The sequence below is a fragment of the Haemorhous mexicanus genome, chromosome 17 (genome assembly GCF_027477595.1).
Source record: "Haemorhous mexicanus isolate bHaeMex1 chromosome 17, bHaeMex1.pri, whole genome shotgun sequence".
Classification (NCBI taxonomy): Eukaryota; Metazoa; Chordata; class Aves; order Passeriformes; family Fringillidae; genus Haemorhous; species Haemorhous mexicanus.
In genome coordinates this window covers 10605726-10749425 of record NC_082357.1, presented here as the reverse complement: position 1 = coordinate 10749425, position 143700 = coordinate 10605726, and the positions used below count along the sequence as shown (strand labels likewise).

The 143700-nt window shown below is 44.7% G+C and overlaps 2 protein-coding genes across 5 annotated transcripts; both read right to left on the bottom strand.

Annotated features, from left to right (window-relative positions):
• Window positions 1–25750: 25750 nt before the first annotated feature.
• On the bottom strand, window positions 25751–30308 carry FOXL3 (forkhead box L3). Of its 3 annotated transcripts, none has more exons than XM_059861944.1 (4): window positions 29992–30308; window positions 29735–29863; window positions 28851–28917; window positions 25751–28497 (listed from the first exon to the last, which is right to left on the bottom strand). In XM_059861944.1, the coding sequence occupies exons 2-4, from the start codon at window positions 29839–29841 to the stop codon at window positions 28015–28017; spliced, it is 657 nt and encodes a 218-aa protein (XP_059717927.1). In that variant the 5' UTR covers window positions 29842–29863; window positions 29992–30308; the 3' UTR covers window positions 25751–28014. The 3 variants fall into 3 exon arrangements, with proteins under 3 accessions (XP_059717927.1, XP_059717924.1, XP_059717926.1); XM_059861941.1 differs by having other exon boundaries at window positions 28851–29019; window positions 29992–30306; XM_059861943.1 differs by lacking the exon at window positions 29992–30308 and having other exon boundaries at window positions 28851–29019; window positions 29735–29895.
• Window positions 30309–59154: 28846 nt separating this feature from the next.
• FAM20C (FAM20C golgi associated secretory pathway kinase) lies at window positions 59155–117835 on the bottom strand. 2 transcript variants are annotated; one of them, XM_059861284.1, is made up of 11 exons: window positions 117685–117835; window positions 115580–116935; window positions 113679–113854; window positions 105133–105211; window positions 72292–72384; window positions 70461–70576; window positions 63407–63587; window positions 62776–62885; window positions 61256–61337; window positions 61101–61160; window positions 59155–60324 (listed from the first exon to the last, which is right to left on the bottom strand). In XM_059861284.1, exons 2-11 carry the CDS (start codon window positions 116092–116094, stop codon window positions 60072–60074), a joined length of 1665 nt encoding a protein of 554 aa, XP_059717267.1. In that variant the 5' UTR covers window positions 116095–116935; window positions 117685–117835; the 3' UTR covers window positions 59155–60071. The 2 variants fall into 2 exon arrangements, with proteins under 2 accessions (XP_059717267.1, XP_059717266.1); XM_059861283.1 differs by lacking the exon at window positions 117685–117835 and having other exon boundaries at window positions 115580–116311; window positions 116604–117576.
• Window positions 117836–143700: the final 25865 nt, after the last annotated feature.

Below are 143700 nucleotides of genomic sequence, written 5' to 3'. Positions count from 1 at the left end.
AAAAGGTGGCTTTTTCTTGCGTTTCCCTGCGTGCCAGGAGTCAATGTGGAAGCCAAGACCTCACCCTGGCTCTCACACACAGGGTGCTTTGTTAAATAATATCAAAGTTTCACTCCATTGCTTCTCCTTCCGGAAGCAATGAACCAACTGCTCCAAGAGGAAAAGTTGTACAAACTTGTACTGACACACAACTTGCAGTGCAATTTGCAAAGCTTTCCTTCAAACCAAAGATTTCCCCCCTGACTTCACCAGGGCTCCTTTCATGTCCCTCCCCTGCTCCACATCCTTGGCAATTCCGAGGAATTCCTCACAACCATGGTGAGGAATTTTCAACAGGTTCAATTGGTGGCTCACAAGACTGGGTTTTTTTCCTTTTTGTTTTGTTTTGGGGTTTTGTGGTTTTTTTTTTTTCTTTTTGTTTTGTTTTGGCTTTGTTTTTTTTAATTCCTACATATTTTTTGACATCTCTCATTCCCAAACTGCTCTGTTGAAATGTGCATTTGTGTTTCATGGTCACCTCTGGAGGATCCTTTCAGAAGACTGCAGACCCAAGGAAAAGGGGAAAAATGGATGTATCTGGGTAGAACCACAGATCTGAAGGAGGTTGTTGCCTCCCTGCCTACCCTTTTTACAGCACTGCTCTCTTCAAAGAATTCCCCAGCCCCTTTGCAGCTTAAATTAACAAGTGTACTTTGAGCTGCACGAGTGATGTGGACACAAATCTGGTCTTCTGTACATTGCTGAGAGCAGGATCCTCTATTCATTGAAATTAAATCACTACAAAAAACAGGGCAAAGGAAAGGACACTCTAAGCCTGTCTATTTTGGTCAGGGCTGAAAATACCATTATTCTGCAAAATGCTGGGCTACTGTCTGCCTTTAGAAGGCTACCTGGGTTTCCAGTTGGGCAGTTAAAATGTTGGTCAAGTGGCAAGGACAATACACTCCCATGGCTTCTTTAATTATTTCCTAATTTTACATTCACTGGAAGAGCAAGAGAGAAGCATGGCAAAGAGAAAATGTCCAATGTAAGCTGACATGACTCTACCATTTCTCTATGGTCAATTTGAACAAAATCAGTTGATTTAACTCATTGAAGAGGTGATGCTTGACATGTGGGACCAATTCAGAATCCAAGACAGGGAGCTGCTTGCTTGCTGTGAGAAAATAAAGCTCAATTTAAGTTAATGGAGTTACACTAATTTACCTCCATGGGGATTTGCTCCTGCTCTCAGAAGTATCAGCTCACAGCAGTTAATGGGTGCTTTGGCATGGGTTTAGGAAAGCCTGGGTATTGTCCTGGTCAGTAGGTGGTAATATTAAAAATAAAACCTGGATAACATTGAACAGAGAAGCCATGATTTTAGTATTATTTAAGACATGCCATCTACAAGACAATTAGTCTATTAAAAATATATTAGGACTGGATATTCCAGGTACAGTCTGTGTTGTGTCAGCCTGATGACTTCTAAGTGGGTTATGCACTTCATGACTTGTCAATCCATAGTCATTCTGCTGTTGTAAACCTTTAAAATTGATCCAGTTAACTTTATCATTCTCTAAAGAAAGAACCTGAGTGGCTGAACAAAGTGCTCTGAACTCCATGGCTCCATCCATCATCTCGTCCTAAGCACCTTGCTCTCTCCTGCTTTCTTGGAACTGGCTGTTGTTCAGAGAGAGATTAAGCAGCATCTCCAAAAGCAAGATAAAAAGCAGAACTATAGGCTGTGCTTGGCTTTGCTCAGCAGCTTCCCACCTCCCTCTGAAGGAAGGAGGAAAGGCTGGAGGATCTGGGTTCTGCAGCTGAGCAAGGCAAGGGGTGGAAGGAGCCACAGCATTGCAGAGGGTAGCGTGTGCTGGTGAGCACTCAGTCACAACTGTGGTAAAAAGTGGATGTTTTTAGGGGAAACATGGGAATCAGGTTTATCTGCTCCCTGCCCCTGGCTGGGTTTCACAGCCATGTCCTTGTCCCTGCAGGAACTGCTGAGCCACCACCAGCTAACAAAGGGAATAACAAAGGGGCACCGTGTGCTCCTGGTGTCAGCCTGACCCTCCTTTGCTCTTTATCACTGAGGTAACCAAACATATTTACTGCAAGGAAGTTCTAATACATCTAAACACTTCCTGCTGCCTGAAATGCTTTCTGTCAAATACAGTGGAGACAAGTGTAAAACTAAGAGAAATGCCTGAAGAAATGAGGAATTTCCAATGGCCTTAGTGATGGCCAGTCAGATAAGGTGTTCAGTAAGGTCTTGCATACAGGGAAAGGGTGTAACACTGAATACTGGATATTGATTAGCACTGTTTGATGTGTGAAAAGGGAAATCTTTCATAAAGGGTCACTTCTGTGTCTGAAAGAAGAGCAGTAACATTTGTAAAGTGAGCTGAGAGACCAGCTGATGATGTATATTCCCCAGCAAACCACATGATGGGCCTGATTTTAAATGGCACTCAATTAAATGGTGCTGCTGGGGACAGCCCCAGATGTGGGTAGTGTGAGATTGTGTGATCCTCATCATCTTTCCCCAGGATGCAGGAAGCTGGTGCCCTGGTGGGTGCTGCACAGACTGCACAGCTAATATTCCAGGCATTTACAGGCTCTGCTGCTCCTACAAGCATCAGTTCAGAGCATAGTACATTTCAATGCATTTAAAAGAAATAAAAAATGAGCAGGCACAGAGGCTTAACTGTCATTTCCTCCTTGCTAGCAAATTTTGGGGTTTGAATTTTGCCCAGCCCTCCCTGAGCTCCTGCTATGTCTGCCTGCTAAGCCACTCTGTCTATGAACTGGGTTGCAGCTACTGCCTGGTTTTCTCTTTGATTTATGTGGGCTCCTACAGTAAAGATTAGTGTATCTAAGAAGAAAATTAGGATAAGGTCTGTATCTCCCTTGAATGTGCAGTTCAGTTAGCTAAATGACAAATAGACCTTCAGACCCCTGTTAAATTGTGATATAAGTCAATAGCCCACTAAATTGCCTCACTGATTTCTTCTGCTGTTTGAACACCTTCCATTTAGGCTCTCCAGGATATTAACAGCCCTTGAGAATTGCAGAATTCAGTTAAAAGCACCAATACCAGACCAAGGGCACACAGAAAAGATGTGCCTGAGGGATGTGTTCTGTCCTGAGCAAGGACAAAAGACTCCCAAGTCCTGCAGCAAAGGATGTCTCCAGGGATGCCCAACTCCACTTGTATCTTGCCTTATCCAAAAACAACCATGAAACCCTGGGGGCACACCACAGAGTTCCAGCTATTACATATTCTTTTCATGTGTGATAATTGTTAACCAGGTTACACGAGGCAGTTTCAGTATGAGATCCCAGAACTATTTCTTTCTGGTCCTTTCTGAGTGATTTATGCTAATTGTTTAGGAAAACCAGCATAAAAATACTGGTCCCTTGAGAGGCTGGGCTTTGTGGCAGTCTCAGGCAGAGTACAAATAAAAAGTTGTGTTAGAGTTGTGCTTAGCAGTGGGCATGCACTCTTATGCAATCCAAGTATCCAGGAGCAGAGTATTTTACTCTTTCAGTTTAGGGCATCTGTCCAGAAATTACATGTGAAATTAAATCCACTGGAGTAACTGATGTGCTGTTTTTGTTGGACTCACAGGGAAAGATTTCATCCAAGGTTTCTGCTCAGACACAGAGATCAATTTTACTGATGGCTCCCTTGCAATCCTGTTCCATCTGAGCTGCAAACAGCTTTGCTCCTGAAGCAGAGCTGTGGGATGGCCTGAGCTGCACACACCAGTGGCACAGCTACTGCAGGGAAAGCTTCCTGCCAGCCCTGGGTGCCTGCAATAACTGCTCTGCTGAGGTAAAATGGCAAAGAACCACTTGTTTCAGTGATGCTCTTGCACTTTGCAGTGGCTGTTTGACTCCTCCAGGGCAGAGCATGGGATGTGGGAGAGAAGTGGGGGGTGGTCACAGGGGGAGTTGTCTCAGATTGATGCAGTTTGGGCTGATGGTTCCAAGCAAAGGCAGGAGTGGTGTTAGCACTGACAAATCATCCTGCACCATCTGGTAACTGCTCCTGGGTTTTGTTCAAGGGCCATTTTTGAAAGCCTGGCTCAGGTGACCTCTGATTTCACCCAAGCAGCTTGGTTACCTCCAGAAGGTGTGAAAACCATAACCTGCTAGGCAGGCTGGATGTGATCACCACTGAGGTCTGGGCAGCTGCCAGGTGCTCCAAGTGATGCAGTGCAGCCTGTGCACTGGACCTTCCCTGGCAATGTGAATGGGTGACCACAGGGTTAAAGCACTTTTCTGGGGCTTTTCCTGCTCAATCTGCACCTGTGTCTGCACATACCTCAATGAGTGCCTGGGACATATAAATAAACTGCTTCCTGGCAGGTCATCTGAGATGGTGTGGGATGGCATGTTTTTATATCATCCCTACCCATCCTGGAGATATGAGCTGACCTAATCACTGAAGATAAGCACCACCAGGTCTGGTCAGTGTGGAGGAGAGACCTCCAAGACAAACACAGGTGCTCCAGGAAATGCCACTGCTGATCCAGCATTGCAGACAGCACTGCATGAGGCTCCTGGAGCATGGCTGAAACAGCAGCAAATCCCCTGGGAGAGCCATAAATCCCTGGGACTTCTCACGGGAATGGGGTGTTAACTCTTGTGTGTGTGCTGTCCTGTTGAAATTCTGTCTGGGAGTGGGCTCCTGCTCTGTTCTCCTTCTCATGCACCAACCACCACACCAGTGTGACTGTGGTGAACACTCTAAAGACTTTCACCATCACTGCAGGGTGCTTTTAAGGGGCACATTCTATCAGACAAACCACAATATGCATATTTATTTGGCTACCTAAAATACACCCTGTATCCTGTTGTCCCTTGTGGCTTCTTTCCTCGCCTGCTAAAAAGGTGCACACTGTGCCTGGCACAAACCAGCCAAACCTGCTCCACCCTGGAGGTGGGTGCACATCAGCCCTGAATTTGTATTTCTGCAGAATGAACAATGGTAGGAGGTTATTATTACCTCTAGAAATGATGTTGCAATATTGGTCAGTCACCACTAGCAACTGAAGTTGTAACGAAGTCATCCTTCCACTCCAAAGTACTGCTTTTAAATTCTGTTTGGTGGTTGGGTTTTTTAGTATTATTTATTTTGTTTTGTGAGGGTTTTTTTTTTTTCTATTTTTTTTCCTTCTGCTGGCAACTGATCTGGTATACAAATATCTGACCTTACTGGAACATTTGGGCAACTTATGTGTTATGAAGTCTCCCTCATTTGCTGAAGAAATGAATGTCGCAATATTCCTGATTCTCAGAATACATCCTTCTGTGAATTAACATTTCACAGAAGCTGCACTTATGTGTTTTGGAGGAGGAAAAGATAGGAGAGGAAAAAAGAAGTGAAGAAGACATTAAAAAAAAAATCTCATAAATTGTCTGTAGTCCTCAGCAGACGTGTGAGTGAGGAGTGCACGTAGTTTTGAATAAGGGAGCTGTGACAGTTGATTTCTCCACACATTAAAAAAAAAATAGAGCTATATTATGCCACAAGGTAGACTGAACAGCAGCCCAGTTTATAGTTTAAATGTCTTGGGAGCTTCCAGAAAAATCTTTTGCATCAAACCTTTACTACTATTGCCACCATGTGGTGAAATTTGACAAACGGCACCATTAGCTGCCACAAAATGCGTTTGTTCATTATGATTTATTTAATATCGACTGTATTTGGAGAGATTTGGAGGCCACTATATTTTTAATAACGACAGGAGTTAAATTCTTTACCCTGCCTTCTCAGAGAAATGATGCAGAACATTCTGCCATGTTTCAAGACACAGCTTCTCTAGTGAAGTTCCCAAAGTGAGTTGGGATTTTTAGTTGGACTCAGGCTCTGGGGATGAGGGACCCTCCAGCCCTCCTGCAGCTGTCCCAGACTCCTCCCAATTGTCTCAGGCTGTCGAAAATCCCCCCCTCACCAGCCACGGCATGGGCACTGCTACAATAAAATGCTTTTCCACATGGGAGGGCTCCCCTACCCTCCTTTCCATGCAGATGGACACAGGGAGCAGCCCTTCCTCTGCCCACCCCTGGCACCTGGCACTTGTCCCCAGGCTGGAGATTTCCAGCTGCTGAGAGAGCCCTCCTCAGTGACATCTGTTGTGCTGCTGGGATGAAAAGGGGTTGGGTGAGAGGTGACCTGACCAACATGCAGGGCAGTTCTGGCAGCTGCCTTTAAAGCTCTAATTTATGGCCCCTAAAATATATCTAATAGAGATTTTTCAGAAAGAAGACTGGTGAGATGCCTTATTACTGATAGAAATCTATTTTTTTAAGGTCACAAAGCCTGTGTTTTGTTTTTTTCAGCAGTGTGCCCAGTACTTTAACCACTTCATTAGGGAATTCTCCTACAATGTATGTTCCAGTTGGACTATTATGTCCATTTCCCCTCAGATCTTGTTCCTCCACTGCTATTAAACATATTTTAGCAGGTAAAACATTTACCAAGCATTTGATCTATACCTACAATGCCATTTTTCTTTCTATTTAATCCTGTCCTCTGCCCTGACCTTTGTTTTTCTCTTAGTCATTGGAGCCAGCCTGGTTTCAAACATTTAAACCACAGCACCAGTTTTGCCTTTGTCCCTTTGTGTGGCTGAGGGCCTGTCCTGATGGCAAGGACAAGAGCAGGGATTGTGGCCATGCCATTATTTCTCTGTGGGTTAGGTCTGAGAACACAACAATCATTCAGCATGTCCAACGCCCCATCCCAACAGGTGGTCCAAGGCATCTCCTGCTTGCCTCATTCACAAGGCAGATTTATTGAAGCCTGTTTCCAATTCAGGCTGTTTAATTACTCCTTTTTCTTTTTTTTTTTTTCTTTTTCTTTTTTTTTTTTTTGTGTGTGTGTGTGAGCTGAGGTCACCCAGTGCAGTGACTGCAGGCAGCCACCCCACCTCCCCGTCCCAGTGCAGTTGCAGAAATGAGCATTTATGGCACTGGATCCAGCTGACCTGACTGAGAAAGCTGCAGCAACAGACACAAGTCCTGCTTAGGAGTGTCTTGACTGGGTCTTGCATGTGAGGAACACAATGGGCACTCCATAGGCAGCCACCACAGAGGTGCATACATCACCCCATATATCCATACACACCACATCTACCTAGATATTTACCTGTGGTTCACTTCATCTCCCCTCCTTGGTGAGAGATGAGACTGGAAATCTTCCCTGCTTCAACTTTGGCTGAACTCAGACCAGACCAGGTCAGACTGAAGCTGCCTGTGCCCCTCCTGAGCACAGAGCTCCTGCAGGCATCAGCCAAGGATGGCTCCTGGGCTGCCACGTTCCTGCCCACCCTGGGAACAGCCTGTCCCCTCTCACAGCTCCTCTGGCTGCCCTCCTCCCTCATCAAGGGTGGGGGAGAGCACCCCCTGGCTGTTCTGAGTTCTAGTTCTAAGGCCAAACTGGGAAAAAAAAAAACAAACCCAAAAACCACACAAATCTGTGAGAAAAGTTGGTTGAAGTGAAAGAAGCTTGAGGAAGTTTTTGAATGAAATGAAGAAAGATGCACACCCTCTTGCCCCCAGTTTTTCATTGTGGTTCCAGGCATGGTTTTGTTTGACTGAAAACTCAGTGTTGTATTTAATTTCCGTGCTATGTATCCTTCTTTTAGCTTGTGAAATGATTTTTATGAAAAGAAAAGCAGTGTTTGCAAAACAATTCAAAGAGTTGAACTTTGGGAAGCATCAGAATATGAACTGTGAGGTTTTCTCAGAATAAGACATTTCCTATAAGGATCACTGAAACAATCTATTTTGAAATTCATGAAAATTCTCCCTTTGCCTTTATTCTTAGGTTTGTTTTGTTTTATGGCTGGAAAGATTTCAGAACAAGTTTCCTGCTGTATTTTGTTTTTCACTCATTCAAAAAATAGTGCTTAAAAAAATGTCCAGATTGGATTTGTCTAAACCCTCCCTCCCATCTGTGTTATAGCTGGTTATAGGTGCAAATGGAGCAAGAGGATGGGCTCAGGGGAAATAAAACCTCTGTGCATCCTGGATTTACCTGTCTGTGGATGTGTTCCATCATCTCTACAGCGTTGCTACCCAACACCCTTTCTGATTCTGGCTGACTCATGTTCTGGAGCTGCTGATCATTTCTCAGCCACAGCAGATGGCTGAATGTGGCTATGATAAACCCACATTCTAACAAGCAGCCATTTGGCCAAAAAAAGTTGCTTTGCTGCCCTCACCCTCCCCGTGTCAGATGGCACCAGCAGTGCCTCTTCTCATGGCTCGTGCTCGCTGCTGCTTCTGCCAGCCAGGGGTTGTGCTGCTGCCCAAACGAGATCCCCAAGGCCACACTTTGGGCTGGGGGTGGAGTGTTTTTCCTTTTGTATTATCAAATGTATCCATGGAACCCTCTGAGTGCTCACAACAACCACACAGCCCCATCCATTTACTGGAGAGCCTCGTCAAAAGATAATGGGGCTTTAATCACAGCAAGACTCACCCTTCTGAACTGTGCTCTTCAGCAAAAAAGTACATGAGGCAAACACAGGCTTTGGCACATCTACATGGAAAAACTTCATAGTGTTCCTCGGCCTGGCCTCCTGAGAGGGAGTCTGAGCTCTTGCTCTGTCAGTCAGATGGGATTTTTACTGCTTTTTCTTTTTTTTGGTTGCTCTGTTGTTGGGAGAGAGAGGATCTCTAGTTGCCAGATACCAAACTGTGTACAATCTCCTTGAGCAGCCAGTGAAAAAACATATTTACTTCCCTTTCTATAAATGGCTCTGGGAGAACTGTGGCTTTCCCCAGGGCTTAGTCTTCTTTAGGGTGGATTTTAGATAGGTCGTAATGGACCTACCAGAGGTTCGTGGTGGAAACTCAGGTCCAGGTTCTCAGCCAGAAAAAAATTCCTTGCAATTAATGTCAAATTTGTCCCAAAATCTCAGAAGCATTGACCAGGCTAAAGATACTGTTCTCAGCAAGGAAAGCTGCTGGTAGTGAATTTAGTAGCTGTTCCAGCTGAAATAACATCAGGGCTCTCTTTTTTCCTCTTTATGAGCTGAACTTCTGCAGTGTGAGTCCAGCATCTTCCTCTCCCAGTGCAATTCAGCCTGTTTTTTCTGTAAATATCTGTACATGTTAACATTAGAGACAGAAGGTATGATAAACTCCCATTAAGGGTTCAGTGCCAGTAAATGAAAGGAAAAAAGCATTGAAATGATTACTTGACTTAAAATTCTCAGTTTGGCTCTGGCAGGGTTCCAAGGCACATGATTGCCAAGGTCACACACTTTGATGAAATTCCCTGGCACAGTGGGAGAGTTAAAATACTGTATTGTAGTTCCTTTTGCTGTGGGGAAATCTTACAAATGTTGTTTACTTGGGATCTTTCCTGCCTCCAGTCATTCCCCACTTCAGACTAGGAAGGAATCAGATCTCATGAAGTAAACAGGGTCAAAGCTGGTGGGGTGTTGGGCTGGGAACTGGGTGAATGTTTGTGGCCAAATATTTCATTAGAAGAAAAGGAAAAAATGTGGATGTGAGTCCTCCTGACAGGCTTGCAAATTAAATCATTTTTCTCAGGTGCTTGAGCCAAGAGAAGATGATAACTAGGAGTAATAATAACTCATAATGCTCTAATCTTGCAATGTTCTCAAGATGAAGCTTTGCTTTGCTTTCCTTTGATTCCAACATTTTTCTTGGAACTTTTGTTTAGAGATGGAGCTAAACGTGTTTGCCCTTCAAGGGGAGAGGACTGATGGGAGTTAAATATTTCATGGTTGATTTTTGCTTGGAGTGTTTCACTTGAGTGAAAGTTGAGGTGGTTTTTTTTCCAGTCTCAGATTGTGTATGTTAAAAAAATCAGGTGGAACTCCCTGATCTCTGCTGTTCCAAGCTGAAAAATGAGGTGCTCTTTTCTTGGAGGTGTTCACCTTCTTGAGGAAGCACATTTGCTAACGAAGAACCAGTGTTGGCTGTGATATCCTCAGACCTTCCAGATCTTTGGGTTTCAATGCCAATCTCACTGTATTTGATGTACAAAATGCCTCATCTCCTGGAGCTGATTCCTCATGTGACAAGCTCAGCTTTTCATTAGGAGAACTTCAACACTCTGGATTTATGGGGAACAAAACTTGCTTGATGTGTCCCAAGTCACTCCTCATTCTCAAAAGTTAAACTGCAAACAGAGAAAACCCAAAATGCAGAGGGGTTGACCTGGGAGGAAGGGTTTGAGCAACATTGCAGGTATTTTAACCAGTCTAGGGGTTTGATTCCTGAAGTGTTGGCTGCACTAAGGCAGGCAGCTCTCCATCCTTCCCCTGGCTGTCTCCCAGATGTTGTAGGCTGCCCCTAAAGAGAAGCTGATTGCTCATCTGGAAGCATCTGCCTTTTAGCAGTCTTTCCTGGTTTTCCATTTTGTTGGAAGGTGCTGAGATGTACCTTAGCACTGTTAATTTATATTTGTTATTGTCTGTCATAGCAACTTTATTTATAGTTGATTAAAGCTCTTGGTTAGGGAGGCTGCACTCATACAAGCAGCTCTTGGCTGCTCTACATTAAAGTGAGGCCAATATTTATGGAAAACAGAATATGGCAGAAAACTTCAGGTTTTGTGGTTACTACAGCATGTCCCCATTGTTTTCTTTTCTGGTGCTCTTCCCTCGCTGCTTGCCTTCAATGGCCAGGTTTGCTTTTGTTTCTTGACAGAATGCCTTGCCAAAACCACTGTTTTCTGATTCAAATCACAGTCTGACAGCACTTTGGATGGATGGATGGATGGATGGATGGATGGAGGAGATCTTCTGCTTCTTGAAAAGAAAATGGGATTTCTCCTCATGCTGATGTCTTTTATGAGAATGGTGATGCAAAACAGCCACCAATGCACACAGATAAAATTAAAAGAGAGCCTGGGGGGAATAAGGAGATTTCAGACTCTCCAAGGGAAAAAAGATTGAAAGACTCAAATCTAAGTTTTTCCCAGCTTGAGCACTGTCTTTCTTTGCATTTTGCTGAGCTGTGGAGATGTCCCAGATGTGGGGAGTGAGTGCCTGTGAGGTGTCCCTCGCTCTGTGGGGACTTGAGGTGGGGCTGTGGCTTCTGCTGCTGCTGTGTGACCAAGGGGCGTGGATGTCCTGAGTGTCCCTCCCTGGAGACACTCGCCTTCCAGGAGCATGGTTTGCCCCATTTCTGCTCCCCCACAGCTGGGTTGCCTGCAGGCTCTCGGAGCACATCCATCACACACAGCCTGGGATGAGAGGTGTGCCCAGCTGTCCCCAGCCTGCTCACACCCTGTGTCCCCTGCTCTGGCACCAGACCCAAACCCCCTCCTGCCCCACAGACCCCACCAGGCTGGCTCAAGCCCCACCTCAGGGGCTGCAAGCCAACAACCAGAGCCCAGACTGGGGGCCCTGCTTTTAATTAGAGGATTAGTCTGAAGGAGGATGAGACGTCCTTGCAGCTCTCCTAATTTTAACCATAGTTAGCGCCTAATTAATGAAACATTTAACTTGTCTGGGACATGGGCTTGGGTGGGGGGAGAGATACCCCAGGCCAATCAGCACTGATGTATTCTGTTTCCCTTGCACTGAGGCAGAGCATTTCTAAGTGATGTGTGTGTGATTGCTTCCAGATTTACGATTATTTCCATCCTTTCAATGCTAAATTAAAAAAAAAAAAAAACCAAAAAAAACCCTCAAAAACTCCAAAGAAGTTGGTTTGGCATAATCTAATTTTCTCATGTGAAAGAGTTTGTAGACCAGATGACCCCAAACAATGGGAGAGTTTGTCTGAGCCTGGCTGCTCTTGCTGCAGGCAGCCTTCCTCTGGGCTGCCCTCCTGTAACCAAGTGTGACAATGTCCCTTGGTGGCACTGCCCAGCTCAGCTCGGGGACCTCAGCTCTGCTGCCTTGGCCAGCAGGTGAGACTGGATGTGTGTCCTGACAAACCAGACTGAGATGGAGTTCTTTCCCCACAGACTGGCAGATTTTGGAAATCCTCTGTGAGGTTAGACAGGGTTTAAGGGATATGACCCTGGGCTGGTTAGGATACATGAACTCAAGAGCTTTTAGAACCCATCTGACTGAATTATATCTTTAATATCTCAATTCATGAAAGGTTCCCTTAGCTGGAAAGCTGCATTTCACCGAGGAGCTGCTGAGAGGTTTCTTGGCTGGCAAGGAAAGGATGGTCTTCAGCACTTCAGGATTGCATGAGGGGAAAGAAGGAGCCTCAGGAACTGGAAGGCTCCAGTAAACTCTGCTGACAGCAAAGACCCTGCCCTCTGCCAGGGTGTGACCCTACCAGTAGATGGGAATTAGATTAAAATGGAACTAAAGAATTTATAGTGCTAAAGAACTGCATACCTGCCCCGTCCCCTCCATTTATTGATGTGCATTCCACATATTTATTGTGTCTGTACATATTGTGGATATGTATATTCTATCTATTTATTGTGTGTTCTAAAACTAGGTATGGACCTTGTTCCCTAAGCTAAATCCTGACCTAGGGATGGAGAAAGGGACTGGAGTTGTGTTGGTCTGGTTTTGGTGCTGTACATGCCATCAGCAATGGAAGGGAAGCAATAGCTCAGAGAAAAAAATTAGAAAATAGAAAGACAAAAGAAATTCAAATAATTTTAAATTCCTAGTTAATAATTTAAATCCAGTTCCACTCTTCTGTGGTCATGGTATAAAAGAGAAGTAAGGAATTAGTGATCCTCCCACTATGACTTCTCTATCTATGTTCTCTGTTCCCTTTCCTTCATTTTTGGTGGTTTTTATTTCTGCTAATTGATTTATTTAATGCATGAAATTAATTCAACTAGACAGAGGAATTGATACTTTTTTTCTAAAGGGAAAATACTCTGGACATTTATATTCAAGCACCCCAGAATGGCAGCAGCAGCTCAAACCCCAGTGTTGCTCTTACCTTTGCACATTGCTGATGTTTTACATCACAGACATCTTCAGATGGGGAGGTCTGCACATCATTAAATGAGGTGACAGCAGAGCAGGCCCAGCAGAGCAGGAGATGTCATTCCTGTCTAGTGGGAGATTGAGAGGAGGACTGGATGGCTGTAGTGTCTTGTGTAGTTTATTGTATTGTCCCTTTTTTTCTACAAGAGGCCAGATGGCAGCAATGAACAGGATCCTCACAGAAGGAATCTCTGCTTTCTAGTCCTGAGCTGGCAAAGCCCAGAGTTTGAATCAGTTTGAGTCAAAGCCAGGGAAATCAAGGAAACAATTTTCCAAAAATTAAAGAAAAAGCTAAAACAAGAAAACAAAAAAAAAAAAAATTAAAAAATCACTGACATTTAATTAGGAAAATCTCACAGCTGTGATCAGAATGTTTTATCAGAGATGATCCAGGGGTGAAGATGGAGCAGGGAGGAATTCTCACCTTGAGCTGAGTGCTGGGAGAGCATGGGAAAGCAGGGCCAATCAAACCCATCACCCTGGGGGAGATGCCCAGCAGGGCTCTCCTCTCCCCACCTACACAGACACCTCGACCTCTGCAGACTTTCTAGCCCTGTTTGTGTCACCCTTGACATTTGTCCTGGCCCTTGGGACAAGTGCCTGGCCTTGATTGAGGCTGCCCTCTCTGTTTCAACTGTAGGAAGGCAGGAAGAATTCCCAAAAATTGGTGGTTTCAGGGGTACCACTCCATCCAACACTTCACTATTCATGTCCTTGAGATTTACTCACATGTGTTTTTTGTGCTTGTCTTTGTAGTTTTTTGGGGTTTTTTTGCAATCCTTCCAATTAGCATACAAGTGAATGGCATTGTGAATATTAATATGATTTTCATTTATTTCCAGAGACAATAGCCATGTGAATCAGCAGGGTTCCACTAATCTACACTGAAGATCTCAGAGCTGTTGAAGCTGGTTTAAAAGGCATGGGAACTTGTGGCTCTGGAGTAGCTCATTATACACTCATTATGATTCCAGCCTTGAAGGTGAGGAGCACTGAACATTTGATTAGAGTGCTGTTATAAATAAAACAAATGTATCTGAAAAATCAGTGAATGAGTAAATCATGTTAGGACAAAAAGCCAATAGTGAAAAAAGTCCTAGAGAGTGCATGGACAGAGACAGACTTATATTAGCCCAGAGATTTGCTCTTCTCAGCCAAATCCATTGCAATGTTCATCAGATTCCTTCCTGCAGTGGACCCTGGGCTCATGTTTGGATCACAGAGACATTTTTCTGCTTCCTTCTGAGGACAAAATGCAGAGCCATGGGAGCCTGCTGGAGGTCAGGGTTGCCTTAATCTCCTCCTGCATCTTTCCTGGCCTGCCTTGCTCTGAGGACCTGGCTTAGGCAGGCACAGCAGGCTGTCCCCAGGGCTGAGTGTGTCACACACAGAGCCACAGCACCCTCTGTGCCCTGCCCTGCCCTTGCCCAGCCCTGCCAGCCTCCACAAGCTCCATGGCAGGAGCTTGTGGAGCTGGCAGAGGATGAGGATGAGGATGATGAGCCAGAGGATGCTGCCCTTCTTCCCCTGCTGCCCTTGGTCTAGGTGGGGTGTCCAAACACCAGGCTGCAAAGGACAGCAGGGGCTGCAGAGGGGGATTCAGCTTCCAGGACCTGAAGGGACACAGGAGAGCTGGAGAGGGACTTTCTCCAAGGGCACAGAGTGACAGCACAAGAGGGGATGACTTTCAAATTGCAGATTTAGACTGGAAAAAAGGAAGAAATTCTTTATTGTAAGGGTGAGGAGGCCCTGGCACAGGTTGCCCAGAGGAGTTACGGATGGTCCATCTCTGGAAGTGTTCAAGGCCAGCCTGGATGGGGCATTGAGCATCACTGAGTCTACTAGAATGTTCCCTGCCTGTGGCAAAAGGGTTGGAGCAGGGTGAGCTTTAAGGTCCCATCCAGTCCAAGTAATTCTCTGAGTCCATAATTTTGTGATTCACAGGTGTCCTGGAAGGACCCTCCTAAATTTTCATCTATAGGGCAAGATCTGTGAGAGGCAACTGAAACATCTTTGAAATGTCCCATCACAGTCGTGAGACATTTGCAAGCAAATTTAAACACAAGGTAAGTAAGCACTGCATTTTCTCTCACCACAGTATGTGTGCAGAGACAGGCAGACAGTAAAATCTCATTTTTAATATTGATCAGGCAGAGGCTCAGAGTTTAAAGCCATAAAGATTTAACTGGTTTATCCACATGGGAAGGAGCTGCCTGGCCCATCTCCATTGCTGACACATTCTGCCACTGCTGAGCTTTGAAGAATCCCATTACTGCAGAATGAAAGGCCTTTGGGACATTTTTAAATGGGCTGGGTCCTGTGTCCTTACACATCTTAATCTCACCAGAAGCATCCTGGATACCTGTTTGGATCAATGCCCTTCAGGAATTTGAGGGAAGCATTCCCACTGTTTGCTCTGCTAAGTTAAGCCCTGATCTATCTGACTGCCTTTAAAGCACAATTCCCTTGGACCTCCTGCAGCTGTTACCTGCCACACTGCATTGTTTGTGATTCTGTCCCAGAAGGAAATAGGACATGGAGATTGAGCCAAGGAGGCTGCAGTGCTTGGAAGCACAGAGTGCTCCCAGCTTTGGCAGGCTCAGCACCCTGCCCACCCAAGGGGCAGCTGGAAAAAGCTCAGTAGCTCCCACCTTTTGGCTAGTAGTGACCTGGGAGTGATGCTCTTATTCTTGAGGATCTTCTTTGGCAATTTCCTTGGATAGATCAAGCTCAAAAGGTTGGTTTTATTTGTTTATACTCTGAGGTCTGGTGACCTGATTCTCAGCTTCATCAAGTGAAGAATTCCTGGCCTCACATTTCTTTCATGAAGAGAAGGGGAAAGAAACATTTCCACCAGTGGCTGTAATGATCTTTTCCTTGCTGTTTTGGCATCAGGAACTTTGTTCCATTCTGATCTAATTTGTGGCATTTCCTCCTCATATTTGTTGTTTCATATTATATATTGAAATATGATGTATCTGTAATATAGAAAATGTGTTCTATATTTCTGAGCACATTTATACAAAGGCTAATTCTTATGCTGTAATTTGAAAAACATGAATCAAACCCAAAAATTAAAAGGAAAACATGCCTCAAACGTACTTAAGGTAATGGCATACTTTCAGGAAAAACAAGAATGTATTCATTTTTATACCAAATGTACCCTGGGAGAAGATCTGGATATTAATATTCACTTATTTCAAAATTGGTGCTATATAGTAACTTGAACAGGAAGAGGTGATCAATCTTTACATGGTTACATAAATAAAGCAAACTACCTAATTTATTCTAAGTTACAAAGACCTGGACTCCTAACAGGAACTGAGTGCATTTGTGAATTTATGTAACAAACATATCACTACCAACACCAAATTACATCTCAATCAATGTTAAAAGGCATCTGACATTTCCCTTTGATTTATGGATTAACCTTTACAGTTAATACAGTCTAGCATTTATTGTTTTCATCAGTTTGTGCTTTGGTAGCAACCCCACAGTTCATTGCTGGGAATTGACTAAATTAATAGCTTTTCCCACCATGATCAGCCAGCTAATGAAAAAGGTCTATTTTGCACAGCTGGTGGATGCTAATATTTAAACAAACAAAACAAACCTTTATGAAGGACAAATGAGTCTTGGGTCCTGATTCTGCCAGTCAAGTTATTTATCTCAGGAAACCAAGGTGCACCTATTGGCTGGGGTTAAACCTGGCTAAAATGTAATATATTAAACCCAAAGTAACATGAAAGCAATCCCAAAGCAGCGGCCAGAGGAATACATTGTATTTCAGGATCAGTTTGAAGGCAAAAAATAGAAAGTTTTCATTCCTCATTGTCTGAGATGTTCTCTCTTTGGCATGGAAAATATTGGGGAAAAAATGTACAGGTAGCTTAGCCAAGTTCTGCTCCCATTAGTACTGTTCAGATGCTGAGGGATGGTGTACTAGAATGACAAAGCATTAAGCAATTATCTGCATCACTTTGTGGAAATAATTCAAATACAAAAGAGTTTTCTTGAATAAAGAATGACACTGCCTTAAAAGAACCCAGCTACTCCTCCAATTTACTCTGATTGAGGACTAATTATCTTAGCAAGAAAAACATTGTGCAGCTCGAATTGATTTTAGTGATGACAAGTCAGTTTACTGGGGGCTTTTCATTTCAAGCACCATCTTGCACATATTTAATCAACGTGAAATTGCCATTAACTGCTGCATTGCAAGGAAAAGGAGATCAGCACCTGGTGAAGGGTAGCACAGCCTGGCTTCACACCAGCCATGGAGAAAACAGGCCAGGCTTGCCCAGCTTCTGGACACACTCATCTTCCACTTCACTGTCACCAGAGAGAGACCAGCCTAAGAGCTTTGACAAATTGACAGCTTTGCCTACATTTGTACAACTCTTCTGAATTTTTATTTTTTCTTAGACAGCTCAGAGCAGCAGTGAAATTTCCACTCTGTCCCATTTGGAGCAAGAAAAATTTCAGTACTAGAAGTCACTTTCACAGCATTTTGGCACGTCTGCTTCCTCACACTCTTAAATATTCATTTTTCTTAAGGTTCACAGAAGGTTTCCAAGCCTTAAAAGTCAGGGTTTGTTAGAGCTAAGCTTTTGTTTGAATTGCAAACATCTGGCAGCCCAAAGAGGCAGAAAGTGCTGCCCTGCATCCTTGTTACAGCTCACAGTGGCCCCAGCAGATGCTGCCCTGCACCTTCAGCAGCGGTTGCAGGTGGAAAACCTCTGCAATTAGAAGGCAGATTTATCAGATTTATCTGTTTTATCCACACTCACAGCTACATTCTGCTGTGGCCTCATGCTACACACAAAGCCCCAGCGATTTCTGAAGGACAGAGGAGGGCAGAGCTCATTAACAAAAGGTTTTTTTCTCCCAGGTCACAAAGTAGGGGGAAAAACCAACAACCCAGCAACCCAAACAACTTTCCCACTTGTGGTGAACTTCTCCTCTGGAAAGGTTGGCCTGTTGGGGAGCCACGATCCATGACAATCCACTTTTCCTCAGCCACGGATCATTACCCCGGGATGGCACCGAGGCCACGTCTGCAGCACATGAAATGAGCCCAGCTTGGCCTGGGAAACTGCTCTGGAGGCAAAGCCAAAGCTCTCTGCTTGTATAGCCTCTGTGCTTGTGATATTGCACTCCACATTCCTGTCTGGAATAGCATGGGGAACATCACAAGAGCCAAGCTGGGTTGTCCAGATTGTGCATCCAAGGAGCGTTCACTGTGGCAAAATTATTTTAAGTTTCTGCATGGATTCTCTAGATTTGAACATAAATCCTGGCATTGTGGAGATCCTGTGAAGAGAGTGGTTCAAAAACTCTGCCATATCATTGTTGCCAGTGACAGGGACTCCTCTTGAATTTACAGGTGTTGTCTGCTCATTTTTACTGCCAGTAGAAGGGGGTTTTGTGGTGATTTTCTTGAAAGAATCAGCTGTAAAATGCTTCTACTTGCTGCAACACCACAATTTTTGTTGGAACAGGTGGCAGTGTGAGTTAATATGCGATAAAAAGTTTCTTTCGTTTAGCTGGGGACATGGGTTTGCTCTATATGAGCTTAAACACCAGGAAAAAGAAGATTATTTCTTAAAAGCAACATTTCCAAGCCTTCCAACCTGATCCCAGTTCTCTTTATACTTTTGTGCATTCCTTAAAGTCCTGCTCCTGGAGTCTCAGGGAATCTGAGTGCTGTTAGTTCCTACACATTTAGGCACCACTCAGCCCTGGGCAAAACTGGTCTGGGGCAACTGGTCAGTGGCAGGGAGGGCAAGATGCTCAAGGGGAGATTAAAGCAGAGACAGGAAAGGTGACAGCAAGTGGAGAGAATGTGGAAGGTCCATAATGTCAGCGTGCTGATGCAGCAAGTTCCTAACAAAATTCTTTGCAAAGGTGGGCTCTGTCTGCTGCCTGGAGGAGACACACAGACATAAAATGATTTTTTTTCCAAGGCATTGCCCATGTTGGAGACAAAACAGACAGGATCTCTGAGCCCAGAAGGTTTTCTTTTTCAGCTATCCCAGAGAAAAGGATGACATACAGAAGCCAACAGAAATGTTTTCTCGGCTGTAACTTAAAAAACAAAAAATAGAATTTCCTGCTATCTGAAGTAAGTGCCTTATAATCAGAGTATGGCTAAATCTAATACAGGAGCCCATGTGCCACCACCAGCAGTACTTCTTTGGCAATTGCCTCCAGCTATTGCTACTAGTAGTGCTGATTGCAATTTCCTTGTAGCTTATGTCAATATTCCTGGGTCACAAGCGAGGAAACAGGAAGCCTGATAATCAATTTCAGTAGCTGTACAGTCATTTAGCTCAGGAGTTTGGTGGTTGGAAAAATTTAAACTTCAGCTCCAGTAATTGCAACCCTGAATTAAGACAGAGATATCAATTTCATATGTGCTGTGCACATGCCCATGTGGCTGTAGAGCCAGGACACAAAAAACTGACTTGTTTAGTAGGAAAATTCCTGACAGGGAAAAAAATTCTGTTGGATTTTCAGCTCCAGTACTGTCTTCCCTCTCCCAATTCAGTTTAGGTTCTTGTCATGGTATAAATGGTTCAAACTATGGCATGCTTAGAAGTAAAGAAAAAAATTGATATCTATTCAGGTGTATTAATCTTCCTCCCTGTCTGTTAAGTAACAGGCTACAGCTTTATGGTGCTGTAGCAGAGAGGTGACATGATTATTCGTTTTTATTTTGGAAAATATCCACTAAGAAAAAACTGAGGCTCCTCTCAAACAAACATCTGTCAAAGGAGGAGTGTTTCAGGTGAGAGGGCTTTGTTACAGAGCCTCCTCTGCCAGTGAGTGCAGGTGGAGCTGCTGGTGGTACCTGGTGTTTGTCCCAGCACTGGGGGTGGTCTGCTCCTTCACACCACCCCCAGCAGCTCTGTATTCCTTTTGCTGTCACCTGATGGAAGGGACAGGGGAGAGAACAAGGTGCTGGCATCTGAGATTGCACAGGAGCACTTCATGGGGCTTGTCCCATCCATCCCCTGCTGGGGGATAATTTGGGTGAGACAAGGCTAAGAGAGGGTCCTGGAGACACAGGTCCCATGGGGTACAGATGGTCCCAAGGGTCTTTATAAAACCAAACAGGATGCCTGTGGAAAATGTGTGTTTCCCACCCCAAAACTGAGGTTCCCTTAAAGGCAAGTGGGACATTTCTAGAGAACAGCTTCACCTCTGCCACACCAAGGTCAGAGGACAGATATTTTGAGCTATTTTGACATCAGTGCTTTGTGTGGCTGAGTTGGAAGTCAGGCAGGTCCCCCTCATTCTGCTGCCCCTGGGGGCTCCTTGCCTTCCCCTGCAGCCAGCCTGGATTCCAGCTGTTCCCCAGCTGCCCCCAGCAGTGGAGGAAGCAGTGGGAGCAGGACCTGCTCAGCCATCCCTCCCCTCCTGGCCCAGCTGGGAACAGGCTGCTGCTGGTTTTAGCCACTTCTTCTCTGGGTGATGAGAAACCTGTGTGCTCTCCTCCCAGCCCAGCTAACCTGGCTGTCTGCTCTCCTCCCAGGACAAGCTTGTCTTGGTTTCATGCACTGGGAAGCAGAAAGAGCCAAGCTTCTTCTCAATTTCAGGATCAGAACCTGAAATGGATTAAAAGGTTGCTGCTTGAATTTTAAAATGTTGTTTTTCATGACATGATTATGTGACCTACCTTTGTTTATTATAAAACTAATACCACAAGTTACAGTTCAATGAATTCACATTTTATTTGAAATTTTTGTCTGAAGTAGCCTAAAGCTCTTCAAGAAACAATTGCACAAAACCATATGAGAGCTGCTAATTTATAATCTGCAGCATCACAGCACAACTGGCTTTTCATTTGGCTAAAAGGAAACAGTTACTTAGAACAACAAAGCAAACCATGTGTCCATAGTTTATATTAAATACCCTTGGTATTTATTAGGGATACACAATGTATCATCTCCAAACTATTTATTTTCCTGTAATTTCAACAGCAGCAACACAAAATGGAAAGTAATGCAGTGTCATGCCTTTGCCAGACTGTAGCAGATCTTGGGACAGTTTCCTGTTGGAAGAAAATTTGAGATCCTGAGTCTGGATATTAGCTAGTGTGACTTGTTTACTCGAGTGTGCACACCAGCCCCAGAACAGAGATGCTCTCAAAGAGCATACAAACATCTTTGCACCAGGAATCTCACCCCAGATGCCAACATCTGGTTCTGCTGTGTTCAGCCCTTGGGCTTAGGGGAATTTATTCCCTATTTGGACACATTTCCCATCGGGTTCAGGGAGTATTTTGTCTGTCTGAAAGACAGAGCCAAAGAAACCTGTGGAAGCAAGCTGCTATTTTGTCTTGAGAAGACACCAAGTAACTGCTAGAAGGTATTTAATTTTCTCTGCAGTCCACATGGCCTTTAATCTGATTAATCTCTGGCCCTGTTAATAGAAGATGAAGTTTTGATCCCCTGAACCCAGTGGCAAAACTCTCATTCATTTCATGAGAGCCAGGATTCCAGCCATGGAGCCAGTCCCAGATGCTCCAATGCAGAAAAATGTTATGGGCTGATTAGTGCTGAAGTGCCTCCCAGGGTTTGATAATTGCTCATACAGCTCTCAGCCTCGGAAAAGCTCGAGACAGATTAATCATGAAACACAGCTCATTGCACCTGTTATTTTCCACATCCACTTTTATGGGAAGTGCTGCTTCTTTTCTGCACTCTCAGAGAGGTTGTGCTGGAAGGAGGGGATGGCAGCAGAGGATGCAGCCAGTACCAGCAGAGTGCAATGCCTCCAGCAAAGAGGGGAAGATGGGGAGCAGTTTTGTCAGAGGGTTAAATATCTGTGGCACAAATCCTCCAAAAGCATTTTCAGCTAGAGCAGAATTTGCTTGAGACAGATGGCTAATGGTCAGCAGAGCCTTTGGGCCCAAGAGGGAAGTTGGTTCTATCCTGATGCTTTTCCCTGCACAAGGAGAACATGACAGTGTTTCACCATCAGCAGCAGTGGAAAGTGCAGCTTTGGGGGGCATTGGATCCAGAGTGGGGCTGCTGGGGCCACTGCAGGGCTGACAAAAGGGTTTAATGGCTGTGGGACAGAGCAGAGGTCTTTGCTGTGCAAATTTCAGGAAGCTTTGTTTGGTTTTGGTTTGTTTTTTATTTAGAACCACTGATATCAGCATGGAAACTGAACAAACTTTCAAGCCCATTAATTCTTTACCAAGTCTCAAACAAAGACCTAAGAGGGAGCAGCTTTTGTGCAGAACACTCAGTCTGTGGGGCTGGAGCACTGAGAGAGCTGCCCTGAGCTGCACCAGCTGCCCTGACAAGGCAAAGGGCATTTCTGTACCTTATTTTCAACCTGCTCAGAGCAAGGCAAGGTGGTGTGTGCCCAGTGTAAATGCTGATGATGGAGACCAGCAGCTCAGTTTTGCAGTGCAAAGTTTTTTTCTGAAATACTCTGTCAGAAGAACCACTCCCAAAAGATGAAAGGGAGCTCCTGTTGCTGGCATAGCAGGGGTCATTTGCTGCTACAAAGGGCAGTGAACACACAGAGAAACACAACAAAAAGAACTTTGGTTTGGGCTTGCTGCAACTTCTAGTTTTCTGTTTCTGTCAGCGTTCTGCAAGTGCTATTTTCAGTTCCATAGTTATGGTGAGAAACATGGTGTATTTTTATTCCTAATTTAGCTTGTTTATCCTGAGAGATTCCAGGATCTTCATTTGAGAGATAAATTCAAACCTTCTTTTTTTCCTTTGCAGCCCACATTCCATAACAAAAACATTGCATGCCATACTTCATTACAGGGCTTGGAAGACCTTCATGACCATAAATTTAGGAACTTGTGGAACACAATGGACTTTAGGATGGAAACAAGCCAGTTGGCCTATCTGGTCAGGTCCATCCCTTCTGTTTGAATTAACAGCTGGATTTCACAGTGGGAGAAATCCGGCAGTTCTTTCTCAGGCAAAATTCTCACAGTTGGATTTGCCTCCAACCACTGTAGCAAGGGTGGGAGGCAGCACAACTTACTTTGTTATTTTATGTTTGCTCTCCGGGTAAGAAAGACTCCAGTGGAAGTTCCATAGGACTTGGACCTACCCTGTTCTTTAATTTAATGACCCCAAGTGCAAAAAGAAAGACATTCCCAGTGCAGCAGAGACAAGGTTCTTTGTGCAGAGCAGTGCAGATGGCACCCACGTTCTGGTGAAAGCAATTAGAAGCTCATGCTAAGGCAAAATAAAGAGGTTAGGGCCATTTGTTGCTCTGAGAATTCTATCTAGGAGAGGAGGTGCTGGCAGAGTTTTGCAGACTGTGAGATGAGAGATGTTGGGTATAATATGCAGAGGTCGGATTCACACGGGCTGCTTCAATTCCAGAGGTAATTACACCAAAGTTAACAGATTTGCAAGGATTTCATCCTCACAGAAGGGAGGAGAACATGGTCCAGAAGAGACAGGGAGGGGAGAGGCCAGCTGGAACCAGCAGCACAGCATTTCCATGTCTTGACTTTGGGGTCTGGAGGGCTGATCCCAGACAGGGATTTGTGTCCCACTGCCAGGGCTGAAGGGTCAGGTCCCTGTGTGCTCAGGGCTGTGTGGTGGAGATTCCCTCTTTTGCCCTGAGCTTGAGTGCAGCTGGACTTGGGGTATGGCTGCCCTCAATTCACAGCAGAGACTTGGCACACAACCCCAGGAGCCCTTGAGAGATCACTCTGTACTACTGGAAGATGTGTGGCAAAGTTTTCCCCAAGGCTCTTCCCTCCAAACCCCTTCCCCTCTCCCTCTCTGTTGCTAGAGAGTGGGAAAGACTCACAAGACCTGGACCTGAACAGGCAAGTGGCAGCCAACAGAGAAACCCTCTGTGGCCAGAAACCAGTGCAGAAATCAGGATTAGGTTTTGAGGGAGAAACCAACCTGCTGAGTGGCTGAGGAACACAGTGGCAGTTCAGGCCATGGCCTGGAGCACAACAAAGCAAAGGCATGGGGAGAGCCAGATCTCCAGGGTGGGTTGACCTTCAAATGCTCTTTGAGCACAGCTTCTCTTTATATGAGGAGTTAATAGGTCTCAACTAAGAGAGACTAATAAGGTCTTTCTGATTGGCAGAAAAATAGGGGAACTTGGCTTTACTGCCAAAGAAAAGGTTTGTTTTCAGCTATCCTAGTCTGCATTAATGCTCCCATGACGTGCAGGGGGTTCTGCTGAGGGAGAGGTCCCTGTAAGTGAGGTCAGCTGCTGCTCTGCCTTGGGTGTTGTCTGGCCTCTCTTCACTGGGGAGAAAAGATGCATCCTTGCATCCTTGCCCAAGTGCTTTGAACTTCATTCCGAGGCTGATGTTCATTTCACTGTGTAAAACCCACTTCTGTGACACCAATGGCAAAAGCCTAAGAAATTAAATCAGGAGAAGTGAAATCTCTGCATAATAACCTGGCTTGGCTCCATCAAAATCCTTGTTTTGTCATGGGAAGCCTTCCTTTAGAAGGATAAACAAACAACCCCCCTCCAGGGTCCCTCAGTGAGGCCAAGCCTTGCCTCTCCCCAGAAAGAAACCTTTCATCTGTCCTTTGCAGGGAAGGAAATGCCTCTCCTTGTTGCAGAGGTATTTATGATGCTGAAGGGAGAGCTCTAAAGGCTTGTTCCCCTCCCTGTGCCCCCAGCCCAGCAGCAGGAGCTGCTGTCCCACACCCTCCTGCTGCCTCACCCCAGCCTTGGCACAGGGTCAGCCCCTCTGCTGGGCTAAGGAAACCCACAGCTCATTCTGGGGCTCTCTCTGCAGTCAGGAAGGTGCCATGAGATGGGGGATGGAGGCAGCACCTTCTCCCAGCCTGCCCAGCCTGCTGATGGCCTTGGAGGGTGCAGAGCCTTGCCCTGCCCTGCTCATCCCTGGCTTCAGCTCAGCTTTGAGCCCCGGTGCCAAACGGGACAATAGTCACCTGCTGCAACACAGGGCAAAGAGGGATGTTCCTGGGAGATTTCCTTTTTTTTTTTCTTTATGCAAGTGGCTGGCAGGCTGTGATGGAGCTGAAGAAATAGCTCTGGATTCAGAGAAGAAAGAGACCCGGACTTTTTCCCCTCTTCCCTGAGAAAAAGTAATTTAGGTAAATTTATCCACGACCAGCACACGGCAATAGCTCACAAGTTTGTTAATGGAAACCTGGTGATCCATAACACTTGTGTGGGAGATATTTGCTCGGGGGGAATACAATATTAATGTTAATATCAATGATCGATCAGAGGATTTGCAAGAAAGGCATAAAGTATTTAATTATAATTACATTGGGAATGGCTTTGTAATGGCTACGACATTTGAATAAGGTCACGTCTAGCCCTCACCCCTGTTATGTTGTTCTATATTAAATGCCATTCACTTTAACTGCTGGAAACCTTTCTGGAGTCGTCAGAATATAATACACTGGGTAAATTGAAATATGTCCCTTCATTTTTCGAAATATGATTGATATCCTTTGCAAAACAAATGTTAACACCTATTTGTACACAAATTTCTTTGATTATATGTTAGGGAAACTAAATTATGACAGTCTCTCCTAGCAGGCACTTTACTGTGAGCAAAGGACATGGCTATTTGTGAATATTAATTCATCTTACAGAAAATGGCTTTGGATCTCTGCTGTAAATCCACTTGGGTGTATTTCTGCCTTTCCTAATGCATTAATTCTACATTGATTAGTAGCCATAAGCTGCTTCTCCACTGGTCTCAGCAGCCCACAATGTTCACCTTACCAGGTGTTGCTGAGGAGGAAATTTTGCTGTCACTGAATTATCTCTTGTTAACAGCATCAACCAAGAACACATAGTAACAATCATATTTGCATGTTTCACAGCAGAAAATATGTATTTCAAATATACTGCAGGTGTGTACCACAGCTATCAGCCCAACAGCAGCATTGCCATGGTTAAAACAATCAGGAAAAAAAGATCTGTGTATCAAACAGGAATATTTATCTGTAGGCAGGGTCCCAGAGGTGCACAAGTACCCACCCACCATGAGTGCATGCAAACACTGAAGCACTAAGTGAGGACATGCTCTTCCCACACCTATTTACCACTGAGCATAAACACTAAAAGAGCAAATTCTCATCCCTCTTCAAATGAGAATCCATCTGTGCAGTCCCCCACAGAGGTTTTCTTCTTTTTCTAATATCAGTGAAAACAGCAGATCAATCAGGTACAAAGAATCAAATTTTGCTTTCAGATTTCCCCCCAGAATAACTGTTGATTCACAGAGAATTAAAAGCTCCCATTTGAAGGCAGAATTTGCCTCAAGAAATCATCCCTCCAAAGTTTGGAAGACATGCAGTGATGTAATTGACATGATTTCCCATTTTCTCTTTTCTGAAGAAGAAGCAAAGACTTTTGCATGCTGTAGAAATGCTTGAAGAGAACAAGTTTTATGGTTTTCCAAAAAATGGGCATTTATTACCAATCAGTGGGAAATACCACCGATGGTAAATTTTAAGTATATGGCAGGAGTTTCAGCATCATGACAACATACATCATGCATTTTTACAACATATAAGTGCAGTGATATTGCTCCCTTTCTCAATAACAATATATAAGAATATATAGTATAAATGTACAGTATATATTAGACACAATGTGAAATAACTTAGTGAAATGTCAAAGCTTCTGCATAAAAATTCAAGTCATGCCTGAGCATACCTCTATGCTGAATCTTATCTCATATACCTTCATTTACCTTTAGTTCCTGTTGCAAAGATAATTTTATCTCTGCATTTAATTGCTTAAAACCATCAGAATTCTTGTCTTTTTTTCCTTCTCTCTGCAGTAGGTGAAGACTGTAATAGCCAAGTGAAAGCCAGGATTTTGTGGAGCCTTTGCTAATGCTGTTTATGTTCTGGGAAGCAAATCATTGTGAACAAGTTGTATAAAAGCAACTTCTTAAAAGCTCGTTACAGTTCATCATTGTCCATCAGGTTCTGCTCCAAAATATCCCACTGCATGTAAATGATAATGAAGTGGCTTTCTCAGAAATGGAGCTCATGAGCTAACACTGATACCTGGAAATTATAAATCTCACCAGTTTAGCTGAAATCATATCAAGCACCACTTTGGTAATTGCTTGCAAGAAGAATTAATAAAAATCTGTTTAATGGGAATATACAACTTGTCTCAGAGCAGGTAGGTGGAATTTTAGCTTTGCTTCACACTCAACAGAGATTTTTACAGTGCCAGGTTTCCCTTCACACTTGCTAAATGAAATATGGTTAAGGACATTTCTGCAGCATCTCAGGAAGATTTCTGATAGTAGAAGGGAAGAAGTGTTGGGGTTTTTTTTAACCAAGGCATTAAGAGACTCTTTGACTGTCACATTACCCATCAAAGTACCAGAGTTCAGCATCCTTGCAATTAGGTCTCTCGGAATTATTTGAATACAACTTCACTTCAACAATTTAAACAATTCTGCCCTGAATATAAACAAAAATATACTTGAAATATTTACCAACTACGTTTCCTAATGAACAATGAATTAAAGCTGCAAAACAGTTTGAAATAAGATGTTAAAAAAAAAAAAACAGGGAAGACAGGGCGATTTTCTGTAATTCCTTTTAAGAAACAAATTTCCACCCCCTCACCCCCCTACATTCCCAGCCAGTGTAAGTCAACAGAATTATACTGTTTTAGATCAGCTTAAGTTCTGACCTATATACTCCAGTGGAGTTAATCCTAATTTCCACCACTGAAAGTGGGATCAAATTCACTTTGTCTTTAATAAAGGAGTGGATGATAAGCAAGTCTCTTCTCTATCGGATTCTGCTTGAGAAAGGAAATTCTTTGTGGCACTAAATGATGTCCAAGACAGTTTAGAAAATAAAGCTAGAATTTCATAAATTTCAGCGTGGTGAAAACCAATATTGGTAACAGCTATTTATGCTTTAATCTTAGCAAAGTTCCTTGGGTACAGACAGGGCATCAGCTGGTGTGGTGAGTCTGTAACCCTTTCTGGGGAGGAAAATGAGGGGGCAGGCGGCTGATTTTCAGTGACAGGAGGCTGCTGAACACACTGTGACTCAGACTTTGGTACCACGAATAAATAACATCACATTGTCCAGAACTGGAGATTAATATGCGGGGCCTCCAGGAGGTGATATTTATTTTCTTGCATGTTGTACTGAGATCTCAGGACAGGCAAAGGGTCGGGGGCTGAAAGGATGTAATCGATGCTGAATTTGATTTCAGAATCCGATTTTGCTAAGGAGGAATTGCTCAGGCTCTGCCTGTTGGTCACGCTGTTCGGAGCAAACCCACAAGGCTCCAGAAGTTTTGGGCCCGGTTCAATTCTTTCATGTTTACTTTCAGAAGAGGAAACGTTGTTCAAAGCAGAGTCTACAGAAGAGGTATTGGGGGACGAAGGACTTTTCACTCTGCTCGGTCTCTGCTCCTTGTGCTCCCTTTTCACATTCCTCCTCCTCCGTCTTCTCCTGTAATTCCCATTTTCAAAGAGATCCAGCATGGATTCACATCCTGCTGCAAAGCTCCAATAGTTTCCTTTCCCCTTCTCATTCCCTTCTGTTCTGGGAACCTGTATTTATTTAAAGGCAGTTCAGTGTTTGTATGTGTTACAGATGCTGCTGTTTAGCATCTGCATTCATTTACATTTAGGAATGGTGTAAACACATATGACAAGACTTTTAAGCCTATTCTCTGTCATTATATGAGTAAGATGTAAGCCCCATCCTCTTCAATTTGTTATCTATTAGCATACATCAGACAAGGATATAGTCCTTATCCCTGTAATTGACAGCTCAGAGAGATTTTTAAGTGATTTGCAGCTCAGCTGTTTGTTTCCCTTCTTTCCTAGTGATGAGATTATTGCTGCCTATAATTTTTTAGCCATGCACAGTGTGTATGTAAATACACAGTAACTGATCTTACCTTCACAAAACAACTGTTAAGCGATAAGTTATGTCGGATGGAGTTCTGCCAGGCTCTTTGATTTGATCTGTAGTAAGGAAATTTCTTCATTATAAAGTCATAAATGCCAGAGAGGGTGACTTTATTTGAAGGGCTTTGCTGGATGGCCATTGCAATTAAGGCAATGTAGCTGGAAAAAGGAAAACTTGCTGTTACACCATCGCCCTGCTCACAGACTCAGTTTTTAGGACCACATGGGTACATGTGTGCCTATACCCAAATTTCCCCAGGTAGATCTGTGCCCTGACTCAAGGTGTCTGAGGGAGAAGTCCTGAGTGTGGTCACTGCCTGTCCTCCAGGAGCCCCAGGGGACACAGTGGGGTCACTGCCGGGCACTGAGTCCTCAGGGCTGCCTGCCCTGGCACTCAGGGCACAGGACAGGATCACACACCTCTCCAGCTCCCTCTGAAAAGTTTCCCTGAGCAGGAAGGCTGCAGTGAGGCAGAGCAGGCTCAGAGTCACTGTCACAGGAGACTAACCCTGCACATGGAAAGGACCTTGGGTGTCCCTGTGAACACCTACACTGCGCCTCTTCCCACCACACCGGGGTTTTCTGCATCCAGTTCACCCCTTGGCACACTGAAACATTTAATTCCCTCTCCCAGGGCTCCTGGAGGTTGGAGACTGTCTGAGATCTGGAAGCCTAAGGGCATGCCAGAGTTGCTGTGACCCCATGGGAGGAAACAAATCATGAACACTTCACACACAGAAAGGGGGGAAACCTGCCCACTGCAGAGCCTGCAGCAGGGCCAGACCCATCACACACACCTGGCCCCTGTGACCCCACCAGCCCAGAGCTCAGAAACCTCACAGAGACAGGGGGACTTGGAAAAACTTCATCTTACCTGTATGCTGGTCTGGTGAATTTTTTCTCTTCGTCAGAACTACAGGTAGGATAATCATCCCCATCGTAATTGAAGCAGTTATAGGGGTACTGCGTGTTGTCAAACATCGTCCTGCTCCTTGCTCAGCTCCTGTGGAGTGAGAGAGATGGAGTGATGTTTCTCAGAGCCTGGACTCCCTCCTCCCTTCTTCCCTCCCCTCTGTCTGTCTCATTCCCTCTCTCCCCCCTCCTCACACTCCCTCTCCTCCGTGCACACACACTCTCCGTGATGGGGTGGGGATTGTTTTTGCAATTCTCGCGTCCCAGCCAGCCCGTCTGTCCGGATATTATTTTTTGGGGGGTGTTGCTGTTGCTGTCCTGGCAGTTTCCCCCGGCGGGGTGGCACGGGCAGGCTGCTGGGGCGGCTGGAGCTGGGACCGGGCGAGCCTGCGGAGCGGGCGCTGCGCGGTGCCGGTAGCCGCGCTCCGCTCGCTGGGTGGTCCCGGCTGGAGCGGGGCCAGCGCTGCCCCGCCACATCCACAACGTGACAAAGGCAAACAGCATGCTGTTAATAAATCATGCTTCAAGGTCTCCACTTGGAAATTAAACTTTGAGAACGGAGTGCAGCTCCCCGCAGCCCCCGAGTGCTCCCCCTCTGGATTTTTCTCTCCCCGGCGGAGCAGGGTGGCTTTCTTAATTATTTATTTTTAGAAAACCGACGTACAATAAACAGACGTTCCAGGCGGTAATGCACGCTTGTCCTGATCTGCAATCTATAATGCAGCATAATAGACATAAATTATATTTCCATGACTAAAGGAAAATCTGTATGTTCAAAGAAAGTAGAACAGAGGGTTTTGAGGGACTACTGTCAAGCAGGAAAGTAAAAGGAAAATAGCTGTAGGCAGGAGAGCTGCCTGTGTGGGCTTTGATCTGAAGGATGAATTAGACTAATAGCCCTGTGTGTTGGCATCCAATACTGTAACAATTTAATAGTTTTTCAATGCTTTGGAGTGTTTTCCAACAAGTGATGTAAACCAAAGGCATCACGCACCATTGCAGGGCGGACTTAAAAGGTGTGTGCCACATGATAATTAAATTATTTGAAGACAGCTCTGTCCCAGGAAATAGCCCCAGGAGGAAATGGGTTTTGGAAAAGAGAAAGCAAATTGGTGTGCAGAGAGTTTCCCTGGATGAAAATTTAAAAGCAGGACCACTAGCAATGCAACTTGTGTTTTCTGTAGCATCTTTCATACAAAGTATGTCCCTGAACCCCTTTTGGAGTCAAAGGATACAATTAGGGGAAAATTCATCTGAGTGATAAAAAGCCCTTTAAAATGATGCTTTAGTGGCTCCTGGAGTTCTGACAAAGATGGACTTAAGAAGGCTTTTTGTGTGGAATATAACAAGACATTGTAGCAGGGTATGGGGGAAATGCATGGCATGAGAAAAACATATAGACAGGTATTTTCTTGGGAATATTAAACCAGAGCAGATAGCCAAAATAAAAATTATCTCCACTCTAAAATACATCAATAGGCATATGCATGAGGCATCCACTGCAGAGGAGGTGTTAATTCAAAGGGTCAGCTACTGCTGCCTAAGGCATTAGCAGGGCTTTAATACTGAGTAAGATAGAGGAGATTCAGTGGAGGAAAATGAAATATACTGTGTCTGATCTTCATTCATACTCTGTCCAGCTGGACTAGAAGGTTTAAAGGAAGGAAGAAGCCAAGTCACAGATATGGGAAGATTCTCCCTCCCTAAAACCCTCGTGATCCTTGACACAGGTAGATGTCCATTTTCATTTTTAGCAGTGGTTCTTCTCTTTGGAGGTGTTTTACCTCACTAAAATTCCAATAACTTAGACTAAAGACTAAAAAAGTTCTTGTTTCTGATTTACAACAATTTCAAAAAGCAGAGCTGGGTTGGTTGACTGCTTTTACCCAATCTCTAAGCATCCTTTTTTCAGTTCATTGTATTCTATTTGTGAAAATTGGCTTAAGAGAGAGAAAATTCAGGCAACACACTTTGACCAAAATCCTCACCTATTTACTGACAGAATTTAATAGATGAAATTTTCTGTAATGGGAATTAGAGCAAATGACTGGAGTGTCATGTATGTAGTAATGTTAATTGTCTCTATTCCTGTATTTTCTTGCAGGGGTGAGTGTAACACACTTGTCCATCTCTAGCACATCTGCAATGTGCATTACAGCTCATGGCCAGTGTATTCCTCACCCATTCCAGTGGGAAATACACTTGGATTAAACTTCCATCTCAGCAGTTGGTTTGTGAGGCTAAATTGAGCAAAAGCTGTCAGATCATGGGTTGATGTCCCTGGGCATCACCCCAGGGACGAGTGGGACCATGGGTGGGTGGTGCAGGGGCAGCTTGGCAGGACACAGGAAACTCCTGCCCCTGCCATTTGTGTCACACATCATCTGGGGATAGACATCATCTCTTCCTGAGAGCTGGAGGATTTGGTTTCTGGCTCTGTAAATATCACTATGTTCACCTGCTGCAAATTCATACAGACCCTAAGAAGAGCACAAACCATTTCTGAGTCCTGCAAGATCAGAAACGAATTATATATGATCACTCATAAACTTCTGAAATCCAAATATGCAAAACTGGCAGAATATTTCTCAAGGTAATTTTTAAAGCCTGCCTGCTTATATTTTATTCCCAAGTGAGTGTTTATGGTCCAATTATAATCCTTGAACATAAAATTCATAAAGAGATGTTAACATGCTCTTGTATGTACCATGGTGGGGTGAGCAGGTGCCATGCTCATGGTGGCAGAACATGTTGCACAATAGTTTTTTTCCCAGCATCTGTGCAGCCATTACAGTTTAACTAGAGCAACTATAACTCAGGCCTGTCATTATCATAAAAGCATAATTTTGCCAGGCTAGTGTTTTCTTATGCTGTATATTTTCAGAACACAAAGTTGTAAACCATTTGATTTGAGATAGTAAATAGGCAATAAAAAGGCCGTGAAAGATTTGACTAATTTTTTAAACATTGATATTAAAAAGTTATTTGCAATTTTTGTAATTATGACAGAGATCATGAAAGTTGCACATGAAATTCAGACAAGTCATAAATCCAAACAGGGCTGAATTACTGCTCATTATGGGATAATAGAATAACAGGGAGCACCTCAGTGTTTGGGACTGAATGCTGGCATTCCATCTTCTTACTGGTGTAGACTGGTGTCTCCCAGCAGCACAGCTTCTGCTGTTTCTCAGACTTGGTTGCAGTTTAGGACTTTATTCCAAACCTTTTAAATTTATCATATAATCATAGAGTTATTTGGAATGGAGTGGACATTTTAAGGTCATCTCATTCTACCCCCCTGCCATGGGCAGGGACACCTTCCACTATCCCAGGTTGCTCCAGGGACGCTTCCAGGGATCCAGGGGCAGCCACAGCTTCTCTGGGCAACTTGTGCCAGGGCCTCCTCACCCTCACAGGGAAGAATTTCTTTCTTCTATTCAACCTAAATCTACTTTCTTTCAGTTTAAATCAGTGGAGACTAGTGGTGTCCTGCAGCAGGCTCTGAATCCCTCAACAACAACCTACACCAGCAGCAAACTGCTTTCTTTTTTTGCACTTTTTGTACAAGATCTGTCTCTCTGGTGAAGAAGAGAATGGGGTAGTGCAGGTTCTTGTGCACTTTTTCTCGTAGTTATTTTGATATGGGATGAGGAGAAGGAGACTTCCCCAAACTTGGGTGGGTATTTGGCTCTCCCTATGGGAGATCTCATGGCATTCAACTTGGTCACCCTTCTTCCTAGGAAAAGGATGAGGCTTGCCTCACTGCCCACCTGAATTTCACCTTAAATGTCTCCCTAATTTCACCCTAAATGTCTCTCTGCTTCACCCACATCCATCAGCTGAATTCCTTTCCCTTCTGCATCTCCTTTGTGTTCACATGCAGAACTTCATGGAAATAAAATTTCCACCGCAATTTGTGGTTTTCTGCTGGAGTTCAGTGAGAACTGTTTATATTTCCTAGCTAGGGGGTGATTTGGAAAAGCATTCCTCATCTGTATGCCTTCTAGCTGCAGCAGTGTAAAGCTCATGCATAAAACACAGCACGTGTTTCTACCCAAACAGGAGCGTGGGTAAGGAGCCTTCAGTGAGAACTCATCACATCACATGGTAAAGAAGTGAGCAGCTACAGACACTCAGACATATTCTCCCTGCCCTAGCTGGATGAGGAGATTCACAAGACATATGTGAAAATGCAGTTCTGGAGATTCTCTGTTGTGTTTTGGCAGTGAAGAATAAGAAAAGGAGGATTCCCAGGGTGAAAAGTCAGTTGTCCTACCTACTCTGGTGTTGTGACTCTTTTGCTGTCATGAATTCATGGCTTCAGAAACAGTGGAGGGAGAATGTGGGTAAGTCTCTAGCTTTTGGACCCTTATTAGGTGAAATTCTGCAATTTTTCTAACACATTTTCTACTTAAACCCAAATGTAATGGGTTTAATATTTTACGAGCTTTATAAATAATTGGAAAACAAAAAAAAAAAAAATCACTTTTGGTCTGACAAAATTGTTTGGGTTGACCCAAAAGGACAATTAAGATTTTATATTCTGTCCTTGGTTTGCCCAGCCTTTCTGCTGAGGGATGTTGGTGGTAAAAAGGACACATCCCTGTTTCTCTCTTTGATATGGATACATGAGGCAGAGGTTTAGAGTTTGTGTGCTTGTGATTTGGTATTCTTCTCCTTCTTAGCAGCACTAAATTAAATCCCTCTGTCTGAGACTGCAGATAGAAACACAGGAGGGGATGTGCAAGCTTGCACCAGAGACCTGCCATGCAATCACAGAATGGTTTGGGTTGGAAAGGACCTTAAATCCCATCTCATTCCACACCCTGCCATGGGCAGGGACACCTTCCACCATCCCAGGTTGCTCCAAGCCCCATCCAACCTGGCCTTGGGCACTTCCAGGGATGGGGCAGCCACAGCTTCTCTGGGCAACCTCTGCCAGGGCCTCACAGCCAAGAATTTCTTCTCAACATGTAGTCTATCCTATATATTAGTGGGATTTTTCCTGCCTCAGCTATGAAAGCCTCTGAAATCCTGATCCATGGGGCTTTTGGAGTCAAGAAGGAAGAGCTGGGGGGTTTGAAAAGAGGGTAAGTTGAGAGGGGATGCCCATTCTTTGGCACACAGAGCATCTCTTGGGCTGGCACCACATTGATGCCCAGCTCAGTGTGAGCTTGTTTACCAGAGATGGACCCAACCCTGGCACAGCTGCCTCACCTCGTCCTTCTCTGGCCACTGCCCACTCCAGCTGTCCAGAATCATTTGGCTATAGGCCTCCCTTCATACATTGTTTGAATTCTGCACCAGACACAGCTAATAACTCAGGCCAGGAAACTTGTTCCAGATGTTAATTAACTCCCTCTGCATTAACTGGAATCACACAATTAAGGCCTGATTATTTATAAAACCATTTTGTCAAGAGAATTAGGAGAATTAGAAACATCCTGGCTCACACCACTTTCACACAAATGTCCATGTGCTGTTAAATTGTGGAAACTGGCACGAGTTGTCCCACACATTTATTTTCAGCCATCATAATTATTCCAGAGGAGAAGGGGCAAGAGTCAGCCAGGCGTGGAGGAGCAACACTGGAGCAAAGGAGCAGATTCTCAGCTGAGCAAAGGTCCACTGCTGTGGTACCAGCATCCCTCAGAGGTTCCTGTCAGCTATGCCACAGGCAGGGTGTCTTTCCTAGGGCCATCAAGCTCAGTGATGCTCAGACACAAATTGCAATATTTAGGTAGCTACTCAGGAGCTGGAGGGCCAGAGCTGGGTCTGTGGTGCTTTGTCAGCTCTCTACCACACATCCCTTGGTTTAAGGGATTTTTCTGGGGGATCACACAAGCACTTGACAAATCCAAACCAGCAAATTTGAACCAATTCAAAACTGTTCCTCCCATCTGCCTTGCACACATTTCAGACAGTCTGGGAGTTTTCATTCTCTGATATGGACTAAATGGACAAATTCAAGGCAAACAAATGCAAGGAGCACAAGGTTTGCCCAAGCTGGCTGGACACATGTGGACCTGCAAGTGCAAAGGGAATGCCCCAGGGTGATGCAGTGCATGGATGGGGAGGGGGCTCTGAGCAGCTGGAGCCTAGGCACAGCAGTGTCTGTGTCTCCAGCCACCAGAGACAGTCCCTGGGAGCAGCTGTGACCCTGCAGGGACTGTTTGAATCAAGGCTGAGTGGTCACTTGGAGTCAAGGATCCCCTGGTGCATCAGGCTGAGCTGGGGATGGTCACTCACTGCCTCTTCCTGGACCCTGCTGACACCTTCACTGTCACAAACCCTGCACCTCAGGGAGCAGGAGGGATAGGGGGAGGCAGCACTGTGCTTTGCTGATTTTATTTTCCTTTGAAAGTAGTAATTCATTCCAGCTCACTTACTCACAGCTCTCTCCCACGCAGAAGTTTTCTGGGAGCTGCATGAACAATCTCAAAACAATGCAGATCAAACTGGCAGGGGAAAAGCAACTGGAAAGTGGCCCCAGTGCAAGTGCTGTTATTTCTTTAGGGGAAGGGGATGGCAGGCAGGAACACCACCTTCCTTCAGAGCTGAGTGCAAGATTGGCTCCCCCCAGGTTCTCAATGTCCTGGTTTCCCTTCGGGTGTAATCCCTTCCAATGGCTCCATAAGGTGCAACCTGTGGATGCACAAACCTCCTAGGATAGTCCAGTTTTCCACAATCCCCATCTTTATAAAAGGATCACATTTTGTAATCTGATTCCCAAGTCTTAATTACCAAGTGACAATAATATTTCACCATTACCAATAGGATTTCTTCTCTTGCATAACTCACCCCTCCTCACTCATAATTCTGATTTGATGTATTTCTCCCTGTAAGTAAATTCAATTATCAAGGGTTTTCTTCATTCTGAAAAGAAAATAGTTCTTGTTTTGATAATACCAGTTAAACTATTCAACTTCCTTCCAGGATAAACACTTGATGGTTAATGTGTCAGGGACATGGGATTACATTTTCCTCAAAGCCAGACATAAGCTGCCTTCTCTTCCTCTGAATTGGAATTACCATTCACCATTCATCATTTATCATCCTTCAAGTATTTGGTGTTCCACCACATGAAAGCCACTTGCAGCAGAGAACCAGAGCTAACATTGTATTCTGAGGTTAGTGCTGATAGCTCCTTCAAGAGGTGTGAACTCCCTCCTTGCTTTTATCCATCCTTTCATCTTATGAGAGGCTTTCTGATGCACACAGCAGAGACTAAAGAGAAATAAGCTTTGATCTCTGCCACCTCAAGTGCATCCTCACCATCAGTAATTCCAGGTGAAAGTATTTGTAGAGCAATGCTAGTCCTCAGTGCTGCTGATTTTAGCAAGGTTGGGAGCTTTGCTGTGTGCCTGTTTGTGAAGTCATGGTTTGTGTTTGAGCTAGTTAAGTGTAATAAAAATACTCTCCACATAAATATAAACCAGCTTTTTTTCTGCTTCTTCTCATCAAGTTTTGATTTATATTATTTTTCTTCATCAGCTTTTCAGTTTGAAATTTCTTCCGGATTTAAAAGTGGCTGAAGCCAACTTGTAGCACTAAAAGTTTTTAATTTTCAGTGTCTTTTAGGCAGGTGAATTTAACAAAATGGACTTTCAAGAAGCCAGGTATTTCAATGGAAGCTCAGCTTCGTCTCATTATTCTGGTGTATGGTGCTTTTAGAAATATATAGGCAAGGTCTCAGTAAACCACACGTCTTGATTAAGAGTAGATTTTGTGATTTGAGAGTCAAATCCTGTGTATTTTCTGACTAACCTTTGCTGCAGCAGCTCATTTGGCTGTGTGTAAGTGGAGGACTGGTTATTCACAAGCACATCTCTCTGTTAATGAGTATTTGTGAGAGTAGTTTATTTTTCTTTATTATCTTCCTTTATTTTCCAAGTTGTTCCTCGATTCCTATGAATAATTCTCAGGAGTTCTGAATTTAGAAATTATGGTCCTAATTCTTGAGCTCGGGCTAGAATGCTTTTAGGGAAATAATAGAAGATGATTTATAGTATTTTGCTGCTGGTGGGAATTTCCAGGCAAACAGAAATTTATGAAACTTCAAGGATTCAGGGACTCTGTATTTGGCTGTGTATGATCCAAAACTAAAAAACCAGGATCTGGGAAATCACAGGGGAGCCAAGTCAGCACTTTTTAGGACTATCTTGTGGAAGATATTCCTAAATCCAGCATCTTCTGTGCTCACCTGCTCCAACAGCAGTGAGTAGCCCCCAAAGTAAAGAAAGCCCAACATCTCTTCCTACAGCTGCAACCCATCTCTGTGGTGAAATTGGTATTTTATCAGGTATTTTGCAGCAGGGAGCTCCACCAGCAGCAGAGCTGTTTTGTGCCCCTCTGCAGCCACAACTCCAAGGGCACCCAAATAGCCCAAAGCTGCACTTGGCAAACAGAGCCCCAGAGGACTTGGGGGAATTGACACCATGGCAGCTGCTGGGAGCAGAGCAGGAAGAGCTGTGTGGGTGGTGACAAAGGCAGTCACCAGGAAACAACAAGGAATGTGTCTGCATTTAATTGCAGATCCTGCTGTTAATGATACTCTGAAGGAGGAACTTTGGGGATACCACTTGTAGGCTGCTCCTCAGCAGGGTCATCAGTGGGTGGAGGTGAGATATGGATTATTTCAACCATAATTTCAACCAGATTTTCCATTGCATCCATATTTTCCAACCATTATTTCAACCATATATTCTATTTCATCCATATTTCCCAACCATTATTTCAACCCTACTTTCCATTTCATCCATATTTTCCAACCGTATTTTCTTTTTTGTTGTTGTTTTTTTGTTTGTTTGCTTTGGGTGTTTTTGTTTTGTTTTGTTCAATACCAGTCAATTTGGAAAATAAAAAGATAGCCAAAAAGGGATTTTAAATGCTCATATCCTAATGGAGAATGCAATGACTCTCCAAATCATGCATGGCCACTGCCCAGCACCCTGCATGGTTGAAAGGGAGCAGTGGAACAAGACAGTGCTGGTTATTTCACTTCATGTCTCCATTTTCATTCCCTGCCCATGTTGAAATGGTAAGCAGTGGTCTACAGGACCAGTGACCCCACTCAGAGCTCTTTGCTGCCTTACCTGGGCTTGGTGGCTCTTGTGTGATTTCCTCAGTGAGTCTGGAGAGACCTGAAGCAGCCCCTCTGCTGCCTGAGATGGGCTCTGGGCTGCCAAAGGCCATTTCTGCTGTGGCAGCAGCCTACAACAGAAACTGTCTTCAAAACTGCTGGGATGCACTGGTGCTGACAAAGGACACCGGGGTGGGAAAAGGGTTTCTAGGGAGCACGATGCAAAGGAGGCAAATTTTCACTTAAAATAAGCAGAGAATCCTGTTCTGGCATGTGCTGCAGAGAGATCTGCTGGTGGTGCATCACTCTGCCCTGGTGGTTGTGAAAACTGGAGCATGGGAGTTTTAGGGTCATACCATGTACTTTGAGCTATTCTGCACTAACTGAGCTTGGGAGGGAACACATATTTTTGTTCATTTTATCCCATAAGTAAAAATCAGGCACCAGGGTGAGAAGATTGCAGAAAGGGTATATATGAATTATGAACTCTTATTTGCATTTTGAACTAGAACTCAGTAGAAATTTTGGATCCCAAAACCCTCTAAATTTGGAGCATGCAGAATTCATCTCAGTTTTTTGTTGTTAATGGCCTGTATATCTCTATCTTTTGTAGGTAAAGCATCTTCTAGGAAAAAAAAAAAAAAAAAGCATTGCAGCTTTTATGTTTGTTTGGTGCAGGGCTGAACAGCATTGAGCAGAGAGCCAGAAATGCATTTAGAGTCATTCCCCTGGAATATGAGTGGGGATAGACATGTTCTTAATTAACTCTTAGAGTTTAGAAGATTGTTTCCCAAGGTTATTTTTGGTTGCTGAAGTCTGGATCTGAAGCTCGTTGCCTGGCTCCAACCCCAGTGCATTTATATCTGATTTGGGAGTTTTGATCTTTATTTGGAAGCAAAGAAGAGCAGCCATTCCCCAGTTTGAAGGGGTGTCCCCAGTTTTCCTCAGGTCAGTGTGGAGCTGTTTGAGCCCTCTGAGTCTTACAACCCTCTCCATCTTGCAGCAATCTGAGTCTCACAAACACCTCTCCTGCAGCTTGCCAGTGTATTTTGCTCTCAGATGGGAAACCCCTGAATTTCCTGGAGGTGTCTAAGGAAAAGACAACACCTTTGGGGAAGAGCACTCAGCTGAACAGATTCCTCATCCTGTTCCCCTACCCTGGCAGCAGCTCCCCCCTGTTGTGGTGCTCACAGGGCACAGGCTGTGCCATGGTGGGGGAAGAGATGGGAGAGGAAATGGGGACGTGCTGGAATGGGAATGGTGCTCCAGTTAGTACCACCTGATGATCCATTTGGGGGTTCTTTAACACAATTTAAAGGGGCTGAGCTGCTATAAATGCTCAGCATTGAGAAGAAATAACTGACTCATCCATTCTGAGGAAGCTAATCCAGAGGAGATAATGAAATCATCCTAAAAACCTGCATTGCACCAGGTCATCAGAAGCAATTTGGTTTCAAGTTGTAACATCAAATTGCATTCAGGAACTGGCAGCACTGTGACACTGGAACAGGCTGTCCCCACAGAAATATTCCCAGAAAGGGTTCAGCTGTGTCCCAGCCAGGGTATGAGTGCAGCCCTGGATCTGGCAGGGTGTGGGGAGCTGGTGAGGGGGTGCAGAGCCCACTGCCCCTCTCTGCCCTGTGCAGGCAGGCAGGGCTCCCTTCCAGCTTTGTCCCACTCTGTGCTTATGCTGGGCAAGAGCAGAGGGTCCCTCACTGGATATTCCTCCAGGTCAGCTGCTGTTCACTGCTCAGGAGCAAATCCCTCTTTATCCCTTGGAGGGAAAGGCCCCAGATCCTGCTTGCTCAGTTTCACTACACAGGAGTAGAACTGAAACCCTTAGGGAGCCTTTTTCCAAGCACAGACACCTAAAGACCCCCCTGGTGCTTATTCATAACTCTTCTCCCCTGGACAGCCGAGAAGCAGCAGCTTTTTGTGTAAAACTCATTGAAAGATTTAACTCAGCTTCTGTGCTGCCCTCCCTGAGGAGGGGGGAAGGATCAAGGTCTTGCAAGGATGAGAATGTTACTAAAAACTATTGAACTGTAAAATGAAGGCAACCAGAGATGTTCTAGCCCTTCGTTTTTGCATTTTCTTTCTTCTCTCCCAACCATTCTGTGTCAGCCTGGTTGCATGAGAAATGGGAATTGCATGAGGGCATGGTCTGTCTGCATCAGGAAGTTTCTTGTCTCAGTCTCTAGGCTTATTTCAAACAGTTCTAGTAGCAGTTGAGATTGTTATTGAATTAATATTATTGATGATTTCTTTATTAGTGGTTGGGAAAGCTGAAATTGGGCTTCCTGGCTGTCTGGGACATCACACTGACCTGCATTTTGGAGGCAGAGATTGGTGGATTTGCCAAGCTTTGCTGTTTCCAGGCATGCTCCAGCACTTCAATGTCCTTCTTGTCATGAGGGGCCCCAAACTCCATCCAGGCTTTGAGGTGTGGCCCAGCACAGAGGGACAATCCCTGTCCTGGTCCTGTTGGCCAAACTCCTGATCCAGGCCAGGTGCCATTGGCCTTCCTGGCACCTGGACACACCTGCTCATGTTCATTCACTGTGGGCCAGCACCCCCAGGTCCTTTCTCACTGGGCAGCTTTCCAGCCACCCTGCCCCAGCCCTGCAGCACTGCAGAGGTTGTTGTGACCCAAATGCAGGACCTGGTACTGAGCCATGGCTGGATGTGTTAATAACCTGGTAATAAACTGATTCATGGTTTGATCAATCAGATGGCACACTGCAAAGCAGGAAATGCTTCCCTTGCCAAATAAGAGGTCACTGCCAAATTAATGGGAATTTAATAAGAGCACACACACAGCTGCTGGCTGCAGGTGGGGGGAGCAGCTCAGGGTCATGTCCTTTGCTCACCTTGACAGCAATTCACACAAAGACAGGACAATCTTTTCAGCACCGTGTTCCTGCAGAGCTGCCCTGGTGGTAGCAGGGATGTGGGAGTATTTTCTGTGCAGTGGGACAGAGCAACGTCCCATCACTGGCACTCTCCCGAACTGGGTGATGCTGCTGCTGCTGCTGCCCTCTAGATGGTGCAGTCCGATAAAAAATTTGAGAGAAGACGATAATTTGCTTCGCCTTCTTTTTTCTACTTTTTTTTTCTTTTTTCTGTGTTTTTTTTTTTTTTTGGGGGGGGGGGAGAAATTTTTAAATTGCATTTACAGGAGGGCATATTGCTAATGGCTGGAAACTGGAGCACTGCACTGCTGGTAATTCCCTTAAGTGCTGGTGTGGGAGCCTGATCCACCTGGTTTATGCATATTTGTAAAACCTGGTACTCTGTACTGTATTGTGCCTTGAGACATTTTGCACTTTAAGTTTCTACCTATACTGATCTATATGAATTTTTTTTTTTTTTCTTTTTTTAGGATTCTGTGTAAGGAATTGCAATGTGTTTCAGAGGTCAGACTGGGAAATAATCACAGGCCTGAGTACAAAACCTGGTTTAATTGTTTTGGGTGTTTCTATCTTAGCAGCACAGGTTGCTGACTGCAAATTTTTAGTGAACAAACCCAGTAGTGTATATGTTGTGCTGCAAAGGAAATTTTTCACTAAGCTGACCACTGCCTAGTGGAACTGATGGAAAACCCAAACGAAAGAAAATGGGAATAGGAATATGACAAAATGCAAAATCTTCACCTAAGAGAAAAAACAGCACTTTGAGGTGAAAGCCTGCTTTCTACCCTCTGATGAAATACATTCACCAGCTGGAGTGAAAAAAGCAACCTACACCACATGGGAAAACGTGTGTGCAGGGATGGGCAGCAGCCAGCTCAGCCTGGATGCCATTTGGTACAGAAAATGAGTGAGGTGGAGATATAGATCCAAAAGTCTAGAGCAGGAAAAAAGGTATTTGTTTTCAAGTAAAAACATATCCTAGCAACATCACTGGCCTAATATTTGGTGGAGATACTGAAGCTGATGCAGCCATGAGAAAGGGAGAGGCATCCAGAAGATACTTTCTGTATTTGGAAAGCCACTCTCTTCTCACACAGGCTTGGCTGTTACCTCCTGGTCCATCCAGCTAGGAAACATTAGGCATCATCTGCTAGAGGAAAAATCAGATTTAATTATTCTCACCACTAAGCATCTCAGAGGAAGTGGCCAAGGAAATCTCTGGCCCATGAGAAATCATTTTTGGGTAGCTTGAACACAGTAAAGTCCAGGACTACCAGGATGCTGCTGCCACATCAGTATTGGAATCAGGCCAGCCAATCCTGCTTGTGGGAATTTTTGCCATCCAAGAGGTGAAGAGTGAATCCTATGAAGATAAAATGCATGGACAGGACTATAATTAATACCAATCAATTAGAAAATGAATTTTCTAGATAAGGCCAGGATTTACAAAGTTGGTAATTTCCTAGGTGGGATCTGACTGGAGAGGAGGCAGACAGGAGAAATTTTGCTTTCGATAACTACCTGTGCTGGGACTGTTCATGCATGGAGGGGTTTGGGAGGGCTGACAGGAGCTCAGCAGAGACTGGCACTGCCAAACTGAAAAAGCTGAGCTGAAAGGAAAGCTGCAAGGGGATGTGACTGCAGGGTCTGTGCAGCGTGGTGAGAGGGGACACAGCACAGGAGTGGCACGTTCAGGCTGGAGAGGAGGCACTGGGGGGGACTGGAGAGCATTGGGAGAGGGGCCAAGGGAGAAAATAATCACTTGGTCATTTCCTTGTGGTTTCAAACCAACTGGAGCTGCCTTTCAGGTAACTGCTGTGGTCATATAATTATGGGGTCAGTCTGGGGATACTGGTGAAATGCTGACAGAAGGAAGATCAGGTCTCTGGTTTAGGTCTCTTCCTGGCCTTTAACTCTGGAGATGTGCAAATCATTCTGAGGAAAGATTGACAGAGACAGTGCACAAGAGGAAAGGAAAAGCTGGAAGTTTTCTTCTGCTGCTTGTTCTTGTAATTTGAATTTACTTATTTCTTATCTCCAGCTTGTGCATGTCCACAGCAGCAACCATCCTGCCCAGCAATAAGTCAAAACAGAAAGCTGAAAATTTGTTTGAATTAATTTTTGTCTGAATTAATTTTTGAGGGTTTTTAATTTTTTAATTTTGAAATCTTTACTTTTTCTTCTCAGTTTGCAATTGCTATTTCCAGTGAATTCTCCCTCTCCTGCCCTTTTGAAGTGACCTTTGCTCAGACCTGCTGGCCTCTTCTCCAGGCTGCAGGGGGGACAGCAGGACTGGAGCAGCTGTGGCTCCATCAGAACAGGGAAGGTGGTGGCAAAGAACGTGGCTGGTTTTTGCAATAGAGTGTAAGCTCCAGTCCAGTGGGTTTTTAAAAGTATTAGCAGAAGTGAAAGGCTACATTTAAAAATGTATAAGCAGGAACTTTCAGCACTGCATGCCTTCATTCATAATTCACCAGTGCTCGTTTCTAAAGAAGATTTGATATTTTTACAAGGTAAATGTACTTTAAAACCTTTCTTTACTTTGCAGTGAATGTGCAATTAAGTGAACTTACTGAAAAGGAGAGGGAAGCAAGGATTAGAAAAGAGTTGTCCTGATAGCCATGAAATTATTGTAATTTTCATGTAATTCAGCTTTGATTGGGAAATGTTGCTGCATTCCTGTTCAGAGTAATGCCATGTTTGGGGCTGGTGAAACACCTTTTCTGACAAGATCTCAAATTTGTGGCTGGTGACTGTTATTACCAGCACCTTTATGCCCAAAGAACCGTGGTGGAGAGGACACAATTTTCAACTCACCTCTCCCTGACATGCCCAAGCCCAAGTTTCTGAAACCAGTTCATCAGCCTGGTCTGGCCTGGAAGTTGCACCAGCATGTCCCAAGACCCAGACAGCTCCCAGGACCTGTTGGTGTCTGTGGTGCTTGCACAGAGCTGAGCTGGGGGAAGGACTGAGATGTTTACTCTGACAAGAGATCCCACTGTTCCAGTCTCCACAGTAATTCTGGGGGACAGAGCACTTTCCAAGCACCTTCCCTGCACCTTTTCTACAGGCACAGCGTGAGCTGCAGCCATTAATCAGACCAGCTGCTGGAGAAAACTGCTAATTAGGAGCAGCGTGGCTCCCTGAATTCCCTCCCTCCTTCCAGCCATGCTGAAAGACATCCTTTGTTCCTTGTGCTGGTGCTCAGGAGCAGGTTGTGGTTGGACCCCTCTGCTGAGCAGGGTTTGGAGGAGGGACAGTGCTCATATAAAGTACAGCCCATGTGTGTGTGTCTGAGCCCTGGGCATCCCTGTTCCAGCTCTGCAGGAAGAGGGTGTGGCTGATAGGAAGCAACTGGAGAATTTCCATGGACATCTGACCTTGAACATGCAAATGGGTGGCCACCAGCATGAAAAGGGTTTGCAGCTGGTGTTGGAAAACTCGGGGAGGCTGTGTTGCAATGCCCATTGCATCAATGTAAGGAGGATTTGTATTTTGCACTAATAATCCTCTTAAAGCCAGAAAGCCACTGGTGGGGAAAAGTGCTGCCCAGCAGCAGAGCTCCTGAGCAGGACTTGCTGAGTTGACACAAAGAAATGAAGAAAAAACTGTAATCACAAGTCTGTCTGGATAAATTAGGTGGAAAATTCATGGAAAACACTGAAGTTCCAGCACAGTGAAACCAGAGTTAAGGAAATCAGCCAAGCTCTATGTCCCAGATGTGCCACACCACACTCAGCAATCTCTAGACAAGGTCACTTTTACCTCAAACACTATGGAACAGCACCTGCTGCTTTATTTTCTAGCCAAACCCAGCATTTTCACCCTCATTCTCATTTTCTGCTGATGGATCCACTGCCCCCTATCATGTTCAGATAAAAAGGGCTCTATTAAAAACCACATCAAGGCAGGATTAGCTACAAAAGACTTTTGGTGTGACACACCCCTCTTAGGCACTCTTGCCCTTCTCCTTGGTGCTGGCCTGGGTGGGTGACAGGAGGCATCAGCAGTTTGGGCCCCTCCAGATGAGCAGGGAGGGACAGTGACAATCCCCTTCTTGCTGCTGCAAGAACAACCACTGGCTGGCCCCAAGAGAACTCTTTGTTCCTGTTGGAACTCAGGACATCCCTCTGGCTGTCCTGGAGTGCCCAAACCCCTGCCAGGGGGCTCAGAGACCTTGGCACAGAGCCCAGACACCTGAGACTTTGATTATGACCCATGGAAAAAATTACCAACCTTACATGAGGATCTGCAAGCCATGAAAGCCTAAGGAGAATAAAATTAGTCTGTCACAGGGTGAAAAATAGATTTTTTTAGTTTTTAGAATGGGGGTTCAGGAGGCAAGATGGAGGAATCTGGGTGTGTCCAGCTTCTCTCCTTCTTCTTCTTCTTGGCCTCCATCTTCTGCTGTGATGGTGGCACTTTTGGATTGGTTTAGGTAGAGACAAACTACATAGGGTCTAACACAGGTGGTAGGTATTAGGAAGTTATGGTAAATAAAGTAGAGGTAGTTTTTAGTATAAAAAGATAACAACACCCTGAGGGCAGGCAGAGTGCCTCTGTCTGACCTCCTGAATGGACCTTGGTGGGTTGCAGAAAGAATTTTGTGGATAAGATACAATAAACAACCTTGAGAATGAGAAATGAAGAGTTCTGACTCCTTCTTTGACTGCTGGGCTGGGAAAAGAGACTTTGTGACCCATCTGGGGGTCACTGTGACCAGCAGAAGTCCTGGGGTTGCTCCTGTTTGGTTTTGTCCCTAACTCAATGCTATTATTCAAAGGGAAGTCTTTCCAGGGAAAATGGAGGGGAAAAGTCTCTGTCCCTCACAAGGCCATCTGGGGACAGTCTCTGTCTGAGCTTGTTCCCATGTAACCCTCAACAGGGTCTGGCTTTTTCTCTTCACTGCTCTGTTCTTCATCCTTTGAGAGTTTCCTAGGACTTAGGGATGAAAGCCTGCCTCCTTCCCTCAGAGGATCAAATCATTAGGCCTCTTTTCCAGCTTGACTGATGTTTATATCTATTAATTGTTTTCCTTCTCATTTTCTGATTTCCTACTGATATCACAGAAAACCCTGAAGAAAACAATCTTTGATGGAGAATAACATATTTCAGAAGACAACTTCCCACCTCCAGTGTTTGTGGGTAATTAGAAGAGTGAATATAAATGGCTTGTGAAGCTGTTTATTAACATATTTTTCTTGCCTAAAATAGTCCATTCCCCTGTGCATTTTGGACATCCCAGGATCTTTTCCATGCCAAAGGCAAAGGTCACTCCCTCTCTGCCTGTTGTCCATGTTCTGCCAGCTGTAACATGATAAAAATATCATATTTTTAGCATCTGCTGTGAGGTGACTCCTGGTGTTTACATGCCTATTTATCTTCCATGTGCATTAGCAAGTGGGACCAGGCTTCCACACCCTTCCCAAGGGATACAGGTCCTGCCAGGCTCCAGAGGGGGACAAATGGGGGTGAAAAACCCAGTGACACTGTGAGATCACAGGAGCAGTCGGGATGAACTCTGGAAATGGAGATTTTCCTCCCCAGTAACCCTTGGCTCCAGATGAAGGGATGCATTAATGATGGGATGTGACCTTATCTAAGTAAGGTTAAGATTTTCAGCTTTGAACAAAGACCAGGCTGGGAATTAAATGGAAAAATCTTTTGTGTCATAGTAGATGGCAAATTCATATTCAGGACAGATGGTATTTTCTAAAAGTAGCTGTTTACTCCTAGAATTACTCTTCTTCCTTCCTGTGGCATTTTTTCCCTCATTCTGTGGTTCTTCTGCCCACAAACTTGTCTTTTTCAGTAAATTTCTAGTGACAACTTTAACGATCTCTTAAAAAAACCCAGCTATAAAAAACCTCTCTCCCTGTCTATGTCTTCTTACCTTCATGACCCTCTGGGGCAATATCCTGCCCTAATTATGGATTAAAGTACAATATTTAGCTATTTTGGAAAATGTTTTTTGTCTTCATACAGGAGGTCTAATTAGAAGTTAAGTCCATCTTGCTTTTTGTCCAGCTAAATGCCACACTCTATTTGTGTTGCTGCTGCTGGTCCCAACTAATTAAGGAAATCAAGAATAGATTGCAAAAAAAAAAAAAAAAAAAAACCCAAAAAAACCCCAAAAAAAACAAACCAAAAAAACCCCAAAACACCTATCTTGGTTTATTTTCTTTTAGAAAACTGATTTCATCTGCACTCTTGTCTCCTTTCACCCTTGTGAAGGAGAGCAGACTGTTTCAGATTTCTGCCACCTTGATCTCTCCCCTCTGACAAATCCCCTCTGATTTGTGCCCAGGTCCAAATCAAGACAGAGGATTTGGCCCAGCAGCCCCATCAGGAACCAAACACAGGAACTGGCCCAAACCCCCAGGCACCTTATGGGGCAGAACTAAATTAAATGCCCCAATTAAACACCTCGAGATTGCAGTCTATGTCAGCCTCATGGTCCTGTGGCAGGGCTGGGCTCTTGGATTTCCCAGGCACCGTCTTGAAGGTTAGATTTTCTGTTATTTAAGTAATATTTTCTTTCAGTTTGGACTGCAGTGGCTTTCTACTGGCACCATGCTCATTAGAAGGTCTCTAAGTCCACAGCAGTATTCAAAAGTGTTGCTCATTAAACCTTGGAAAGCAGACAACCTTCCTCTTGTGTGATGGTGAGGATGAAAGATCTTATAAAAGTCTTCTTTGCAGAAATAAAAATAGTCCCAGAAGAAGCACAGGGATTTTTTTTTCTTCCTATTCCACACAGGGTTCTCTGTTAACAATTGCAGCTAATTTTGTCTTCTGTTATTTCTGGATATATTTATGATAACCCCAGAATAATCTGACAGAGATTCTTCTCTTCACATGAGTAACCAGCATTCTTGCTGTGATGTCTCACTGGTACCCATCACCCTGGTTTCAACACTCATTCCAGGTACAAAATTAGACACACAGATGCTGAATATTGTACTATTCAAAATGCTACATTTTGTTTGGTCTGCTTTTTTCTTTTAAGTTTGCTTCTCATTAAATTAAAGACATTCCAGCTCTCAAATTATGGAGCTGCACTTATTTTAGGGATAATTAACAGCAAACGTGGTTATTAACTTGTTTGCTTGAGGGAGAGAGAGAAAAGGTAAGAGAATTATTGTTGAACCAGCAAAAGAAATAGGAGACAAAATAGCTGGCTTCAGATTACACATAATGTGACTGACAAAATGGAGCCAAGTGGGAACCTGCAACGCCAAACTCCAATTAATCCTGGCTCACCAAAGCTCGAAAAGCAGATTTTCAGCTGACATGAATTACACAGCACCTTGACTAGGCAGGCAGCAGCTCCCTTCCTCTGGTAAAGTAGCTGTCTGCAAGAGCAGAGAGGGTGTGTGCAGGAGCCAGAGCTCCCCGAGGTCAGGCTGGGAAGGAAGGGGCTGTGGAGATCCAGCCTGGCTGGTCCTGCCAGGGCAGGGCTGCTGCTGGGGCTCTGCCTGCTCCAGGGGGATGGGGGTGATGGCATCAGTTACAAGCAGATTGAAACAGCAGACAAAATCCACACTATGCTCAGTGCCCAGTGCAGGGCTGGATGTGGGATCAGATGTCACCTGTGCAGGGCAGTGCCAGAGGGACCCCAAACACCCCAACAGTGGCAGCAGTGTCACTGCCAGGGCACCACAGCTAGGCAGGCTGGGCAGGAGTGAACAGGATCTTCAGGTAAAATATTGTCAGGCCACATGTTAAGAAAGAGTTCTGTTAATGAGCATTTTCAGCATCACCTTCTTGTTCTTACTAATTTTTCCCCTGTGAAAAAAGCTCTTTTCCTTACCATTCATCTGACTTTTGGTCTTTGAAGCCTTGCTTTCTGTAAGTTTTAAAAAAAGGTTAGGCTTTTCCTGATAGTGTAGGGATTGGCATTTAGGGAGCTAAATCCTATTATTACTTTGAGAAAAAAATACTGTAGGATAACTCCTGCAGCTAAATTCCCAGGGAAGACTTTGTCCATCTTCCTTGCCTGGGTGGGTCCATGCTCCAGGTCTCCTCCCAAAGTCCCTGTCCTTGTTTGGGATTGGTCTTATACCTCCACCTCTGCTTTGTGTTGCTGAAGTGGAAGCATGTACATTATGAAAACAGCTGCCTTAGACCCAGTCAGGTTTTCCCCAGCAGAGCCTTTTCATAAATCTGGGCATGCAGAACTTTGGCAATCTTTAACGCTACTGTAGGGGTCGGAAAGAGCAGCTCCTTTCACTGGCAAGCACCAAGCATCTTTCTGCAGTCAGACACAGAGCAATGGTCTCATGAGCAACACTTATTTCCACTATTGTTCATGCTCATGCCAAAGATTAATCTCTTTGCCCACAGCAGACTCCTTGTCTGATTTATTTGTGTGTATGAAAGGGACCCTACCCGGGGCTCTGGCTCTGGGCAGTCATGGCAAGGACATCCAATTATCAGTTCATCATTTTATTTGGATTAAATGATAGTTATGATGAACAGCCCCACTGGCATTGTGTCCTCTTTTGTGTGGCTATTAACACATGCCTAGCATGGCTGCACAAGAGACCAGCCCTTGCCTGCATGCAAGCCAGCTGGACTCAAAAAGAGCCTTTGTAGTGACTTCAGACAACCTTGGAGCCAGGCTCTGATGTAAAGTATCACAAGCTGGTAGTGATAATAATTTGCTTTTTCAATCACAGGAAACTCCATGCTTCTAGATGCAACCAGCTCAAACAAATCCATATTCAAAAGAGAACACACCATAGGTGGGAAGAGAAATATAATTGCACCCAATTTTGCAATTGCACTTGTCCTCCAGGAGCTGAAATGGGATTTTTAATATACTTATTTTGAATGTGTGCATCTGCTCTGTCATTTTTGCATAATGAGCACATTCCTGATACTTAAAGAATTAACTTTCCCTCTTGCTAAGATATAGGCAAAATGAGCCATGCTGTTATTCATGTATTTATTTATTCATTCGTTATTTCTTTTGTGTGAAGCATACTGGGCAATCCATCTTGTTCCCAGGAAAACCCCAGGGGCTATGGGGAAGGCTCAGCATTCAGCTCTGAACTCAATTATCACAAATCTCATCCTATAAATTAGAACATGTTGCAGAGAAAGAAGAAAATGCAGCTCCCTGTAGTACATTCCCTGAAAGAGAGAGAAAGAAAAAAAAAAGCTTTTGGACAGATGCCTTGAGAAATGCAGGGAGGAAGTTTATCCAGTCACCCCCAGATCCATGCTGCAGCAAGGGAAGGGGCCCTTAGCTGTATTTTCAAACATGCTTTGCCATGTCATGGCTTCACAGATCAGCAGAGTCCAAAGCACAGGGGTAGACATGGACAGCCCACAGCAGCCTCCACTCCAGGATGTGTCCAGAGATCAGGCATGATCCTCCCCTCAAAGGAAAGCAACTTTTCTTGCTCAAGTGAACCAAATAATGAGCTTTTACTTCCCCTTTTAATGACTCAGAGGATAGTTCTAAAAATACATTATTTCCCAGAGTAATTCAGATGCTAGAAACCTGTCAGGAGAGCACCTACAGGATACTCCTGTAGTGGTAAGCCCATGGTAAGTGACCCATGGAACTCTGACAGACCTGCTCCACAGCTGCAGGACGTGCACCAGCGCCTCTGGATGCTCTGATTTAGAGGTTTCCAGAAAAAGCATCACCAGCTCTTGGGTTTTGACGTGCTTGTAGCACCAGTCTTGAGAACAGGTTGACAGAGAGGATATTTTCCTCCAAGTGACGTTGGTGAGAAGGTGTGATTCATAACCAGAATAATTGCTGGAGTCCTTCTATTGCCTTCACTCCCAGCCAAAGCTGGACACCCACATGTGCCTGGGAATAGGGGAGCAGGGTGTGCCAGGCATGCTGGTGCAGCACAGGAGCTGTGGAAGTAGGAGCTGCTCTTAAAAACTCACTTAAAAACTCATGTTGGTGCACTGCTGGCTCTATTTAAATAGTGCTCCTATTTAAGGATGTTTTGCTAGTTTTATGTAACTTTTTAAACTTATTTAGGTTCTGAATTATCCTGGGCAGCTGCCATACCCTTTGTGGCAGTGGCACACCACTGTTCCTACAGCTTTGCTCTGAAGGTGCCTCAGATGGCCAAGCAGCACAGAAAACCCATGGCTCCATGTTGTGCAGCTCTGGCTGAATTGCTGCAAAGGGGCCTGAAGGCTGATGGATGAATGAATAAGAAGCTTGTTGTCTGGCTGAAGCAGAGTCTAAGCAGTCGGTTCACCACCACCATTCCCAGCACCAGAGGGGACTGTGAAGCACTCTCAGGCTGCTGTGGGATGCTGTCAGACAGGCAGCATCCCTGCAAATTGCCAGCACTCCTCGTTGGAATCATTCAGTCTGGGGTGCAAAGTGTGGAGACCTGGTAAAAAACGTGTCTGAACCTCTCAAAATGCTAATCAACCATCACAGGCTTGAGTTAGGATGCTCTAATAAGGGTGAGGATGTGTGAGATGTTGTCATAAATATGCAGCAGCCTGCCAGCTGGTTTGGAGACTGCACAGGATGGTGCAGTCCATAGTTTTTCCTTTTGACTTCTTACCCTCCCTCCTTAGTAGGGAATATCTGTTTTCTCCTGTTGCAAAACTGAAGCCCAGGTAAACAACTATGGCATTACTCTTTAACCAGGAACCACAAATGCCACCACCAGGTCAAATAAAACACTTGTAGTTTTTGACATCCCTATTTCCAGGGCATTTCTCAGAAGCTCAGGTGAGCAGCTCTGTATCTCTGCAGCTGCTGTAGGCTGGATCCAAAGAAAATTGAATCAGCTGGGAAGATTTCCATTAACTGCACTAGACTGAGTCCTGTAACAGGAAAATATTCCTAATTTCAGGCTTCATGGGATGGCTCTGCCATTGCCTCTTTCATAGGTGAAAAAATGCACTGTGGGGACCAGACACCCTGAAGAGTACAAAACCAATTTTTCCACTAGAGCTATAGAATCACTGGAAAGTTGAGGTTGGAAAAGACCCCTAAGATCATTGAGCCCAGCCATGAATGCAGCAAGTCCACCACTAAATCATGTCCTTCAGAACCTCATCATTAAATCCCTCCAGGGATGGTGACTCAGCCACTGCCCTGGACTGCCTGTTCCAGTGCTTGGCTATCTCTGAAACATGAGTCATGACACATTTCCTAACCTTATCTGAGCTTCTCCTGGAAGAAGAGCTTCCTTCCACTTCCTGCATCAAGCCTGAAGACTGCCAGCAGGCTCCTGTTGTTTGCCCTGCTCTGAAGGGCTGTTGGAGCCTTCAGGAGAGCAAGGAATCAGGGGCAAAGCCCCACACAAACACTGCTGTTTGAGCAGTGCTGGAAGCTCAAAACACCAGGTTCAGTGCAAGTGCCAGGATAACAGCTGGAGTCAGGAGGGTCTGGAGGTGCTGAATCAAGGAGACTGGATGATTTCCTACACCAGACAAGGGGGTTGCTTGTGCCAACAATATTTTACAGTCCCTCCTGATAAATTTAAGAAGGAATAAGTGATTTCACAGGAACTAAAGAATCCTAGAATGGTTTGGGTTGGAAGGGTTGTCCAAAATGATCTTGTTCCAACATCCCCAAACCACATTCCCCCAGACCAGGTTCCTAAAGTCCCATCCAACCTGGCCTGGAGCACTTCCAGGGATTGTCACACAAGCTCCTATTTCAGTCTACCAGACATGTCACCAGGTGAAGGCACCATCAAGGCAAGGAAACCTGCTGCAAAACTAGAAACTAAAGTTCACTTCCAGCATTTAAAAAAAAGCCCTAATTACAATGAAAAGAGTTGGCTATAGATGCCTCAAGTTATAAATAATGAATGTTGGTGTTTATTCAGGCAAAAACCACAACCATTAAATATGGAAATCCAGTGCAAATCAGTGAAGCAAACACCTAGAAATAGAGAGAAAAGATAAACAATAATAATAAATTATTAAAGCTTATAACTAAGAAAGCCATGGGAATGTCAGAGAGACCATTCATCTGTAAATGGGGCAGTGGAAGAAGATAATGCACCTAAATCCTACATCTGTAAAACTCTCACTGACTTCACTGATTAGGAAGGAGTTGCTTAAAAATCAGCAGAAAGGGTTCTGATTTGATCTAGAAAACAATGCAAACTTCACTCAATGGATAAACCAGACATGCTTTTTATCAGTGCTCTTTATAAATGCTGCTTGTGGCAAGGACTCCTGGTGCATAAGTTTGTTATGGTGAAGGACTACCAGGAAAAGCTACAGGAAAGCACTTTGCAATTTTGGATAGCCTAACTTGCTTGATTTACAATCAGATTTGTCCTCCATCTCAAAGCTCAGCCTATGATCACAGCAATAAGTGCTGCTCCTTAGGTTTTGGTGGTCACAAGGACAGATTTGACCATCAGCTTGCCTGTGTCATTTCTGGGTAGTTTCTTTCCCCCAGCTCCCTCAGCTGCATTCCTCACATTTTACTTACAGCTTTAGCTCTCCTTTCTCATTTATGTGTGTGTGAGGAGTCAGAAGATGCTGGCAGATTGTTGTCCTGCCTTGATTTATGGCACCTTCTGCAGGCACCCAGGTGCTCCAGTGGTCCAGGGTGCTCGGGGATCACCGTGTTCCAGTGACACATGGCTGTGCTGGCACAGCCACAGCACCTGGGGGGGCTGAGATTTTCAGTTCTCTGTCTTAAGGAACCCTGGGATGTATTTAAAAGTTATGCCAAGGTCAACTAGCAGATGCCATAGGTGGTTTTGTGCATGTGTCTGTCAGTCAGCACCTTTCCAGAGGTGTCAGAGGAGTTTATGATGAGATCCTAATGAAATTCATGACTGTGGCCAAGGCACAACGTGACCCAGATTCCCACATTCAGGGAAGTGGAGAGTGCTCGGACCTGACATCTCCAATTTTGAGATGTCCTGCTTTGGTTCCAGCTGCTGATTCCATCTGCAAGCTGCTGGGTTTGGGCCCATACCTGAGCAAGACTCAAGGTTTAACACAAGTTACTTGTGACAGGGGATGGGGCTGATTGTGTGATAAGGTCATTTGAAAGAGAGGAGCTGATCTCCCAGCACCTAAATCCTCACAGAGGAGATTGGATACAGACGTGAGCATTCCCCCCACCCTGCTCAAAACCCCCTTAGCTGGCATCATAATTACATCAGAGTCACATAAATGGAAAACCATGGAAAGTGTTGAATATGGCTAAAAAGGTGGAGCAGCAGCCATTCCAGGAGCTCTTTTCTAGACACAAATCTTTGCTCAGCCCTTGCATTGGGGGAAGACCAATTGGTGCTGCCAAATCAACAGCCTCCTTTTTGCTGATGCATAATTTCTAACCATGGCCAGAACTTGTCTGACCTCAATTCTCAAGTCTTTTGACCCACCAAATTGAATTGCTTTTAATTTTTTTCTAGCCAGCCCCAAAAGCATTGAGGTGGTACTTTACTGATGCAAATGGAGAAGGGAGCAGATAATTGAGTTTGATCTGGTCAGACAGAGTTACGGCTGGAGGCTACCTATGAAGACTTTAAGCAAAAAAATATTATTCTCAAGAAATCCAGCAGCTTCCAACTGGTAATAACTTAGAATTCCATGTGAAAACTCATCCCACAACACTCAAAATTTCCTCCAAACACTGAACTTTGTTTCAAAAGAATTTTCCTTGAGCACAATTATTTCTGTGTATTGAGCCCCAAATAAACAGCCATGGGCAAGAAACTCTGTAGAAACAACTGATAGCTGGAATAATTTCTGGAAAATTAACTTTGTGGTTATACACTCAGTGCTAGAAGAAAAGTTTTCTCCCTCAGGATGCAAATTATCAATGCTCTAGTGTGTGTCCAGCTCTGAGCTGGACACTCAGCCCTTTCAGGCTGGGGTCACAGGAGCCTTGCTGGCAGTCATTAGGTGGGGCCTGGATGTGCCAAGGGAACAAAGGGGACAAAGCCATTGCTGCAGTGTTGTATCTGCTGGGAATGCCCTGACAAAGGCAGGAAGGGTGCATCTGACTCCATGTTCTCAGAAGGCTCATTTAGTATTTTATGATACCATATTATATTAAAGAATGCTATACTACACTAAAGAATACAGAAAGGATACTTACAGAATGCTAAAAAGATAAAAATGAAAACTCCTGACTCTTTCCAGAGTCCCAACACAGCTTGGCCCTGATTGGCCAATGAGTCAAAGCAACTCACAGCAGAATCCAATGAAACAATCACCTGTGGGTAAACAATCTCCAGACACATTCCACATGAGCACAGCACAGGAGAAGCAAATGAGATAAGAATTGTTTTCCTTTTTCTCTGAGGCTTCTCAGCTTCCCAGGAGAAAAATCCTGGGCGAGGGGATTTTCCAGAGAATGTGAATGGCACACTGCAGGGCCAGCAGGGTGTCCCCCTTGGACCTACACCAGTGACAGGCCCAGCAGATGGAACCAGAACACCCTTTGGATGCTCCTCCCTGGAACACCCACTGAAGTTCATTTTCAGTTCAGTGCCCAAGGGCAGCAGCCAGGCTGGAATCCCAGTTTCCCTCCTCCTACACAACACATCTTGCTGCTGCTTACTCTGCAGTCTGCTCCAGGCTTCCAGCCTGTGTATACATCACGGCCTCTGCTGATCACAACAGTGATACCTACCTCAAACAATGAGAGCTTTTTGCTTGCAATTTCCCTTTGATGCTTAAATAACAGAAAAACCACAAAAACAAATGAAGCTCTCCTCTGAATTACTCAGGAGAATACGGTAAGCTGCTCTGAGCTGTCAGATACCCTTGCAATTAGGTGCTTTTAGAAATATATTATCTATTTTTATCCGTTATTTATTGTGCATGCTGTATTTGTTGTGCTGAACACATTATGCCCCTGACAGGCTATCTCAGTGTGTTAATTGTCTGGGCCCTGCTGCTACACCAACTTCTGAGATTCAGAGACAAACCAATTGAATTCTGACATTTATTTATCTTCCTGGAGTGAACATTTTTGTCTGGTAAATATGTAGGGCTCCTAAAGAGATGTTACACCACCTCATGCTATTCCTCCTCAGCTCCTGATTGCTGACCAAACACACAGTGACAGCCCTCTCAGAGCCACGGGCTCACGTGGCAACATCCTCTGCCTAAAGGCAAACCATGAGGTTTCCAGAAGGAATTTGGACCAGCTGTGTCTGGGGGCAATGCAGATGCACCCCAAAAGTGGGGGTTTGCCCCTCCCCAGGCTGCACAGAGCCCTCCTCAGGGCTGTGTTACCCCAAGAACTGCAAGGCAGAGCCCCAAGTTCACTCCCTGGCTCCAGTTTCCTGCCTCTCGTGCCCACTCACCCTGCCCACATAAAAAAGGAATAGCAGAACAAGGCAATAAATCTTTTCCCTTCCCCAAAACCTGGAAAATGAACATGAGTCAAAGCTCCAGCTGCCTGGCAGCAGGAATGCAAACACACCAGAGCTTCCTGGTGGATACTGAGAAGTAACTGCACAGCCTTTTAACGAATTAATCATCCCTTCCAGCCCTGCAGTATCCTCCAGATGAGCTGTGTCCTCAGCTACCCTGACCACAGGTGAGGTCTGGGCTCAGCTCTTGCCATCCATCTCCTGAGCACCCTGCAGTGAGTTCAGACTTGCACTGCCCACATGGGGCTCTTTCACCCCAGTTTCTCATCAGAGGCACCAGAGAAAGGAAACCTCTCCTCCATGAGAGCCAACCCTGCAAGGTATGTGCATGTCTCATGCCAAAGGAAAGCTCCCCCCTCAGCTTTTCTGTATGCCTAATTTAAGACTAGAAATGAGAAGAATTTTTATAAGTCTAGAAAGCTGTAGCACAGAGCTTACAAGGAGGAGCATCAAAGTCCAGGAGAAGGAAACTGGAGGCCCTCGGAAATCTTTACAGTGTGGAAAGGATTAATGAACTTAAGTTTTTATACCCTGTACAAACACTACCTATTCCATAACTTAACACTTAATCTATAAAAAACCTGCTGATTTTGCTTGTAGAAATTCAGAACCAGATCCATAACAGTAAGTTCACATCCCTGACAGCACCAGGGAGCCTTCTGCAGAGAGAGAAGCTTGAACCCTCCTGGCAGGAGCCCCTGACCTACACCCAGCCTTCAAAGAGCCAAGGCCTTCACTGAGCTGATCCTCTTTGAACAAAGAGGCTGCCAAGTGCTGCTTTCCAAAAGCAAACCAGGTCTGCTGAGCTGAGCCCAGAAGCAGAGAGCAGAGCTGCCCTGGGAAGGTGATTCCACAGCTCCTCTGCTGCCCTGGCACAATTTCATGGTGAGAAAACTGCAGGAAAACCACAGCCAGGCATTGAAGACAGACCAAGGATAATACCACCCATTTCACCTTTTTATATTCCCATGTTTTGGTTTCTGGTTTTTTTTTGGCTAATGGGGAGTGAACACTGCAGTTCCAGTGCTGTGTTGCAGAGGAATGCTTGCCATCATAGGTGGGTCTTCAAAGGTGAAAAAAAGCCATGGGATAAACCAGAAAACTTCCAAGTTCATGCACAGTTGCACAATGTGAGATATTCTGTTGTCTTTGCATGCCATGTATGTGAGAACCATGGGAATTTGAAATGGGCAATAAAATATAAAATACATGTGGTTTTCAGTGATACTATATCAACCTAAGAAGTGAATGAGCCCATACAGCAGCTTTTTTCTCTCATTCATAATTTTAATATGCTGAAATGCCTACATTTTATTCTACCTGGCTTTTAAAGTATATGGTTATGAATCCCTGGGAAAAAAGACATCAAATGAAATAAATGGCAGCTTTGAATTAAAGTTGTGATGAACACTGTCACAATAAATTCTCTCCTCACCCAGAGGAGCCATGAGGGATTCCTGCTGTACCACACCATGTTTTCACAAGTCAGATACAGCCACGTGTTCAATTTATAGCTTGCTTTTGGGCTGAGAGTCTCCACAAATCTTAAATGAATGCAGCTGAGCATGATTCAAGGCTATTTGGATAAGAATGCCATGCTTCCAGCTAGTTTAGGCTGGGATTTTCTAGGTTGTGCAAAGGTTTTTGCAGCCCTAGTCAGAGGCTCTGGTGTTTCTAAATCCTCTGGGCAGTGTGTCAAGGCATAACCTTTGAGAGGTGCTGCTCCACAGCTTGTTTCTACAACCATAATTGCAAGAGGAAGGGATGCTGAAATGACAGTCAAAACAATTCTTCCATTGGAAAGATTAACCCTTTTCAACACCCCAGCCCTTGCTGGCATTGCAGCGTGCATTGATCACCAATTAATCACCAATTAATCACCAATTAATCACCAATTCCCCTCTCCAGCTCCATTTGCTATTCCACAAAAGGGGATGACAATTTAAACAACCACTTCTGGGGCACTTGGCTGGTGCACAGAGCTTTGCTCTGAACAAGATGAATGAACCCATTTAGACAAGATGGCTCCACATTTTGCATATCTTTATTGCACTTTTACCACGTTGCAAACAATTCCACAAAAATGCTGCAAAAGTAAGCCTAGAGCTGCTGAAAGCAGCTTTTTACCCATATATGTATATATTTACACAAAACTATCAAAAGCAAAATTGAAAAGTAGCAGCTCAGCTATGATAGTCTAGAAAGATAAGAGCTGCCACCTCCTTATGGACAAATAGTACAACTTGTCATTTTACATCACTTTGTAAAACCAACATTCAAGTATTCCTGTCAAAGCACAATTAGTGAAATTCCCTTCTGGTAACCCCTGTATTTATTATCATTATTATTATTATTTTTTGCCTTTTAAAGTTCATAATGCCTTAACCCTTTAAATGCTGAGTAGCTGGGGGGAAAATAAGCATTCAATTTAAATAAGATACAGTGGATTAGAGCACTTAAAGGGTTAACACAAAATACTAAGTGGACTGTCACCACAAATAAAGTGTGAGTCACAAAACTATGCTGTCCCTCTTAGTTAAATTTGGAAGGTAGGTCTGGGGTTTCATAGATATACCATATATAAATACAAAATATTAAGTAAAGGCCTCCTTTCTATACAAAAAGGACAGGAGGTGTTTTGCTATCAGACTGCTGTCTGTCCGTGATTGAGTATTTTCTGAATCTTTTCATAATCTCTCTTCAGGAACTAATGAAAAGCATCACATTAGACTTATTTTTCTTAATGAACTAATCCTTTGCAGAGTCTACACTTTACCTACTTTGGGAACAATTATACCTCATTTCTGAATTCACTGAATTCACAAAGTAGCATACACAGTCTTTTGCAAGACTTTATTTTTGTTGTTGTTGTTGTTCTGTCGTTTCTTTTCCTTCTTTGAATCTTCTTGACTCGGCTGGTAAAAACGTAGTCTTGCCATTTCACTACCTCTCAGTTGTTACAGTGTCAGCATCAGGGTTAAAGTCATTTTCAACCACGTTGTCATAGCCATCCTTCTCTATGCAGTCACTGACAGCCTTGAGCACGATCCGCAGCCGCCTGTCCATGGCCTCCAAGTGAGGCTGGTAGAGGACTGGAGCTATTTTGTCTTTTAGCAAAGATTCTTTCATCAGGAGACTGAGTTTGTACTCCTCCTTGGCTAGCAGCTGTAATCGCAGATAGGTAGATTTCCTGATTCTAAGAAAAGGAGGGAAAATAATGCAAATCAGTAATTTCCACCCCTGTGGATCTCTACAGTGCTAAAAGGCTTATGGCAGAATTACAACAGAAGAGTAAGAGCCTTCTTCTGTGATCTGAAATGAGGAGAGCCAGGCACTGTCACAGTCCTAGTGAGCAGCTGGCACTGCCACCTGGCCACTGACCTTTCGGGGCCCTTAGAGCTGCAGAGGTTTTGGAGCACAGATCCGTGGGGCAGTGCAGGCAGCCTCACATCCCTCCCCTGGAAAGGCACCAAGGGGAGCTGGAGCAGCCTTCCCAGGGCCATGTCCACCTTGGCAATGGCACCTGTGACACACGTGGCACTGAGCAGGGACAGGTGTGACAGCAGCTGGGGCTCCTCAGGCTCACCCTGCAGGGCTGCCCAGAGCCCCCACAGACACAGAGCTCACCTGCAGAGCTCAAACTCTAAATGGCACCTCTGAAAACCCAGCCATGGGCACCGAGGAAAGCTGTTGAGAAGCACGTGACCATGCTGGGATTTTGTCACTTGACTTCCATGGGATCTGTATTTTGTCCTAAAGCTTCTCTCCCAATGTCTCACAGCTGTGTTCCTGCAAGGCCCTGATCCCACAGAGCATTTGATGTGGCAGTGCCAATGCTCAGGGCTAGCTGGGCAGGATCACACCATCTCCTCCTCTCCACAGTGTGCAATGAAATATTCACTTGAACATTTTCAGTCCTCTTAGTGGAAACAATGGTACAAACCAGAAAACACCTCCAGAGGGAAAACATACCTGCAGCACTGGTTTAAAGGCACCAAAATGGAAAGTTCATCATGGGAATATTTTCCAAACCTATTTAAAGATAGGAGCAAGAATGTAACAAAGGCTGCTTTAAAGGCTGACTTTTTTTTTCCTTTAACCCCAGAAGGATTATGAAAGGTATTTACCCTCTTCCATTATCTAAGTGGATGATAAAAGTTTCATTTCCAAACTTCTCAAAGGTTTCGTAGTGATGTCGATCCATGTTACCTATGGGTCAGAAGAAAAAAGAAAATTCTCACTCTGGCTTGAGCCTGCAATGCAAAAGCCCAGTGCTCCCCAAAAACAGAGCAGAGAAAGCAGCAAACCTGCAGAGCTCATTTGCTCCTACTGCAGACACCCCAAAGTGTGGCACTGGAAGGGCTGTTAAACCTCCAGCAGCTTCTCAAGTTCTCTGTGGCTTTTACATTTTAGCTCTAAAAGGCCCATCAGGAGGCAAAGCCAACCTTCCCCACCCCACCAACCCTCCTGGGGTACACCAAGGAGCCCCTCTCAGCTGCCTGGGGAGCCTGGTCACCTGTAGGGCAGCTGTGCTCCCTGCTGGCCAGGAGCCCTGCTGCTGCTGCAGCCTGGGCTCAGCAGGGTGTGTGAAGCAGACATGGTCCCTGTGACATGTGCAAGGCTTTGCTCAGGCAGGAGACAATGCCTGCTTTGAGCAGGGGTGTTAATCCTGATCACTTTGTTAATACTGCATTCAGCTTCCTGAACCCCAACCAAACATCCTGGTTTTCCTCTGGTAAGGACCTTGCCCCAGTTGCTGGCTGCCTGGGAAGCCAGAACAGCTTCATGTTTGTAAAATATGGATCAGGATGGTGCTGGTCTGCACAGCTGCACAGCCCTCCCTGTGTGAGCTGCTTTTTAAGGCCAATGTGCAGAGCACTGCTGCCAAGCTATGAATTTTGTCTCCCTGGCAGGGGTCTTGAGCTACTTATAGATGCCACATATGGCTCCTGAGCTGTCACCTGGCCTCTCCTGCTGCAGCCTATTGCAGGAATCTCAGCGGGGGCAGTGGCACAGGATGTGTCCATGCTGGCATGTGCCCAAGGATCAAGGTTGGCAACTTAGAGGTGTATTTACTGCAGCAGCAAAGGTTTCACATGGGAATGAGTATTAGGCTTGGAATGGATCACTAGTACCTGGCTGTAAATAGTTATTTTATTGAGATCAGGTTACACAAACAGAAAAATTCCTGGTACAATCCACAGCTACCTTTGTGACAAAGCAATGCCTCTTCCCCCCCAGCCCTGACATTTTATAGAGAAGCAGCAGAGAACACTCCTGCAGGATGAAAACAAAGCCCCAGTAATGAGCAGTCCTTGCATGTGCATCCAGGAGCCATATATTACAGGGGCAAAGCACTCACTAAAGCAAACTGTGAAGCCCTTCACTGTTGTGAAGGAGACTGGCCTGACCTGCATTCATCACCCCTCTGCATTTCTGAACATCTTTGTTCCTTTAATCTGCACTGATGGGAATACATAACCATGTAAATCTGCATTTCCTCATAATCATCTAGAAAAGCACATACAGTAAATGCAGCTTCAGCCACGCTTTAGCAAACTGCTGAGCTATGCAGAGCAGTGCAGAAAGAAATGGTTCCTATTCTAATTAAATGTTGCATTTAATTTTTGAAAGAGATGAAACATACCCATTAGGAAATCAAAAACTGTCATATCCATTATATCCAGAATTCTGGTCCCACTGTCATATGGGGGTGTTTGTTTAACCTCTTCACAATAATCTGGATCAACTTCCCATCTGGAAAAGGCAATATTTTGATATTTTATGCAACATACAAAGCTTACTGAAAATGACAAAAAGAATGTTATTTTGCAAAGATCTACTTGTATCACGTTCAGTTGAGGGCAGGGTCAGCTAGAGGCAGCAAATTCCAGCAATGCAGGCAAGCAAGGAAGATTGTGACTGATGAAAAAGGAAGAAAATCACAAGACTGAAACCTATCTGCTTCAGGATTTAGGAGACTAGCTGCACCATCAGTCATGTGGTGCAAACAGCTGGCACTTGTTGGGGGCTGCTGAGAGCAGTGCATCTTCCTCCCTCTCACAGGGTTTGGACAGGTCCCATTGCATCCTGTCCATGCCACTGTCCCATCAGGGAATTGTGCCGCTGAATTTGGGTTCAGGACCACAGACTGCAGCTCCTGGCACGTGCAGTGCCCTGTCCCTTCCCAGGGGCTGGGGAAGCCCAGCTGCTCTCCTGAGGGCAGGGACTGGGTTATTTCCCTGTCACCCCGGGCAGCTCTGCTCACCACTACTCACTCTGCTTTCTTGCGCTTGTGGTAGGAACGCCTCCAGGGGTTTCTCCAGGTTTTCCTTTTTGCTAGTGACAAATCAGGCAGGAAAGCAGCCAGGGACCCTTCGATCTGATCTGGTTTCCCACACAGGGCGTGCTCTGTTGAGCAGTAGTAGGAGCACTCCCCATAGAAGCAGATGTTGTTGGCTGGCAAAGAAAGGAAAAGAGCTTTAAAGCCTACCATTAAATTAGTATTGAGGTTTCATAAAAGCACTGATGTATGTAGGAGCAGAAATAAACCCAAAGCCCTGTTACCACACATAGTTCTCCTCCACTGAAACCACTAGAAAGACATTATTTCAGTAGCTGGGACCACGCCCTGTGCAAAGCTCTTTGTGACTATTTCCAGTCTATTTATATTCCCCAAACCTAATTTTTTTTTTTTTAATCCTGTCCTTTCTCCTTTCATTTTCCCAGACTGATACATTCCTTGGGAGCTATTTGCTCCCCCAGGCTGGACCCCCAAATCCCACAGCTGACCAAGTGGCATGTGCCCAACATTAAGTCACTTCTCAAAATCTTGGCTGGTTTCTTTAAGAACACAGAACATTTCATTCATTTCCTTGCTGGTATGAGAAGAACTGGCAGTTTTTGCAAGGAGAATTATTTACCATCCAGAGTCCCGTGGGGGTGTGCATGGAAGGTGGAAATAGCACGGACGCAACGCTGCCAGCACACATCTCAAACACTAATTCCTTCCTCCACACCTCACATTACTCCAACAACCACAGAAAAAGAATCTGCTGCAGGTTTTGGACCGTGTGTTACCTTAAACCCCCCCAAAAGTGCCCCCACATATTTCTGTACCAACAGGAACGCCCACATCTTTACAAGAACATCCTGCCCACAGGAATTCACTGAAGGTGAGAGAGAGCAGCTCATCCCCAAAGCCCACCAACACCAGACTGTGAACAGGAATAGGAGCACACTGCTGCTCTTGCCAGTGTGCTACAACTCTTGTGACATTGCTTTATGCACATAAAATGTCATTAGAGGAAGACTGTGCCTTTTCCTCATGGTAATGCATGAAGCTGAGAAGTCACATTGCTTCCTAATTCCCCACAAGGCCTCTAAATTCAAATATTGTTTCTGAGCTCCTCTCCCTCTGGGCAGGCTCAGTGCAAATGAGGCAGGAAGGGCTGGGAGTAGCAGGAGGTGATTTTCTGCCTGCCACAGTAAGGGAAGTGTGGCTTTGCATGGCAGTGATGCCCTGCAGCACACAGCCCTGTGACATCCCAGCCCAAACCTGCATCCAGCAGAGCACCCACTGGAGATGGGGCACTGCCAGTGGGAGATGGTGAGTCAGGAGGACAGGGACAGCTCTGGGGGTGCAGGAGGGAGAGAGCAAGGAGCTGTGTTTGAGGAAGGACAGGTAGGGGAACAAAGAACAGCAAAAAGGTGATGCTTTTGATTAATCGGCTGCACTACCTGGGGCTGGCTGTTAAACCATGGAATTACACTGAATAACCACACTACACGGCTGATGTGCTGCTACTTGACAATCTGTCCCAGCTTCCCACTGATGTCTCAGCTTTCTCTGTTGATGGCCACCTGATTTGCCCATGAAGTTGTACTCTAAGACAGCCTTTTTGCACCACTCTGCTGTGGCTGACTCACAAGGGCCACCCATCCATCCATGCTCAGGAACAACTTACCCAAACTGTATATTTATATTTACAGGGTTGGATCGTGGCACCTAAATATATCCTGGCTAAGTCCACAAATATTTACTCTGTGGCCAAAAAGCTTGTTGACAATTACTCAAGGAAAAGAAAAGCACTTCAGGGAAGAGAAAGGCAAGAACAGAAACTAGAAAAGGAGGGAAGGGATCATTCAACATATCTGTACTTCTGAGTTTGCAATTCAGTGTTTTATCAAGTGGAATATCCTCTCTTAAAAATTGTGTTCCTGCTGATTTGAAGCTGCAGTGGGGCTTGGGCTTCAATTCAGCTGTCTCAGCATCACCCCCTCATTTGTGGAGGGAGGGAACCATGCAGATTTATCTTGACTGCCTGAGATAACTTATCTTCCAGGGTTTCTATGACCTGACTTCCACCTGGCAGCAGGAAGCCAGTGCTCATTTATCTCCTGCAGGATCAGTTTTGTAAAGAGCAAAAGTCCCAGCAAACACCCCCCACGCCATCAGAGCCTCTGCTGCTCACTATGTAAATCTGACCTTTCAAGAAAAAGGAGTTGTATTAAACACAGCATTTTGCTCAGTGGGAAGATAAATACTCTGTTTAATAGTTTGCTTCTGTATTCAGCTTGGGGAACAAAGAAAGCTTGCTCTGTATTGTCAACGAAAGCAACTGGGGCTAATCAGTAACCACCCTGGAACCCAGGTAAATCTTGAGGAGAGCTGGGGGCTCTGGCAGGGCTGCTGCTTGCTGCTGCAGGGCTGTGCAGTGAGCACACGTGCTGCCTGCCACTCATCCCACTCATCCCTGCCAGGATCTTCCAGCTATTGATCCTCCACAGAGCCCCATCGCCTGCTCCAGCATCCCTGAGCAATGGCAAGGTGTGTCCTGCCATTAAGACAGTGAACTTGCAGTAAAACCACAAGTGTATTTCTCCCTGACAAGTTATATTCAGTGGCAAATCCTTTTCTGCCAGCAGTTATTCCCCCCATGGGCTCAGACCTGTGGTACCTACTCCCTGCAGCTCCTGCTCAATTTCTGGGGATAGTGGAGGTGAAAGGATGCTGGATCTCAAGCTCCTGCTAAAGAAATTAACTGCCTTGATTGATACAGAACAGACACCTTATTATGTCTGCCCTAGTCCTTACATACCAGCAGTAAGATGAAGCAGCCTGAATTATCTGGGGAAACATTCATTTTTAAGGTTTCTTAAAAATGTAAGGGAAAAAAAGAGGCACCAAATATAGAAAACCACAGATCTCATTTAAGACTTCAAGGTGCTGTAGCAAGGCTCTTTGAAACCTAAGTAGGTGACCCACATTCTGCACAGCAGGCTGAGGGTGAGATTCCAGCTAGAGACACCAGCTCCATGGCAATCCCACGCAGAGAGCAGGGTTTGGCTTTCCAAAGCAAAAATCAGAGAGAAAGGGGAGATGAGCTCCCTACTGGGGCACAGTCCTCCTCCTCTGACTAAAATTGCCCAAACCATATGTTCCTCTCACCAGATAAAGGTGTTTCTTGCATAAGTACACCTGCAAAAGGAGCAACAGCCAGGAATTTGTGCTCCTGCAGGGTGGGCAGGAATGGCAACAGCAGCAGTGCTGGCAAAGCAGACAGGGAGGGATGTTTATACATGCTGGAATGTCCAAGTGCTGAGCATTTCCAACATGCAAAACACTTCTTCACTACAAACCAAAATTGTTTCCCCAAAGCACCAGAGAGACAGGAGAACCCCATGTTGCAGTGTCTGATTTGCATTATCTGAGGAGGAATGGATGTGGTTTGTAATGAAATGCAGGCAAAAATCATGGTCTGGTGATCCAAACTCCAACTAATTACAACAATTAAGAACCAGAGTGTCTGTGTACTCATCTGCAAATTCTCTGTGCATCCTCCTGATAGCTGAACAATAATTCTTCTCAGGAAGAAAAGGAACAAGGGGGATACCTTGAAGCAAATTGCTCGGCAGAGCAATTCTTTTATTCAGCTTTGCATGACTGTTAATAGAGGACATTTAGCAAGCACTGGCAATTGGAGTACTGGAAAGAATCCTGAATATTTACTACAGCAATGCATGAAAAGATCTTTCATTTACCTGCTCAAAATAATAGGTAATTCAGAACTGCTATTGTATGCTGAGAGGGAAAAAAAATCCATAATCCCTTGGAATTGGTTAATATGAACAAAAACATAGTGCTTACTAGCTGTGTAACATTGATTTCTTTAAGCTGCTGCCTCAATTACTTCCAAAATGAAGGCTGACATCATTAATATGTCTCTTTTTTCCTAGCAAATTACCATTCATTTGTAAAAGTAGCAGGGCTACTGCAGCCTGCCTTGCTGCAGAGGACGTAAAATTAATTTAAATAATTACTGACCTAATTCCATTTCTCATGTTTAAGACCAAACTGCCTGAAAGTGCACTTTTCTGCAATCTGCTTTCTCTCTGAGTGCAGCCTAATGCATGCCCTGACCTGCCTGCTCACAGCCATTGTCACTTTTCCATGGAGCAGGGATGCTGCTGGGCACTGTGCTCTGAAGCTGCCTGTGGCTCCCTGGCCCTGATTTCCACGCTGATGGGACAAGGGAGGTGGCCCAGGAGTGGAAATGGAGTGAGGTTTCTTCCAACACATCCCCACACAGGGCTGGGAGATAACACAAAGCTGCTGGTGGGATCCTTGGGGGGCCCTGTGCAGGGCCAGGAGCTGGATTCACTGAGCCTGATGGGCCCCCTCCAACTCAGGGAATTCCATGGTCCTGTGATTGATGAATATCATCAATAATCACCCTCTGAGAGTGCAAACCATGGGCTCCCAGCCTGAAGGGAACATCTTCCTATAAAATCAATTTCACTTAGTGCTCGTTTAATTTTAAGGGCTGTGTATGTGTGCATGGAGAGGGATATTCTGCCAGCAGGCCCCAAGTGTCCCCATGACCATTAATTGTCACTGAGCACTGCTGGGATGGAGATGCAGTGACAGAGCCACCTGAAGGGAGTCCCAGAGGGTCCTCTACAGCTAATGCTGGTGCACAGCCTGGTTTGTGCATGTACCCAGAGGTCTCACCTCAATCCCTCACCTTTGGAGGCAGCTCTCCCTCAAAACCAGCATCCTCAGCTGCCCTTCATCTGCCAGAGGGGCAAGTCAGCCCCTGAGCCTTCCTCAGGCTCCCTGTTCCCTCCTCATCCTCACCCCCCAGACCGTGAGCCTCACCCCAGCACCTCCCTCTTCTCTTCCTTCCCTGCCCTCACTCTGCTGCCTGAGCTGCCTGCTGGCCCTGTGGAAGCTGTTCCTAAAAGCTTAATTTAGGGTCTTTGTTATTTTTTCATTAAGCATTAATTAATGCCTGCCTTTTAAGGTCAGTATGAAATACAAGACAGAGGGGCATATGTTAATGAGAATCTGACTAATTAAGCTGGGGACTTGTAGGGAAGAACTCTGACAAGTAACCAACATGATTTAACCAAAGTATATTGATTCAGGAAATGTAAAGTGGAAAGAAAAATTAATTGCTTGAGCATTTTATTCTCCAGAAAAGCCTGATTCATAGTTCATCAAATATTTTAATTGAATTTATCTGAGACCTCTAAATAAATTTGAATAAAGGATTATGCTTGGATGTCTGGAATTTCATAATGGCAAGATAAAGATCTTCATCCAAATTGGCAGCCTTAACTCTGTACTGCCCTGCTCTGGCTGATGTAAGCTGCTCAGTACTTGAGAACAGTTTTGTAATTCTCAGAAATAATTCAAGTTCACCCCTAGGTCTTGAAGTATAACCTAGGAACACTAAAAATCATGCAAACCTATTAATCCACTTCTTACTTGCCAAAATAGGAATAAAATGGCTTATGTTTAAAAGTGAGCTAAAGTACCTTGTGCACAGTCAAAACAATTTTTTTTGGCCATTTTTTGTATGTATTTACCTACAAAAATCAAACTCAAACCACAAAAGAGTATAGAGAAACAAATAAGGAGGGAAAGCAACTAAGGGAAATGCAGAAATGTTGTGTCCACCAGGTTTGGTGAACATGTATTGTCATGTAAAATTGGAGTGCTCATATTACTGGGCAGAATGAAACCTTCTGCAATTATGTAATGTAATTCACAAGTGAAGTTCCTGGAATAAATAACTGGCTGCTCAACTGTGTCCTGCAGAGCTGAACATAAATATGAAGCTAAAAATAACAGCCATAATAATGACTTTATTGTGGATCAGAAAAGTGTGATAAACATTTTAAGAGCAAAAGCTCAGCAATGACAGGGCCCTGGTTTCTAGTTAACAGCAATAAATTACAGTTACATTGGGAGAAACTGTAATTAAGTCTTTGGATCTCTGCTTTAGGGATCTGGGATAAACAGCTTCTGGCCAATCACACACAGAGCAAGGGAGAGATCTCCAGAGGTTTCTGCTCCAGATTGCCTCTTACACAAGTCACAGCCTCAGATCAGCAAAGCACACATGCACATAGCTGAAGCAACATGAATTACACTACTGGAACATGGCACTGTGCTTTAAATTGAACCTACTACCTATAAATTCTATATGTAAAAAAACCCCATTTCTGTGCCTTAACTTAGAGCCTTAATTTCTCCATGTCAGCATCCTAGATGCTAAACAAGAGATGCTTCCCTTTTTTCCCACCTTTTGCCCATTTTTCCCTATTCCAGTTGTATATTCTGGTGAGCAGGATAAGGTTTTATCCTGTGCTTGTAGAATTCCCACCCTGTGGAGCTCCATCCTTGACTAGGTCCACAAAATGTTGTGAAAGGCTGAAGAGTGAGTGGTATCAGCTTCTGGGTCAGCCCTCGAAGCAAGAGTGAGGACTGGGAACAATTCAGGTCACCTCTAGCCCAACAGAGAATTTGAGCTGGAAGCAGGAGATATTACATATCTATTTCCTGATTTTTTTGTCCAAATTCCTGTTGTAATAAAACCTGAACGGCTCTGAGAAATTAAGTTTGGTACTCCAGTCAAACCCAGAAATAAATGCATCTGACCAACAGAAGTGACAGATCAGATTGCAGTGGGGAAAAAAAAAAAAAACCCTGAATAACTAATGGGCTGGATAATAAGGGTTTGGGTAAACTGAGAGCACCAGGAAAAATTGCATTAGAAATTGTTCTACATAAACCATTTTTTGAATACACTGCTTTGGTGAACATAAAAGCCTCTCTCTGCAGATAATTTGTCAAGGGGAAAAGGCACTCAACTCAAAACAATAAAGCCTTCTTTGTAAGCTGTGTCTCCACATTTATTTTTATTCAAAGCTCTAGAAGACAGTTTTATTAGAAATATCTGAGCAATTAAGCAATCTACACATCGTTTCCTTAAGTATGTGTTCAGCGGGATAGAGAGAAGAGAGAGTTATTTCCAGGACTACCTGGTGAGATGAAAAATGTTCTCCACAGCTTCTTGTCACGAGTAACATCTCGAATTTCCCTCGTCATGTTAACCAGCCTGCCTGCCACCGGGGGCACGCGCCGGAAATCCAGGATCCTGCAAGAGGCAGAGGAGACGTGGGTTATGGGAGGGATTAAAGTGTAATGAGAGTCACAGCTTTTAGGAGGCTTCATTATGCTCTGAAGGCACATTTATCTGTGGGCTTTAAGGAGTATAAAGCCCGTCAGTTTAAACTGGATAATTCCTCATGTAATGTGTTACAAAATATGTCCTGAATATGATGAGCTCTGCATTGCCTATGTAGTATGGAGTAAAACACAAGAGAATTAGGGAGGGCACAGTTCCATGGTAAAAATGAAGATACATACAATTCCAAAAACCAGAGACAGCAAAAATTTATTTTTTCACTTGGTGCTACTTCATGATTGTTATGACATGCATTTTGCTCACCAGTTTTTAAGTGACTTGGGGAATGGGATTTCAGCCTCTTTCCTCCATAAACACCATGTAATTCTTTTTCTGACAGCCTTAGTATGTGTTTGATTTATTTCCTTCTGCTCCTCTCTGTTTTAATACCCTTATACCAACCTAAACAATCTCCCTGAGACCAAAAATCTTCCCACGGGCAAAGGCTGGGAGAGGAGCCTCTCCCTACCCCAAACTCCTCTGCCTTCATAGATCATAAAAACCTCCCTGTGAAGCACTGCTATTAGATACAGTAAAAGAGCAAAGACCCCATACAAAGTCTCCCCATAGGCAGGATTTTTATATCCACTGTCTGCTGCTCAGATTTTCCTCATTGGGCAGCAACTGCTTTTCCAGCTTGGATGTGGATATTTAACATACCCCCCGTAGGAACTCCACTGATGTTTTTTTTCTACAGCACCATCTGCTTAAAATGGCAATGTAAAATATAAAGCAGAAGGGATCAACACCAAGGTCAACAACAATGAAATAGAGAAGATCCTTGAAGGATCTGATCAGGATTGGCTTTTACTGGAAAACCTACCCAGTGCCACCCACTGACACATTCCCATTGCCCAGCCATCATTCCAGAAGGCAGCAATGAGACACAAAGCCCCAAATAATTTGAGGCTCCAAAGCTTTGCACTTTTGAAAGGATGTTTCTTGGCCTTTCACAGTGTGAAAGATGCTTCAGAGAAATGCCATTGTTTGCAGACATGCTGTTAATCACTAATGAGTAATTCCCACCCCTCACCCGGGCAGGCAGGGAGAGCTGCAGTCTTGGGGTATCCACTGTGCCCTGCACTAACTCTGGAGGGGGGGACATTTTCAGCAACAGGAGCATGAGATGACCACCACTGCCCTCTCCTTCCCACTAACTTGTGCCATAAATATGCTCCTGATGTGGGACAGTCCCAGCTTTTTGCTGTGAATCCAGAACTCCCTTCCATCTCATCCCTTCCCCTTGGCTCCTTTGGATCTCTGTGCCCTGGAGCTAATTGGGGTGAGCCAGGCTGCTGTCACACTAACGTGACACATTCCCTGGGTGATGGGTCCTCTCCATATGCTCTGCAAGATCACAAGGGAAATTAATTCCTCAGCTTCCCTTCAATACAACTTCTCTTTCTTTTTGAGAATTACTTATTGCCAGGTTTCTCATTCCCAGAGAAAGTCGCGTTTCCTAATTATTAACTTGCTCTTTCATCATCTGCCATTTCATTTATTCGTGGCATTTCCCCACCTTTATTCCACTTTCCCCTTTTAAAAAGTAACTCAGTTGCAGGAATGGCCAAGTGCAGCAACTCATCACAATATTTCCCCTTTTAATGTAAATCTGTTCCACTTGCCTGTCGAGATGAAATGCTGCTATTTCTGCATTATGTCTCTCATAGTCTGAGAAGTAAAAAAAGTCAGGCGGGGTTTCTTGTTCTCTGGTTTGCCTGCAAAGGAAAACAAGGGAAGTGCTTTAATGAAGGGTTAGCATTCCTAAGGAGCAGTGCTCAGTCATCAACATGCTGTTCAGGAGTTCAGTATTGTTTGCTTAATGGAAGACCTTTAAATACCTCATTTGTGCATTATTTGCCATGCAGCCTTCATTTTATCTTCCTTTTTGAGCTACTCTAGCAAAAAATAGGAATTCAAGACTTGTGCAGGCAGTGTGCTGTCACAAAGCTGTTCCACTCAAAACCCTTGCTCTGTTTAACAAGATCTGTTTTATCACTCTCAAATATTTCATTAGCCATAGCGGTGAAGACAATGTCATTTCATTAAATTATCATTAACTGTAATTATGAAATTTCCAAAAGTAATAACATTTTTCTTTCATCTTTGGCAGCCATGCAACTCCCATCTAGAATATCCCTCTCCCTTTGTATTACTTAGAGCCAAAAGTGACATGTTTTTCTCTTTTCAGAAGGAACAGGATCATTGCAGTTTGATGGCCACAACACTTGTCATCTTTCAAAGAACATTAACAAGACTGTGCTGGAGAGAAGATGCAGAGTTTGTTGTTTCTTCAGTTTAAGAACCAATAAAAAATGTCATTCTGATAGGAAAGCTGGAAATAGGAGGGCTAAAGATTCCACACCACAGAACATGGAAAATACAAAGCTCTGTGTAAGAGAGTAGCAAATCTCTGTCTCACTCCAAGCACCTTCCAGTCCTTTTGGATGGAGCACAGCCCAAGCAGCTGACCAGTGCAACATCTGGTCCCACCTCTACCTGTGGTGAAGTCCTCAGAGGGAGATAAGCACAGCAGAGCTGCCTGCAGAGCATCTGCAAGGGAGGACAGCTCTCCAGAAGAGGAAAACCAAGCTCTTTCTCACTCCCTGCTGCCACAGGTGGCCCAGCTGACAGCTCATGTGTCACGCATGCTGCCTGCTGGCAACTAAAATACAGCTCCTGCATGGGGACCTTGGTGCATGGGAGGCTTTGGGATCGTGCTGGTGCAGAGCTCAAACCTCCCCTGAAGTCCTAATTTTGGGATTGTTGGGGACCTGAAGCTGTGTCTACCCACCACTGTGACTACCAGAGCTGCTCTCTGCCCACAAACCCACCTGGGGCTCTCCAAGCTGCTGGAGAAACCAGATAAGCCCTGTGGTTTTTGGCTGTATGAAGACTTTGCTGTGCACCCAGCAGGGTTTGAAAGCCTGATATCCTTTCTCAGACATTTCTTTTTATTATATTAACATCTTGGCAAGGTACTCTATCTTGCCCTAAATGATGAACAACATCAAGGTATTGTCTTGTGCCCAAAGAAGTCAAGGTCAGAGCGACCTTAAACACCTCAGGGATGCTCTGGGAAAATGGCACTGACCAGTGTCACAGCAGTGGTCATGGAGGTGGTCAGCACTTGGCAGCAGTCCTGCCAGGGAGCTGCTGTGGCCACAAAGAGTTCACAAGGACACAAGCTAAAAGCGAGCCTGGCATAAAATAAAAAATAGTATTTTGCTTAGTCTCCATAAGAAATGCAAAAGAGCCACAAAGAGGAACAGGGGAGAGCAGAACCTCTTCCTAAGCAGTCTAGACAAGAGTTAGGAGAGCTGCAAGCTCATGGTGCATATTCCCTTAAAATGAAGGAATGAGGCCTGAATATTAATTCAAAGAAAAAAGATTCACCTATTTCTGCTGGCCATAAAATTACATATTTGCATGTAACCTTCCCTCCTCTCCAGATTTTAAAAGGGTTGATTTCTTCAACAAACCCTCACCCCGAGATTTTGCAAACTTTATGCACATCAAGCACAGCAGTTAAAGTGCAGAAAATATTACTAATTAGCTAATCAGTGCCTTCTGCTTTTTATCTCCTGGACACCTTAGAAGAAACCGTGGCTGCTCCTTTATGAGAAAACCTTGCTGCAGAACATCAGACTGAGCTGGGGGCTGGATCTCAGCCTTGCAAGCACAGCCCTGCCCCAGCCCAGCCCTGCTCCCTTTCACTGCTCCCTGTGCTCCCTGCCACCCCCAGCAAGGGCTGAGGGTATTTTTCATTTGGGAGTAAGTACAGCTGTCCTGCAGGCTCAGGCTTGTTTGTACATATTTTCCTGCTGTCATAATGTATTATTAAGGGGTTGCACACCCTCCTAATGAAATAATGAAGTTGATTGCCCTAAAACCTTCAAAAATGGACACCAAATCCACAGTGCAATCTAGACAATGGAAATTCCTGCATTTTTTGAACCTGATGACACATCATGAAACAAACCCCCAAGTTTCATCAGTGCTTAAGGTGCCTCCCTCTACAAAAACCACTCTCCAGCCACTTTTCACATGGCCCATGTCCAACACATGGTACCCACTTCTCTGCCTCTTGAAAATACCATGTTATTCAAAAAGTGGACTGGAAGGAGGATTTACCAACCCCCCAAGATGCTTTACATTCCTCATATTCCTCTGCAGAGCTCTCCAGAACTAAGATGTAGCAGATCCAAACATGAAAACCTCTGCTGAAACCACCTTGAAATATCCTTTGTGCTGACTTACTCCAATCTTCCACAGATATCACAGAAACCTGGTTTCTTGGATCTAATATTAACTAGGCAGGTTTTTACTCAAGCAGACATTTATTTTTAATTTGATGTCTGCAGCAGTACCTGAAGAGGTTCCTTGGGAATTCCCCAGCCAGAGCAAGCTGCCACACCACCAGCAAACACTCACATGTGTGTGGAGTGTAGCCCAGGAAACAACTGAGCTCACAAAGCCACATGAGTCTAACAGAGCTCTGAACCAGTGCCATTAACAGACTGATATGGAAATGGCTTCAAGTGTCAAAGGGCACCTACATCATAATCTAGAATATTTAGTTTATGTAGCTGCATTGATACATAATTTTATTTCATCCTTGTTAAAATTTGCCCTTTGTTTTAAACTGTGCACAATCTGAGCAAGTCTGGTTTTTGCTAATTCTAATGATTTATTCTGACATAAAAATATAGAGAAGGTGGAAGATCAAACTTCTCTCAGCAAGTCCAGTCATTTAGATCATGGTAACTAGTCTTCAGCCCTAAGTGACAGGCTGGGAAAGGGGAATGAACTCCCAGACCCTTCCAGGTCAAGTAAAACATCTTTTAAAACAGCACTGGAACTAATCCACACCAATACATGTTTCAAAACAGAATTGCATTTTAAAAGGGAAAAAACCCCACCCCTACATACAAGTTAGTTTGATTTTGTTATCTGATGGTTATTGAAGGTTATATCTAATGAATAATATAATAATATATCTAATATATCTATAATATATCTATTATGTCTAATAAAATGACACGTCTAATGAGACACTTGAGCAAAGAGACCACCACAACTTCTGAGGGACAATGAATTCCAGTCTGAGCTCCTCAGTGCCAGCAGTGCCATCCCACCCTGAGCAGGGACAGGCTCTGCACAGGTTGCAGACGGTGGGAGAGGATTTCTGGCAGCAGCTCTTATTTTGCAAACAGTTGGAATCTGGTGATCCTCTCTTTGGAGAAGGATTTGGCAGATATTTATAACGGCAGGCTGGAAAGCTCTGGAGGAGAGACAGATGGAGGTCTGTTGATACAGCACACAGTTAAAAATTACATGGTGGCACCAGCCCAACTACAGCATGAGGAAAAGACAAATCAGCGTGGTTACACGTGTAGGGAAGAAGGAAGAACTAAGGGGAAATCAAAGCCCATGAAGGTTTTCCCACCATGGCACAACTCAGAAAACACAAAGGAAGCAAAGAATGATTTTAAACAGGACAGGGACACGTTTGTGTTGACACAAGACAAGATGCAACTGTGATCTGATCTGGTGGCTGTAGAAGTGAGTCATGCTTACAAACAGAAGAGAGAAAGCTGCTCTGATAAATGAACAGTCATGAATAAATCTGGTGAGTCAGCTCCTTTCCAGCTATGGTTGGGACTTGGTTTGGTGTTCAGCAGTATTTGGATAAATCAACATAGTGATTCGTGTTCAGAAATAATTAGAAATTATTTCTCAAGCTTGAGAAATAATTATTCATATTTATATTTCAAGCTTCTCTTCAATGCTTCTGTAATTTTTTTTCTTCTTTTTTTTTTTTTTTTTTTTTGCCAATTACTTGGTCCCCCAGCCTCAACATGAATAACTTCTCAGGAGTTTTCTTCTTGCTGCTCATGAACCAAATCACCACAGTGCAACTGCAGGCTCTGCAGACACTCTAGTATTTCAGAAAATAGTATTACAAAAACTAAACCTTTACCAAGGAAATCTGGATTTAGTTTCCAGGATCACTAACATACACCTGCCTGAGCTACCAGGATTAATACCCACCAGGGCCGTGCATTACTCGAAAGAATCCTGCTCAGTGCCAGACTTCCTCTGCTCTGGAGGGGTTCTATTATCTGTACAGCAGCCAGAAAGCTAGAAAATAGGGCAAAGAGCCCAAAGTGAGCTAAGTGTTATCCTGACAGACACATGCTGTCTTCCCGTGCTGCAGTCCAGAGACATCTCTGAGACACCTCTTGTGTCAGAGCCACATCCCTGAGCTAAGGAGAGGAAGTGCTGCTGCTTGGAAAACAGCTCCTTTTAAACAGGCTGCCCTCGTGTCCTGACACATAATCAGGGGAATCAGCTGCTGGGATTAGGGATGATTAGGGAGCAGGACAAGGAGCTTTGCTGCAGCAGGGAGCAGGTTTGCTTGGGTCAGGCCATTTTGCAGACAGAGCCCCTGCCTGACCCAGCCAGGGGAATTGGGCAGCAGCAAACTCACTCAGAGATATGAAGCAGTGAGGCTTTGTAATTGCATTGGCAGGGACAGGACTAACACTGATAGGAGCATAATTTGGCTATGGGAACAGATAACAGGAGATTAACTGGGTCCACCCCCAGCTATAGGTTGCTATTCTTCTCCTTTGGAAAGCAGCTTTCCTTTCTTCCTGTGGAGCACTTAAATACCTGTCCTGAAGCCCAGTTGCAGGCTTAACAGCTCATACACAGTGCTACCTAAATGATAAAATATAGCTAATACCAGACTAAAAGGATAGTTACTGCAAGACTCAAAGGTGGCCACCCAGCAGTTTGCTGCTGTTTCAATGATTTTATAGCCTGGAATGGACTTGGGAAGTTTTTGCATTTGGAAGCTCCACAAGATCCCCTTTATCCAGCACCCCACTGAAGCACAGATGCTCCATCAAGTCCAGAGAGCCTTTCTTCCAACACAGACAGGCATGAAATCTCTCAAGCCCCCACTGACAAACTTCTTCTTTGTACTAATGGGAAGCTCAGACTGAAAGTCTGGTGTCTGCTTGCAAGATTTTCTCCCTCCCTCCCCTCCATGCAACACTTATGTCAAATTGGATTGTGCAGCAGGGGGATCTAGAGTGCCCTGAGATCATCTAAAACTTATTATTCTAAGGAAAGGAGGCAGCCCATGGGAAAAAAAAAAGGTGTCTCTGAGGCAGCTGCAGTCCTTGGGAGGGTACTGAGATTTTGCATGCAGAGTTGTATCCCCTGGGAGGGTTCTTAATGCACTTGGCACCAGTTAGAACAGGTGGGAAAAACACCATTTAATTTTATAATCCATTTTAATGGCTTAGTAAGTCCTTAGGACGAGAAATGATATGGCTAATGCAGCCACATCTACAGTAGCAGAGATATCTGGTGCCTATTTCTGACTCCTTCTGGAGCCTTGGCAGCTGATGGCTCTGGCTTTATCAAGGCATTGTGCTACAAAGAGCACTCCCAGGGACGATAGGAGCTGTTTACAAGAGCAGAATATGGGCCAGAAAATGAGTGGCCAACGCAGGAATGCAAAGACATGCAATTTGAGTGGTACAGAAAGGATGTTTGGCCCCTTTCACTGCTATCAACCAAATGACAATATGGGCCCCTGCAGGATATTCAGGCTTCTCCAGTTTAGGTAGCAGCTCTGCAGCTTGGAAAAATGAGAGAATATTTACTGTGGCAGAGAGACAGAAATTCGAGCAGGGATGTGATGGCAACAGGAATAATTAGCAAACTGCCAAAAGGATAAATACCCAGATCATGCTCTTGTGTGCCAGCCCCAGAGCACTTTTCTCCTGAGCAGACGGAGAGAGCTCAACAACAGCACATGCTCAAGGACCAGTTAGCTTAATATAAACCATAAACTTATGCTGAGAATAGCAATCAGCTTCTGAAAGCACATTTGTATGTATAAATATCTTGTTACCTGGCACAGAAGGACAGTGGGGGGAAGAGGGTATGAAAATCCCCAGGGACACAGTGTATTGAGGTGGGTTTTCTTTCTGTTTCCAGTGGAAAAGCAAAAGGAGGCTCAGGAGGTCACCTAGCCCATCCTCTGGCCCCAGGGTGAGATCAGCTAGAGCTAAACCATTCTTGACAGACATTGCTTTAACATGATCCTCAAAATGTACTTTTGTGATCACACAGCTACAGCCCTCCTGTGTGCTGGCCTCCCTCCCCTGCTTCCTTCCAGCCTTGCTCTTTCCCCTCATTCCATGATCATGGCAAAACCAGCCCAGAGACACCTGCTGCAGCTGATGTGAGGGCCTTCCTGAAGGGGGTACATGTGACAAACACACCACAGCAACTGGCTCCCATTCCTGAAAAGAGCATCCCCAAGCCAAGACCTGGGAATGAAGCCTTAACACCCTGAGACTGCAGGTTCCTCAGCTCAGAAGCCCCTTCTTTACTAAGCACAGTTAATTTATTTTTAACTCATTAAAATGCAACCAGCCCAGAATCCTGAAAACCTGTTTTAGGTTTTGCCATTAAAACCAGCATTGTTGCTAAAAGACAAAGAAGCAACCTCTAATTCCTCTACACAGGTCAGGGCATTTGTGGAAAGGTTGTGAAAAGTCTGTCCCTTGCTAGGAGCAGCACCAGTGGAAGGTTCCTGCCATGCCCTGCATTAGATTACTACATATAAATATAGAAAAATAAATAAATAAATAAATAAATAAATAAATACATATAAAAGCAGATTTTCACCTGAGCAAAACACTGAGTTACCACTCCTGCCTACACAAGCAGGTATCATATGAAGGGATGAATAATCAGGGCAAATAATATGATCCAAGAATATGAGATATTCATCTTATTCTCCACTAAACTATAAAAATAATAATACAGCCAGACATTTTTCTCTTTTGGGGGGGCTTTTCTGTTCTTTTAGTGGTATTAATATCTCCAAATGCACCTTCTCTACACTGCTGCCTTTACTGACATTGTGCTGACAGTAAAGTCAAGGCATAATCTCACCAATCATCATTTCATTGTCTACCAGCTCAGAAGAATAGCTCTTTTTTCATTCATTCTTTTGTGCTTTCAAATGCATAAGACATGAAGAGAATCTTTGATCAGCACAAAACACGTAAGAGTTTGATCAACTGGGAAAATCTCCTTCAGCAATTCAGAGTATCACTTCCAGCTCTGCCCAGTAAGTAGCTGACTGTCACCATGAGAAAAGCAAATGGAAAAAAAATCTATCAGTGTAAGCACAATTGTCAGGATGTTGTGTTCCCCACCCGTGCTTTTTGGTGTCCCTGGTCCCTTTCCTGTCCCCTGGGAATGTAGCTGAGGAGATGGGGTGAGCTGGGCACTGAGCTCAGCCTGGTTAGAGCTCAGATTCACAGGCTGTTGTGATTCTTATTCTTATTCTTATTCTTATTCTTATTCTTATTCTTATTCTTATTCTTATTCTTATTCTTATTCTTATTCTTATTCTTAATCCTTTTGTTGTTATTATTTAGGAGGTGGCTGTGAAGAAAGCCACATCAATGAAATGCTGTTGCAGAGCAGATAAGCCCTACAAGAGCAGAGAGATGAGCTCCAGTGCCAGCCAGCTCCAGATGGATGTACAGAGAGGCATTTAATGTATAACCCAGCACATACAGCAATATCTAACACTGCCTGCTGTGGTTTGGACATGATGTGACCAGACAGGAAGGATCATGCTTTGTAACATTTGCCTCTATTTCCCCTGCACCCTGCAAACACTAGTGAGGTGCTTTTTTGCCTTTCTTTAAGGAATCTTTAAATTTAAAAAGCAGGCATGGTGTTGGAAAGCACACAAGTTTGAAAAACATTTGAAGTAAGATGAGTTTTTCCAACATGATGGGGCTGGTCTCAGTTATTATGGAAAAGCAGCCCCCTGGATGCTGGGGCAAGGGAAATAAAGCTGCTTTTCACAACCACTGCAGGGCTGCTTTTGCTGCAAGCAGTGACACACCCAGGTGCTTTATGGCCAGCAGTGGGGGCTGAAGTGTGCACTTCCAAAATCAGAAGCTCAGGTCTTCACCCCCCGGTTTAGAGAAGCCTCCCCCTGGCCATGGAGCTCAGCAGGGGGGTTACAATCCACACTGGAGTGAATTGCACAGGAGGCAGCACACACCCCCAGAAATTACAGGGGTGCAAAGGGGGGACTTGCTGAAATTCATCTCTGTCTCCCTCCTTGAGATGCTGGTGGGGAGAGGGAATGTAGAGAGCAGATGAACACTGATGCCACAGTGGCTAAGTGGCAGTGCTTGCTGGACAGAAATGTTTTTCCATCACCCAGAAAAAGCAGGGTGTGCACAGAAAAACAAATGAGTCACGGTGTGAAGAGAAAGGCAAGCTCTGGGAAGCTCCTGTCACTAATTTACCCTGCAGATAAAACAAAAATTCTTGACCCAGAAATAAGGTTTGGCTCTTCCTTGAGGTAGAAACCTGACTTGACACAAAAGAATTGAAAGATTAAAAGGTACTTGACAGCACAACAAAAGAGTTCCCAGTGCCAATGTTAACATGGTCAATGCTGTTGTCACAGCAGGGAGAAAAAAATCCTCCCAGCAATTAAAAAAGCAGGAGATGTCATTAATGAGGTGTTGCAGTGATATTTTGTGTCTTTTTAGAGACATCTTCATTAAGAAATTATACCACCACAAATATTTTCTGTCCCTGCATGGCCTAGATTCCTTTGTGCTCTTGAGCAAGTGGTGTGAGCATTTTTGCCATGGCAAGCCCATGCTATCTGTCATCTTTCCCCTTGTTTTATCCCTTTGAGGCTCTGCTGTACATTGTCTGCTCACCACAAATTGCAAACATGAAAAATGATACAGCTGCAAAAACTATTTTTGAAAAACTGTCAAGAGCAAACAGAGCTCCCTGTGAGCCCAGTTACCTGCAGCCTCCCTTCAGGAAAAAGACTGCAGAGTATTTTCTACAGAGGTTTTTCAATATATAGCACTTCTAGAGGTCTGAGAGCACAGGAGGAAAAAAAAAATGTGTAAAATTAGAAGTCTGAAGCATTTCTTCAGGCCTGAGAATGTTATTTAATATGTCTGGGGTCATTAAGGGTAGGGATTTAATGGAACAATAACATTAAACATATTAGAAGCATAGCAGAGCTCAAGTTTCTTTCAGCTTTTTGGAATTTTTCTTCTCACTGTACGTGATGTATGTGCCCATTGAAATTCCTGGGTTCACAATAGGTTTATAGGTTGGAAAAAGTAATTACTGTGAGTCTGATGTATTGATACATAATTTCTTCCTTTTTATTCAAGAGTTTCCTTGCTATCATTATGAGAACCATGAATACTAGTAAGTTTGTCCTCAAAATCTCCCAGGAAGCAGGAAAATAAAGCAGCAAAAGCTGCAAAACCATGGAGCTATTAAGGATTCAGCCCTGCCCTGAGCAAAGCACTCGAGCCTCATTAAGCACATGCTTAAGTTTGGGCACACATATAGCCAGTGAACTGTGTGTGTCCTTGACAGCCAAGCACAGAATTAATCCTTCCTTGGAGCTGTTTTGTGCTCAGCACTTTTGCAGGAACGAGCCAGAGATCAGCACCAGATCCCTACAGCAGCCCTGGCCACTCAGCCTGGCCACTGCCACACTCAGAACTGCTCCTTCTCCTTCTCCTTCTCCTTCTCCTTCTCCTTCTCCTTCTCCTTCTCCTTCTCCTTCTCCTTCTCCTTCTCCTTCTCCTTCTCCTTCTCCTTCTCCTTCTCCTTCTCCTTCTCCTTCTCCTTCTCCTTCTCCTTCTCCTTCTCCTTCTCCTTCTCCTTCTCTTCTCCTTCTCTTCTCCTTCTCCTTCTCCTTCTCCTTCTCCTTCTCCTTCTCCTTCTCCTTCTCCTTCTCCTTCTCCTTCTCCTTCTCCTTCTCCTTCTCCTTCTCCTTCTCCTTCTCCTTCTCTTCTCCTTCTCTTCTCCTTCTCCTTCTCCTTCTCCTTCTCCTTCTCCTTCTCCTTCTCCTTCTCCTTCTCCTTCTCCTTCTTTCTCCTTCTCCTTCTCCTTCTCCTTCTCCTTCTCCTTCTCCTTCTCCTTCTCCTTCTCCTTCTCCTTCTCCTTCTCCTTCTCCTTCTTTCCACCCATGACAACAACTCCTTTGGGGGAAAATCATTCCCCAAAAAGCATTCTGCCAAAAGCATATGTCAGTTTGGCCACGGGCTTTGGTAGGTCCCAAATGTCACCTTTGAGGTTGGCCCTGGGGCCTGCAGGTCCCTGGTGTGATCAAGACTCCCTGAAAGTGCAATGAGGCTCAGACCCTGCCTTTCAGGGTGTCTCTGTTATTTTAGCTTCCTGGAGCCAGGTGTCAGAGCTCTATAACACACCCAAGATAGCTCAGCTACCTTTGGAGGCATAAAAATCAGCAGGGTGGCTTCTGTTGCAGTGTTGGAAACAAAAAGGTTTAATAAAAGGCCAAATAACAAACAGAGAAAAACTGAGCCAATGCGAGAAGTTCTTGCTCCTGGTAAAACACCTCACAAAAGAGATTAGTTTCTTTGTTCACTTCTTTTTCTGGTAAATTGCCCAGGCAGGACTTTTTTGGCTTCTGTCCAATTCCCTATCCTTAAGTTTGAGGTGAAGTCCCCCAGGCCTATGAGGTGGCTTTTTCACCTAATAGAGGAGAGAAACTTCTGGGCTCCTTTCCCTTTTGAGGGGACCTCCATCTACAGGGAGCACACTCCTGTATGTCTCCTGCCCCACACGGGCAAAACCAAAGAGATCCAGAAGGGCTCAGACAACTTCTGTGAGCTCTTGTGCTCCTGAAATGCCTTTTGAGCTGAGCCAGGTAGAGGAATGTGCTGAGGGGCCACAGGGCAGTGCGAGGAACTGGCATGAGCACAGGGCACAGACCCAACATTCTCCTCTCCAGGACAAAATTTGTCTGAACTTTGTATTGACACCTCTAGAAGCACCACAGTGTTTGCACTCTCTATTCAGCACATTTGGCCCAGGCTCCCTCTGCCAATTTGTAGTGGAGAGTTTGAATTTCTGCACCCTGTGCCTCCCTCTCTCACCCATGAAGTTGCAGTTCTTAAGATCAAGTAACAGGACTAAAACCTGTGGCTCAGAAGAATAAATAAAAGTGAAAAATCCTTTGAGATGTCACTGTTTTGTGTCATGGCTGACCTACATATCTGCATTTGTGTAGGAGAGCTGTGCTGTCCCAAGGACCCAAAAGCAGCAGCCAGAACCAGTAACCCAGGGCACGCTCCCTCCTCCCTTCCCACCTGCCCATGCAGAAGTTCAAACACTTTTGGCTTCATATTTCCTGTTTGCCATTCAAGAGCTGCTGGACACTGAACTGCCCTGAGTGCCCAAGACTTTGGACAAATAACTACCATCAAAATCACCAGTGGTTCAGAGCCTACATAGTGTGTGCACCAATATTTTAAGAGCATGAAATTCTATTGGTAGAGCTGCTTCACCAGCTATGTATATCAAAGCTTCAGGACAAAATGAGAAATAGGGGATCAGAGCATCTTGTGCAACCTCCTGCTGCAAACCCCAGACCTTGTGAGTGCCAGCAGACAGCTCAGCCCCACCCCTAGACATCATTTCCCCTGAGAGTGCCCCACAGAGGGGCCAGAGGATGCACTGGTGCCCCCTCCTTCTGCCCATCAGAGGAGACTTTCACCCACTTTTGCTTTTCAAGCTTGCTTCAATCCCAGATCTTGAGACCCTTCCATGATTCTGCCGCTGAGGACAGCAGGCATGTGGCTCCTGTGAGATAATTGCTCCCCAGGACTGAGTGTTTCCAATTCCTGGGAGGTTTGAGTTCCCAGCAAAGCACTCACACCCCTGAACTCGCCTTCCTGCTGCTGTTAACATTCCTTCACTTGTGGCCAAGGGTGATGTGCCTCCCTGAGCTGGAAAGGAGCTGTAATTGCCTGCCTCAGACTGCTTCATGGTTACAAAAGACAAGGGAGCTGCTTTGATATGGTGTGGTTATTTCATTGCTCCAATAAAGCAAGCCATGCAACCTCTCTGTTTCCTCATTTATTTTATTTTAACTCCTGCCTCATTACCACTCCTGCCAGCAAACACAATCTCTGTGCAGAGTGCCCAACTCATTCTCTGCCCTCAGCTGGTTCTGCAGTTCGTGGGTGTCCCCTCATTTTCTCATGGGTTTTCTTCCCAACCAGAATTTTGCCTACACAAGGACTATGGAGCAGCACTTTGCTGCTGGCCATCCCCCAGCTGAGCTCTGGCACTGGCCCCATCCCACTGCAAAGCCCTGCAGGTGATCAGTTCACCTCTGAGGCTGATTTCCCCTCACCCACACATCTCCCAGCTGGGTTATTTCCATCTGCAGAGGGTTCCATGTTTGGCAATGTGCTGATATCACCACTTTGAGCATTTCTCAGGGAGTTACTGCCTGCCTGCAGGCTGCCAAGGTGACTTACAAGTGCAAATATTCCTGGGTGCTCCTAAACCTCTCAACAACTTGGGAACAGTGCTCCTCAGCCTCACTCAGAGGATGCCTTAAGTTCTCAAGTAGAACACAGCCCTGGATCATCTTGGTATTAACCCAAATGTTTCACTTCCTGGCTAAATTTGATGTAGTTATCTCTATCTTCCTCCTCCTTGGTTGTTCATTTATTGCATGAGGAAGAGCATACTGAGTTGGAAGCATTTTTAGTAGCCTTTTCACAGAATAATCACACTTGTTTTACAGACCTATAAAAAAAAAATCCCCTTTTCTTTCTCTCTAAACTTCTCCTTTTCCAGGCTGGAAATCTTCCCTGCTAATCCACACTTTATATTAAGGGCACCACATGAGTCACAAATTACACTGGAAATGACACATCAGGGTCCTTTAAGCTTACAACTGTCTGCATGAAGGGTGGGTTCATGCTCTGCAGCCCACAGGGAATCACTGGGTTATTCCCAGGGGAAAATCAAGCCATATTAGCATCTCTTCCCTCTTCTCCACCCCCACTGAGAAGGAGGATTTAACCTCCTGGCCTCCATGTGGGCCCTGCTGCTGGGGAGCTGCAAATATAGTCCCTGCTTGCCACAGAGCATCATCCCTCTCCTCCTTTTATCCCAGTTACAGACACAGAATTTTAGGGGGAAAATGGAGGTGCAGCTTTGGAGGAGAATCACTTAAAATGACAATGGATGCAGGATTTCAAAAGAGCTCAGTACTGGCCTAAACTTCTCCTCAATACTAATAATAATAATAATAATAATAATAATAGTAATAATAATAATAATAATAATAAAGACCTATTGGAACCTCTGAAAAATATTCCATATGAAAAGATAAAGAGCAAAAGGATGTTAGAGGAAGATTTCTGTGGCACTGCAAAGGAAGGAAGGCTGTGGCTGGCTTGGCTGCTCAGGGCAATCACTGTTTTGTATAAACATCTCCCATCAAGTGCAATCATTGGTGAACTCCCACGCTCGAGGTGCAGACCAATATTCACACTTGGTGGGTTGCAAAAATGCACCCACTCAGAGCTGGAGTGGAGCTAAAGAGAGGGATCTGTGTGTGTGTGTGCAGGCAGACACAGGGAGCCCTTCCCTCTGGCTGTGCTGAGCCAGTGGTCAATGTGAAACAGGTGTGCTCCCCTGCCCCACTCTTAGATATTCAGCTAATTTAAACTTTGAAGTCTATCTATGTTGTGGATGTTTGTAAGATAAGGGGAGATTTTAATAAAGTGTGAGAGGGTTGATAAAAAAAAAGCAGTGCTCAGTAAAAACAACACGTGAACAAAAACAGGCAAGAGTAGAGGACAAGAGAGGGGAGGAAAATTATGCAAAAGATGTGCAGTAAAAGCCTTAGTGAAATGATATTGTTGCCAGATTTTTTTCTTTTTTTATGGAGCTGATTTATGACATGCAGCTGCTTTTCTCTAACAGTGAATATCTGGTTACCTCTCCTTGAATTTTTAGCTGTGTTTAAATGCCTACAAAATGTGAAGCTTATCTACTCTATGTACAGTATGATATCTGTGTGTGTGCACAGCCCACAGCAGTTTGGATTCAAAAACAGAATGATGTTTTTCCCAAAGCCAAGGACACTTGTATTTCAGTTTTCCTACTGTGTGGATAAGTAAATGGCAGAGCAAAGCAATTGTGTGCTTTAACCATTGGACTCCATTGTCCCATTCCTGCAGCACTTACTGCTTTTCCTCTTGGTTTGATCCAACTTTCCTTCTACTCAGTGAAAGGTTTCCCATGAGTTCAAGGTGAATTAGATCAGGAAAGACAGAGCCAGTTCATAAACTGGGACCTGACCTGCATGTACTCAAATGAAAAGGGCAGGGAATTCATGGGAAAAGCTCCCCGTTGACTCCAGAGGATTGTGGAGCAGATGCAGACTCAACCAAATAACTGAGAGAGCCACTGGGACAGCAAACACCCTGTTCTCATCCATGCCTGGATGAGGGGGACAGAAGACATAACCTCTGCTTTTAGCATTTAGTTGGAATACACCCATGATATCCTCCCCAGCTCTTGCCAATATCAAGGCAGATAATGCAGGATTAAGCAAGAGCAGGAGCTGAAGAATCTTAAATTAATATTGGAATTTCAACTCTGTCTAGAGTACACTGGGTGTCTGACACTTTCAGGAGATGAGATCTCAGATAGCAAAGAACACACAAAGCATCTTTTTGTGTTTTATTACAGATCCCTGGAGTTCCCTCCTTAAGCAATCTCCAATAGGCTGCTAGTACCAAATGCCTGACTGAATTCCAATAGAGTGAAGATCTTCATTTTATCACAAATATTGGCAAGAATTAAACCTGGGTAGTTTTTATTTTCTTTTTTCCTCTGTGTGCTGTTTTCCATGCAACTCACGGGCAGTGATTGTATTGACAGAACTGCTCAGCATCAATATGAATGTCAGGGAAGAACTACAGGATTAGTTACAGACAGCCAGAGCACCTCCAGGCTGAATCAGCTTGTTGGTTCAAACAGGTGGAAGAAGCAACCAAAAGAAGCAAAACAAAGTGGGTTCCTTGCTCACCTCCAGGAAAACCGAGGAAATGACCCAAAGGTGCAAAGAGGATTAAATTTGACATTTCATTTTTTATACAAATACAGATATTTTTAGTCACCTCTTTAAAAATATTAGCTCTACCCTCTGATTTCCAGCATCACATATGCTGGTGCTACGATGTCACAATGTCACATTCTCCAAATTAGGGATGTCACCTTCACACTACAGTGCAGTGTGAGAGCATGGGACAAGGTGTGCCAGGAATGTCAGGGAGCCACTTCCTGCTCCCACCACCCAGCCCTGGCAGGGCCAGAGGCCAGAGCAGTGGGGACATTGAAAACAAAAAAACCCAAAACCCCACTGCTTTCATAAAATCCCATAAGAATTAAACACTCAGTTGTTCTTAATCCTTTTCACCCAGAGGAGAAAAGAAGAGGACAAATCAAGTGAAGTCAAGTCTTTTAGGGCATATTTCCAGCTACACCTTTTCTTCCCAGAACATGCAATAAGTCTTTAAATGACATCCTAAATCTGATTGCCTTTGTAACAGACCAGTAAGCCCCGTGGACAAATAGCAGATCTATTTTTGATATGACCTTAATAGTTTAAATCCTGCCATTAGGTTCATGCACACAGCTCCCAGGGACATAGCAAGAGTCCCCCTTCATCTTGCAGGGCTGGTTTTGCTAATGATTAATATTCAGTTCTGTAAGCTTAATGAAGACATTGTTTCCACTTATCTACAGGTCAGATGGCAACTGCAAAGCAACTTAGTTGTTAGGTGGCTGTGGATACCCTGCTGATATGTCTGATTATTTATGCACAATGTGCATTTTTAATAGATGACCATATTAAATTATATGCTTCCCCCTTATTATTTCATGATTTTTAATAGTTTTCAATTCCCTTTCTTTGTAAGAAGGAAGGAATGATGACTCATGCTAATGAAGTACCTATGTACCACATCTGCATCTTTAAAATTACTGGAATTTCTTTCTTGAGGCATATAAAAGACCATTAGCTTGAAACTGTTGATTTTTATCATGAAAATAAAGACAAGAAATAGGATGGAGGCCATATTTTTTTCCAAAGACAGTGAGATTTTTCTTCTTTCTGAACTATTCTGAGATATCTAGCCAAAACTGTTCACAGCAAGCCTCGTGCCCAGCTCAACTCCCTTCTGCACAAATCTCCTTTGTGCCAGTTCCACCCAGCTCCAGCTCTGAAAACTGATCTTCTCCAACACCACTGGGCAAACACCTGCACTCCATGCAGGCATCACCTCAGAGGGATGGAAGCACCTGTCCTGGGGTCCCAAGAACAGCCATGGTCCACCTCCAGAGCAGAGCATGTGGTTCAAGCAGGCTGGGAGGGAAGGAGGAAAGGCACAAAGACCCACAAAGCTGCTTTGTTTAGTTTAAATCTGTCTGAGCTGCCACTCCTTGACCTGCAATCACACAGGCACGTGGCAGCCAGCTTCTCCTCTGGAACAGGGAGTGTGGGGACACTGAGGTTGGAAATGAGACCCAGAGAGAAAGGTCTGTCAATTGCAGGAGAATTTTCTTGCTTCTTTATAGATGTGACTACTACTGTAACGTTATTGCACTAAAAATAACCGAGCCAGTTCTGGCTCCAAATGTGATCAGCCCATAAATAGTGGGATAAACTCCTTCCAGGCACATCATGTACTTGATTTCCATTTGCAGCACGCTCTAAAGCTCTGCCTATGCATAAGTAATGCCCACGGATGGGAGATGGCAAATTTGCCTTTTTCTAACACAGAACCACTCTCACCTTAGTGAGCAAGACGTGATGCTGCTCTCACACACCCAGTGATCTTTGCTCTCTGAGCACTGCAAGAACCACGGCTGGCTTTGGAGAGGGGAGATTTTAACACTGCAGATTTCAAAAAGAAATACATGCTCACAGACAAAAGCAAGGCTGTGAGGAATTTATGGGGACCTTGCATTTCCAGAACTGCTTAAAAGAAGTTCCATTTTCACCATGCTCATCGACTGTGTGTGTTTGGGGTGGCAGGGGAGGCTCCAGAGCTCTTCATTTCCCCTCACCTTAATTTGCACTTCCAAGTCCTAACCCTGGGCTACAAATTCAGGGCCACTTTGATGGATCACAGTTTGGCTGCCATGATGTTAAGTTAAACAACAGTCTCATTCCACACAATAATTACTGCAAACAATTTCATTGTCTAAGGGGTGCTTTGCAAGGTTATGCATTAGCTAATGCTGCTTCTGTCACTGTTCATCACATGAATATTACCTTTACCTGCTGTGTCTGTGTGTGCCTGAAAGAACTGTGGCATTTTTAATGGCATAATTTCCTGGGATGAACTGAAAATCAGCACAGCATGGCCTGCATTATTTATATGCTGAGTCCTACAAATGGCAAGGAAAATACTCCAGATTTCCTGGAAATAAATATATTCATTATCCTGAAGCCTTGTGCTCAGTAGACTTTATGTCACTGAAAGAATTTAATTACTACCTGAAAAGCATCTTCGTTTTGCTAGATTTGTAACAAAAATGGAATGTCTAGACACATTATAATTAAAGACAAAAGACTCCTTAACCACCCAAAAATACCCCATGTTGATAAATGTAGAAACATGCCCTACTGTTGCTGCTAATCAGTAGAAAATTCTTAGCATTTTTGTAGCATGAGATAAATTGTAGATTGAGCCAATTGGGAATACTAATGACAGAAGCCATAAAATATTTTGTAACATCAATTATGACTAAAGGAAAAGGACTTGCACCATAGATCAGCAGAATATTTTGCAGCCGTGCTTCATTTGAGACTGTGATTTCTGAACATGATTTGGGAGTTGATTTGCCAAGAAGAATGTTCAGGAATATGTAATTGGCAGCTCTGCAACTGTGGGTGCTTCTGCAATTCAGCTGTAGCTGCAGGATTGCCTTCGAGGGGAGGCTGCAGGTCTGTGGAACCTGACAGATCACCAGACTCCAGCTGAGTCATTCAAATCACACAGGATTCAATAATTAATGATCTGATTTCAGTTAGAGCCTTAAAATGGTCATGTTGCGTTCAATCCTAAACTAAAAAGTGATCTGAGAACTCAAAAAAAGGACTTTTCCTAAAACTCAGATTTGTTTTTGCATGTTCCTTATTGCTATGCCCAGACTACATCCCTGAGCATGCTCCACAGTCAGATTCCAAGGAAATGCCAATTTCTGCCTTTTGACATGCAGGTCTTATCAGAGGAGGCCACTATTTTCTGCTTTACACTCTGTCACGTATTTCAAAACATCATTGTAACTTCACCAGCTTGTTTTTAAAAACCTGCTCATAGGGATCCTTCCATCCTGATGGAATTGCCATTTTAAAAGCAGAGATGATAACCAGAGAAATAAATTGAAACGGGGACTGTGACCAGGAGTAAAGTTACATAGCAAAAAGGAAAAGCCAGGCTCATATTTTCTTCCCTTCTTCCTCTCCTTGACACAAAAATTATTTCCTTGCCCCAAAATAAACCAACCAGTAGATTCTGAACCAACAAATTTTAAAGCAGCTGTCCTCCTCCTGCTGCAGAATGAATTCCCAACAGTTATACAGCACAGGAAAATAACTTCCCACCCAGAAACCTCTTGCATTCCTCACACCACCCTTGCTGGAGCATTAAAGACAGACAATTTTTGGTCACAGGGTGGTTAAATTAAATCTTTCCTCAATACAGAGGAGTTATCCACGTTCAGCCTACAGTGTTCCAGCCAAATAATGCTTTGCTAATGATGTCTGCAGTGGGATGACAAATCAGGCTATTTCAATTGCCTCTGCACACACATCCTTTACAGGCAGGGTATCCAGGTAACCATCCTAGCACGGCTTCAAGGTGGGAGGGAGAAAGCAAGAGCTAATTTCTTCAGCTAGGTGGAAAATTAATCCTGAAGAGATCTGTCTGGTTTGTTATGGTCAATTTAAAGGCAAAACGATTTAAAAGTAATTGTTTTAAAAGTATTTTTAAGATAGGCAGTTAGGCAAGAAAGGACAAAATGACTGTGTTTCAAAAATACAATAATGGCTAGTTTTGTTTCTGAAAATAATTAAAAATATTTAAAGGCCCTCAATAGGAAGCTTCAAATGCCAGGAAAATATCAGGGAGGAATGTCAGATGCTGCAACCAAACACTTTTTGTAAACGTAATTCTAAATAAAATATAAAATACTGGATTGCCTTGTTTTGTTTTGTTTTCCCTGAAACAAGCTCAGCAACATTTTCCATCCCTGGTCAAGGAAATGTTATTTCTGTATCAGATGCTGCTGTGGCCCCACTCGAGCCGTGTCTGTGGATGTCCCTGAACACCTTTGGGAAAGTTTAGCTCATCAGTGATTTGCTCTGGGTGGACATGGGGGATGTGGACACTTTTTTGTGCCCTGGTCTGGGCTGAGGCTTGTTCAGGGTCTCAGCCCCCACTGTGGTCTCTGGGTGCCCTGGATATCTTTGGACATCCTAAATATTTTAGGGAGGGGAAGGGGATTCTGATTCACACACAGAAATGCTGGGATGAGACAGGAGAGCAGATTTTATTTCCTTTGCAGGCCAGGATGGCTGCACCATTTGACCCCACTCACAAGAAGGGGGTGGGACAGGGAAAGGACCCTCAGGCTGCCCCATCCCTGGGGGCTCAGCTGTGGATTCTGCCCTGGCTCTGCCAGCTGGGCAGGCTTTTGCCATCTGCCAAGGCAAAGGAGCCACTCACACCCTGGTGTTGCTCCTCTCCTGATGCAGACCAGATTTTAAGTGTTCACTAAATCTGTTAAACACAAAAATACAAACTTCTGATATCCCTTTCCTTGAAAACTATTTTGGAAAATATGACTCATTTACTGCTCTTCTAAACAGGAGAAGTAATATTTTCCAGCACTCCCTGAGGATGCATGTAACGAGAAGCTAAGCCAGATGTAGAAATGTCTGCAAAGGTTTTCATTCCTTTCATTTAAAAAAAAGAGAGGGAAAAAATAGAAAGGAAAACTGTAAAAGAAGAGTCAAGGTATTATTGGGTTTTAAAGCACTGTTGGTCTTTTGACTACCCTTAAAATCAGATCAGATCACAAAGAAAACACAGCATATGACCAGCTAGAGAAGGTCACCTTGCAAAAGGATGCAGGTGGTCTCATTTTTTAGCAGTGAATGCAATAGAAGCACAAATCTTCCAGCCACCAAACAGCCTCTCCTGGCTTGGCAATTGCCACGTGTAATATCTGATGAACTCTGATGTCTCACTGCTCAAGGATAAAATCCCAGCAGGCAGGGGCTGTAGGAACAGCTACACAGGCAGAGGGGAAAAAAATCTTGTATTATTCCAGCAACCACTTATTTTATTTGCCAGAATTAAATCTCCTCACAGACAAAAATTGGGATTTTATTTTTCATCCCACAAAGCAATTTTAGATTTCCATAGAATCATTCAAAAGCAATTAAAATCCTGCTCCTGTTGATGGATTTGTATTCCTTGCTCACAGTGATGTCAGGCTTTGAAATTCAGGGCTGTTGAGTGTAATTCTTTGGGGCTGTGGAGTCACTGCTGAGTGCCAGAAAATACATCCCTTAAGTTCACAGATATTAAATAGCTTTGGTAACACCAAAATAGTTTCAATACATGTAGCTTTTACATCTAGAAAACATTGCAATAAAGAATTGGTGCAATATCAGGTAATTCAATACATTTTTTAGAAGGGAAAGATGAGAGAATCCAATAACATGAGTGCAGTTAGCTAAGAGGGATCAGGGAGCTTTTCCAAACTGTCCTACTGCAAGAGTGACAAGCTTACATTGCCAGGAAAAATTATAAAAAAAAAAAATCCTTCAAAAACAAGCAAGTAAACAACACAAACCCAGGATCTGCATTAAAATTATTCATAGTCCTCATCCATTTAAAGGTCTGTGTTATTTAAACCAGACAGTGAGCCTCCAACACCAGTGTTTGCTTTGGCATCATTTTGTATAACAAAGGAAATTGCTGTTAAAAATGTGATTCAGATGTCAGCAACAGGAGGCTGTTCCCAATTGCAGAGACAGAAAATGGCAGGATTGATACTGCTGGGCCTGGATCTGCATTGGAGGGATGAGCACAGATTTACAACCCCGAGCTAAAGGAGCCAGCCAGGCCAAGAACAACAGGGGTCTGGGACCTCCTGCAGCCCAGGTACCAATCTGATCACTGAGAAGGTCCTTCTGTGCCAAAGGATGCAGCACAGAGCAGCAAAAGTGCAGGGTCAAAAATACTGGACACAGAAGAGACCAGCAAAGCACTGATCAGTGATTATTGGCTTATCAGCACCACTGATGTCTTACTGAGGCTGGCAGCACCCCAGGAATCTGGTGTTTGTGGGCAAACAGGGCAATTTCTGCCCTTAGGGCACATTTAGACTTCAGAATTGCTGCATTGTTGCTGCTTGAAAGGCAAATGCAGACAAAATTAGTGAAATAAAGCTATAATCATGCTGCTGCCTGACAGGGACATTGTTATATGGTCACTGGGCAGAACTGGCACAAGATATGGGCTGGCTAAGGAGCATGAGAGCAAAATAAAGTCTTCAAGGACACCAGCAAAGCCCAGCTGAAGTCAGCAGGAGAAGAACTGTCCCTTGTGCTGCTGTTCTGGGTGCAGCTCAGCCCCTCAGCACAGTTTGGGGCTGGAGAGCCGTGGGGAGGGAGGGAATTGTGATGGAGTAAACAGGGAGAGGCTGGACTGGTTTCCTGTCCTAATTTTGGGCTTAGGTAGCACAACCATTCCAACAGGAGGGATGGGACATGTGGAACCTGTGTTATATCAGGGACAGATCCTTCATCCTTCACAGCATCACACCCTACACAGCAGGGAACAAGGCGAGTCAGAAAGGCAACAACCAATTCTCCAATTTGTTTTGTTTTCCATTTTCCTCCTCCTCCACACTCTGAGCAATAGATACAAATCGTTGCTCTCCTGCAAAACTTGTTTGAACTGTGGCTGCCAGGAAATGAAGGCAGTTGATGGGGGCCTGTAAAAGGCTGTTCATTAGTCCTGCCCTCTTTATGAGCTTCTTCAGTCCCAAAGCCAGATGGGTGTGGGAATGCAGAACAGGGGACTCCAGTGTTCAAAGAAATGACAGGATCCAGCCCTGTGAGGAATTCCTTCCCCATCCCTTCTGATTATGGGGTTAATTAATAGCAGTTAATTAATGATGTGTCAATCATCATGCAGTGCATGCCTGTGTGAGGAGAGCTGCCCCTCAGGGTGATGAGCATTAAGGCCTTCCCTGGAGAAAGTCCTTGTGACAATTTCTGAAGCCTCGGAGAGGATGTTTTAATCCCTTTATCTCAGGATTCACTTCTCACAGGAAACCACCAAGCAGAGGTAGTTAAAAAAATAATTGCTATGCTGTTGCCTTCAAGGTGAGTCTCTGGAGGACACGGGATGGTGGCAGGTGCCAGCTGTCCCCAGAGGGAAGCTCAGGCTGAAAGCATCTCAGAAACTGATGGACTAGCAGGAGCCCAGGGCAGAATGTGGGGGTATCACCTCTGCTGTGAAACACCCCGTGCCCATGCCAGACACCCCCTGGGCCTGCTCTTCCCAGGGAAACTTCAGGAGGGACAGGCATTTGGACAGGAGCAGCGAGGAGCTGAGCTCCCATTCCCCTCTGCCAGCTGAGCATCCCAGGCTCTTGGCTGCCAGGACAGCCAGCCCATCTGCTCACATGGCACGCTGCCCGCTCACAAGTTGTCAGACAATTTCACGGGTGCCAAAAGAACCTGGACTTGAATAGGTGGCCTGGATCTGCTGCAGAATCCATCTCTCAGTGCCTGCTAACAGAGCAGGGCCTGTCTGTGCTCACAGAGCCCGGGGCTGTGGGCTCTCTCCTGACTGGCACTGCCCCTCCACGCTGCAGAGTGAGAGCTTTGCCATGCTCCAGGCAAAGCATCAGTGCCCTGAGTGCTACTGAAGCACAGAAAAACCAGCCTCTGTACCAAAACACCCAGAGTATGCCAAGAGAACTTCAAGGCACCATGATAGCCCTGGGCACAAAAGCCTGGCTCTTGGAAGAGAAGCACGAGCGGAGCAGAAACCCCCGTGGCTCCCCACGGGCTGTGACAAGTAGGTCAGGCAGAGCATAAAAGGGCAAGGTTTGGGCTAAAATCCCAGTTACCCAGCCCCTGTACCTGAAAGCCAGCCTGGAGCTGGGTCTGGGAATAGGAAAATTAGTCAATGGGAAAAGCAGACTCTGCCCTTGGGGTGGCACTGGGTCGAGCTGAAGGGACGGCTGCTGTCCCCACCTTTCCAAGGCTGCTTCATGCTGCACCCCATCCTTCTACTGCCAACAGCCCCTAGCCCCACATTTCAATCCTATGGAAAAACCAGGATTTTGCTGTCAATTGTCTGCCATTGCCAGCCCACAAGGCAGAGCTGGCTCAGAACTATAGCACTGCTCTCCCTCCTCTTGGCTGGGGCTCACTCAGGGCTCTGACACAAAACCTGGGTTTGCAACGGGAAAGGATGAAAAATTTCTGGGTTTTATGGGCTGGGAATCAGATTTTCTGCCTAATAAACTCCCTAAAGAATCAGATGCAAAAGAAGTTTTTTTGAAAATTTTGGCTGGGTTATCCTAGAGTGGTGATTCAAGCAGGCACAGACACAGGAAAACACAAATATACTGGGTCAAAATTCCCTTTTTGTGTATCATGAGATAGACTCAAACTAAATACAAGTCAGTCATACTGGAAACCAAAGAAAATTATACCAATTATTGCTAGATTTCCCACTAAACCAACAAATTTATTTAACATCTCCATTTCTTTTGCTGCTGGTGCCAGCTAATCAGTGCAGTTAAAAATCCACATACAGCCTGTGTATGGCTGAGGTGTGTGTGCAATATTTCTGCTATCACAGGTCTCCATGGCCAGCCATACATGTCCTCTGGCCAGGTGAACACCCTGGCAGGAAGAATTTGGGCTACCAGTTAGCAAGGTTTACAAAAGGGCCTTGAAGTGCTAACAGGATCAGTTGGATGCTGCTGCTGAGAACAGTATCTGGCTCATGTGCTGGCTTGGGGTGTTTTATTATCCATAGCACATAATCCTGCACTTTAAGCTGCTTCTATTTACAACAGTTTTGCTGTCCCCCTGCTACTCTCCAGCTCCCACACGTTTGCAGATGCTCCTTACTCTGTGTTTCTGCTCCTTCTTCACATGCAAATGAGTCTTTCAGGCTTTCTCACTTTTATTTACCCATATGCAGAACACTACAGCAGGGTGAAAAATTACAAATTAAGAAGAAAAGTACTAAGGCTATTGAACTAGACACTGAAAAGAAAAAAAAAGCAACTCAGGAACTTTCAGCGTGCCCTAAATCTGTGTTATTAACAGCTATTATGGCTATTTGGAACACACTTTTTTTGTTGTTTTACAGCACTGAGTCACCCACAGCACCATGCCAAGGGCCTCATTTGGATTTGTGCTGTGCCCCCTCTCCTAAGCTTTGCCAAAACCTTCCTGTGCTGACCTGCAGGACAGGCTGTGGGTCTGTCCTAAATGCCACACCATTTTTGCCTTGTCACTGACCACAGAACTGTGCTGCCTGGACTGGTGACCTCTGGAGGAGCTGGGCATGGGTCCTCAGTCCTACACTTGCTGTTTCATCAGATCCATTTCAGTGCTGCTTATCTCCTGCCCCTTTGGATGGCCAGCAGCCCTAACTCAAAAACCTGCAGAAATCTTGAGGGCTTAAATGGGATGACAAACTTCAAACAAATCTTGGAGCAAGTGGCCAAATCCCCAACTGCCTCCTCCAAAGCAGTGGTGATCCCCAGAGCTATCTCTGTGTGAGATAAAGACCAGGGGCAGAGAAAGAGCAATTTAGCTCCATAAAACATCCAAAAATAACTCCTCCCAAAGGGCAAGATGAGGATGGTGCAAGTCATCCTCAGGACAAAGCTGTGTGTGCTGCTCCAGAGAGAAAACAGCCTCAGCCTGTGGTTTACACCACAAGGCTTGCACAAATCATTTTCCCCTCCCTGAATTTCAGCCTCTGGAGACTAGTTTAAGGATTATAAATTGTAGAGAAACAGAGACAAATTCCCATTGAATGTTTCAGGGTAGCAGTATCTGCATATCCCACATGAAAACATTGTGGACACATTTTTTTTTTTTGCTTTGATTTACTAGGACATCTTACCTCAGTGCTCCACCAGTCCCCTGTGTGCCAAGCCCTGCTACTCAGCAGTAAATTACAGACTGTGCATTGCATGCCAGCTCTTTGCTTTTCTGCACCATTGATACATGGTAAACTGTATGAAATAAAGAACTGAGGAGCTAAAGTGCCTCTCTGATTAAAAGACAAAGCCACAGGACTGCACTTCTTGGTATGCAGAAAATTAAAGTGAAGAAGTGGCTTGATTAAAATCAGACACTGAAGATGCTTCTTTCCTAATATACTGTGGTAATGTAAAAAAAAAAAAAAAAAAAAAAAAAAAAAAGAAAAGTTAGCTGCTGCAATAACTGGCTTTTAAAGAAAAAATAAACACCAGCATGTCTTTGTTCCCAAAGACTAATTAGCAAGATTCTATGAGTACCTAGAAGGCAGCTAATCAAGCAGACACAATTCTGTGCTGTGAAATGTGACTGCAGACTCAGGTCTCCCTTCAAACAATGTTAAGGGGCAGGTACAGGCAGCACCTGTGCCCATTTGTGTCAGTGTAAAACAAGCACAGAAATAGACAGTGAGCATCCTGTTATCATCTGGAAAGACCAGCCCTGCAAATGAGCTGAGGAAAAATGGAAGGCTGTGCAAAAAGCCCCAGACAGAGATGGTGGTGTTGGCATTTCTGTGAGCTGCAGAGCAAAGTCTTCTCTGCCAGGAGCTAAAGTTGCCTTGGGGAAGTCAGGAGAGAAGGATTTTGGGGATAATTCACCAGGAGTGGTGGATGGCAGGTTCCCAGTGCTGGGAAGTGGGATGGAGCTGAGCCCCATGGAGATGGTGATATCCAGCAAACAGCCCTGTTTTTTTGGGAGAAGGTCTGGTCCCTCCTAGTGCTGGGACCCACATTGCCCAGTCCTGGCTTAGAGCAGATCCTGCCCTGCTCCAGGAGGGGATAATCCAGGGCCAGCACACCAGAGCTGCTGCCCAGAGAGGGAAGGAGGTTTATCTTCCCTTCCTGGCTGCTGGCACGGTGAAATCTGCTGTCACAGGGCCCTGCAGACCCTAATCTGAACAGACAACCTTTGAGTACCTGGGCTTGCAGACATTGACTCTGGGGTCATTCCATGAACATGTTTGCAGAATTTGAGAACAAATTGCTCCTGAGCTGGATGGGATTGATCAATATTCCAACCAGCAATTGCTGAGCTGAGGCAAGGGGAAATGCAGAGCACACTGGTGGACAGAGATTGGATTTCACTGCTGTCCAGGGCCATCAGTCAGCCTCAATCCTGATCCAGCTCCCCTTGAAGTCACCACAAATTTTCCAATCTGCATAAATGAGATTTGGACCAGAGGCACTGCTGAGTCCTGAAACACAATTGGCACTGAAATACTCAAGAAGTCTGATCTGATGAACAGGATTAGTTATAAAAGAGAAAAACAGTTCATGCATAATATAACAAAAGTTAAAGAGCTAAAATACTACACAGCATCCTTCTCTGTTCTTATTTAGGACCACATTCAGATCTCATGCACTTTAAATATCAAAGGATAGAATTCATCCAGTTAACTCCAGATTTATTCCTGATATAAGTACAATCAAATGTGCCTATCAGTCTCATTCAGGTAAACATTTCAGCAGGGATTTGGCTGACAAGGATTTGAATGCCCTTAAAAAGCCCCAAATCTCATGGATGAGGTCCATAGAATATCTGATTGCTGATTATTCCTTGCAGCAGCAATGAAAGCACTTCCTCTTCGTGATATAATGAGAGCATTCCTGGCAATTTTAAAACACTCCTACATGAACTGAATGCTGGGATTGCCAGTTTCAACCTTTCCAAGCAGTTCATTGAACCTCATCTCCCCAGTAACCCACCTTGCACAGGAGCAGTGACTGGCACAGTGACACTGCTTAGCCCAGGGACAAGCCCCAGTGGCTGGGCTGTACTTTGAGCAGTGACCATCAGCTGGGTTTCACACAGCACATTCCAGAGTGCCAAAGTGCCAGTCCTGGAAGGCTCCTAGCAGAGCAGCTACTGGCTGCACATCTCACTTCTCTAGCTGCTCAGAGAAAACACTGCAATTTGATTTAATTGCTATGTTGACTTATAACAGTATGTTTATACTGGCTGCCTGCCAGCTCACATGTAACAGGTTGGCAAAACGTATTTCCTCAAAACAGCATGAGATGCAATGTAATAAGGAAAGCAATCTTTCAGCAGCCTCCATCCTGGAGTTCATTTCAACTCCTCTGGCTTGGAAGCAGTGCCACCAGTGCAGAAGGATTACACCACCCTAATTGATATGATAATCAAGCCTGGAGGCTGCACTTCCCAGGTACAACAGCCACAACTTCAGAAAGGGAATAGAACTGTGGGAAATGAAAGTGATTAACAGTTGTTTGTATTACAGGGATTGTTTGGACTATTTAATATCCCTATCAAAGGATGCATTATTTGTTGAACAGTCCTAAAAGCAAATCAAAGAGAAACTTGAAGAATGTTGCTAATCCTTTGTCACTCTGACATCTAAAAGCCAGTGAGAAGCTGTGCTTTGCCCATTGAAACAAAAATCACAGAATCATATCCTCATTTAAACTGGGAAAGACCCCTAGGATCATTGAGTTCCAGCACTAACACAGCACTGCCAAGCCCAGCTCCCACTCAACCCCCAGCACAAGGTTGACCACTAAACCCCATCCCCAGGTGTCACATCCACATCCCTGAGGGACAGTATTATCTTTTCCATGGCCTTGGCTGCTTGATCTCAGCCCAGCTGTGCCTTTGAGCCATGAGGCAGCTGCAGGAACATTGCAGAACTGAAAGGGGGGTGTGCTTGTTTCAGCAGAGAAGCAGTTTGCCCCAGTCTGTGGCTACCAGCCAGTTTTGTGGCTGGCACTGGGATGGGTCAGGGCTCTGAAGGCTGCAGGAAGATGGAGATGCTCCCATGGGCAGCATTATTTCCACAGCAGCAAGTTTCAGGAGGGACAGTGAGAGCCAAAGTTCCAAATAAACCAGTCAGCAGTGTTTGATCAGTTAATGAATGCTCATGATTCAAGGGGACTGGATTTCACCACCCCAAAATCCTCTTCTGGCCTGCTATTCCCCTGAGACTAATTGGCTCTACTTTATTAAAGATTTGAACTGCAAACTTCATCTACTGCAAGAAAGAGTCATGTGGCTCTTTCTAATCCTGTACTGTGACTTGTAAAATCAGAAGAAAAGAAAAAAGATGTTAAAAATATCAAGTAAAATCTAAAGTTGGAGCAGAACTGGCTGTTATGTGTTCAGTCAAAACTGAGTTCACTAGATACAGTAGTATTTCTTTGAATGGAACAAATAAGCCTCAAAGATTTTATAATGAATGCCCCTTGCACACATTTGTACAATGCAATATAAAAATGGGAATGAGAGATGTCATTCCTAAACACAGACCACAGGACACTTTCCTCACAACTCCAATAACAAGGTATAATTTTCTATCTGGTCCTATTTGGCTTTTCCATAAGGAGCTGTAAAAACCTCTCTCAAAATCCTGGCACCAGTGTGTGCAATAGGAATCCTAATGCTGGCTCTATGGAGCAGAATTTCCCTCTTCAAGAATAAAGCCTTGGGAGGAAAAAAATAGTGTGTTGGTTTTGTGGCTGAGCCAGCTATTTAACTCCACGAGCCAGCAGAAACAAAGGGAAACCAAATAAAACTACAAAGCTACAAATGCTCCTTTTGGACAAGTGAGCCAAAACTCTTTAGATATTTATGGCTCTACCCATCCCTACCTGATAAGTCATACAGAAAGCTGCAACTGCAGATATCAGCAGTCATGGAAATAAATTTTATTATGTTGTATGTACAGTACTAGTACAGTCAGCTACATTAATCAGGGGAGGAGGGGAGGTTGCTATTTTTTTCCTGTCCCATATGGTAATAATTTGTATGATTGAACTGTTATGAGCTAAATAAAAGTACACATTAACTGTAAGATACATTGCAAATACATTAAATCTTCCCTGGAGTTTTAGCAAATACGTGCTTTTTCTATCATGCATTTGGAATTATTATTATTACTGGGCCACAGGAGTTATAAATAGATTTGGCTTCTTCTGCAATACTTTATGGGCAATTATTTCAGAAATGAAGATGCAGAGCCATGGATAAATAAAATAATTGCAGCTGATCAGGCTTTATTTACTGCTATCACATTTCCCTGACTGCTACACTTCCCTCATTTGCTCCACTAGCCTGAATCAATGACCAGATGAAGAGCTGTCAGTTAATGTCAAACACAGAGCACAAAAGATGCCAAAGGCTGATTCTCATTTCCCCATTTCCAAAATCTGCCAGGGCTTTTCTGGAGCTGGCTTTCTCCCTGGATAAACTCAGTCTGGAATTGGGAGGCTGGGAAAGGGCAGAGCCAGTCAGAGGGGTTCTGCAGCGTGTTCAGCAGTTTTCCAGGGAGCACATTTTGCTGTGGCTGCCCTGTGGAAGGCACTGCCAAAGGCCTGGAGAGCTCCCCTCCCACGAGCAGATGCCCAGCTGTGTCAGGGAAGGGCTGGCATGGTCTCTGCTATCTGCTGCAATCCCACTCCAACAGGGATTAATTCAGGTTGGAAGACACTGAGTACAGCCTTGTGTGGCAAAAACAGCTTTCCAGTCAATTCCAGCAAATCAAATCCAAGCAGAGCCTGGGACTGGCCTCATGTCTACAGAGTACCCTCCACGTACCTCACAGCATCAGCTTTCAGTATTTGAGATCTCAGACAGGATGGGAAGCTCTGGATTATCAATATTCCTTGGGATCAGGCTTGAAATCCTACACTCAGCCCTATGTAATAGTTGTGTTACCTGGGGTTCAGGAAGGAGGTTGCTTGTCTGAAGAGGCTTATCAAGTCATGAGGAAAAAAACTGTAATTTCTGCTGCTTTGAAAAGCCATGGAGCTGATAACACAGAAACAAATGAAACATAGGATGCACTGGGTGGAGACAACCTGAGTACCCTCCAATGGCTTCCTTCAATGAGCTCATCTCAGAAGTAGCCACCAGGATGACATTTTATGGCTCTCAACTACTTAGAAAAAAATTGTCTGCCAGCCCTGATGAGCAGAAATGTCTCTGAGCTACCTACAGCCTGCTGTCCTGGGAAGGAACATCTAGCTCTGTGAGGCCTGGATGAAAAGGGTACCCTATAGAAAAGGGGAAGCACAAGAAACATCATGGAAGCTGTCAAGGGCCTTAGGAAGATCCTACAAATATAAGTCTCATCGATTTAAAGCCTGGGGGTTTTTTTTTGTTTTTTTTTTTTTTTTAATTTCATTCTAGGTTGCTTATTTCTGTATAAAGAAATGATGCTGTAAACCTCTCCAAGAACTCCATCAACCACAGTCCATAAGGTGGAGAAAGGGGCCAGTGGGACCAGATGCCAAAGGAGCAAGGAAGATTTATGCTAGCTGAGCATCTGGCTCCCTGTTCCCTGTTATCAGAGTGAAGACAAATGCTTGCAAACACCCTTATTCCAAATCCCTAATGTGTTCAGCCACACTCAGCACAACTGCAGCACTGCTGCTCCTGGGAGGTGTGCTGCCTGGAAAAGCAGCTGCTGAGTGCCTCCTGCAGGGTTTATGCAGTGCAAAGAGCAGTGAGAAAAGGGGGTGTTGCTGCCCCTCAAATCAAGCCAAAGGAATGATTAAGACATCATCCTTTTCTGTTATTGTTCTAGTGGGTGGTAGTAATTGCTTCTACACGGGAAGGTGGCTACACCTCTGTTGTCATCCATCATCTTGCTGAGGCTGTGCATCGTGCAGTATTTTGATTTGACCTCATTAGCACTCCCAGAATCACAATGTCATAGCAATGATAAAGGCTGGGACTGTCTGCATTGAGGAGGTGCAGAAGGAGCATGTCACACACCATGTGAAAAGCCAACAGGGCAACCACCACTCTGCCAAATACTCAAAGGCAGCCTGAACCCCCTGGCTCTGGATTTTGCATGTGGGACAAGACACGATTAGGAATTGTGCCTATATGCATCAAACCTGCAGATAAAGGGGATGGGCTCATGCCCTGGTGATCTAAACCCTCAGGGAGAGGAAGGGCAGGTGCTGGAGCAGATGCTCTCTGGTACCACCTTCCTGCCAGTATCATCTGTGCTTCCTCTAGCCTCTGCCAGGCAGCCAGCAAGCCCCTAGAAACGTGGAGAGGTTTGTGTGCAGTGTGGGAAATGACACAGAGGCATTTGGCCTTTGCAGAAATGCCTTGTGCTCTCTGGAAGTTCATAGGATTTTCTTGTGATTCCCAGGATAGAAGCACACAGGGAAGGTTTCTGCTCAAACTTGGGTTGAAGGAAGGTCAGACCAATTGTTTGACCTTTCTGGCAGTCAAATAAAATCGAGTAAAATCTGTACTTGTCTGAAGTCAATCTACAGCAAAATCTGTTGTGGAACAGGGAATTTCTCAGTCTTTAACCAGCAGTTCCCCCCTGAGCTGTGCTCCCCACTACAGCTCTAACACAGTGCCAACACATATTCCCAACCTCCCACTCTCAGCTACTTTAGTCTTCTATGGATCATCTTAGAGGAAATTAACTGAACTTCCCTACAGTGGGAACAAAAAAAGGAAATGAATGTATGATTCCAGTGGTACCCTTGACACAGATCCTGAATAGCTTCATTAAACACTTTGCAGCCCTGGGTGTCTTTGCTAAACCCTCTCCAACGAGCACAGAGTCATTTTCCTTCTTACAACACAAACATACAGGTCAGGATTCAGGAGTCTGCTTTGTATCTGAATAACTTCTCTCATCTCAATGGGATCCAGGCAGGCACAAATCAAGGCTGCATAATCCTAATCCTTCCCTTTCTTTCCAGAGTCACTACCTTGCAGTACCACTCTTGGATAGACTCATTTTCACAGACCCAGCATAGACCCAATGAAATGACTAATACAACTCTTTAATGCAAACAACAATAAATCAACTGATTAAATTCTAATTTATCAGACAAATACTCTTTAGCTCTTCCCAAAGCTGTTCTGAATCATCTCTCTTGTCTGGCCATGCTCCAGAGGAGCACTGACACTAGATAAACCTGTGGAATAAGTTCCCATAAGATAGAAATGCTGAAAACATCCTGTATTTATGACAGGAGATTTCACAGAGATCAGAGTGAATAACATTCCTGAGAAGACTGTAGTGTCTCTGAAGCCTCCTCAGCATCTCTTCCCAAGACCAGCCTAACTGGACAGGGATCAACAGACCCTGAAGCTCCAGGCACAGGAACCAGACAATTAACCTTGGGAGATCCTACAGCAAAATTTAACAGCTGAGGAAATGGCTACTCCACCACAATTCCACTTTAAATCACAGACTTTTTAAACTTACTTCATTGGTTTAAACAATGCTTGTCCATAGTTCTGGAATGTCATGATCAGCTTCAGCTGGGTGCCTCCTGATTTCATTGCTGTGGGGGAAAAACACAAAACAGCTTTAAAATGACCCATGTGGATCTACTGACACTCAGTTTCCTTGAAACCAAATCATATCTGGTTTTCTCTGCAGGGTGAGAAAATCAGGGTGATCCCAACTGGGCAAGAGATTATTCAGCAGAGTACAGGGAAGGGCTCTGAGTGCTGACCAGCACTAAACATGGATTGCATTTCCTGACAATTTTTGCCTTTTTCTGGCCACCATGGGCTCCATAAGCACCCCAGATGAACAGCACCCATACAGGCAGACCATTGGAGTCTTGTTTTCTCCATCTCTTGCTTTTGGAGCCCCTTTTAACAAGGGACTCACACTGGGAAAGGAGATGGGTGCTCTCAGAGACAGCTGCAGCTGGGATGTACAGCCCAGAGCACAGCAGACAGCTCCTTAATTAAAAGGATGAGCAGATACTGTAGCAATCTCTGATCTCTGCTGTGATTTTAATAACTGTTCCTGAGCAGCAGAGATATGTAAATTCACCTCCTCTGTGCACAATGGAAATGTAGCCAAGCCCAGCCATCACCTTCCAGGGATCCCAAGGTGGGTCATACATGAGAGCAGAGCTGTGCAGAGCAGCCTGGCCTGGCTGGGAGGGCACAAGAGGACAGTGAAGGTGACAAGGACAGTGACTTTGCCCATCTCCAAGCTGGGAGTTAATGGGAATTTGATACTTATTCAAACCATTCTGAAAAACTTGGACAATGTCACAGGAACAGCTGAATTATAGAGTTTTTAAAATTAGGATTTTTTAAATAATATATATAAGAATTCATAAAAATGCATTTTACTTGATCATAAGGCTTCTTAAAAAGATAAACATACATTCAGAAAACAGCTGCTTTTCTGCTGCCTCAATCACAAGCTTGCTAATAAGTGAAATGACCTATAGCCTGACTCCTAAATGCCCCTCTGTGCTGGGAAGGCCAGCAGGGCTGTGTGGATGAGTCAGTCTTTTAAAGATGCTTTCTAGAAATCATCAGATAATCGATCCCTTTCTTTGCAGTTCTGACAAAAGCCATGTCAACTGGAGAACTACATAAATGTCAAGTTATCTTGCTCTGTGAATTCTGGCTGAGAGTTGCCCCTGTTCCACCTGTGCAGCTGTACATGTTGTTTCTCTAACCAATGCCATTAGCTGCACATCTTTTTAATTACTCATCTTGGTGCCTTATCACTGATAGGTCATCAGCTCTCTTTCAGCACTTGTAACCTATATTTTTGCAACAAAATGCTATGCAAATCTGGTCAGTGTAATTACACTTCTCCTAGAATAAAATCCCTGCTGTCCTGCTGTTTTGCTGATCCCAGCCTTCTCTTGCCTTTCCACTTTATCCCAAAGGAACAAATAAATAATTAGAAATTAAAGGGCATTAAGCAATTTGCACTGACCAGGTAAAGCAGAAGCAGAGGGATTTCCTGGATTAAACTCCCTCCCCTCTGCAGAACAGGTCAGTTGAGCTGAGGGCAGGAGGAGCACAAGGCTTTTTCACACCCAGCTCAGAGCCTGAGGACAATGAGAAGCAGAAACTTTCCAGCCCAAACCCTGCCTGTGGTGCCCTGGGGCCAACTGTGCACTCTGGAAGCAGCCCTGGTTAGGGTGGGCAGCTGGAGCTGCCCTTGCCCCATGCCCACAGGGACACACACAGGGCAGTCCCCACCACCCTCCCTGCCCAGCCACCACCACAGGCCTGGCATTTCAAACAAACATGGAATCACAGAATGGTCTGGGTTGGAATGGACCTCAAAGATCCACTAATCTAACCCCCCTGCCACCACAGCAGTGCAAAGAAGGAAAAAGAGGCAGTTCCAGCACATCCTTCTCTAGGCACAGAGCTCCAGATACTAGAAGCACTGGTTTCTCAACTAATTAAAGCCCCTCAACAGATAATGATTTTGTTAGCAGCCAAACTCAACAGTGAGGATGTCATCACCAGGCAGGGAAATGCATGAAGGAGATTAACAATTCAGAATAATTCTTCCATGAGACACAAAAGCCTGGTTTGGTGTCAGAAGGAACTGAGCTGAAGTAAGACAAAAGCATCTCCCTCATCTTTTTAGATCCATCTTATTGTATTGCCTTAATTGGTTGCACCAGCAGCCTCACCCCAACACAAGTTTTGCTGGCTCCTCCATTGCTGCTGGGAGCAAGCTTTGGAACTCTGAAAGCAGAGGGGGACACTGGTGGGAGTTGTGTCCCAGTGTGCTGCAGGGCAGGGCAGGGCAGGGCAGGGCAGGGTGGAACCCACATGGAGCATGGAAGATGCCCCAGTGGCAGAGCTGCACCTTGGCTTCCCCCATTGCCCAGGCTCACTGCAGCTCTCCCAGTGCCACAGCTGTGCTGGCCAGGCTGGGGGTGAGGCAAGGCCACCCTCCACTTCCAGGCTGGATTTTGACATTATAATCCCTGCAGAGAGGGGAGCACCTAAGCCTGGACCATTTCTTTGAGCTCAGCAAGACCCTTGCTTGACCCTTGCTCGACAGACCTTGCTGTACCTGCAAACTCCAGCCTTGGAGCAGCCCAGGGTGCCCAAATTTTGGGGGGTGGCAATGCCAGAGAAGAGCAGGTGTCACTGGAGATGATCCACTCTAGGTCAGATCACTTCCCCTGTCCTAACTCAGCATCACATCTGCCCCCTGGCTCCCCTCTCCTTTTCTGAGCTGTGCTCCTCCCTCTCCTGCCCAGCCTCAGTTAAACACGTCCCTCTGGACATTGTGGCCTGTCATCTTCCAGGGGTTTGTCCCAAACAAACATCATTTGCTCATCTGGAGACATCCTTGTGCCTTCATCTGCTGCCCTGTGGCCATTCCTGAAGGATGTACAACACCCAGGAGCAGCACAGCCCATTCTGCAAGGAGTGCAGGATGCTGCCCCACTGCAATCTGTCACATCTGGGAGCAGCAGGTCCAGGGATCTTTACAAAAGCCTTGCAACACAAGGCTGTGCTGACTCCAAAGGAACCACTAGTCACACTCTGAATTCACCTTTTATTTTTTTGAAGTATTTTAATATACTGTAACACCACAGGTCACAAACAGCTCTGTGCAGGCTTTATAAACCTGCTAGCTCACAGCAGGTACTTCAAATCAAGTCTCACACAGCTCCTGGATGTACTGGCACACTGCTAAAAACAAATCCCAATGCCATCATTACTTTTCATCTTCAGGCAATTCAGAGCCTCTCTTTTCCCTCCAAAGTAGAAGGAAATGGAAAGCAGCATTAACCTTTCCTGTTAACCCACTGTAAGGGCTCCAGGGTGTGATCAGAAATCTTCCTAACTTCAGGAGGCTTTGCAAAAAATTCCCTGAGATATCTTTTTGCTTGAATGTTTGGGATTAGAGTCTTGTGCAAAGATTAGTGAAATTGGTGGGATTCCTTCTGTTTTCCCTGACAGATTTAGGATCAAGCCTGCAAAAATCCCCACTCCATTTACATCCCTGAGCCTGCTGCCATGGCCACCTGCCATGTGTGGCTTCCCCACTTTGTCACCTCACCAACACAAGGCCTGGATTCCCTCCCTCAGCCACAGACCCCATCCAATACAAAAGGTGTCCCAGCTATCATCTCCCAGGCATCTTTTCAAGCTGTTTGCTGCAGGGTTCCTGGCTACTGCCTGGCACTGACAATGCTGCCCAGAGGGATTTGTCCCAAAGGGATTTGGAATTCCAGCTGCTCTGGCTTTCCAGCTCCTCTGCTTTGCTCCATGACTGCCCTGATGCTACCAGCCTGTCTAAACCACGTGGTTTTCTGCTAGAGAGACAGTCCCAACAGGATCTCTGAACTTTTCCTGATTCTTTTGATCAGCATCCAACAAACATTTTAAAATGTATTTAATTATGCAGAGCTAATGCCTGAGAAGTGAGATACAGTCACAGCCTGGGATGCAGTTAACATCTGAAACAGAGGATGCTCAGATCCATTTTGGATTCCTATTTATAGATCAAGCTTAAATCTAACATAAACATGTTGATTGGCTTTAACAAGTAATGCTCTGCCCCAGGCTGGAGACATGGCCCTGGACAAGCTGTAAAGAACATATTTAAAAATAAATTCAAGCCCTCATCATCTCTTAGTTTGTCCTTGCTGGACCAATTCTGCTAATTTGTTCTTAAAGGACCTTTAGTCAAGAAAGTGGAAGATTTCTGCAGGGGAAGAGTCTGTGATATTATTCTAAGGCTTTGCTGTACATTTTAAGTCCCCTCCTTTCATCTGGAATTGTCCATTAAATCAATCTGTTGACTCTTGGCAGATTCATTGTTTCCTTATGCAGCAAATCAAAGATGCTACATTTCATTGTTTTTCACAAGTTCTCAAAAGCTCTTCTTCCTTTCCTTTGGATGAGATCTTCACAATTTTCTTTAGAGCCAGAATTTAAGTTCAATATTTAGATTCTTGTCATTCCCTTTTCTCTTTTCTTTCCCTGCCTTGAAGCAGAGTCCACCTCAGGTAATTGCAGCTTTTATTCCCAGTGTGAGTAATCTCACACACTGGCTTTCTAATTACTGCCTGCACAAACTGAAGGCATCACAGATTCACAAATTACCTCAGCCAGGTAGTCAGTTCTCTTTACAACCACAGAACTAAAGAATCAAAAAATAAGTCCCAGCACCTCAGAGGAATTACAAAGTCTATTCTGCTCCAGGGAATCTCCTCTGGACAGCAAGACCAAGCCCACAGTGCCCCTCCAATGCACCATGCCAGAGCTGGTGCTAAACTGCTGATAGTGCTGCCACAATTATGCACAGACATCTTGTAAATATGCAAGAAAATAGCTAACTATGGTTATTTATGCATGCAATAAGCAGCTATGAAAGGCAAAGGAAATGTGCAATTGCCTGTGCATGTGCTTCTGAAAGCCAGGCTTCAGTGCTCAGTGGAAAAACAATTCTCTCTAGGCTCCTATTTATGGCAAGAGGAAATTTTCAGTGAATTAAATCAAATTAAGAGCTATCCCTTTATGCTGAACAAAATGAATAGAAATATGTGTATATATAGATGCAGGGCACAGAAGCATGCCCGGGCCAGGCCCGGGTAACCCTGTCCTTTCCCAGGCCAGCTCTAGGTGTCACTGTGGGAGCTGGATGGGATGCTCCCTCCCATCCAGGGATTTGTTCCATTTAAACTTTAACATCAAGAAAATGTCACCTTGGTGCTCCCTGCTCCTGGGAATTGCTTCTGTCACCGTTTTCATTTAAAAATACCTCTGCACATGACAGAGTCGTGTGAGTGGTCCTGGCAGATGGGGGGGATCAGTCTGCTCCCCACTCTCACCCATAAATAATGCAGGGTGAGCAGAGAAATCACAGTGTGGCCAAGGATGCTGCTTTGCTGCAGTTTGGGTCTAATTACTGCAGGTATCAGGCAAATCATCTAATTCTATTAGAGCCAAAGTAAATCTGAACACTGGGAAGAAACTGGATAAAGCCATATCCCATTTCACCTAATGCATGTAACCCTGTATTTTTAATTGTCCTGCTTGCTAAAAGGAGCCTGAAGACCAGGCATTATCAAGGTTTTAATTTTTTTTATACTCCTAACTTGACATCTTTCCAGCTGCCTTGAAAAAAAAAAACTAAACCAGCAAAAATTGACCATAAGGAAAAAAAACCCCAAGGCTAATTAGAAGATAAGCAGGAATATGCAAAGAATGTAACAGCCCTATAAATGTCCTTTGGTCAAATATATTACTCTTTATTAATCAGCTTACATGCTTTTGAATCCCTCTGCTGCTCTGCAGTAAAGCTGAAAACTGGCAGGAATTACTTTAAAACATGTATTTTTAAACATCCAAAGAATTTGCAACATAACAGAAGTTGCATTGTGCAAAAAATAATTTTAAAATGTGTATTAGCAACATGCTCTTAATTTCTTTGCAAGCTGAATAGCTCCTGAAACCCCACAGGGTCAGGCAGTGTATGCTAACACCAAAATTCAGATCCTGGCATCTCCATGTTGGTAAAAGTCCCTTTCCATATACTTGATTTTAGACTGGGATTTATGTGTAGGAATCATTCCCTGTCAGTTCCCATAGTGGCCAACAACAATACCAAATACACCTCGTGGTTTAATTTATGGAAATTATCCTGATTCATTGCTGCAAACCACGGCTCTGTGTTTTTGTTAGAGGCGTAAGAGGCCCTACCATGCTCTTAAGAGCCTTGTTCAAACATTAACAGAAACAATCCCAAAGGGACTTGCTAATAGCAACCATAAATCTTCCTCTGTGCTCCCATGGCCCTTTCCCCCCATTGATCAGAAAGCTCCATCAAAACCAGAATTAAAGGAAACCCCATGATACATCTGTATGACACATGAGGTGAAATCATGGCCCCAGGGAAGCAAATGGCAGAAACTTCCACTGACGTCACCAGGGTCAGGATCTCACTCCCATTTTTCAGGATAATAATTCTTTGCTGCTAGGCCAGCTGAAGCAGGGAGAGGTGGAGCCACATGTCCAGAAGCACAAGTGAACACCAAGCCCAGAAGATCAAGTGCTTGCTTGTCCCTCCCACCAGTTTCTATGTCCCTAGCCCACCTCAGCCACCCCCCTGCTCTGCAGGAAGGACAGACCATGGCTCAAGCACTGCTGAGTTTGCTGCAGACCTCTCCTCCTGCACAGACAGTGCAGCTGAGCTCTGGACTGCTGGGGAGGTGAGCAAAGATCAATACTCAGCAGCCATGTGGTACAAACTGCTACAGCCACTGCACTTTGTGCAACCCTCAAGAGATGGCTCTGCTGGGCATCACCTCTGCCCCTCTGGGGACAGCCTGGGCACTGCTGCTCTCTGCAGGGACAGGGGTGGGCACAGGCTGCATCTGTCCCTCCCCAGTGGATGTGCCCAAGGAGAAATGCTCACACACGTGTTACCAAGTGCTGGCTCAATCCCCATTTGCATGTGCCACTAATATTCCAAAAATTGGTGGGTATTGAGGGGTGAGGTCAGGAGAGGTGGGGGCTGTCCTGGAGAAAACCAACCAGGCTGTGTCCATACAGTGCCCTCATCACCCTCCAGTGCAGCCCAGAGGAGCATGGGCAGTCTGCTGCTACCTGCTGTGTCACCTCTGAGCAGGGGAAGGGAAAACACATGGCTTAATGGGCAAACATGACCCCCTAATGAATCTGATCCAGACTTTTGGGGACAGAAAACCCATCACAGATTAATAAACAAGCCCACGTTTGTCCTCTTTCCTGAGCTACTGGATTCTTGAATCCAACATGTGGGATGGCCCCTGGGTACCACAAAGTGCTGCTCTGGCAGAGCAGTGCACTGAGCACAGCCAACACACAGCAAGATTCACTGGGCTGAAGGTCCCCTGTGGCATCCTGAACTTTACACCTACTCCATCCCAACCAGCTAAATCAGCCCGCTCCTGATGACCAAGGATCTCCTTTATCCCTGCTCAGCAGCTGCTGTGATTCACACAATGGAAATTGTAAACCTTAGGGCTGCTTGAGCTATTCTTGCCCAGACCATTTCCTGCTGAAGCCAGGGGAATTTTTGCCTTGCAGGGTTAAAGACCTGCTGACCTCATCCCACGGTGCCAACACACCATCAGCACTTCCACAGAGCTCCTGCTATTTCATCCCTCTGAAAGGGACTTTGCAACTTTGTGGTCAGCACAAGTAACTCCATTTTCTGTCTGGTGGATGAAACTGCTTCCCGTGCTGCAGCTCCCTACCTCTGGAAACCACGGGGTGTGCACTTGTTTAGTACCCCAGGGCTTTCATCTGAGGTTGTGACATTTCTTTCCCTGCACAGCTACGCAGCTAAATTCAAGAAGACACACGTTGCCATTAAACAGCCCTGGAGAAAAGCCCCGAACGGTGTCACCTTGTTTAACAAGAGCCAAAGGCTGACATGGGCACATCCCTGTTGAGGATTCACAGGCAGAGCAAACAGATCTGAGCTCTGCTCAGCAGGAGGCTGCCTTGCCCGGAGCTCCCTGCCATGCCTGGGGAAGCTGCAGCTCCTGCAGCCGCAGAGCCCGCGGTGCCGGATGCTCCCGCAGCCACCGCAGCGGGGCTGCAGGGCAGCCTCTCCTCCCTTGGCAAGGCAGGGCTGCCAGGCACAGCCTTTTAAATAATAATCAGCCAGTAATACAAATCTAGCTCGTGCAAGATGCTGTCTGCTTTCTGCCATCCCCTTTTTGGTTTTGTCAGCGTATTTATTTTAAATAACTGAAGAGGGCACTTTCAGCCTGATGGTGACTAAAGGATCTCTGACACCAATGGGGTTTGCCTGGCTGGCAGACTTGGCAATTATTCAGGTAATACAGAGCTGGAATTATCTCTTTATGTTCAGCATGGAAAATGAACAGGGAAGTCCAAAAGCAAAGTTACAGGGATGCTGGAGAGAAGCCATGCAAAATATAAATACTCAAACAGCAGTGAGATCCTGAACAAAGAGCAAATAATGATAAAAAAATAACATATATCCAAACATACCAACACTGGTTATCTTTTGGGAGACAAGGTCTTGCAGTAGAGCCTCAATTGCAGGATTATGTCTGGAATAGAGCTCGTACCGATTAATGCCAATGTGGAATTTTAACCAGTTTGGGTAGGAGTCTATGGAGGTCTCTCCAGTTGGCAAAAATTCTTCATGATGATCTTCATTTTGCCTACCACCAAAAAAAAAAAAAAAAAAGAAAAGAAAAGAAAAACCCAAAGTTGAGGAGAAAGAAATAATGTTACAGTTTGTAGCACTCATCAAGAAACAGGGCTTCAAAATGTGACAACTTGGAAGGGCAAAGCCCATAGAAGGGAGAGAGGATCCAGGTTCCTCCCTGCCCCAGGAGCCTTCTCTCATCTGCGGCCAGTGGGGAGATGGATTCCCACTTCCCCTCATCCTGCCTGACTTAACACCCATGAAAGTCAGGAGCAAAACTCAGAAAGGCATCACTGAGTGATGGCAGAGGCCCTTCTATAGCAGAAACACAGAGCACAAGTTTTACCTTGTGTTTGGGTCACACAGCTTTTACAGGTCTGACTCAAACAACAGCATCATCCTGAACCTTTATTTAACAGGGACATGGGGCAGGAAACCCATGCAGAAGAGAGTGCAGCAAAACCTGAGCTGTGGTGCCCAATGCACCCACTCCTCCTCCTTCTTAAAAAGGGAGAATGAGAGAAACTGCATCACTCAGAACTGGCTGCTAAAGAAGAACTGGCTGGTCTTGCCCCTTCTCGAGCAGTAGGAACCTACTACAGCAAAGAATTAAATAAAATGATCACTGCCTTCTGAAATTCACTTTAGTTCTGTGAACCCTAGCTGCAGCCACTAAGGAAAATCTGTACAGCAGGCAGCTGCACTGTGGATATCAGTGTTGATTTCACTCTTCGCCTACTGAACAGACTAACCCATATTTTGATCCAGAGTTCTCTGTGTTTACAGTCATCTCCAGATGTTCAGGCATTTGTGACTTTTTTTTTCCCTTTCTTTTTCTTTCAGAGAACCCAAAACTTTCCAGGTTATTTCCCTTCACAGTCAGTTAGGATTATTAGATGGAACGGGCCTGGACAATTCACATGCTCATAGGGCGGAAATCAGAATTATTTATCCTCTCTTTCTAAAGGTTTAGATCATGCTGGCTGCTCTGCAGCTTGACAGAGCTTTTGCACGGTACAATGCAGCTGTTTAAACATTACAATGTCAGTGTGTTTGGAAGAGGGTGCTGTTGTATTAGACAACCCTTTTGATTTTTCAGTCATTGAATTTCTCAGCATTTCTTAGGAGCCAACAGGGCATACGATTCACAGAGGCAACTGACTGCTTTGAAGGCTGGAGAGCAGCGGAGGTGCAGGGCACTGGGAATTAATTGAGGATGAAAAATGTTGCACAGATCAGATCCTGGAAGCGGAAATACCTGCCAGGATGAATGCCTTTGTGGCACTAGAGCCTGCTTTTGAGAAAAGTTAATGTATTACTGTCTGGCCTCACTGCTCAGCCCCTTCACCTCTGGGTGGGAGACTGGGAAGGTGCTGGAGAGGAAGGCTTGCTGTGAGCTCACCCTCTTCCTCACACCGTTCTTCTGGCAGCATCTTCCTCGGCTGCAGCTGGAGATGGGGCAGACCGACCCCTTGGCCTCAGCGCTCTAGCCTTCCCGTGCTCCCGTGTTTATTCTGTATTTCAAGGCATTTATTTTCTGAAGGAACACGACCGGGCGAGCCTGTGAACGGTTGCTCTTTTTTTTCAATGACCCCGAAACGCTCCGTTCACTCCTCTGCCTTCTTCCACCCTTATGCCAGGACACCCTAAATCCCGCATTCCCACGGAAGGGCAACGACCCGGAGGACACGCCACGTCCCCATCCCGCCCTCCCGTCCCCCCCCCCGGTCCCACTCACCACTCGGGCTGCTCGGCCGCCCGCGGGTTGAACCTGATGTCGCTGTTGACATTGAAGAGGAGGTCGCCGTCGGCCAGCGGGGGCAGGGCGGCGCGGTACAGCGGGTGCTCGAAGAGCGCGGCCAGCGGGGCGGCGTTGCCGGCGGGGGGCGGCGGGCGCGGCGCCCCGGGGCCGATCAAGCGCCGCGCCCTCCCCGCCGCCGCCGCGCCCCCGCCGCCCGCGCCGCCGCCGCCGCCCGCCGCCCGCTCCGCCGCCTCCCGCGACTGCGACGAGAGGTTGGAGGCCGGCTCGGCGCTGAAGTCCTGCAGGATCCGCAGCGTGTGCTTGCTGGGCCAGCGCGGCGCGGCGGCGCGGGGCGGCGCGGCGGCGGGCGGCGGGCAGGAGCAGCCCGGGCGGCCCTCGGGGCCCCGGCGCTCCAGGCGCGGCAGCAGGTCGATCATGATGTGCATGGTGCAGGCGACGAGGAACACCATCAGGATCAGCACCCGGAACTTGCGGACCAGGAGCATTTTCATGGCCGGGGCGGCTGATGAATTACCGGGGGAGGGGGAGGGAGGGGAGGCGGCGGACAGAGCCCGGGCGGGCGCGGGGCTGCCGGGCCCCCCCCGGGGCTCCGGCGTGCTCCTCTCGGGTCGGGAAGAGAGCGATCAAGTCAATAAAGTTACCTCCATAGGCGCCGGGAAATAAACAGGCTAAACCCGATAGGTCCTCATGTCTCAGTATCATCAAGAACTTGGGAGGGGAGGGAAAAAAAAATAAAAGGGAAAAAAAATTAAAAAAAAAAAAAAAAAGAAAAAAAGAGCTCCGGACCGAGCCTTTAAAATCAACAGGAAAACAATGCCAGCGGCATGGTAATATAGAAAGCCATCTGTTCACGATTTCTCCCTCTTTTTATTACAGGGATCACAACAAACAGGGAAAACTGGCTCTCGGAGGGAAACCGGCATCAGACACAGGCGCTGATTAAATAAAATTTAAGAAAAAATGGGGAGGAGGAGGGGGAAAAGAAAAATATTAAGAAAACCTGTGCGGAAAGGCGACAGAAGAAAAAAAATCATCCATAATATTTGGCTGTGCTGGAAACGCTGACTCCTTTCCCTTGGATTTGAGCAGTGATGCAGCAGAAGCGCTCCCCGCTCGCTCTTGCTCCCTCTCTTCTCTCAGACTCTTTAAGAACATTGGCTGGAAAATCATTTCCTTAGAGCGGTTCCAGTTTCTTCATCCATCGCGTCCAGTGCTTGGGAGAGATTAGTAAGTTCAACTGAGATCGAGTCTGGGTGGCTGCTGTATCCGAGCCGGGCTTGTGCTTTGGCTTGGGTTGTTTTTTTTTGGCTGCAAAACTGTCTGATGGCACAACTGCAACATAAAGGTTAAATATGGCACAGAAAAAAAAAAAAAAAGAGGGGAGAGAAGGAAGGATTAGAGGAAAGAAACTAATATAAATCAGTAGAGGTTCTTTTTAGCGAAGAGGTCTTTGATCTCTGCTGGGTCTTACAGATCTTTTTTTTAAAGAGAGAGAGAATGGAAGAAAGAAGGGGGGAGAGAAGGAAAAGGGGGGAGAGATCTTTGGCAGGTGCAGAGTGAAAACCTCTTTCAGCTACACTGAATTCTGGAGACTGGTTGGACTAGTAGCTCTGCAGCTCCAGCTTTCAGTGGGTGTGTTAAATATTATGAGCGAGCCATGATTCCTGCCTTCCTCACGTCATAGTTAGGAGATTGGCTAAATAAACGCTACAGTGATAGTAACAGGAAAACCTCAACCAAAAGAGGTTTTTTTTTTCCCTCCTCTCCTCCCTCTTTCCCACCCCCCCTTTTCATTCTACTGCAGCTCCAACTGGGGCAAGGAGAGGGCGTCTGTTCCACAAAGGTTTGGGGGAAAAAAAATATATAAAGGGGAAAAAAAGAGAAGCGGTAGAGGAGAGAAGAATCAGCAGGAACAGCACAGCGAAGCAGCAGCGCGGTGTGTGTGTGTGCCCGGCTGGGATCGGCGCTCCTGCTCCGCCACCGCCCGGGCTGGCCAGTGGCGCATTGCCCGCTGCGCTCGCCCCCCGCCCGGCAAGGTCAGCGCGGGGAGCCGCGGGCTGCGCTGCCCCTTTCTGCCTCACCCGAGATCCCGCGGGGGGGATAACCCGGCAGCGAGCTGCCCTCCCTCCTGCTGGTTCCGTGCCTGGTGGCCCAGGGGGCGAATGGAAGGGGTGGCCACGGGGCCAGCACAGCCCGGAGTGCTGCTGGCAGTTGTCCGAGAGCGAGGGCACTCTGGAGGAAGGAACGAGCTGTTCCTGGTTCTTCAGGTGATCAGGCAGGATGCTCAGAACTGGCAGAATCAGGCAGGAACTCAGATTTCTGTCTTTGGCCAGCGTTGCCCTGGATTCTGTGGTCCTTAGCAGAGCTCCAACAGCTGTTGAGTTGGGCTGTAGGAGGACTGAGAAAGACGAAGTGCTTACCCTGACCCACCACCACCTTTCCACAGAATCATCTCAATGCTGAATGTGGCAGTCCATTTTCCCCTGCATTAAACCACATCAAAGTATTTCCTTTCCTCAAAAAGTCTTTCCTCACCCACCAGACTCCATCCAGCACTGCTCCCTTACTGGCACTTCTGCAGAACCTCGTGCATTGCACTCCTCTGGAGCACATCCGTGCTGTGTTACAGTGTCACCCTGTTTTGCACAGGGAAAATCACTGACTTTCCAGCAGGAAAAAACAGATTGATGAACCAAAAAAAAAAAAAAAAAAAAAAGAACCTAACAGGACCACGATCCTTTGTACTGCTCTGTACCTTTGTGGAGAGACAAAACTTGCTGTCCTAGAGAGACCTTGTGGTCCCAGGGTTCAGAGGTACAGCTGGATCCTTCAAGTACAGGTGTAGTTAGTCACAGAAAACCGTTTTGCTACAGAGCCAGAAGCAAGGCTTTCTGTCTTTTCACACTTTTTTTCACCAAGATCAGCTTGGACAAAGGCTGTCTGGACAATTGACTGCGTGGCTGATGGAGGAGGGCAGCAGAAAGCAGCGAGGGGTGAGTGCAGGGTAAGTGGTTCCCGGTGTATCACTTAAATTACAGTCTACTGTGGTTTTTTAAGGAGTTCTGGAGGAGCTGTTTGTAGCACTCCAAGTGAGGATAGATAAAATAACACATTGTCTCCTTTAGCAAGGCGCAGTAGAATTTGTAGGCTGCAAATTTTGGCTACATTTTCTTGGTGTTTGCCCTACTAAAACTAAGGCCTATGGTGTTAAATGAGGATGAAACTGAACGAGTCTGAGGAGAAAGTTGCAAATTACTTAAATGAGTTCTCTAAGTTAAAGTTGTTTGAATTTACTTTATAGTAAAAGAACATTGTGTCAAACACATTGTAACTCCTTGTGTAAGAGCTATATAATGAAAGGGAGACTGGCTTTGAAAGTTAATGCAAGCAACTAGATGTTGTTAATTACATGACTTTCAAGAGGTGAAAATGACAATACTGTGAAAATGTAACTAATTCCTCCCAACAACATGTTTTTGTTTTCATCAACGTGACCTTTAGTGCATATTGGCTATTTATTTAAGTATGGTTTCATCTAAATTGTGTCTGCCTCTAAACTGAATCTCCCTGTCTTCCACAAGCTGTTTATTCCTCCAGCCTTTTCAACATTAGAGTTTTATCTCAGGATGTGAGGTTCACAGATGTTCTGTATTCTCTTCTGTAACTGGCCTTTGTGGACAAGTTTTGCCTGGACCAAAGTGCCCCAGAGATGTGAATAAAAAAGAGTTGTCTTATGTCTCTGCATATGTGTCTCAACTTCAGTACCTACAAATGCCTTCAGCCACTGATTGGTCATCTGTGAAATGAGATGCAGTGGCCAGTTGGTGAACTCTGGCAGAGAGTGAGCCTGTAGCTTTGCTTTGGACAATGGGAAATGCATAGTTCCTTGTGTCCTGAGCCTTTCTTCCCCTGTCCTGAAGGCTGGTAAGGATCAGCATCAGCAGTGTGTTACAGCCCCTCTGTGCCTCTCAGCTGTGCTGATTGGTGAAGCCCAGGGAATGAAGCCAGAGCTCAGCTGCCTCTTCCCAAAGCCCTGTGGGCTCCCCTGTAGCCCATCACACCAGGAGGATGCCAGCCCACCTGTTTTCTTACAGACCTTTCCCATGAGCAGGTGCAAGAGCACAGCCCTGCTCCTGTCCTGGAGTCACTGTGCCCTCTCACCTCTCTAAATCATCTGTTTGGGGACACAAAGTTAGTGCCAACCTCATATTTGCATTCCATGGGGCTGGCAGAGAGCCTGGGGTTCCGGCCAGGGAGATGGGAACTGAAGGATCTGCTGGGTTGGGAGGGCTGAGGTGGCTGTGGTCAGGAAGCCACAGATTGTTGGTGTGTGAAACCACTGGGAGAAGTCAGGAGTGGGTTGCAGGTCAGGACAGCCTGGAAATTTGGGTGGCAGGTGGCAGGCAGACTCAGGGACCAGGTCTGAGGTATCTCAAGGCTGGTGCAGCTTCCCAGGACATTGCTGGCCCAGGGCAAGCATGGGCTTGGTGCAGGAGAGTTTGTGCTTGTGCTGGGATCTGGGGTTCAGTGATCCACCCCTGCTAGGGAAGGTTCCCTTTTTCTGCTGCAAGGGAAGAAATCCAGCCAGCTGGAATTCTGTAGGGGATACAGTATGGGTGAATGAAGGTGGTGTAGAAGGTAATCTTATCCCCCAATGAGTTGCAGCTGGACCAATTCCTAAAGATTAGAAGCAGGCCTGATCTTAACAGGCCACACCTGTAGGCAATTAGAACAAGTGGTATAGAAGAGTGGATTGGTGGGCTCTGGTGTCAGATGACTGCTGCAAGGACCAGGAACAGTCAGTGCTTGGAGGAGCTGCCTGTGAGAAACATTGAGGAGGCATGGAGCTCTGCTGATATGAAATCCTTGCACTATAATGATTTTAGAGCTTGTGTTAGCTAAGGTGACAGGTTTCAGCCCTATGTCCCTGTCCATGTACTGTGAGGCCCTGGCCTCTTACCTTCTAGTGCAAGCGTAATGTTTGCATGCAAGTTACCTCCTCTGGTTTAAAATATTTCCCTTCAAGACTTGATAAAACCCCCCAAATTTTTGGTAACTGCTGATTATTGTTCAAACACGCTTTTAAGTACCAAACTTGTATGCATAGGGTCTTTGTACTCATGCCTGATTTGGGCAGCTGCTAGTTGGAATTAGAAGATAGTGGTTTATCATTTAATTTTCCAAGTTAACTTGGTCTTAGTAAGGAATATTTAAATATTTCTCCTTCACCAAACTCTACATCTTCCCATGGAATTCCAGTATGTGGCAAAGAGCTTTTTATTTCTGCTGTGCTGTGTGTTGGACCAGCATTACCCCTGTAATTGCTGGCATTGTGTAAATAAGAAAATAATAAGTTCCTAATGGAATATTATGACATCGATAAGTCATTGCACACAACTCATTTCAATAATATAAATGAAATCAAGTCATTCACATCAACTCTTTATTTTATTTTTGATCATTGAATTAAAATCTTTCCTCTCTTTTATTGAAGTACTTGGATGTTATTGGGAATTTCCCATTGAATTGCTACAATCACAAGCCAGGATTGCTTTGGATCTAACAGGCTTCTTAATTTGGTATTACAAATTGGCATTCAGAACTTCTTTGCATGTTCTACTTTTGCTTTTATCTGATAATACAATCAAGAATTCAGGAGGGGTTACTGTCGTATGTCCTGGCATTTCTTCATTGTTCTGTGCATGAATTAATAACTTATCTGCTGCTGAAATCTGGGTAGATGTTTATTTTCCCCATTTTTGCCTGCCTGCCTCGCTGAGCAGTGACAATGGTCAGTGTACGTGGCAGTGTGTTCAGGTAAATAAATGAAGCATGGTTTGGGGTGAGTAAACACACACAGCCATTATTTTCTGCTATAATGGTTTACAGCCTCCTGATGTAAAGCCTGAATGCAGCAGGGCAAGCTGTAAGTCAGGCCTGATTGCACATTTTGAATCAGTGTAATATTTTTATTGTTACTTCTAATGGCAAAATGGATTTTCCTTCCTGAGAGCCTCTGTCTGTGATGCTGGAAGTCCTGAGGGCAGCACATGCCTTGCCTGGCCCCTGTGGCCTTGCTGCCCAGGGAGCTCTTCCTGCTCTCCCTCTCCTTCCTCCCTCTGAAGATTCATGTGTTGACCTAATTTATTGGTGCTTTGCCTTATAAACACAGATTTCACAGGCACTCTGATGGGTACTGCATATTAACCTCCCACACTGCCAAAATCACTTTTATTGCTGAGGAATACACTTGGTGCTGAACAGGAGGTGGGTCCATAAGCTTGATTTCACTGTCAGCTTTTTCTGTGTATGAAGAATCAGCAACACACGTTTCAAGTGGCGTGCTGATATTTTTTCAATAATGCCTACTAATGTTCTTTTGGCTGCCTTCTGGCCTAGGGTTTTGTTAGGTATTTGGTATTTTTTTTAAATGAATCTTGGCCAAATCTCCACTCCCAAATCAGAGAGGCAGTGTGGTCACCGGCTCCTTCCCATGGTGGCTTTGCTGAGGTTGCCTGAAGGGGCACTGAGCTGCAAGCTGGAGCTCAAAAGGAGGGACTGCTCCTGTCAGATCCTCAGGGCAAAGGGGGGCTCTGGGTGGAAATGCATCACCAGCCTCAACTGATTTCAGAAAGCCAAAGCTTCCACCTCCAGCCTTTTGCTTTTGAGTGTTCCCATTCTTTAATTTGGGATACAATATTCTGGATGATCTAAACCACCAGGGATTTTTTGATCAACCTGCTGGAAGCACCGAGCAGGTTATTCCATCAAGGCAGGGGAAGAGGAGGTTTTTTCCTTGCCTGTTTGTTACCCCTCAGCTGTTACTGCTGCAGATCAAGGGCTGGCTCCTCAGCTGGTATCAGCTGGCCCTGGTTTCAATGAAATGCCATCTAATTACATCAGCTGAGGATCTGGGACAAAAAGCTTAATTCTTCCACTGTTTGGAACAAAGAGCTTCCTGGCCATGCAAGAACAAAATTCTTGTTGTTGCTGGAGGGATGGGGTTGGGCCTGTGGAGGGATCACATTTGCTGCAGGCATTCAAGTGGAGTAGTGATCTTGCATATAGCTACATTACAGAGGGGCTGAGAAATTACCTTCCTGAGTGGTAGGATGGTATAAAGAAAATTAGTTATTAGGAGGTTAGGTTCTTATCTAAAAATTATCCCTGAGACCAAGTCAAAACAAATTATCTTGATGTGCGTGACATAAGAGCATGCACTGCTTGAGTTATCATAATTTCATCTTCTTGTAGCAACTAATTCCTCTAAAAATAATTGTGATCAAATAGCCTGTGCTCCATGTGGACTTTCTGAGTTAGTGCATGAATCTTTGTACAGCATAGAAAACTTGGCTTGCTAAATTACACATAAAATTATTTTGCAGTTTCAGTGAAATTGAGGAAGCTATCTGATTTATGCCAAGAAAAAATGCAACCTGATGCTAAAACAAGCTAACATGCACACAGAAAGCTTCTGCCTACTTCAGTGTGCACGGACCCATTTGAGTTCATACAGAACTATGAACAGCTTAATTATATGCTGAAGAATCTCTTCTGGGAATTCTTTTTTAATTTTTTTTAGTCTAATTTTGTTTTGTTATGGATGTTTTGACACCTCAACTTGAGCTTTTTTTTCCTCTTGGGTGGCTAATTTTTCAATCAGATCATTTAAAAAAAACACCTGAGAAATTGAGAGCAAACCACAAGACATTTTAAGCATATGACAGCCTGATATAGAAATTAAAATACTAATAGAAACCCTCATGGGAGAATCTTACAACTAGGCAGTGAATCCTAATAGGCTTTGAATTATTCTGCCCCTGGGAGACACCAGGATTCTCCCCAACTTGGACGCTCCTTGCCAATGTGATTCTGAGAAGTTGCTTCAGTTCTGTCTCCTTCTCTGATGGGAAGGATACCCTGGAGCATTTTGAGATCTATTAATAAAAGCCACTAAAACAGGGAAATGGTGGTGTTTTAGGTCTTGCTTCTTTGGAGAATAATTCATATTCCTGACTTTAACCCCATGAGAAATTTGGAATCCTAAAAATATCCTTTGTAGGAAGGTCTGAAACACTGGGACCTGGGGTGAGCCCTTGAGTCATGCAACCCCTTAAACTTGGCAGTGTCCTTATTTCTTGGCTTGGTGGGAGCTTCCTTGGATGAATTGCTCCTTGCCCTGTGGTTTGGGCCTCTCCTTGCCCCCTTCTGCCAGGGCACCCCCCTGCTGCTGTAGCCCTGCTGAGGCAGCTGCTCCAGTGCCAGGTGTGCAGCTCCTGCTGCACAGCCCTGAGCTCAGATTTAACCCGTTCTTGCCTGAATTAGGGTGGGCCCAGGGCTGGCTCAGCCTCGATGGAGATGTGGGGAGTCTGCTGTTGTTTTGCCAAGGGAGGTGGTGTTTCTTGGGGGTCTCTCTCCCTCCCTTCCCTTCAGCAGGATGGGTTTTCTTGGAACTGTTTTGCTGTCAGTGATTTCTGCTCTTCTGGTGCTAATCTGTTTTTGTTTCCCTGAGTGTTCTTTTTTAATACTGTCTGACTTTCTGGATTGTTCTTTTTGATATGTTGCAATAGTCAATTTTGGCAATTAGATGTGGCTATTTTGCATTTGAGTTAAAGGTTGGAGATGTGTAGCCCTTGTGGTAAAGCAGCTGTTATGGGGGAGGGATGATCTATGAGTTTGGGAATGTGTCGGGGTGCTGGGGGCAAGTTTGTTTCCTGTATCCATTTTTTTCTTGTCAGGCCTTGGGCTTCTCCAAGGCGTGGGTCCAAAACCAGAGACAATTGAGGCAATTTAGGTGCCTGAGCTGGAGGCATAATTGCCATAGACTCCCTTGTAAATCAGACCTAACTGCCTTTGGGTTTGTCATTTAGTTGAGAGACCAACATGGTTTTCCATGTATAGGTTGGAGTAACAAGGTTTGATTTATCTGCTCTGTCTCTTCAGAGAGGGGTGCTTTGGGCAGGGTGTCTTCTGTGCTCTGAGTTTGTACAGAGCCTGCAGCAAGCGAGCTGTGTCCTCAGGTGAAATCCAGGCTGGAAGGAGGGTGGGGACAATATCCTTACACAGCACCTGTAATCCAGTGGCAAAAGGAGTTGCTCACTTACCTTCACTGCTGGGAGATAAAACTGCAGGCAGTTGCCAAGAAATGTGTCAAGGTTATGACTCTCAGGTGGGCTGGAAACATGAATGTCAGACATGCAAAGTGAAAGTGGCTTCCAGTGCAGGCTTTGTCCTTGTTGGGTTCTTTGAAGATTGAGGTAACTTAAAAAGAAAGGGGGGATAAAAGAGGTTTCCATGGAAATTTTTGAAGCCAGAGGAGTGAATATTGGTGTTCTCTTTGTTCTGTGTTCTTCACAGCTGATAGAAGTCACAGTGTAAATGGACTTAACTGCTGAGTGACCTTTGACAAAGCCAGATAGGAAGTCTTTGTTGTTGTTGTCAGTGATTGTAATTTCCTTTTTTTTTCCAAGGTAAGAAGTCTTTTTCAGTGTGGTGATTCACTAGTTTTAACTGAAACTTTGAGACAGAGACATGGTGACAAGATAGTGATTGCAGTGGGTAACAAGGCTCAGTCAATTATTGACCAGCCCATCTCAGCACCTTTGTTTTCCTTGCTGACAAAATATCACAACCTTTATACAAAGAGCTGAGCCTGCAGGAACCCAGCATTGCTCATTCTGGATGTCACTGTGAGAAATGAACATTTGCTTGTTGTAAAGTGAATTGAATTCTCTCCTTGCAAAGTTTCTTCTCATTATCTTTTGGATTAGTGCTCTGTACATGGCTGTCTGCTCTGATTTCTGTCCTTTCTCATAGGAGAACATGCAGAAGAGGTAAAAGCCAATGCAATGGCTGTTAAAATAAAAAATATTTTACAAGACACCCTAGCACAGCCAGCTAGAGCAGGGCTAGGACAGCCCAGATCTCATCTGGAACCCTTCAGACATGACTGCCATACACACAAATGCTGATGTGTTGACTTGTATTTGTGAATCCTCCTTCAGGAGTCATTTCTGCTGTTGGTTCTGGAGCTGATCATTCCAAGGGCACGTGGGCTTTGTCGTGACAGTGGCTGCAAAGCTCTGCTGTGCTCATATTTTATGCTGAAAGGTGAGCAGCTCCCTTGTTCTTTTCAAATATAGGTTGTGCCCTTCTGGCAGGCTGGGCAGGGCACAGGGATGGGACTTTGTGCATTTGGCATAGGTGTTACTCCATTCAGCACTGGTGTAGCTCTGAGAAAGGGCTTGTGCTGGAGACCCCTGAAGAGGTAGTGCCATGGCTCAAAGCTTTTTGCCTTGATGTGATGGGAAGAGCCTTTTTCAGCTGGATCTGTTTCCCTCAGCTTGAGGTGAGCCAGTAAAACCTGCCTGGCCTCCTTTGTAGCTCACTGAAATCAATAGAAATTTGATATTTAAGGGCTGAACAGATTGAAGTGAGAGGCTGGTGAAACCCTTGCACATAATTCCATCTCCAGGAACAGAGGTCCTGCTCAGCTCATAGTAAACAACACCATAAATGTGAGCAGACTTCCTTCCCAGCTCACTAAGGATCACCACTTTGCTGGACTAAGTTCTGCAAGACTCAAATCAATGATACTAGAGACCTTCATGTAAGGCCACAGATGTGTTTTGCTTGCTATCCATAGGGCCCACTTTAGAATTCCAGTCTACAAATGTAGTTGAGGTGGGCAAGTCAAGTTCTAGGGGTAAAAAAGTGAAAATTAAATTTAGTAGTTACAGTGTGCAGTGATGCAATAAGGCTCCTGGCATCTGATTACTTCTGTCCCACAGATAGCAAATAAACCAGCAAGAAAAATAAAAGTTGCATGAAGAGCAAAGTAGCAGCAAATTCCAAAATGCATCAAAGACAGCACATTGAAACTGGCAGAGTTTACAAAAAAGCTTTTGAAAAAAACCAAAAGTTAAAAGGATAAAGATCAAAGGAAGAATGAAAAGAAATAAGGACAAATAAATTAAAGAACAAAATTATGAAGCAAAAGAGCAAAATGTCTTATACAGGAGGACTGAAAAGGAAGGACACAGAAAAGTAATGAAACAAGGGAATAACAAACGGTGAGAGCAGCTTTGAGAATCATTTGCGTAGGTGTTGGTAGTGCAATACGAGCACTTCCTTTATAATTTTCATTTTCTTTTCTTTTATTGTTTCTCAACCCAGAAAAGATAATTATAAGTTCCTTCTAATGATAATTACAGGTAGGCTGTGCCTCCTGCCTCTAGGATCTCTCAGAAACAGCGCTGTGGGTAGTCCAGACCTGCTTGGAGGCTTTGCTGTGTGCCCCTGGCAGAAGTGGGTGGGGGTTGCAGATGGCAAAGGGCAGAGCACTGGAAAGTGCAGGAGTTTGGGCAGGACTTGGGGGTGTTCCTGACAGTTGGATGAAGGATGGGGAGGAGTCTTTGATGGAGGTCTGACAATGTGTGACTGGTCCCATCTGCTGCCTGTGGAGTGGTGCAGAGTAACACGAAGCACTTCTGCAGTCCACAGGGTTCTTTCTGCACCAAGGAAGATGCCATTTTCCAGAGTCTTGTCATGTAGCTGTTAGCTGGAAACTCAATCAGTACATAAACTAGGGTCAGAAGGTCCCCATGTGCCCCCCTGCACTGGTGCTCAGGGCACAGCAGCCCCAGGTGAGGGCTGAGGCTGCTTTGGGGGTGTAGCAGATGCCCAAGCACACTCCAGGGTGATGTCACAGAGCTTAATCACTGTGTTTTCCACCTGTTTGGTATTACAAACCTGTGGCAAAATGGGAGTGAAGTGGCCATTGTATCTCATGGGTCCAGCTAGACTCGAACCATTTCCCTTGTAAAGAAACTTCCCCTCCACACTTGATCTGGTGTTTTGGTTTATCCACAGAAGGGAGAGGTTGACGTTGCTGCAAACAGTTCAGAGTTCAGTTTTATTTGCAGTAAAATACAAATAGTCTGTGGTGAATTGACCCTTGATGGACACCAGGTACCCACCAAAGCTGCTCTATCAGCTGGACAGGGGAGGCAAAGTATAGCAAAAGGCTGGAGGGTTGAGATAAGGGCAGGGATAGATTAATCAACAATTACAGTTACAGACAAAGGAGTCTCAACTTGGGTAAACAAGTTAAATTTTTTGCCAGTTAAATCAGAGGAAGATAATGAGAAATGAAAACAAATATTAAAAATGCCTTCTTTGGTTCCTTTCTTCCCAGGATCTACTTCACTTGTGTTCTCTCTACCTGCTGCCCCCAAAGTGGCACACAGGAACTGTCCTTCCCCACAGACTGCAGGGAAGTCCCTGCTCTGACATTTGGAGCACCCCTTTCCCCTCCCTCACTGACCTGGTTATCCGCAGGGTTGTTGCTCTTGTTGCCTCTTGGTTGTTGCCTCTTCTCTCCTGGCTGCAGTTGTGAGGTTTTGTGGGGTTATTCAAGCTCTTAAGCAGAGATCCCAGAGAGGGTGATGGGTTCTCTGGCAGGTCCTTCTTGGAGCTGGCATTGGCTTCACAGGACACAGGGGAAGCTTCCGGCAGCTTCTCACTGAAGCCACCCCTGGAGCTCCCCCATCTACCCCAACCTTGCCATGCAAAAGGAATATATAACCCTACCCCAGAGGGAAATGTTGGCAGTTTGGATGCCCTGGAGCCTTTTTTTATTTATTGAGGCCATGCTCCGGTGCAGCTGCTCGTCTGCTCCTGCCATGGCAGCAGGAAATGGGGGAAGACAGCAAATGTGCTCTTGGCTCTACCCCACAGCAAGTGCCATCTGAAGGAATTTTGTTCTTCACTTGCTGGCACCTGGCAGCCGAGGGCTGAGGAAGAAACTGCAGTAAAGGAGAGTGAGGAGAGAAAAAAGGACTGAGCCTTAAAGAGGTGAGAGACACAGGAGTGGCAGTCACTGCTGAAGCCTTTTAATAGAAAATAGTTTTCCCCTTTTCTTTGCTCTCCAGACTCCAGTGTTCAGAGGGCAGGGGCAACTCTGCTGCCAGCTGGATCCTCCAGAGGAGGATCCTCCATTCTTTCAGCTTGGGCAGGCTAACGCCAATAGTGGGAAAATACCCTGGATGCTCAATATTCACATTTGCATTCTTGAAACCCAAGCTGAACTTTTATTTAGTCTGAGTCATGATTCAAAAAATAAAATATGCACGGATCACAGTTGTGAAGAAAAGCAGCAGAAGTGGCTTTTTGGCACAAACATATGCAAGCCATATTTCTCTAGAAGTGATTTCCCATGGAAATTTAACCTCTGAAGGACACTGAAGTTAAATTAAACTGTAGGTTTTGTAACATAAGATGCTATTGTCAGTCTGGCAAGTCTGGCAGCCATGGAGGAGTAACACAATATGAAAGAAATGGTACACCCGTATTTAGAGCTAAAAACAAGGAGCTTTTCCCAAAGTCTGTGTTAATGTTGCCATCTCTTTGTTACTATGGCCATGTCATTTAATCTCATTGCATCATCTGAAAAAGGCTGTGAAATTATTACCATATGTAGCCAGCACATAAGGGCTAGGAGAATAAATCACAGTGAGAGAAGATGCTAAGCTTTGTCCTTAAAGAGGAGAGATTTGGGAATGTGCACTTCAGAAGTGACTTAACCTGATGGGCAAGTGGGCACGTGGTGAGTGCTTGCCCTGCTTGAGGTGAGGGGAGCCAGTGGCATCTCTGTGGTGATCATCACAGGAGGCAGATGAGCCCTGTAGCTGCCCCAGTTGCTGACAGTTCCATGGTGGTGATGGTCTGGGACCTGTGAGTGCTGGGGGCTGGCTGTGCTGGGCTGGCCTGGCCAGCCAGATGTGCCTCTGCTAATAATAACAGGAATTGCCCTATGAGCAAAGCTCCATCTGGGTCACTTGTGTAAGCTCAGGGTATCAGCTCCTCTCCTCCAGGACAGGTTATGTAATCACATCAGAAATCAAATACACAATTTGGGTTTCACCTTTTTCTGAACATCTGGCTGTTCACGTTTTGGGCCTGCTGATTTCATAGGGATCCTGGTTAGAAAAAGGTTTTCTGTGCATGCAAGAATGGAAAACAAATGCTGAAAGGTTGCCCAGACAGTGACCTTGGAATTAATTTTCAAATTTTAGTGAATCTCTTTATATTTTCTCCACTCCAAGTTTCAATAAGAGCAGTGCTGTGGTGTGTGGCCTCTCTAGCCCTAACTCAGTGCTTCTTTGAAAGTCCCTCTTTTCTCTAATGCTGCATTGCTGCCTTTGAAATCAGCAGAGAGAAGGGCAGTGGAGCCCTGCAACGAGATGTGACCTAAAGCCGGGGGCATCTACAAAGAGAGTCCAGTTGACTTCAGCAGCCTTTGGAGTGAGCTCCTCAAAGGCTGCTGGCAGGGCACTCAGTGATGCCCTCACAGTGTTTTAATTTCCTCCCTTTGCTGGTCTCAGTGTGAACCCACTGACCTCTGGTGCACGATGATCATCCTCTGGTTTTCACCAGGGAAGCAAAGCTTGGGACAAGTTTTGCTGGAGAATTGTCAGAAAAGTGATTGCAGCTTTTAATTTGCTTGACTTACTGGCTGAGGTCCACGTTGGCAGAGCCTTCAGTAGCTCGTTATTGTTGGAGGCTTTTCTTGATGGGTGTTCTCTGCAGCTGTGCTGAAGATATCTGCTGCACCCCGAGCTGTGTGCCCAGCCCCAGGATCCTTTTCTCCAGTGAGCAAAGTCAGTGGGATTTTTTGTCCCAGCAACAGTATGTAAACATAAAGAAATGTTTCACAGCCTTGTTCTTGATGGTTTTAGGTCCAGAGACTTTGAGGAAATAAGATAAGTGTGATAGTCTGTTCCTTCAAAGTCCCCACAGCATTTTTAACTGTACTTCTGATCACTGTAGTAGATAATAAATACAATACATGCACCCATGCACATAAAACAGTGTTGTTTTGTGCTTAGTCCATGTGTTTCATGTAGAAATCTGGATGATGGCCAGATCAGTAAATGACTCTCATTTTTAATGGAAATCAGAAACACAACAGATGTACTGTACACTGAAAAGAGTTAAAAATAGCTGTTTGCAATCTCTGGGCTTGCCTTTAAACAAAATACATGGTACAGAGCAGTGGTGGTTTAGCATATGGAGGCTTTAACATCCAGTATTTCTGAGAGTTTGCCAGGTTTGTGCAGGGAGGTCTTGAAGTTAATGGCAAGTTTCACAGACAGGATTTCTGCTAACATCTTAACTCCTTGGTCAAACCCTCTGGCTCCTGTGAAACTCTTTATGACCACTTGCATGTTGCAGTAATCTTGTGAAAAGATAGGGAAAGCCCAGCAGAAGTGGGTTCCATCCCTGCCCTAGTGGGGAGCTGGGTATTTTTATTTGGTTTTTATCTGAATAAATTGAGATGTTAATTCTGGATCACGCAGAAAAATATTTTTAATCCTGGTGCCTCTTTCTTAGGACTGGTGCCACTTCTTCCTTGTTACAAATCAGAATAACTAGAGCAGCATTACATGGGGGATTGGCTGCACCTGGCAAAACTGGATTAATTCCAACGTGCTGCATAGCTCCAGACTGACTGCAGTCCTTGGGAGAAAAGGATTTGCCTTTAAGAGTTAACTCAAGTGCTGTACCAGTGTGTACATCTTCCAGTGTGCTTGGCCTCCTTGCAGTTGTCAAATGACTGGGGAGCCTTTATGTAAATCATTTTGATAATACACATTTGTAAGCTGGTGTAAAGAAAACATTTTCTTATGAGTGTTATATAGTGGAGGAGCTTCATCTCCATATCACACATATGCTTTAATGCACAACAGCTTTTAGCAGTCTCCATGTCAGATGCCCTGTGTAGACTCAGAAATAAGTCTTAGAGAGCAATTACTCAAACTACCTGAAACACTGATTTTTTTAAAGAGGAATTTTACCTATTTCTGCTGACTTCCATACAGCACATTTTTGATTCAATATGTTTTTCTTGTTTAAAAAAGACCTTGTTTTCCCAGAGTGCTAAAAAAAGCCCTTTGAAACCCCATGAGACTATAGTGATGAGCTATGCTAGAGAAACCAATATTATATATTTCATCATTTGTCTGGTGTCCTTGCCAAACTTCTAATTTAGCAGCACACAGTAGTGCACCAAAGTGAGTCATGAATTCTTCAGTATAATTACCACGCAGTGCAAAACCAAGGCTACAGAAGTCTGAACCTTTTCCTGTCTGTCGTTTTTCCCTTCTACTCTCTTTTCAAATACCATATGCTGTGCAGGAAAGCTGTGCATTGCATCACAGCTTCAGCCCTGCTCTCAGCAGATATGATTAAAGGCTAAATTTTGAGTTAATAACTAGAAGTCCTTTTCCATGGGACAGTCATAAGAAAAAGAAGAAAAAGGTGTTTGATTTCTTTTACAGCTAAAATGTGGTTTTTTTTTTTTTTTAGGGAAAACACCCTGGTAGAGACAACCACTGTGGAGTTGTACAGCTTGATATGAGATCTAAGTAAATGCTAAGAGAAGGTCTTGTTGACATTTTAAAATTAGTTTTCCCTTGAATTGATTTTTATGTCTTCATATTTGTCGTTTTAGAAAGTGAGCCTTTCATGTGAGGTAGTTGCAAAGGGCAATTGGAAACCTCATGTGTTCATTCATTGTTCACCCCCAGGAACAACCCAACCCAGAATTGTGCTGCTGGCTTGGTGTTATCAGGGAGATGTGAAGGTGTACCTGCAATCTAGAGTTTCAGAATTGCTGCTGTATCCAAATTCATGTTCAGTTCAGTGTCTGCACTGAGGCTCACTATTTTTTACCTGTTTTATAAGTGTGTATACAAAGGCTCACATTCTAAAAGGGCATCACAGAAGTCAAAGATTTACAGAGTTGCTGACAGATAAAGCCTTACTTCAGAAAGACCCATTTCAGGTTGGTTTTGAAATTTTGCATCATTCAAGTTGCTGCACATGACTTACTTTCAAAAGGAGGCAGGAGTGTGTAAGAGCTCAGAAACCCAACACAATTTCTGCCATACTTGTGTTTCTTCAGACTGCAGGAAGATGAATCCTCTTTGCAAGCTAAAATGTGTTGCTATGTTAAATATTATCTGTGTTTGAATTATTCCTGCCTCCCTGCCTGTATTATGGGATGGTTTCAGCACAGGTTTTACCAAAACACAAACAGAACTGGGGGACTTTGCCTCCTTCAGCTGCTGGGAGGTTGGTCACTGTTCAGTTTTGTTTCTAGGTGTTGTGTAAAGCTGTTTCCTGAGCAATTAACTGCAGAATTTTGCTTCCTGCAGAAGGAACGGGAAAATGTGGTTGCATTTCTGAGGGCACGATTACATTTCAGAGAACTGCTACAGAAATACTGCCATTGCAAGGTTCAGCTGCACAACCCTTCCCACCTCCCTCTTTAGTATTTCTTACTATTTCCCTATTTACTAGGGAAATTTGCCTTTCAGACCTATAAACTGTAGAATAAAGATTATTATTTTAAAAGGGTGACTGTGGAAAGATATAATGACAAAAGATATTGCAAGGTCCCCTTGAGTTTCTGGAAACTTCTTCCCATCCTTTCTAGTTGCTCTTTTGTTTGCTGTATCTTTGGTTTCTGGCTTGTGGCTCAGCCTTGCACTTGTTTCATGCTTGGATAAAAGCAGATAAGGCAAGGACCTTGCTCATGTGAGTGTGGCTGCACAGATGCAGAGCACCCTCAGTTCACTGTCACTGTACTCTGCCCACACTCTTCTCACAGCTCTCAATCCCCCCTTCTCAGTCATTGCATTAACTCAATGCAACAGTCTGACAAATTCCCAGATGTGTCATTTTTTCCCTTTGATAACTATGTTTAAAGGAACACACTGTGGTGAGAAGTTAATTCTACATCCACGCTAAATTAGTTGTGTTGGTTCCCTTTCTTCCCCCTCAAATATTCTGTTTCAGAACTTCAAAGTAAGAGCTTAAATAGAGGTGAGACTATTGTGTCATTGTGGGCACAGTATTCCTTTGCTTGGCAGTTGAATAATAAGTTATTTTTGTAAGGAGGGGGATGGTTCAGGTTATGGAGGTTTTAGGCTTGTCCATTGTGTGATCTGCTCTCTTCAGTTGCTGCAGCATCAAAACATTTCTCCCAATTAATTTTTTTTTGTACTTCCACAGATGCATGAAAAATTGCAAAAAGTAAAATCACTTTCTGAAAAAGTGCACAGCCTAATCTTGAATGGATATCAGTAGGAGAAAATAGCAGGTGATAGAACACCCTTGGTATGAAAGACTACATAATTATGTAGTGTGATCACTGGGGCAGGTGAACAAATTGGGTGTTTTGATGAGTGTGCTGGATGGAAAACTTAGACAAGAGTTGCTGGGAAAGTGCATTATGCCAGAGATGAGGCATGGTGGATCAAATCCAACTTGAGGCACTGGGACAGCATGAACCAACCCTGAGCTACTCACTGTGATTAGAATAGCAGCCTGAGAGAGATGGGCTCAGTCTGAATGCTGCATTACTTTGATTTTTGTCAATTAAAGCCTGATGCAATTAGATGAAGCCCTTGCTCTGCGTACTTGACACTGCAAGATGCTGAGGAGGCTGGCCCTGATCCAGCAAAGCACTTAAATGATTCCATTAGTTTAAATGGCTCTACCTGTATGCTTAAAATTAAGCATGCACTGAAGTGCTTTGCTGGGTTGATGCCAGCGTGTGCAATGGGTGGCAAGATCAGATTTTTAGTGACCACCACCACAGCCTTTCTTTGGTTTTTGCAAGCAGGGGAACTCTAAGGTTTCCTTTATTGCCTCTTTAGGTCGGCTGTCTAGCTCGTGATTTTGATAAAAATAAATGGCAACACTACATAAATCACCCCCAAAAAGTGCTTCTCTCACAGAATTTTTACAATGCACTCTATCAGAAACTGTTCAGCCAGAGTACTGCTAAACTGAGCCATTTTAGAGACCAGCACTGAGCTGTTTGAGGTAGTCAAATCCAGAGACCTGATGCCTTCTAACCAGAGAATGTGTTCTTGGGAGCAGTTGAAAACCATTATTTGAAATGGCTGATGTTCTTGACAGAGTGAAGGCCACATAGCCAGATGTCTAATGACATTCTTGGATTAAATGGAGCTGTAGTCCCTGTATAATTGTGATAAAAGTATATCATTAAATACTATAATTATAATCAAGGGGTTTATACGCTATTCTTAAAAAATAATCCCTAGGCACTATTAATTCAGAATTAAGCACATCCACCGTGTCTGCAAACTTAGAGGTCATATAGGTGCAAGACTGTATGGAGAAATTTGAGCTGATTTACCCTAAATTAAATAAAATGGGCTTGAAAGAGCCCTGAGGAGTTCACTTAGTTCATCTGCCTCTTTAAACTACCAACACCATCCACTCCCCAGTGTCCCTAAGCTATCTGTTTCAGGACAAAACAATCTTTACCATTAGAAAGTATTTCCTGATGTCTGAATTGAATTTCCCTGGCTGTAATTTTATCTCATTATTCCTTGTCTAACCTACCACGCACATGAAGGATAGATTATTCCCTTCCCATATGCAGCCTCCTTTTACAGCAGTCTCAGGGCGGTGCTGAACTACTGTTCCTCCTGTGATTCTTCCTAATTGTCCTATTTTTTTCCATTTTCTCACTTCTCTCCTTTCCATCCCTCTAGGATCTTGTTCTGGACAGCCACCTGTGAGGGACTAAGAAAGGAGCTGAGACTGTGCTCCTGAGGTTTTGGGCAGCAGGAAAGTCTGGTGGGTCGAAAAAATTGTGCATCTCTGCCTTGCTGGATCTCCCCAGCACATCCAAGTGCAGAGCCCCACCACATGGGCTGGTGTATGTGACTTTATTTAGATTTATTTTTAATTATTAGAGAAACATCTAATTATCACACTTCTAACTTCTTTCACTTCACAGCAAGTGAAGGAAAACTCAAAGCTGTGGTCAGAGGCATCTGTCACTGCCAGGTCTGTGTTTTAGCTGAGTGCTAGATTTGCATTCCTGCTCTTTCTGGGTGCTGCTGCTGACTTGCTCCTCACAAAGGAGGCTCAGTTCTGAATTTTGGTTCTCTTGGGCACCAGACAAAAGGCCAAGGCTGGAGCAGTTTGTGAGCCACACTGCAATTTCTGCAAGCTCTGGCTGGCCAGCTTTTAGAAAGAGACCAAGACCTTGCAGGGAGTTGTGGAATAGGAAAAAAGAAGTCAAGCAACTCCTGAAAGCCTTCTACACTTCTTTAGCTCAAATCCAAGAAAGACTATTTCAGGCTTGGGAAGTTTCAGTTACATTCCAGTGATTGATTTTTATTTCTCTGCTAAAGATCAGGTTTTCTTAACAGCCTGGCACACTTGATAACCCCATGTCATCATTTGGGCACATTTTAGGTACAGATTTTTTCCTCACACAGCTCTACCCGTATTAAACATTTTTTTTCCCCCTAGGAACATCCCAAAGGGGAGCCTGTAACCATCAGGGATTCAGAGGGCAGCTCTGGCACTGACCATGCTTACAGAGCAGCCCTTCCTTCCACGTGCTCTGCTCTCTTTAGGATTCCCCAAGCACCTCAGGAACCTTGTGCAGCCCCAGCCCTGCCTTCCCTGAGCTCTGATAATGCTGCCCTGGTGACAGCTGATACTCACGTGGGTGCAAAGCCAGTTCTATTTACATTTACACTCTCCCAGCAGGCTCAGTGCAGTTGTCACAACTTGTCAGTGGTCGGGGCCCAACGGTTTGTGGTCGGCATAAAGATATTTTTCTGTTACAGAATCTGGTGTGTTTAAAAGGGAGCTGGCTGACTGTGATTATTAAGATGTAATCAAATGCATTAAGGCAGCTATTTCCTTTGCCATTAATAATGAGAAAGCTGGCAATATAATCTCCCCCTCGTTCTCTTGTTTCACTTTTGTGGTGAGAAATGAAATGAAAGCAATCAGGAGCTCCAGGAGCCTTTTGGCACTGTGTATTTTTGTTGTCATAAAAATCATAAAGTAAGTACTTCTGTCATGTATTTTTAGTTAAAAATTTTGCTGAAGAAAATCTGTCCTTTATCACAGCTCCTAAGTGTTGCCATAAATGAGAATTAGGATCTTAATTCATTGAGGTACTTTGGAAAACTCTCTTCAACCACACTTGCAGTGTGTTTGTCTCCTTCCCAGGTAATCTTCAGTTTTCATTTCCTGTAGGGTATATTTATTTGTTTACTAAAGCTTATATAATTTATTTTAAATCCTCCCGAAGAGTTAAGGGATTAGAAAATGATGGGTTATAACAATAATTTAAAGTCATGTTTAATACCTTAAATACTTTTCCACTACAGCAGGTTAAATAGTCACCAGCCTTTACCTTATAAAGCCTCATTTAAACCTAATGCTCAAGAAGAAATGCTGTAGAAATTACCATTTAACACTTGTGTTTGACATGGGTTTATGATGTTTTCTCAGCTGAGGAAAATGAGAAAAACGGAGTTGAAACAGTTGAATTCCATTATCTTTGATTCTGCTCTTTTTTAAAACTGATGATCTCAGTTTGTCTAATGATTCCCTCGAGTTTGTTAACCTTTGCAATTATGCCATTTAATTTTTCATCTTTCTCTTTAGTCAACTTTTTTAGTAGAATCAAGAAAGATAATTTCTTCATATTCTGGAGTAAGCACTGTGTTCCCACTAGGACCTGGAGCTCTAATTAGCTACCCAAGGCTGAGGTCTCCTGCTGTGCTTTGCCAGTGCTGGTCTTAGACTCCTCTGGCTGTAATTCCCACTGGGAGGCCTCAAAGGTGAACTGGGAAATCTCAACAGTAATTCAGTCAAGTAGTGGAATTTATTTATTCTTGCTTTCCAAAGTGATAAAGTGAGTGAAAAGGAAGGTGCAATGACTTGTGCAAGATAAGAGGTAATCCAAAAGTCCTCATGGTGAATGACAAGACTGCACTCATTTTAGTGGTTTTGGAGCTGGTCTTCTGAACCAGAGCAAATGACACTCAGTGAATACATCTTCAAAGGCTGGATGAGGAAAGCCCTTGAGATACAACCAGGCCTCTGGCTCCAGATTTCCCTTATGCTGTGTCCATCCCTTGCAGGAATTTCTCACGGTACTTTCACTAACTCAAAGGTTTAAAATCCTCAGAAACATGCTTTGTTCTCCAGTGCTTCTGTGGGCTCTCAGTTCCTTCTCATTTTGGGCAAGGAGAGCATGGTTTTAGTCCTGCAGCAGCAGTCCAAAGCCCTTTCTTCAAGGACAAGTGCTTTTGCTTTGGGCCTATGTGCTGAGGGTCCCCAAAGCTGCCAGTGTCTCTTTTATGAGATGCTGAGCTCCTGTAAGGCTGGGGAGGAGCCCTGAACTGCTCACTCTAATCCCTCCTGGGGCAGTGCCACACTCAAAGAGAGACATATGGAAACAGGCTGCTCCCAGCAGCTCCTTCCATCAGTGCCAGGCTCAGGGTGTCAGGGAGACATTGCCCATGCCCCCATGTGCCACTGTGATCTGCTTCTGGGAGGCAGTCAGGATGGCTACTCCAAGAGAATCATCTGTGTTCCCAGTGATAAATGCTGGGATCTATCCTTGCCTTCCAGCAGCTGGAGGGTGCTAGGCACAGGCTGGCTGCTCCCTGGCATGGCTGAGTCCCTCTCCAGATGTTCCCTGTGCCTGCAGCTTGCTTTTCCCCAGCCCCTGTGGGTCATGTCCCTGCAGAGCTGTGGCTCCTGATGGGGTTTGCTGCTCCTCTGGAGCTGACAGAGCACCGTGTTGTTGTTTCCAGTCCTCCCCAGGTTGGTTTTATGTCACTCTTGGTCTCTCCCCTTTGCTTCTTGTCTCTGCAGCGCCTGACTCTGCTCTCCCATTCCCTGGAGCTGTTGTAGAGGTGGGCTGGGATTTGCAAAGGGATTAAAGGGATTTTTTTGGTTTTTTTTTTTTTTTTTGAAGAGACCATATCCTGTGCCATACAAGTGAGAAAAAAGCAATGTAGTCTCTAAGTCTGTATCACTTGATGCCTGCACTTTGTTCCATTTCTTAGGGACAAGGCTATCCTGTGGTCTGTCAGCCCTTCCCTGCAGGGCTGCACAAACCCTGTGTTGTCCTTTTAAGTGCTGGATTAGGAGATGGCTTTGCCCAGATTTTTCTGCATTATTATTTTTCCTCTCCCCAAAACACCAAACTGCCAGCTCTGCCTCTGATGGAGGAGCAAAGGAAAAGCTCTTTTTATTAATTTTTGCATAGAAAATCAGCTGCAGCACTGCAAGGATGAATTTATCTTCTAGTTCTTTGGCTTGTACTTTAGTCACACTTTGTCAACCAGACAATGCTCATCACTTATATATAAAATCCTTCCACAGAATATACAGGTAAGAAGAATACATGTATAATGAAATAACAAGTCTTGGCATTTTCTACAGAAGCAGCCAAACATTCAGCTGTGATCAGTTTTATTAAGAGGAGAAACTGCTGGAAACAATAGTGTCCCAAATAATTGATGAGAGATGAATTTGATCTCTGGCTGGTGGCTGTAATAAATTTCTCTTGTCTGCTCAGTCTACTTACTGCAGGTGGGAACCAACCCTCTGCAGTGATTAAAAAAGCAAAATATTTTAGGCATAATAGAGAAATTCTCCTAGTAAGCTGGACAAAAATACCTCCACAGGTAGATAAATGGAAGGGGAAGTGCTTTTATTCGAAGTCCACATTAAATTAGGGAGCTGTTATTTTTGTTCCTCACCCCTTGCAGCTGACAGTGAAGCAAAATGATATTTTTGGGATATTGCCTTGTACAGGCTCAGTCCAGCCTTTTCATTAGCACCTCAGGAGCTGAGGCAGGGAAAGGAGCTGCCTTCCCTTGGTGGAATTGTTGGGCAGGAGAGGAGGGAAGGTCAGAGGGAGGGAAAGCTCATCTTTGGGTTTGCTTTAACTCCAGGTGGTGTTCATGACCTGGGTGTCCTCTCTCCCAGCACCAGGGCAGGGCAGAGCCAGGGTGTGGGCAGGAGCTGCCCAGAGAGGGGGTGCCCACACAGCCTCTGCCTTGTGCATGCTCCTGCCACGGTAGGAAGGTAGCAATGCTCTTTCTAAATGGGAAATTGGGTTTCTTGAGGATGTTGTGACTGCAGCCCAGGCTACCCAATATTTAGGATTAGGCAGAGAAAGCCCTGTTGCCTTTCAGCAGGCAATATTAGACTAGAAGGGCCAAAGACAGCCGCTATAAATAACTCCTTTAATCTGTGCAAGAAAATGAGTAAATAACAACATCGTCCTACAAAACAGTTATGTCTAATGTTTCATTAATGTTTTGTGAACACTGATAATTCTTTTTATATAATTTAGCATGCTGGGCTCTTCTATCCCTGGAGTTCTTTCCAGATGGGGTAGTGCATCCCAGAGAGCAGGGAGTGTCAGGGCCATCAGCACGTCATTAGAGCTAATGCAGGAGTTGTCAAATTATGCCTGTTACTGCTGAAAAGCTCTGTATTAGCACAAGGCTGCAGAACTGCAGCATTCATCACCAGGGAGTATTATTTGAAAAGATCATTTAGTATCTGCCAAGGCTGCTGTAATGTTTTTTTGGCCAAAGAATTTAAGTGGGAAGATATGTGTGTGTGTGTGCGCCTCCACTCGTGTTTAATTGTAATCTCACGTAATGCACTCCTTAGCTTGACATTTTTAAAGTAAGGGGTAGGTTGGTTGATTCCTGAAATTAATTATAATTCAGATTTTGGAGTGTGCAAAATGGATAGAGAGCTTTCTATAAACCTTTTAGACACAGCTAGAATTTGGACTGATTTATTATGCACTTCTACTATGCTCTGCTGCTTACGTAATGGAATCTTTAGGAATTTATTGCAAGAAAATGGCTCCTTTTGGCAAATTTGGTGCAAGGAGAAAATGAAATTTGGGTTTTAATTGCATTTTGGTAAGGAAAAACAAAACCAGTCAGGACTTTGGCCCTTAGGAACACCAGAGACTCAACTCATCAGGTGTACAAACTCAGGCTACAAGAATCTTATATCTGCATTAATACCGGCGTGAAAGTTTTAAAGACATAAAAACTATCATGTGATGGGTTAGTTTATTTGTTTTCTTTTGCAGGAATAAATTAGCAAAGTCAAAATACTTCCTCATGCTTCAGCAGAAGAGACTTCAGTGGGTTTAGTCTCCTTTAGGTGTTGCACTCATTAATGCATTTCTTTAGAAAGATTAAGTGATCTCCAAGTTCTCCTGAAACAGCACAGATCTTAACTTCTGAATTAATGCATGCCCCAAATAAAGGTCTGCCCTGGAGATGATGTTTTGGAATGACAGCTGTCTGCACAAGGAGTTAGTGAGAAACAACCATTACAGACTGCTGGTTTAATCCAAATCACCTTTCATGTATAAACATGGTGAACTTTATCACACTTAACAATCTTTAACATTTATGGACAAGTTTCCAGCTGAGGAATCCAATAACACCTGCATGGACCTCAGAAATCCAGCAGAAGAGGGGGAAAAAGATTGTGAAATGCTGTCTGAGCCCCTGTAGAAGAACTCAGATGTGTGATTTGGATCTAAGGGAATGTTGGTAGCAGTGTGATGGGAATCAGTGTATCTCATTCAGGTATCAGTGCCTGGCTGGGAGCTGGGAGCAGATTGCTTCTGTAGAACAATAGGGTTTTTTCATTAAGCTCTTCCCTGTTGGCTAAGATAGATAAGAAAGCCTCCTTCCCTACTTGACTCATGCAGTAGATTAGATAAATATCTATACATGAGATAAAACTTAAGTGCAGCAGGAACTTGGATGAGCCATTTTCTAGGAGAAAAAAAGCTTAGCAGGCATCAGTTTATAAAAAATAAAACAGGCATGGATTTGTACTGTGTTCTAGTAAAAGCAAAGCCCCGTTGTTGGCTCAGTGTATTTTCTGTTGGAGACTGGATTGTAACCAAGACATCACCTGCAGGTTGGAATTCTGCCCTCTGGAGCCTTTGGAGCTGGGGAAGTTCAGTTTGCTCTGGGACAGCCTTCATGCCATGCTAACACGTGTGGCAGTCATTCGCAAAAACTGCAGACCTTAGTGGGCTGCAAGGCTTGTGTCTAATGTGGATGAGTATTTCCATCCACATTTGAATTTCCTTCTTATAGTGGGGTGAAAAAGACCTTTTACAGGTTTATCATTCCTGAGCCTTGGTGGTGGCAGCATTCCCAGTCATTAGGGCAACTCAAAACCAAGGAGGGCTTTTTCTTTTCTGGGAACACTGCCTTTTCAAAGCAGTGACAGAGCAAGAGGAATTGTCCATTTTTTCCCTTGAAGAACTTATTTCCATTTTCTCTTAATTACCTGCACCACTGGTTTCTGCCTGTGTGCTGGGTTTGGCTGGGGTAGAGTTAATATTCATCACAGTAGCTGGTCTGAGGCTGTGTTCTGGATTTGTTGGTAAGTCTGGGATGTTTTAGCTACTGCAGAGCAGAGCTCACACAAGAGTCAATGCCTTTCCTGCTCCTCACCCCACACACCTGCCAGGAGAAAGGGGGTGCACAAGGAGAAGGGAAGGGCCATGGCCAGGACAGCTGAGCCCCACTGACCCAAGGGATATTGCAGGCCTTATGGAAGATGCTCCATGTTTAAAGCTGGGGTGAGAAATAAGAAAGGGGGAATGCAATCAGAATGATTTGTGCGAAGGTGTTTGCCTTCCCAAGTCACTGTTGCATGAGATGGAGCTTTGCTTCCCTGGGGTGGCTGAACTTGACTGCCCATGGGAAGTGGAGGATGAATTCTGAAATTACTTTTCTTGTGGGTGTGGACTTTGCTTTACCTATTAACTGTCTAAGGTTTGGTTTTTTTGTTGCTTGGTTTGTTTTTTTTTTTTAATTTTACCCTTCTGCTTCTCTCTCCATCCCATGAAGGGTGAGTGAGTGAGCAGCTGCTTGGGGACGAGTTTCTGTCTGGGGTTCAACCATGCCTGCACATTATCTACCTCACTGGCTCTCATGAATAAAGATTCCAGAGACTGTGCTCACACATTTCCCCTTGCTCTGTGCTTTCCCAGTGCTCTGTGCAGTGCTCTAGTAGCATATATGGGTCAGATTATATATTACATTCTGAGTTTGCATGATGAGCTCTGACTGAAGCACCTAGGGACAAATAACCCAAATACAGGCCTGTATTCCTCTAGTAACTTGGATGCAGTACACTGCTCATTATATGAGTGCTTGAGTACCTATCCCTTCATGATTAAAGATATGCAAAATATAATTTAGGTGTTCCACTGTCTGCTTGCTCAGGGAATATTACTCTTCTAGGTGAATAAATCCCTTAGCTTGAAAAACTCAGCTACAACTTTCATGTTACCCAAGTTTGTGGGGTTTTCTCCACTACCCTCACCTTTATATAGGTACACTGCAGGTTCTCTAGAGGAGAATTGTACCCTGAAACCCAGGGTAAATTTCAGAGGAAAAACATCTTAATATTAACTAGATTTAAACAGAGTGTTGGAGCACATACAAAACTCTTTATTAAGCAGCTCTACATTGAGTCACTGTTAAAAAATGCCCAAAAAACCTTCAAGGGAAAAGAACACATGAACCAAAGGGGTCTTCTGTGCTGGTCAATGATTGACTGAGGCAGAGACTTGAGAAGAAAAGATGATTTGCTCTTGGTTTTGTTGGATATGCTGTGTCTTAGGTGTGCCTGTGTGCTGGAGTCCCTTGCTGCAAGAAAGCTGGGCTGGCAGCAGATAATTAATGAGAGGATGAAAGAAGAAAAGAGAAGAGTAGGATCATCAGGTATCTTCCAAAATGGATTGTAATAGAAAGTGGCAGAATATGCTGGCAATAAAATCCAAAGAAGAAGAGCTTTCATTTAATCAATTAAGATCGATTAGTGGAATCAAAGGTACAGTGTGGGTAGCAGCTAATGCAGAGGTTAAAGCATTTTATCACTAGTAATTATAAAAGTGCCTCAGTTTTCTATTTCAAATCCTCATGTTTGCAGTAAGCATTATAAATAATAAAATGTTATTATGTTTTATTTAATATTTATCACCCATCTTAGTTGCTTGAGTAAAATCACACCATACTTAAAACTATGAGTTTTTCTCTCTAATTCTAAATGGCTAATTTCCATCACCTTTTCATGACCTCTCTTTAAACCTGTTTCATAAGAGTATCCACCCAGGATTTCTTTCAGTGAAATGAAAAATGATCAGGATTATAGACCTTTGC

Coding starts and splice junctions, on each gene's coding strand:
- FOXL3 (XM_059861941.1), bottom strand. CDS start 29,841: ATGTTTGACAACACGCAGTACCCCTATAACTGCTTCAATTACGATGGG. Junction 29,020..29,734: donor TTCACCAGACCAGCATACAG/GTAAGATGAAGT, acceptor TCCTTTTTCCAG/CTACATTGCCTTAATTGCAA. Junction 28,498..28,850: donor TTAACAGTTGTTTTGTGAAG/GTAAGATCAGTT, acceptor AAATAAATACAG/GTTCCCAGAACAGAAGGGAA.
- FAM20C (XM_059861284.1), bottom strand. CDS start 116,094: ATGAAAATGCTCCTGGTCCGCAAGTTCCGGGTGCTGATCCTGATGGTG. Junction 105,212..113,678: donor CCAAAAGATAACCAGTGTTG/GTATGTTTGGAT, acceptor TTTCCCCCACAG/CAATGAAATCAGGAGGCACC. Junction 62,886..63,406: donor CACAAGCGCAAGAAAGCAGA/GTGAGTAGTGGT, acceptor TGCCTTTTCCAG/ATGGGAAGTTGATCCAGATT.